The sequence below is a fragment of the Cricetulus griseus genome, unplaced genomic scaffold, assembly GCF_003668045.3.
Source record: "Cricetulus griseus strain 17A/GY unplaced genomic scaffold, alternate assembly CriGri-PICRH-1.0 unplaced_scaffold_2, whole genome shotgun sequence".
NCBI classification, from domain to species: Eukaryota; Metazoa; Chordata; class Mammalia; order Rodentia; family Cricetidae; genus Cricetulus; species Cricetulus griseus.
In genome coordinates this window covers 808240-952418 of record NW_023276919.1, presented here as the reverse complement: position 1 = coordinate 952418, position 144179 = coordinate 808240, and the positions used below count along the sequence as shown (strand labels likewise).

Below are 144179 nucleotides of genomic sequence, written 5' to 3'. Positions count from 1 at the left end.
AAGGACTGACAAAAGGATCAGATTTGGAAGAGAATAGTTCGGAGCAAGTCCAGAGCTGCTACTATTCTTCCATTTTGCAGAGGCAAAGACAGAAGGCCATAGAAAGGGTGAATACAGGGAGAGTGAGAGAGAGAGAGAGAGAGAGAGAGAGAGAGAGAGAGAGAGAGAGAGAGAGAGAGACAGAGAGAGAGAGAGAGAGAGAGAGAGAGAGAGAGAGAGAGAGAGAGAGAGAGAGAATAAGAGGGCCAAAGTGGGTCGGGATCTGTCTTTAACAGGGTAATTTAAAGCTGCTTTCAGACTTAGTCACCATGGAAGCCTGGATTGACAGAGGACGGCCTGAGTGAGTGCAGCAAGCCAGGTGCCATGGACAAGCCAACCTGATGCCTATACCTTTAATTCCTATTTTCCCTGAATAATTTTGGGGTTTGAAAAATGGCAAATTAAAGAATATGGATATCGAGTCCTCAAGATTGCATCCTGCTGAAGTAAGGCATTGATAATCATTGGGGACCTAAGAATGTTGCGGTATCACCAAATCCTGGAATATCTGTTTGTTCCTTTCTTGGACAGGCCACGCATCACTTATTCGGGTCTCCTAGAACTCAATAGACACCAGCAGTGTAGGAGGTGAAGTTAAGTTTAGAAACAAAAGTGTTTCTGAAGTCCTTGTATCAGAGCAGTGATAGGACAGATGATGGTGTGATTAGAGAATGAGAGATGCCAGATGATGAAGAAAAGGATCTAGGATCATAGAAAGGCTGAATTCTATTTCTCTGGAGTGCATCTTTGGTCCTGTTTGCATGGGTCCCATTCAGCACCCTGCACCTTAATTTTGCCATTGTAGAGAATTTAAGCATTCTCTTGAGTACTCAGGCAGAGACAGATAGATACATACACAATCGCAAACACTCAAAAACACACACAAACTCAAACAGAGAGAGAGAGAGAGAGAGAGAGAGAGAGAGAGAGAGAGAGAGATACAAACAGACAAATAATAGCTCAGTTTAGGTGGAGACCAGGCCAGAACAAGTACAGCTTCAGGTATTCACCTAGGGAGCTGATGCAAAAAACAGAGGACAAGACAGTGAGAGAGACAGAGACTTTGGCTTAGGGACACAGGCAAACAAATTGAAAGCAGTAAGAATTATACACTCCCAACCAGGGTGTAGAGACATATACAGAGAGACACAGACAAGGAGAGACAGAGATACACAGAGACAGAGACAGAGAGAATGAGTGCTAGAGAGAGAGTTAGAGAATTAAATGACAAACAGACAGTCCAATGCTTAATGTAGGCTTGGATAAGTGCATTATAATGCAGCGGCTGGCTACCAACATACTCTTGGTAGAAACTGACTCTGCCTAATGAACTTAGTCCTGCTGCTGACATCATCTCTTGCACCCAAGGAGATGCCGTCACATGATCTTTCAATATAATCTACGAAATGGAATTTAAACCTTCCTGAAGAAACTAACCATGGAAAACTCACCTTTTTCACAGTAATGTGATTCCTTTGTTCTCTTGGTCCATTTACGTACTTCTTAGGGTATTTGATGTTGCTCCACAAAATGGCATTGAACAGTTTTTCCACGGTAACATAGCAGCTACATTCCCCCAAACATAAGATGCAGTTAAATGGGGGTGGCTGAAGGAGGCTCGGTGCCCAACTACTCAGAAGACGGAGTCAGCGTCTTAACTCATCGACAGTTGTGGAAAAAAAAATTACCCGAACCGCTGAGACAACACAGGGATCCGAACAGTGGAGGGAAGAAACTCCCAATGTCGTAAGTCTGACACTCACAGGTGAATCGGCGAATGTGCTGGTGGACCTCTTCCTTGGGAAACACACTGCCTTCGTGGTGTGTTGCAGCAAATTTTCACCTCCAGAAAATATGTCTCTGTTGTCCCAATCAACCGAGCCTGGGTATGAAGAGAGTTCACAGCGTGATATCGCCTGCCTGGCTTTCACAGCTCCAGAGTTGGTCATTTGTTTACATGGAAGGTGAAAGCTTGCTATGGAGACGGAAGCCTGAGCAACAGAACAGGAATCTTAGAATGTCCCAGAACTTTAGTTTTTCAGACATGGTTGGAGAGGGTGAGTCGGGGAGACAGGAGAAGAGATGAAGAGGTTCAGAGGAAGATACCAGAGAAAAGATAGCAGAGAAGACTTGGAAGGTGATAGAGAGAATAATACATTAGTTGTGGGTAGGGATCTGTCTTTTAAAGGGACCTATAACCCTGCCTGCAGACTTAGTACCCATGGAACCTTGGACTGAACAGCATACTGGCTGAGTGAGTGCACTCTTCCTGGTTTCATGGGCAGGAAAGATGCCAAGACCTTCATTCCCACCTTCCTTTATCATGGAAATTCGGGGTCTTAAAGATGGCAACATTGGGAACTGACGATATCGAGTTCTCAAAACTGTTTCTTTTTGAAGAAAGGGCATTGACCAATTTGTGGACCCTGAGAATAGTGCAGTACTACCACATCCTGGAGTCCCTTGTTGACCCTAGAATGTCCAGAAATCATAGCATGGTCTTGGGAGGTCAGCAGTGTAGGGGATGAGGTTAAGTTTAGAAAACCAAATATTTCTTATGTCCTGGTTACAGAGGGTTGCATGTCCAGATGAGGGAGGGTTTTCCCAGGGAAGTACAAGATGAGGAAGAGAGGAATGTGGGAACATTGAGAGGCTGAATACTATTTATCTGGAGTGAATCTTTGGACCTTTTGCATGGGTCCCATTCATCTCACTTGTACTTTCATGAAAACTTTGGGTTTGCCAAAATCGTAAATTGGAGACACATCATCTGCCTTTTTTGATACAAGCAACTTGACTGAAAGCATTCATATGTTTGAAAAAGAAGGGTATCAACAGGATAATAAATAGCACCTTAATTTTGCCATTTCAGAGTGGTATAGCATGCTCTTCAATACTCTGACAGAGAGAGAGAAACACACACACCAAGGGAGACACAAGCAAACAGACAGACAAAAATGACCAGATCTGGGAGAGAACAGTCCTGAGCAAGTCCAGAGCTGCTGCTATGCATCCAGGTTGCAGAAGCAAAGACAGAAGGCCAGAGAGAGGCTGGGAGACTTGGAGAGAGAGAGAGAGAGAGAGAGAGAGAGAGAGAGAGAGAGAGAGAGAGAGAGAGAGAAATAAGACGGCCAAAGAGGGTCGGGATCTGTCTTTAACAGGTTATTTTAAAGCTGCTTTCAGACTTAGTAACCATGGAAGCCTAGTTTGAGAGAGGACTGCCTGAATGAGTGCAACAAGTCAGGTACCATGGATCAGCCAACTTTCATTCCTACTTTTGATGAATACTGAATGTTGGGGTTTTAGAAATGGCAATTTCGGGAATATGTATATCAAATCCTCAAGAATTCATCCTGCTGAAGTATGGCATTGACATTCACTTGGGACCTATAATGCTGCAGTATCACCAATCCTGGAATATCTCTTTGTTCCTTTTTTGGAAAGGCGAGGTAGCACTCACTCAGTTCTCCTAGAACTCAACTGACGTCAGCAGAGTAGGAGGTGAAGTTAAGTTTAGAAACAAAAGTGTTTCTGAAGTCCTCATATCAGAGAAGTGATGGGATGGATTATGGGGTGATTCTGGAAAGGGAGATCCCAGATGATGAAGAAAGGAATCTGGGATCATAGAAAGGCTGAATTCTATTTTTCTTGAGTTCCTCTTTGGACCTGTTTGCATGGGTCCCATTTAAAAAACAGAGGACTAGACAGTGAGAGAGACAGAGACTTTGGCTTAGGGTCTAAGGCAAACATGTTGCAAAACAGTTAGTATTATACCCTCCCACCCAGGGTGTAGACACATATACAGAGAGACACAGACAATGAGAGACAGAGATACACAAATAGAGAAACAGAGACAGAGACAGAGATTGTGAGTGCTAGAGAGAGAGTTAGAGAATGAAATGACAGACAGACACATAGATAGTCCAAAGCTTAATGTAGGCTTGGATAAGTGCATTATATATCCAGAGGCTGGCTTCCAACATACTCATGGTAGAAACTGTCTCTGTCTAATGAACTTAGTCCTGCTGATGACATCATCTCTTGCACACAAGGAGATGCCGTCACATAATCTTTTAATCTAATCTACGAAATGGAATTTAAACCTTCCTGGAAGAAGATAACCATGGAAAACTCACTTTTTTTACAATAATGGGATTGCTTTCATTTTCTTAGTCTATTGATGTACTCCACACAAAGGCATTGAATGTTTTTTTCATGGTAACTATAACTGCTAGATACCCTTAAACATAAGATGTAATTCCAATGGAGGTAGCTAAAGGAGGCACACTTCCCAGCATCTCATAAGATGTATTCAGCCTTCCTCATTGATAAATGTGGAACAAAAATGCCTAAACATTTGAGACGACACAGGGGTCTGCACAGAAGAGGAAAGAAACTTCCAGATGCATAATTATGAAACCCACAGGTGATTCAGAGAATGTGGTGGTGGACCTCATCCTTGGGAAACACAGCATCCTGATGGGCTGTTTCACTGTTTGGTCAGTCCCAGAAAAATATCTCTGTGATGTCCACCTCTACGGAGCCTGGGTATGGAGAGAGTTCACAGAGAGAGCCTCCATGGCTTCCCAGCTCCAGAGTTGGTCATTTGTTTATGTGGAAGGGGAAAGCTCGCTATTGAGACAGAACACTGAGCAATGGAACACAAATCTTAGAATGTCCATGACCTTTAGATTTTCTGACCTGTTTGGAGAGGGTGAGTGAGGGAGACAGGAGAAGAGATAAAGAGGGTCAGAGGAAGATACCAGATATCAGAGAGCAGAGAGGAATTGGAAGGTGACAGAGAAAAAGACAACAGAAGTGGGTAGGGATCTGTTTTTTAAAGAAGTCCTATAACCCTGCCTGCAGACTTAGTACCCATGGAACCCTGGAATGAGCAGAGTATTGCCTGAGTGATTTCACCCTTTCAGATGAATTGGGAAGTTAGCCCGATGCAAGGACCTTTCATTCCAAACTTCACTGATTTGAAAATTTGGGGTCTTAGATTTGCAACTTAGGGAATAAGGATGTAAACTTCTCAAGACTGCTTCTTTTTGATTAAGTGGCATTGACCATCTTTGGGTGAGTTGAGAATAGTTTGGTACGACCACATCCTGGATTACCTGGTTGCTCCACGGATTCCCAGATTGTGTGACACTGTCTGGGGAATCCTAAGCCTCAGCAGGTTTCAGCAGTGTAGGAGATGAAGTTAAGTTTAGAAAAAATTATTTCTGAAGTTGTGGTGTCAGAGGGCGGTATGGTCAGAATAGGGAGGGTTTTCCCAGGGAAAATTCTTGGAGGATGAGGAAAGCAATCTGGAAACTCTGTGAGGCTGAACAAGATTTATCTGGAGTGAATATTTGGAACTTTGTGCATGGGTCCCATTCAGCTCCCTGGAACTTACAGGAATGCTTTGTGTTTTCAAAAAACATAAATTGGAGACACATCAGCTGCCTTTTTTTGACAGAAGCAACTTGCCTGAAAGCATTCACATTTTGGATAGACAAGGGTATCTTTAGGAAAATAAAAAAAACTCTTTAGTTTTTACCATTTTAGAGTGGTTTAACAATCTCTTCTGTACTGTGAGATAGACACAGACAGACACAAAGCGAGAAAGACACAGGCATCCAGAAAGACAAAAGTTCAGTTTTGGGGGAGAACATTCCTGAGGAAGTCCAGAGCTGCTCATATTCACCCAAGTTGGAGAGGCAAAGACAGAGGGCCAGAGAGTGACAGAGCAAGTGAGGGAGAGAGAGAGAGTGACAGAGAGAGATAGACAAGGAGAGAGAGAATAGAGAGAGAGTGTGAGAGACAGAGGGAGAGAGAGAGATGCCAATGTAGCAGGCAGGTCCAGTGCGAAGTAGGTAGAGTAGTAGAGGCCAACCAGGGTGAAGGGACATATACATAGAGACAGAGACAGTGAGAGACAGAGATACACAGAGACAGAGACAATGAGTGATAGAGAGGTAGGGACTGAAAAGTCAGAAAAACAGCCAGAGAGACACACAGACATACAAAGGCTTAGTGAAGGCTGAGATAATTGAATACTGGGTCCAGTGCTGGCTGCAAACACACTCATTGATGATGCTGTGTCTGCCTAATGAACTCTTTACTGCTTCTGTCATCATTTTGTGCACCCAAGTACCTGCAGTCCAATGTTCCTTCTATCTAATCTAAGAAATGGAATTTAAACCTTCCAGGAAGAAGGTAACCATGAAAATTCACCTTCTTTACAGTAAGATGATATCTTTCATTTTCTTAGTCCATCGATGTATTTCTTAGGGTGTTTGACATTACTCCACAAAAAGGCATTTAATGGTTTTTCCACAGTAACAGTAACCGCTAACCATAACCCTAACCCTTAAACATAAGATGTAATTCCAATGGAGATGGCTGATGGAGGCTTGGTACACAACATCTCAAAAGATAGATTCAGCCATAACTCATTGACAAATGTGTAATAGAAAATGCCCAAAGGGTTGAGATGACACAGGGGACTGAAGACTGCAGGGAAGAAACTCCCAAAGACATAAATCTGAAACCTACTGGTGATTCAGCAAATGTGGTGGTGGGCCTCATTCTTGGGAAACACACCGTTCTGATTGGGGTTTTCACCATTTTGTCCATCCCCAAAAAGTTCCCTGTGAGCTACCCAGCACCCTACTATGGGGGTCGCTTGTGTGAAAGCAGCTGGGATTTCTAGAACATGGGCAGACACTTCTAATGAAATAGTTCCTGAGGTTGGTTAATGTGGTAAAGGAAAGGCTAAAGCTCCCAGAGGTTTGGTGTTCATAGCAGTATGGAATGAATGTTAAGACATAAGACAGAGAGTGAAGTTGCTACATCCCGAGCAGAAACATTCTTCTCAAATTCTTTTTACCCAAATCGTCTACATAATCAAGAGGTTAATTGTTTAAAGCAGGCTTGTATACAGATCACTAGAAACAATTATCAAGTGGGTGAAATTCAAAGAGCTGGAGTAATTTTGAACTAACCTAAAGAATCATAAGGCTCTTAAAATGCTGCTTTTATCAAGCAAAAAAAGTTTGAAGCAGATACATTTATTTTCACTTGGCTCAGCTGAAGCTGTCTTCTCATATAAATTTAAACAAGTGTATTTGCTTTACACCTATCCCTGAACATAGACGAGACCTCATTACCGAAAGCCGCTTCCTGCATGAAATATGCTCTATTAGATAATTGTCTCCCTAAAGAAAAAGATCTCTGCGATGTTCTGCTCAAGCAAGCATGGGTATGGAGAGTTCAGAGAGATAGAGCCTCCATGGATTTCATAGATCCAGAGTTGGTCATTTATTGAAGTGGAAGGCGAAAGCGCGCTATGGAGACAGAATGCTGAGTAATCGAACATGAATCTTAGAATGTCCATGAACTTTAGATTTTCTAACATGGTTGGAGAGGGTGAGTGGGGTAGACAGGAGAAGAAATCAAGAGGTTCAGAGGAAGATACCAGATAACAGTTAACAGATAACAGTTGTAATTGGAAGGTTACAGAGAGAATCAGACATCAGGAGTGTGTAGGGATCTATATTTTAAAGGGGTCCAATAGCCCTGACTGCAGACTTAGTACCCATGGAACCCTGGACTGAAGAGTAGTGGCTTAGTGAGTTCATGCTTCCAGGTGTCATGGGAAGGATCTCCCAGAGAGAGATCCCATATGAGCAGGAAAGGTCTCTGTTATCATTGACAGGCTGAACAATAATTATCAGGAGTGCATCATTTTTGAAACTCTTTGCATGGGTTCCATTCAGTTCCCTGAAAACTACAGGAATGTTTGGGTTTACCAAAAACATAAATTGGAGACACATCAGGTGCCTCTTTAAGACAGAAGTGACTTGGAAGAAATCATTCTCATTTTGGAATGGGAAGGGGATATTTTGTTCAATAAAACAGCACGTTAATTTTGCCATTGTAGACATGTGTAGCATGCTAACCAGTACTAGAACAGAGAGATATTATGAAAAGATCTAGAGATAAATAGAGAGAGGGAGAAAGACAGGGAGCGATAGAGGGAGAGTTAGAGAGACTGGGACTCAGAAATGGACAGATAAAAGCTCAATTTATGTGGAGAACAGTCCAGAACAAGTATAGATCCAGGTATTCACCCAGGGTGCAGAGGTCAAAACAGACGACAAGACAGTGTGGGAGGGAGACAGAAAGACAGAGAGAGAGAGAGAGAGAGAGAGAGAGAGAGAGAGAGAGAGAGACAGAGAGAGAGAGAGAACAAGATAGAGACATTGGCTTAGTATACCTGGCAAACACATTGCAAATCACATTGAATTATAGACTCCTACCCAGGGTGTAGAGGCATATACATAGAGTCACAGACAGTGAGAGATAGAGATACACAGAGGCTGAGACAGAGATAGTGAGTGATATAGGTTAGAGAATGAAATAAGGGACAGACAGACACAGAGACAGTCCAAGGCTTAGTGTAGTCTAGGATAAGTGCATATCACATCCAGAGGCAAGCTCCCAACATACTCATGGAGGATGCTGTCTCTGCCTAATGAACTCTGTCCTGCTGATAACATCATCTCATGCACTCAAGTATCTGCAGTCCAATGATTTTTCAATCTAATCTAAGAAATGGAATTTAAACCTTCCTGGAAGAAATTAACCATGGAAAACTCACCTTTTTACAATAATGTGATTCCTTTCATTTTCTTATTCCATTGATTTACTTCTTAGGTTTTGACAATCCTCCACAAAAATGGCATTAATCGGTTTATCCACCATAAGAGTAACCGCTAGATTCCCTTAAACATAAGATTTAAGTCCAATGGTGGGGCTGAAGGCTGAAGTAAGCTCGGTACCCAACATATCAGAATACAAGGTCAGGATTAACTCATCAACAATTGTTGAACAAAAATGCCTGAAGAGTTGAGGCGACACAGGGGTCCAGACAGTGGAGGGGGAGAAAATCACAAAGGCGTGAATCTGAAACCCACAAGTGATTCAGGGAATGTAATGGTGGACTTCATTTTTGGGAAACACACCGACATGATGAGGTGTTACAACATTTGGTGAGTCCCAGGAAAAGATCTCTGCGATGTCCCACTCAACCTAGCCTAGGTATGGAGATAGTTCACAGAGAGAGAGCATCCAAGGCTTTCACAGCTCCAGAGATGGTCATTTGTTTACGTGAAAGGGGAAATCTCCCTATGTAGAGGGAACCCTGAGAATGGAACAGGGATCTTACAATGTCCATGAACTTTAGATTTTCATATATTTTTGGAAAGGGTGATTTGGGGAGACAAAAGAAGAGATTACTACGTTCAGAGGACAATAACAGATAGGAGATAGAAGAGAGGAATTGGAAGGTGACAGAGAAAAAGATATCAAGAGTGGGTTGGGATCTGTCTTTGAAAGGACCTTATAACCCTGCTTACAGACGTAGTACTCAATGAACCCTGGACTAAACAGAGTACAGGCTGATTGTCACCCTTGCAGGTGACATGGGCATTTAGCCCGATGTCAGGACCTTTCATTCTCAACTTCACAGATTATGGAAATTTGGGGTCTTAAATTTGCAACTAATGGAATAAGGATATCAGCTTCTCAAGACTGCTTCTTTTTGATGAAGTGGCATTGACCATCTTTGGGTGGGTTGAGAATAGTGGGGTACAACCACATCCTGGATTACCTGGTTGCTCCATGTATTTCCATATTGTGTGACACTGTCTTAGGCATTCTACGACTTGGGAGCTTTCAACCGTGTAGGAGATGAAGTTAAGTTTATAAAAAAGTATTTCTGAAGTTCTGGTGTAAGAGGGAAGTATGGTCAGATGAGGGAGGGTTTCCCCAGGGAAAGTTCTCAGAGGAGGAGGAAAGCAATCTGGAAACCCTGAGAGGCTGAACACTATCTGTAATGAATCTCTGAACCTTTTGGCATGGGTCCCATTCAACTCCCTGGAACTTACAGGAATACTTTGCATTTGCCAAAAACAAATTGGAGACACATCAGCTGCCTTTTTTGATAGAAGCTACTTGCCTGAAAGCATTCACATTTTGGATAGAGAAAGGTTCTTTAGGACAATAAAAAATCTCTAGTTTTACCATTTTAGAGTGGTTTAGCAATCTCTTCTGTACTCTGACAGAGAGATACAGACACACAGCAAGAAAGATACATGCAGACAGACAAACAAAAGGTTCACTTATGGTGCAGAACATTACTGAGCAAGTCCAGAGCTGCTGATTTTCACCTAAGTTGAAGAGGCAAAGACAGCAGGCCACAGAGTGACAGAATGAGAGCTAGAGAGAGAGAGAGAGAGAGAGAGAGAGAGAGAGAGAGAGAGAGAGAGGCTCAGTGTGGGAGCAGGTGCAGTGCACAGTAGGTAGAGATGTAAAAGTGCAACAGGGTAAAAGGACATACACAGAGAGAGACATTGAGAGACAGAGATACACAGAGACAGAGACAATGAGTGATGAAGAGTTAGGATCTGAAATGTTAAACAAGCAGACAGAGAGACAATCAGACATACCAAGGCATAGTGTCGGCTGAGGTAAGTGAATACCGGGTCCAGTGCTGGCTCCCCACATACTCATGGATGAATCTGTCTCTGCCTAATGAACTCTGGCTTACTGCTGACATCATTTCGTGCACCCAAGTACCTGCATTCTGATGTTTCTTCAATCTAATCTAAGAAATGGAATTAAAATCTTCCTGGAAAAAGCTAACGATGGAAAACTTATTATTTTTTACATTAATATGATATCTTTCATTTTCCTAGTACATTAGAGAATTTGACATAACTCCACAAAAAGACACTGAACCACTGAACGGTTTTTCCACGGTAAAAATAACTGCTATATTCCCGTAAATATAAGATGTAATTCCAATGGAGGTGCCTGAAGGATGCTTGGTACCCAAATCTCAAATGATTGAGTCAGCCTTGTCTCATCAACAAATGTGGAACAGAAAATGCACAAATAGTTTTTACAACACGGGGGTCCAAAGAGTGGAGGGAAGAAACTCCCAAAGGCATAAATCTGAAACCCAAAATGATTCAGCAAATGTGGTGGTGGGCTTCATCCTTGGGAACACAGATCTGATGGGATGTTTCACCATTTGGTCAATCACCAATAAAAGATCTTTGTGATGTGCCTCTCAACCAAGCCTGGGTATGAAGAGAATCCATAAAGAGTGAGCTTTCATGGCTTTCACTACTCCAGAGTTATTCATTTGTTTAAGTGGAAGTGGAAAGCTCCCTATGGACACAGAATCCTGAGAAATGGAACAGGAATCTTAGGAGGTCCAAGAACCTTTGATTGTCTGACATGGGTAGAGAGTGTGAGTGGGAGAGACAAGAGAAGATATGAAAAAGGTCAGGGGAAGATACCAGACAGCAGTTACCAGATAGCTGATTGGAATTGGAAGTTGACAGAGAGAATAAGACATCAGGAGTGTGTAGGGATTGTCTTTTAAAGGGGTCCAATAACCCTTCCTGCAGACTTAGTACCCAAAGTATCCTGGACTGAATAGAGTAATGGCTGAGTAAGGGTACGCATCCAGGTGTCATGGGCAGGATCTCACAGAGAGAGATCCCAGATGAGCAGGAAAGGACTCTGGGATCCTTGAGAGGCTGAAAACTAATTATCAGGAGTGCATCATTTTTGGAACTCTTTGCATAGGTACCACAAAGCTCCCTGGAATTTACAGGAACATTTTGGGTTTACCAAAAACAAACCAGGGACACATCAGGTTCCTCTTTATGATAGAAGCAACTTGGCTGAAAGTGTTTTCATTTTGTAATGGGAAGAGTAGATTTCGTCAAAAAATAAGGCACCTTAATTTTGCCAATGTACAAAGGTTTAGTATGTTCTTCCTTACTAGAACAGAGAGACAGAAAGACAGAGAGTGAGATAGAGATAGAGAGTTAGAGACAGAGAGAGAGAGAGGGACACATACAAACCAACAGATAAAATCTCAGTTTAGGTGGAGACCAGTCCTGAAGAAGAATATCTGCATGGATTTAACCAGGGTGCAGAGGTAAAAAGAGAGGACCAGACAGAGAGGGACACACACCCACACACACATACACTACACACACACACACACACACACACACACACACACCGAGAGAGAGAGAGAGAGAGAGAGAGACAGACAGAGAGACAGAGAGAGAGACAGAGAGAGAGAGAGAGACTTTGGCTTAGTGTATCCGGCAAACACATTACAAAGCTGGTAGATTTATAGACTCCCACACAGGTTGTAGAGACATATACACAGAGACACAGACAGTGAGAGAAAGAGCAACACAGAGACAGAGAAAATGAGTGATAGAAAGGTAGGGACTGAAAAGTCTGACAAGGAGACAGATAGACACAAAGACATACCAAGACTTAGTTTAGGCTGAGATAAGTGATTACCAGGTCCCATCCTGGCTCTCAACATACTCATGGATGATGCTTTCTCTGACTAATTAACTCTGTGTTGCTACTGACATCATTTCGTGCAACCAAGTACCTGCAGTCCAATGTTCCTTCATTATAAACTAAGAAAAGGAATTTAACCTTCCAGGAAGAAGCTAATCATGGAAAACTCACCATTTTTACAGTAAGATGATATCTTTCATTTTCTTAGTCCATTGATATACTTCTTAGTGTGTCTGACATTACTGCACAAAAAGGCATTGAATGGTTTTTCCACAGTAACAGTAACCGGTATATTCCCTTAACCATAAGATGTAATTCCAATGGAGGTGCATGAATGAGGCTTGGTACCAAACATCTGAAAAGATGGAAACAGCCTTAACTCATCTACAAATGTGGAACAAAATTGCTCGAAGAGTTAAGGGAACACAAATGCATGAAGATGGAGGGAAGAAACTCCCAAAGGCATAAATCTGAAACACACAGGTGATTCAGCAAATGTGTGTGGGCCTCATCCTAGAGATACACACCGATCTGATGGGGTGTATCACCATTTGGTCAATCCCAAAAAAATATCTCTGACATGTCCCGCTCAACCGAGCCTGGGTATGGAGAGAGTTCACAGAGAGCCTCAATGGCTTTCACTTCTCCAGAGTTGGTCAATTGTTTAAGGGGAATGGGAAAGATCACTATGGAGATGGAGTCTTGAGCAATGGAACACGAACCTTATAATATTCACCAAGACATTTGTACTGAAAGCATTCTCATTATTGAATGGGAAGCGTATATTTCGCCAATAAAAAAGAAACTTAATTTTGCCATTGTAGATAGGTTTAGCATGCTCTTCAGTACTAGAAGAGAGAGACAGAAAGACAGAGAGAGAGAAAGAGAAAGAGAGACAGGGAAACATACAAAGGGACAGATAAATGCTCAATTTAGGTGGAGACCAGTGCAGAACAAGTGTAGCTCCAAATATTCACTCAGGGTGCTGAGATAAAAACACAGGACCACACAGAGTGTTAGACAGACCGACAGAAAGAGAGAGAGGGGGGCTGAGAGAGAGTGAGAAAGAGAGAGAGACAGAGAGAGAGCGAGAGAGAGAGAATGATAGAGAGAAAGAGACTTTGGCTTAGTGTAGCCAGCAAACACATTGTAAAGCAAGTAGAATTATAGACTCCCACCCAGGGTGTAGAGACATATACATAGAGGCACAGTGAGAGACAGAGATGCAGAGACAGAGATAGTGAGAGATAGAATGTGTTAGAGAATAAAATGAGAGAGTGACACATAGAGACAAGGCTTAGTATAGGCTAAGTGCATATCACATCTAGTGGCAGGCCCTAACATATTCATGGAGGATGCTGTCTCTCCCTAATGAACTCTGTCCTGCTGCTGATATCATCTCATGCACCCACGTATCTGCAGTCAAATGATTTTTCAATCTAATCTAAGAAATGGAATTTAAATATTCCTGGAAGAAATTAACCATGGAAAACTCACATTTTTAAAAAATAATTTGATTCCTTTCATTTTTTCATTCCATTGATGTACTTCTTAGGGTATTTGTCATTCCTCCACAAAAAAAGGAATTATACAGTTTTTGCATGGAAACAGTAACCGCTAGGTTCCCTTAAACATAAGATATAATTCCAATGGAGGTGGCTGAAGGAAGCTCAGTCCCCAACATCTCACTTTACGAAGTCAGGCTTAACTCACCATCAACTGTGGAACAAAAAATGCCCAAAGAGTTGAGACGACACATGGGTCTGAACAGTGGAGGGGGAGAAACTCTCAAAGGCGTAAATCTGAAGCCCCCAGGTGATTCAACGAATGTGGTGGTGGACCTCAAATTTAGGAAACACACTGAACTGATGTGGTGTTGAAATGTTTGGTCAGTCCCAGAAAACCATCACTGTGATGTCCCAATCAAACTTGGCTGGGTATGGAGAGAGTTCACAGAGAATTAGTGTCCATGGCTTTGACAGCTGCCGAGGTGGACATTTGTTTACATGGAAGGGAAAGGTCTCCTTGCCACAAAATAATCAAAACACCAAGCATACACAGCAAAGAGAAAATAGTAAGAGCAGCAAAGATAAAAGTCAAGTAACCTATGAAGGTAAACCTATCAGAATCACTCCTGAATTTTTGTTGGAAACTCTGAAAACCAGAAGGTCCTAGATAGATATTCTACTTACACTAAGAGATCATGGACACCGGCCCAGACTACTATACCCAGCAAAGCTTTCAATCATTATAGATGTAGAAAACAAGATATTCCATGGCAAAACCAGATTCAAACAATACATATCCACCAATCCAGCCATACAGAAATTACTGGTAAGTAAACTGCATCACAGGGAAGTTAACTACAACCAGAAAACATAGACAATAGATAATCTCAACTTACCAACAGTCAAAAGAAAAAAAGGGATAGAATCCCACACATAATCTTGCCACCATCACCAAATCAAAAACAAAAAAGAATGAACAGTAATCAATTGTCATTAATATCCATCAACATTAATGATCTTACCTCCCCTATAAAAAGACACAGATTAGCATAATTGACAAGAAGACAGAATCCTTCATTCTGCTGCATACAAGAAAATCACTTCAACCTCAAAGACAGACGGTACCTAAGAATTAAATGTTGGGGAAATATCTTCCAATCAAATTGACCCAAGAAACAAGCAGTGTTAGCAATCCTAATATCCAAAAACTTGGACTTTAACTTAAAATCAGTCAAAAGAGATGAAGAAGGTCATTTCCTACTCATCACAGGAGAAATCCATCAGGATGAAGTCTCAATTCTAAACATATATGCCCCAAATTCAAAAGCATCCACATTTGTAAAAGAAACATTACTAAAACTCAAATCACACATAAAACTGCACACATTTATAGTGGGAGATTTCAACACCCCACTCTCACCACTGGACAGGAACACCAGACAGAAACTTAACAAAGAAACAAAGGAACTAATAGAAGTTATGGAGCAATTGGACTTAAGATGTATCTATAGAACATTCCACCCAAATAGAAAACAATTTACCTTTTATTCATCCCCACATAGAACCTTCTCTAAAATCGACCACATACTTGGCAACATTGAAAACCTCAACAAGTACAAAAAAAATGTAATAACCACCTGTGTCTTGTCAGACCACCAAGCTTTAAAAATAGAATTCAAAAACAACAAAAACTACGGAAAACTTACAAACTCATGGAAATTAAGTAATACCCAATTGAAAATTCATGGGGCCAGGAAGAAATAAAAAAAGAAATGAAAGATTTCCTTGAATTCAATGAGAATTCGGGAACAATATATCCATACCTATGGGATACTCTGAAAGCAGTACTAAGAGGAAAGTTCATAGTGCTAAATGCCGATATGAAGAAACAGGAGAATAATCACACTAGAGAATTAACAGCCTAACTGAAAGCTTTAGAAAACAAAGAAGCCAATAAACTCTAGAGGAGCAGACGCCAGTAAATAATCAAATTGAGTGCTAAAATCAATAAAATGGAAACTAGGAGAACAATACAAAGAATCAATATAACAAAAAGTTGGTTCTTCAAGAAAAACAACAAGATAGACAAAACTTTATCCAAACTTACCAAACAACAAAGAGTGAACAGGCAAATTAATAAAATCAGGAATGTAAAGAGGGTCATAACAACAGACACAGAGGAAATCCAGAGAATCATAAGATCATACTATGAAAACTCTATTCTTCAAAATTAGAAAATCAAAAGGAAATGGACAATTTTCTGGACAGATTTCACTTTCCAAAATTAAATGAAGTATAGATAAGCAACTTAAATAGAACTATAACTTCTCATGTAACTGAAGCAGTCATTAGAAGTCTCCAAACCAAAAAATCCTGGAGCCGGACGGCTTCAGTGCAGAATTCTACCAGAAATTCAAAGTAAAGATCCTCAAATCTCCTCAAATTATTCCACAAAATAGAAGCAGAGGGGCCATTACCAAATTCTTTTTATAAGGCTTCAATAACCTTGATACCCAAGCCACACATAGATACAACTAAGAAAGAGAACTACACACCAATATCCCTCATGAACATTGATACAAAAATTCTCAATAAAATAATGGCAAATCGAATCCAATAACACATCAGAGAAATCATCCATCCCGATCAAGTAGGCTTCAACCCAGGCCTGCAAGGATGTTTCAACATACAAAGATCCATCAATATAATCCACCTTATAAACAGACTGAGGAAAAAATATCACATGATCATCTCAATAAATGCCTAAAAATCATTTGATAAAATGCAACATCGCTTCATGATAAAGGTCCTGGAGAAATCAGGGATAACAGGAACATACCTCAACATAATAAAAGCAATATGCAGCAAGCCAACAGCCAACATCAAATTAAAGGGAGAGAAACTCAATGCAATTCCTCTAAAATCGGGTACAAGACAAGGCTGTCCACTCCATCCATACCTCTTCAATATTGTCCTTGATATTCTAGCTAGAGCAATAAGACAACAAGAGGAGATCAAGGGAATACAATTCGGAAACAAAGAAGTCAAACTCTCACTATTTGCAGATGATATGATAGTCCTCATAAGTGACCCAAAAAACTCAACCAGGGACTTCCTACAGCTGATAAACACCTTCAGCAAAGTGGCAGGATACAAGATTAACTCAAAAAAATCTGTAGCCCTAATATATACATATGACACATTGGTGGAGAAAGAAATCAGAGAATCATCACCCATTACAATTGCCACAAACAACATAAAATACCTTGGAGTAACAATAACTAAAAAAGTGAAAAACTTGTACTGTAAGAATTTTGAGTCTCTAAAGAAAGAAATTAAAGAAGATACCAGGGAAATTGGAAAGATTTCCAATTCTCTTGGATAGGCAGGATAACATAGTAAAAATGGCAATCTTGCCAAAACAACCCACAGATTCAATGCAATCCCCATCAAAATCCCAACACATTTCTTCACTGACCTTGAAAGAACAATTGTCTCTTTTTTTCTTTATTCTTTTTTAGGGGAGTAGAGACATAGTATCTTTGTGTAGCTTTGGAACCTATCCTGACACTCCCACTGTAGACCAGGCTAGCCACGAACTCAAAAAGATCCACCTGCCTCTGCCTCCCAAGTGCTGGAATTAAAGGCATGCGCCAACAATGCCCAGCTGAAAGAAAAATTCTCAACTTTATATGGAGAAACAAAAGAAACAGGATAGCCAAAACAACCCTATACAAAAGAGGAACTTCTGGAGACATCACCATCCCTAACTTTGAGCTCTATTACAGAGCTATAGTCCTGAAAACAGTTTGGTATTGGCACAAAAAGAGACAGGTAGACCAATGGAATAGAGTTGAAAACCCTGAAATAAACCCACATGCCTACGGAAACCTGATTTTCGACAAACAATCCAAATATATACGCTGGAAGAAAGAGAACATCTTCAACAAATGGTGCTGGCATAACTGGATGCAAACATGTCAAAGACTACACAGAGACCCAAGCCTTTCGCCCTGCACAAAACTTAAGTCAAAATGAATCAAAGACCTCAACATAAACTCAGCCAAACTGAACCTACTAGAACATAAAGTGGGAAATACCCTTGAATTAATTGGTACAGGAGACAACTTCCTGAACATAACATCAGTAGCACAGACACTGAGATCAACAATTAATAAATGGGACCTCCTAAAACTTACAAGCTTCTCTAAGGCAAAGGACACAGTCAGCAAGACAAAACGACAGCCACCTTGCTGGGAAAAGATATTCACCAAACCAACATCTGACAGACGGCTGATCTCCAAAACATACAAAGAACTCAAGAAGCTATTTTCGAAAACACCGTGCAATCAAATTTAAAAATGGATACAGAACAATATGGAAAATTCTCAATAGAGGAATCTAAAATGGCTGAAAGACAGATAAGAAAGTGTTCAACATCCTTAGCCATCAGGGAACTGCAAATCAAAGCAACTTGATCTTCCTCCTGTCAGAATGGCCAAAATCAAAAATACCAATGACAGTTTATGCTGGAGAGGATGCGGAGAAAGAGGAACACTCCTCCACTGCTGGTGGGAGTGCCAACTTGTCCAGCCTCTGTGGAAATCAGTATGGTGACTCCTCAAGAATATAGGAGTCAATCTACCACGAGATCCAGCAATTCCACTGCTAGGTATATACCCAAAAGAAGCACATTCATATAACAAGGACATATGTTCAACGATGTTCATAGCAGCACTATTTCTAATAGCCAGGAACTTGAAGCATCCTAGATGCCCCTCAACTGAAGAATGGATACAGAAAATATGGTAAATTTACACAATGGAGTACTACTCAGGAGAAAAAAAAACAATGGAATCTTGAAATTTGCAGGAAAAAGGATGGAACTCAAAGAAACCACTCCGAGTGAGGTAACCCAATCACAAAATGACAAACATGATATGTACTCACTCATATGTGGACCTGATTTATGATACATAGTAGTGACCATGTTTTATCAGAGCTGTTTTTAATGATGTTGCTCAGAATGGTTTCCTTCCAGATGCTGATTGAGAACCTAATTTTTAAATAAATGAATCCAGGTATCACAAGAGTAACAGAACTGTGCTGTTTTTCTGGGATTTTGTTTTTTACTTTTTTTATGGAGACTGATGGACACTCTACAATTTTGTTCAAGTGACTGCAGAATCTGGAAAAACTGTAGCTGCTATTGATGCATAACATATATATATGTTATGAATATATTATATATATATGTATATATATATATATATATATATATATATATATATATATATATGAATTTTTGGAAAGTTTAGCTGTGCAGTCAAAGTTGGAAAAAGTATCCCAGTTTACCGAGTTCAGTTGGCATTGGAATTGTACAAAAATTAACAGCCATATTGGTCTAGAAATGTTGAAGTTAATTTTTTTCCATTTGTACGGTAGTAACTCAATGTACTAAATACGTAAGGTCTTAAAAAAAGAAAGTATTTTGAGAGCCAATCCCATGTTAAGGAATGCTTTCTTGACCTGCACACATGAAGAAGGGGCAAGACCAGGCCCAGGATGAAGTGGTATACTTTGGGGAGCCCGTTTTAATGGGCTTACACTGCGTGGGGAGTAGAGGGGGATGACTAGTGGCAGGTGAGATGTTGAGGGGGAGGGGAGGAAGAGAGAGAAGGGAGTGATATCTGAAGAAAGCTCATTCCTAATTTGAACTAATAAAAAATGAAAAAAATTATTTCAGAAGTTCAGGTTTCAGAGGGAAGTATGGTCAGATGAGGGTGGGTATTCCAAGGGAAATTTCTCAGAGGAGGAAAACAATCTAGAATCATTGAGAGTCTGAACAATATTTATCTGGAGTGAATCTTTCGACCTTTTTGCATGGGTCCCATTCAGCACCCTGGAACTTACAGGAATACTTTGCATTTGCCAAAAACATAAATTGGAGATACATCATCGGCTTTTTTTGATAGAAGCTACCTGGTTGAAAGCATTCACATTTTGGATAGAGAATGGTATCTTGAGGACAATAAAAAAACACTTTATTTTTTCCACTTTAGAGTGGTTTAGCAATCTCTTCTGTACTCTCACAGAAAGACAGACACACATCGAGAAAGACACATACATAAATACAGACAAAAGTTTCAGTTTTGGTGGAGAACATTCCTGAGCAAGCCCAGAGCTGCTGATATTCACTGAAGTTGCAGAGGCAAAGGCAGAAAGCCAGAGAGTGACAGAACCAGCGAGCGAGTAAGTGAAAGAGAGAGAGAGAGAGAGAGAGAGAGAGAGTGTGTAGCAGGCATGTGCAGTGCAAAGTAGGTAGACTTGTAGAGGCCCAAAGTAAGTGAATACCAGGTCCAGTGCTGGCTCTCAACACACTCTTGGATGATGCTAGCTCTGCCTAATGAACTCTGGCCTCTTGCTGACATCATTTCGTGCACCCAAGTACCTGTAGTCCAATGTGCCTTCAATCTAACGAACAAATAGAATTTAAACCTTCCTGGAAAAATTAACCATGGAAAACTCACCCTTTTTATACTGTAATGTGATTCCTTTCATATTCTTGTTCCATTAATGTACTTCTTAGGGTATTTGACATTCCTCCACACAAAACACATTAAACAGTTTTTCCACGGTAATGGTAACCGCTATTTTTCCTTAAAGATAAGTTGTAATTCCAATGGAGGTGGCTGAAGGAGGCTTAGTACCCAACATCTCAAAATACCGAGTCTGGCTTAACTCATCGACAATTGTGGAAGAAAAATTCCTCGAGGAGTTGAGACTACAAATGGTTCTGTTCAGTGGAGAGGGAGAAACTCCCAAAGACATAAATCTGAAACCCACAGGTGATTCAGCGAATGTGGTAGTAGGGTTCATCCAAGGGAAACACACCAACCTGATGGGGTGTTTCCACATTTGGTCAGTCCCAGAAAAAGATCTCTTCGAGGTCCCGCTCAACTGAACCTGGCTATGGAGAGAGTTCATAGAGAGAGAGTGTCCATGGCTTTCACAGATCGAGAGTTGGTCATTTGATTTCGTGGAAGGGGTAAGCTCACTATGGAGACAGAACACAGAGGATTGGAACACGAATCTTAAAATGTCCATGAACTTTAGATTTTCTGACAAAGTTGAAGAGGGTGAGGGGGGAGACAAATGAAGAGATGAAGAGGGTCAGAGGAAGATACCAGATAGCAGATATCAGCGAGGAATTGGAAGTTGGCAGAATATAAGGCATCAGGATTGAGTAGCAATCTGTCTTTTAAAGGGGTCCTATAACCCTGCCTGCAGACTTAGTGCCCATGGATCACTGAACTGAACAGAGTACTAGATGAGTGAGTGCACCCTTTCAGGTGACATGGGCAGTTAGCCCAATGACAGGCCCTTTCAGTCCCAAATTCAATGATTATGGAAACTTGGGATCTTAGATTTGCAACTTAGGGAATAAGGATATCAAGTACTCAAGACTGCTTCTTTTTGATGAAGTGGCATTGACCGTCTTTGGGGGGGTTGAGAATAGTGGGGTACTACCACATCCTGGATTACCTGGTGAAACACAGATTTCTAGATTGTGTGACACTTAGTTGTGGGTAGTGATATGTCTTTTAAAGGGACCTATAACCTTGCCTGAAGACTTAGTACCCATCGAACCCTGGACTGAACAGAGTACTGGCTGAGTGAGTGCACCCTTCCGGGTTTTGTGGGCAGGACAGATGCCAGGACCTTCATTCCCACCTTCATTTATCATGGAAATTTGGGGTCTTAAACTTGGCAACATTGGGAATGACGATGTCGAGTTCTCAAGACTGTTTCTTTTTGAAGAATGGGTATTGACCAACTTTGGGGACCCTGAGAATATTGGGGTGCTACCACATCCTGGATTCCCTTGTTGCTCCAAGTGGTTCCAGAACGTGTTGCACATTCTTAGGTGTGTCAGCAGTGTAGGAGATGGTTAAGTTTAGAATACAAAATATTTCTTATGTCCTGGCGACAGAAGGTTGCATGGTCAGAAGACTGAGGCTTTTCCAAGAGAAGTTCCGGATGAGGAGGGGAGGAATGTGGGAACACTGAGAGGCTGAATAGTATTTATCTGCATTGAATCTTTGGACCTTTTTGCATGGGTCCCATTCATCTCACTTGTACTTACATGAAAACTTTGGGTATGCCAAAAACATAAATTGGAGACACATCAGCTGCCTTTTTTTTTTTTTATACAAGCGACTTGACTAAAAGCATTCCCATGTTTGAAAAACAAGGGTTTCTACAGGACAATAAAAAGCACCTAAATTTTCGCCATTTTAGAATGCTTTATCATGCTCTTCAATACTCTGACAGAGACAGAAACACACACAGCAAGGGAGACACATGCAAGCAGACAGACAAAAGGATCAAATTTGGTAGAGAACAATCCTGGGCAAGTCCAGAGCTGCTTCTATTCATTCAGGTTGCAGCGACAGAAGGCCAGAACGATGTTGTTGAGAGAGAGAGAGAGGAAGAGAGAAAGAGAGAGAGAGGAAGAGAGAGAAATTAGAGGGCCAAGTGCATCGGGATGGGTCTTTAACAGGGTACTATAAAGCTGCTTTCAGACTTAGTAACCATGGAAGCCTTGATTGACAGAGAACTGCCTGAGTGAGTGCATCAATCCAGGTGCCATGGACAAGTCAACCTGATGCCTGTGCCTTTCATTCCTACTTTCCCTGAATACTGAATGTTGGAGTTTTAGAAATGACAATTTAGGGAATATGGATATCGAGTTCTCAAGATTGCTTCCTGCTGAAGTAGGGCATTGACAATCATTGGGGACCTGAAAATGTTGCAGTATCACCAAATCGTGGAATATCTGTTTGTTCCGTTCTAGGACAGGTCAGGTAGCACTCACTCGGTTCTCCTAGAACTCAACAGATGTCATCAGTGTAGGAGATGAAGTTAATTTAGAAACAAAAGTGTTTCTGAAGTCCTGGTATCAGAGCAGTGATAGTACCAATCATGTGGTGATTCGCTAAAAAGAGATCCCAGATGATGAAGAAAGGAATCTGGGATCAAAGAAAGGCTGAATTCTATTTTTCTGGAGTGCAGCTTTGGACCTGTTTGCATGGATCCCATTACGCACCCAGGACCTTAATTTTGCCTTTGTTGAGAAGTTTAGCATGCTCTTCCGTACTCAGCCAGAGAGACAGAAAGATATATACACACACACAAACACACACACAAACACACACAAACACACACACACACACAAACAGAGACAGAGAGAGATACAGAGATACAGAGAGACAGAAAGACAGAAAGACAGAAAGACAGAGAGGATCACATACAAACAGACACGCAAAAGCTCAGTTAATGTGGAGACCAGTCCAGAACAAGTACAGCTTAAGGTATTCACCCAGGGATCTGTGCCAAAAACAGAGGACTAGACAGTGAGAGAGACAAAGACTTTGGCTTAGGGTGTCAGGCAAACACATTGCAATGCAGATAGAATTATTGACTCCTACCAAGGGTGTAGAGACATATATAGAGAGACACAGAACTTGAGAGACAGAGATGCACAGAGATAGAAACAGAGACAGGGACAGAGACAGTGAGTGCTATAGAGAGAGTTAGAGAAAGAAATGACAGACACACAGATAGTACAAGGCTTAATTTAGGCAAGAATAAGTGCATTATATATCCAGAGGCTGGCTACCAACATACTCATGAAAGAAACTGTCTCTGCCTAATGAACTCAGTCCTGCTGTTGACATCATCTCTTGCACTCAAGTAGATGCAGTCACATGATCTCTCAATCTAATATACGAAATGGAATTTAAAGCATCCTGAAAAAACTAACCATGGAACACTCACTTTTTTGACACTAATGTGATTCCTTTCATTCTCTTAGTCCATTTATGTACTTCTTAGTGTACTTGATATTGCTCCACAAAATGGCATTGAACAGTTTTTCCGCGGTAACAGTAGCAGCTACATTCCCTCAAACATATGACGCATTTCCAATGGGGGTGTCTGAAGGGGGCTCAGTACCCAATATCTCAGGAGATGGTGTCAGCATCTTAACTCATCGACAATTGTGGAACAAAAAAATGTTGTCAAATTGAGACGACACAGGTGTCCGAACCGGGGAGGGAAGAAATTCCCAATGTGGTAAGTCTGAAACCCACAGGTGATTCAGCGAATGTGGTTGTGGACCTCTTCCTTGGGAAACACTCTGCTCTCTTGGGGTGATTCAGTATTTTTTCTTCTCCAAAACATATCTCTGTGATGTCCTGCTCACCCGAGGGTGGGTATGGAGAGAGTTCACAGAGAGAGAGGCTCCAAGGCTTTCAGAGCTCCAGAGGTTGTCATTTGTTTACATGGAAGGTGAAAGCTCGCTATGGAGACGGAATCCTGAGCAATGGAATAGGAACCTTAGAATGTCCATGAACTTTAGATTTTCTGACATGGTTGGAGACGAAGAGGGGGAGACAGGAGAAAACCTGAAGATTGTCAGAGGAAGATATCAGGGAGAAGATAGCAGAGAGGAATTTGAAGGTGACAGAGAGAATAATACATTGGTCATGGATAGGGATCTGTCTTTTAAAGGGTCCTATAACTCTGCTGGCAGACTAATTAACCGTGGAACCCTGGACTGAACAGAGTACTTGCTGAGTGAGTGCACCTTTCCATTTTTTATGGGCAGTTCAGATGTCAAGACCTTCTTTCCCACTTTCATTTATTATGGAAATTTGGGTCATAAACTTGGCAACATTGGGATTAAAGATGTCGAGTTCTCAAGTCTGCTTCTTTTTGAAGACATGGAATTGACCAAATTTGGGGGCCCTAAGAATAGTTGGGTGCTATCACAATCTGGATTACCTGGATGCTCAAGACAGAGACAGAGAGACAGAGAGAGACTAAGAGAACATAAGTGGGTCGTGATCTGTCTTTTAACTGGGTCTTTTAAAGCGGCCTGCAGACTTAGTATCCCTGAAAGCTGAACTGAACAGAGTATGGCCTGAGTGACTGATTCATGCCAGGTGCCTTGGACAGACCAGCCTGATGCCTTCACCTTTCATGCCTACTTTCACTGAAAACTGATTGTTGGGTTGTTAGAAATGGCAATTTAGGGAATAAGGATACCTAGTTCTCTAGATTGAATCCTGCTGAATTAGGGCATTGTTCAACATTGGGGAATGGAGAATGTTGTGGTAGTACCACTTCCTGGACTATCTGTTTGTTCCTTTCTTGGACAGGCCAGGTAGCACTCACTTGTGTCTCCTTGACCTCAAGTGAGGAGATGAAGTTAAGTTTAGAACTGACACTGGGCCTTGATGTGTCAGAGCCAGCCGCCCAACTTGCATCGGGAGCAAAGATCACTGGTATCAGAAAACTCTAAGCAGTGACAACAAATGGAACCAGAAACATCCCCTGGCCTACCCGGGCCAATGGATGGATGGAGAATTGCCACTGGACTTCGGCTTGTCAAATCCCAAAGCAGAAATCAGATCCTGGGTGGGGAGATGGAGGCAGAACTGCCACTTGTCTTTGGCGTGTCAGAGCCTGTCCCAGAACTGGGATCCAGAGAAGGCAGATAGATTCAGAATTTCCACTGGGCCTCAATGTGTCAGAAATGCCTCTGAACTTCTATCTTGCACCAGCAGATTGAGGCAGAAATGCAACTGGGCTTTTGCATGTCAGAGCCCACCATAGAACTTGGGTTCAGGGAAGGAAGATGGATGCAAAACTGCCACTGGGCCTCATAGTGTTTGATACTGGAACCGAACTTGGATCTGGGTGGGCAGGTAAAAAGTGAAATGCAACTATGCTTTTCGGGTTGGAGCCTGCCACATAACTCGGATGCAGGGACGGCAGATGGATGCAGAACTGCCACTGTGCCTCATTGTGTCATATACCTCCTCTGAACTGAGATTCTGGGCCACCTTTTGGATGTGAAACTACTCCTCGGTGTATTGGAGCCTGCTGCCGAATTGGGATCAGGCGCTATGATCACTGGTGTCAGATGACTCTAATCAGTGGTTATGAATGGAATGGAAACCGCCCCTGGACTACCTGGGCCAGTAGATGGACACAGAACTGCCACTGGGAATCGTCATTTTGGATCTCACTGATGAACTCTGATCCTGGGCTAGCAGGTGGAGGCAGAACTACCACTTGGCCTCAGCTTGTTGGAGCCCGCGCCGAACTTGGTTCCATAGCCCAGATCACTGGTGTCAGATGACTCTAAGCAGTGACGATGAATGGAACCGGAAAGATCACCTGGCCTACCTGGTCCAGCAGATGAACAAAGAACTTCCACTGGGCATCGGTTCCTAGGGTCTCTGCCAGAACTGGATCCAGTGCACAGATCATGGATGTTAGATGACTATAAGCAGTGACGACCTTTGGAACCAGAAAAAGCCCCTGACCTCCATGTGTCTGCAGAAGGACACTGGACTCCCACTGCGCCTCGGCGTGTCATATACCACCGCCAAACTCGGATCATGGCCAACATACGGACTCAGAAATGCCACTTGGCTTCTCAACATGTAGGAGCTCGCCCCAGAACTCAGATACAGATCACAGATCACTGTTGCCTGATGACTCTAAATAATGACAATGAATGGGAACAGAAAGATCCCATGGACACCCTGTGCAGGCAGAGGGATGCAGAAGTGCCCCTGGGCATCGATGTGTAGGTGCTTGCCCCTGAACTCGGTTCCAGAGCACAGATCCCTGGTGTCAGATGACTCTAAGCAGTGATGACAAATGGAACCAGAAACATTGCCTGGCCACGTGGGCCAGCAAAGGACACAGAATTACCACTGGGCCTTGGTGTATAGGAACTCTCAGCCAAACCTGGTACTGGCGCACAGAAGACTGGTGTCAGATGACTCTAACCAGTAAGTAAAACATGAAGCAGAAACAGACCCTGGACTCCCTGGTCTGGAAGATGGACACAGAAATGCCAATGGGACTTGGTGTGTCAGAGAATGCCGTTGAAATGATACAGAACTTCCAATGGACCTTGGCGTGTCCAAGGCCACCACCGAACTTTGATCAGGGGCCAAGATACCTGGTGTCAGATAATTCAAAGCAGAAATGTTGAATGGAACCAGAAACATCACCTGATCTACCTGAGCTGGCGGATGAACAAAGAACTGCCATTGGGCGTCACTGTGTAGGATCTCGTTGCCAAAACTGGATCCAGTGCACAAATTACTGATGTCAGATGTCTCTCAGCAGTGAGTTCAAATGGAAGCAGAAACAACGCATGACCGCCATAGGCCTACAGATGGACACTGGACACCCACTCGGCCTCAGGGTGTTATATACTGCCACCAGACTCAGATCCTGTGCCAGCATATGTATGCAAAACTGCCAATGGGCCTCAGCGTGTCCAAGGCCTCCACCGAACTTGGATCAGGAGGAAAGATCACTGATGTTAGATGACTCTAAGAAATTACGATGAATGGAAACAGAAACATCCCATGACCTCCATGGGCCTTCAGATTGACCCGGAACTGCCACTGGGACTTGGCGTTTTAGAAAGGCTGCTGATGAACTCAGATCCTGGGCCACCATATGGATTCAGAACTGCCACTGGGCATTGGAGTTTCCGAGCCCACAGCCGAACTCGGATAAGGAGCAAAGATCTCTGGTGTCAGTTGACTCTAAGCAGTGACAACGAATGGAACAGGAAGCAGAACCTGCATTACCTGAGCTGGCAGATGGACACAGAACTGCCACTGGGATTTGGAGCTCACTGACAAACTCTGATCCTGGGCTGGCAGATGGAGGCAGAACTACCACTTTGCCTTGGCTTGTTGGAGCCCACCGCCGAACTTGGATGCAGAGTACTGATCACTGGTGTCAGATGATTCTAAGCAGTAACGACCAATGGAACCAGAAACAGCCACTGACCTCCATGGGCCTTCAGATGGACACAGAACTGCCATTGCGCTTTGGCGTGTCCTTTACTGCTCCGAAACTTGGTTCCTGGCCTGGATGGTGGAGGCAGAATTACCACTTGGCTTTGGTGTATAGAGCTGCCAATGGGTCTTGACATATCAGCAGCAAAGATCAATGGTGTCAGATGCCTCTAAGCAGTGACAATGAATGGAACCAGAAATATCACCTGGCCTACCTGGGCCCATAGATGTAAAAAGAACTTCCACTGTAGGATCTCGCTTCCAAAACTGGATCCAGTGCACAGATCACTGGTGTTATATCTCTCTAAGCAATGACGATGAACAGAAACAGAAACAGCCCATGACATCCATGGGCCACCAGATGGACCCAGAATTGCGACTGGGCCTCTGCGTTTTGGAGGCGGCTGACGAACTCGGATCCTGAGCTACTATATGGATTCAGACCTGCCACAAGCATTGTTGTATCTGAGCCCGGAGCCGATCTTTGATCAGGAGCAATGATCACTGGCATCAGATGACTCTAACCAGTGACTACAACAGGAAGCAGAAATACCCCTTGACTCTGGGGTCTGTCACATGGACACAGAAATGCCAATGGGACTTGGTGTTCCATAGCCTGCTGCTGAAATTGGATCTTGGGCTGGCAGATGGACACAGAAATTCCACTGGTCCTCGGCTTGTCGGAGAATGCCAACAAACTCAGATCAGTTGCACAAATCATTGGTGTCAAATGACTCTAAGCAGTGACGATGAATGTAACCAGAAACATAACCTTGCACACCTGCGCCAGCAGATGGACACAGAACTGCCACTGTGCCTCGGTGTTTTAGAACCCGTTTCTGAACTCAGATCCTGTGCTGGCAGATAAACACAGAGCTGCCACTGGGCCTTGGCCTTTCAAAACCCTCAGCCGCTCTCCTATAAGGAGCAAAGATCAATGGTGTCAGATCACTCTAAGCAGTGACAACAAATGCAACCAGAAATATTACCAGGCCTAACTGGGCCAGCAGATGGACAAAGAACTGCCACTGGGTGTTTGTGTGTAGGATCTCGCTTCCAAAACTGGGTCCAGTGCACAGATCACTGGTGTTATATGACTCTAAGCAATGACAATGAATAGATCCAAAAACATCGCCTGGCCTATCTGGGCCAGCGAAAGGACAGAGAATTGCCACTGGTTCTCGGTGTGTCAGATCCCAGAGAGGAACTTGCTGTCGATCCTGGGCCACCATATGTATGCAAAAATGCCACTGGGCTTCAGCATTTCAGAGTCCATTGCCGAACAACATTGAAAGGTTTTTCCATGGTAACAGTAGCAACTAGATTCCCTTAAACATAAGATGTAATTCCCATGGAGGGTGCTGAGGGATGCTCGGTACCCAAAATCTCAGAAGACAGAGTCAGCCTTAACACATCAACAATTCTGGAACAAATAGTGCACGAACCAATGAGATGATGCAGGCGTCTGAAAAGTGGAGCAAAGAAACTCCCAAAGTTGTGAATCTGATACACACATGTGATTCAGCAAATGTGGTGGTAGATCTCTTCCTTGGGATTCACCCCGACCTCATGGGGTATTTCAATGTTTGATCAATACCAGAAAATGGTCTCTGCAATGTATCGCTCAACTGACACTGGGTATGGAAAGAGTTCACAGAGAGAGAGACTCTATGGCTTTCATAGCACCAGAGATGGTCATTTGTTTACGTGGAAAGGGAAATCACTGTATGGAGAGGGAAACCTGAGCAATGGACCAGCAATCTAAGAATGTCCATGAACTATAATTTTTCTGACATGGATGGAGAGGGTGAGGGGGAGACAGGAGAAAAGATGAAGTGTGTCAGAGAAAGAAAACAGAGAGAAGAAAGCAGAGACTAATTGGAAGGTTACAGTGAGAATGATAAATCAGTGGTGGGAAGTGATCTGTCTTTTGCAGGGTCCTATTACCCTGCATGCAGACCTATTACCCATGGAACCCTGGACTGAATAGAGCTCTGGCTGAGTGAGTGCAGCCTTCCAAATGTCATGGGCAGGTATACAGATGCCATGACCTACATTCCCACCTTAATTTATTATGGAAATTTGGGGTCTCAGACATGGCCACATTGGGATAACAATGTTGAGTACTCAAGACTCTTTCTTTGTGATGAAATGGCATTGACCAACTTTCAGGGCCCTGGGAATAGTGGGGTATTACCACTTACTGGAGTCCTTGTTTGCTCCAAGAATTTCCAGAATGTGTGGCACTGTCTTGGGATGTCAACACTTTAGGAGATGAGGTTAAGTTTAGAAAACAAAATATTTCTCTCATGTCCTGGTAACAGAGGATTGCATGGTCAGATGAAGGAGTGTTTTCCCAGGGAAGTAACAGATGAGGAAGAGAGGAACCTCAGAACTTTGGGAGGCTGAATACTACTTGTCTGGAATGAATCTTTGAACCTTTTTGCATGGGTCCCATTCAGCTCACTGGTACTTACATGAACACTTTGGGTTTGCCAAAAACATGAATTGGAGACACATCAGCTGCCTTTTTTGATACAAGCAACTTGACTGAAAGCATTCACATGTTTGAAAAGAAGGGTATCTATAGGACAAAAATCACCTTAATTTTACCATTTTAGAGTCGTTTGGCATGCTCTTCAATACTCTGACAGGGAAAGAAACACACACAGCAAGAGAAACACATGCAAACAGACACACAAAAGCATAAGATTTGGAAGAGAATAGTCCTGAGCAAATTTAGAACTGCTGCTATTAATCCACCTTGCAGAGGCAAAGACAGAAGGCCAGAGAGAGGGTGAGAGACTGGAATAGAGAGCGAGAGAGAGAGAGAGAGAGAGAGAGAGAGAGAGAGAGAGAGAGAGAGAGAGAGTGAGAGAGAGAGAGAGAGAGAGAGAGAGAGAGAGAGAGAGAATAAGAGAGGTCAAGTGGGCCAGGACGTGTCTTTTAACAGGGTCCTTTAAAGCTGCTTGCAGACTTAGTAATCATGGAAGCCTGAATTGACAGAGGACTGCCTGAGTGAGTGCATAAAACCAGGTGCCTGAGAGACAGAGATACACAGAGATAGATACAGAGACAGTGAGTCCTAGAGAGACAGAGAATGATATGACAGACAGCACACAGAAAGGCCAAGGCTTAATGTAGGCTTAGATAAGTGCATTAATCATCCAGAGGCTGGCTACCAACTTATTCATGGAAGAAGTTGTCTCTGCTTAATGAAATCAGTCCTGCTGCTGATATCATCTCTTGCACCCAAGTAGATGCAGTCACATGATATTTCAATCTAATCTACAAAATGGAATTTAAACCTTCCTGAAGAAGCTAACCATGGAAAACTCATCTTTTTCACAGTAATGTGATTCCTTTCGTTCTCTTAGTCCATTCATGTACTTCTTAGGGTATTTGATATTGTTCCACAAAATGGCATTGAACAGTTTTCCGCAGTAACAGTAGCAGCTAGATTCCCTCAAACATAAGATGCACTTCCAATGGGGGTGACTGAAGGAGGCACGGTACCCAACATCTCAGAAGACAGTGTCAGTGTATTAATTCATCGACAATTGTGGAACAAAAAATACCTGAACCGTTGAGACGACACAGTTGTCTGAGCAGGGGAAGGTTGAAACACCCAATTTCCTGAGTCTGAAACCCACAGGAGACTCAGCCAATGCTTTGGTGGATCTCTACGTTGGGAAACACACTGCCTTCTTGGGGTGTTTCAGCATTTGGTCAGCTCCAGAAAATAACTCTGCAATGTCACGATAAACTGAGCCTGGGTATGAAGTGTGTTCCCAGAGACAGAGAGCATCCGTGGCTTATACTGCTCCAGAGTTGTTCATTTGTTTACCTGGAAGGGGAAAGCTCGCTATGGAGATGGAATCCCTGAGCAATGGCACAGGAATCTTAGAAAGTCCCTGAACTTTAGATTTTCTGACTTGGTTGGAGAGGGTGAGTGGGGGAGACAGGAGAAGAGATGAAGAGGTTCAAAGGAAGATACCAGAGAGAAGATACCAGACAGGACTTGGAAAGTGAAAGAGAGAATAATGCATTAGCTGTGGGTAGGGATCTGTCTTTTAAAGGGACCTATAACCCTGGCTGCAGAATTATTACCCATGGAATCCTGGACTGAACAGAGTCCTTCTGAGTGAGTGCACCCTTCTGGTTTTCATGAGCAGGACAGATGACAAGACCTTCATTCCCACCTTCATTTATCATGGAAATTTGGGGTCTTAAGCTTGGCAACATTGGGTATAACGATGTCGAGTTCTCAAGTCGGATTCTTTTCGAAGAAATGGCATTGACCAGCTTCGGGTGCCCTGAGAATAATGGGGTACTATCACATCCTGGAGAACCTGGTTGCCTCAGGGATTTCCAGAATGTGTGGCTCTATTTTGAGAATCCACACCTCTGTATATGTCAGATGTAGAGGAGATGAAGTTAAGTTTAGAAAACAAGTATTACTTAACTCTTTGAGACAGAGGTTTGCATGGTCATATGATGAAGGTTTTTCTAAAGAATAGGTACAAGTTGTTTAGCAGAGGAATCTGGGATCATAGAGGGAATGAGTATTATTTATCTGGAGTGATCTTTGGACCTCTTTGCATGGGTCACATTCAGTTCCCTGGAACTTACAGGAAAACTTTGGGTTGCCACAAACATAAATTGGAGACATATTAGCTGACATTTTGATACAAGCACCTTGGCTGAAAGCATTCACATGTTTGAAAAAGAAGTGTTTCTTTAGCACAATAAAAAAAGCACCTTTAAGATGCTATTCTACTGTGGTTATCACGCTCTTCAATACTCTGACAGATAAAGAAACACAGACAGCAAAGGAGACACATACAGAAAGAGACAAAAGGATCGGCATTGGTAGAGTACATTCCTGAGCAATTCCCGAGCTACCTGTATTCATCCAGTTTGCTGAAGAAAAGACAGAAGGACAGAGAGAGTGTAAGAGACTGGGAGAGAGGCAGAGAGATAGATAAAGAAAGAGAGAGAGAGAGAGAGAGAGACAGTGAGAGGCTCAGTTAGAAGGCAGGTCCAGATCAATTCAGGTAGATTTATAGCAGACAATGAGGGTGAAGGGACATACAGAGAGAGAGAGAGAGTGACAGTGAGTGATAGAGAGTTAGAGATGAAAATTCAAACAACAGACAGAGAGACAAACAGAAAAACCAAAAGTTAGTGTAGGCAGAGATATGTGTATACAAGGTTCATGGGTGGGTCCTATCATGGATGATGCTGCCTCTGCCTCATATAATCTGTCATGCTTCTGACATCATTTGGTACACCAAAGTATCTGTGGTCCAATGATCCTTGAATCTATTCTATGATACATATTTTAAATCTTCCAGAAATAAGCTACCATGCAAAACTCAAATTTAATTCAGTAATGTATGTCTTTTCATTTTGTTAGTCCATTAATGAACATCCTGGGGTATTTGACATTCCTCCATTGAAGCATTTGAACAGTTGTTCTAAGGTTACGTTAACCTGAAGGATGCCTTAATAATAAGATGGATTTCCCATGGGCCAGGACCAAAAGGATTAGTACTCCCGAACTCAGAACTCAGAGTCAGCATGAAGTCATGGGCAAGGGAAGAACAAAATGCCTGAACATTCAAGATGACACAGAATACCTAATATTGGAGGGGAGAAACTTCTGAAATCATAATGCTGAAAGCACAAATGATTCAGCAAATGTGTTGTTGGAAATCAGCCTTGGCATACATACCAAACTAAAGGGGTTCTTAACAGTTTGGTCAGTCTGAGAAAAAGATCTCTGCTCATTCCCGATCATCCAAGCATGGCCACTGTGAGAGATCACAGAGAGAGATCCTACATGGCTTTCTCAGCAAAATCGTTGGTATTTTGTGCACATCGAATGGGGAAACAACCAAATAGAAACTGAACACCGAGCAAGGGAAAACCTACCTATGAAATTCCATGAACCATGGACATCAGATAGGTTAGGAGAGAGTGAGTGGAGACAAGAGGAGAAGAGAGAGAGAGAGAGAGAGAAAGAGAGAGAGAGAGAGAGAGAGAGAGAGAATATGAGAGCATAAGTGTGTCTGCATCTCCCTTTTAACGTAGTCCATGAAAGCTGCCTGCAGACTTAGAAACATTGAAAGCTGGACTGAATAGAGTACTGCCTGATTGAGTGCATCATGCCAGGTGCCTTGGACAGGCCAGCCTGATGCCTGCACCTTTCATTCCTACTTTCCCTGAATACTGAATGTTGGGGTGTTACAAATGGCAATTTAGATAAAGGATATCAAGTTCTCAAGATTGCATCCTGCTGAAGTAGGGCATTAACCATTATTGGGGACCTGAGAATGTTATGGTACTACCACATCCTGGAGTATCTGTCTGGACCTTCCTTGCAAAGGACAGGTAGCCCTCACTCGGGTCTCTAGTAATTCGCCTTATGTCAGCAGTGTAGGAGATGAAGTTAGGTTTAGAAACAAAAGTGTTTCTGATGTCCTGTATCATATTGGTGAATGGACAGATGATGGAGTGATTCTAGAAAGAGAGATCACAGATGATGAAGAAAGGAATTTGAGATCATAGAGAGGCTGAATATTATTTTTCTGGAGTGCATCTTTGGACCTGTTTGCATGGGTCCCATTCAGATCCCTGGAAATTAAAGGGATATTTTGGTTTTACCAATAACATAAGTTGGAGACACATCAGCTGCCTCCTTATTATAGAAGCGACTTGTCTGAAAGCATTCTCATTTTGAAATGGAAAGTGTAGTTTTTGGAAAATAAAAAAGCACCTTAATTTTGCCATTGTAGAGAGGTTTAGCATGCTCTTCAGTGCTTAGACACAGAAACAGATACAAACACACACACACACACACACACACACACACACACACACACACACACAGAGAGAGAGAGAGAGAGAGAGAGAGAGAGAGAGAGAGAGAGAACATACAAACAGACAGATAAAAGCTCAGTTTTTGTGGAGACCAGTCCAGAATAAGTACAGCTTCGGGTATTCATTCAGGGTGTAGAGGCAAAAACAGAGGACTAGACTGATATAATATATATAATATATATATATATATATATATATATATATGATGCGAAGAGGGTCAGAGAAATAGCAAAGAGCAGATAGCAGATAGGAAATGGAAGATGAAAGGCAGAGAGAGAGAGAGGGGAGGGAGAGACATTGGTTTTGCAGGCAAACACATTACAAAGCAGTTAGAAATATAGATTCCCACCCAGGCTGTAGAGACATATTTGCAGAGACTCAGACAATGAGAGACAGAGATACACAGAGAAAGACATAGGGACGGTGATGAGAGAGAGAGAGGTAGAGAATGAAAGACAGACAGACACACAGAAAGTCCAAGGCTTAGTGTAGGCTAGGATAAGTGCAGTTTTCATCCAGAGGCAGGCTCCCAACATACTCATGGAGAAAGCTGTCTCTGCCTTATGAACTCTGTCCTACTGCTGACATCATTTCATGAAACCAACTATCTGCAGTATAATGATCTTTCAATCCAATCTAAGAAATGGAATTTAAACTTTCCTTGAATAAGATAACCATGGAAATCTCACCTTTTTTGCAATAATGTGATTCATTTCATTTTCGTAGTTCACTAATATATATCTTAGGGTATTTGACTTTGCTCCACTAAATGGCATTGAAGAGTTTTTCCATGGTAACAGAAGCAGCTAGATTCCTGTAAATATAAGATGTAATTCCAATGGGGGTGGCTGAAGGAGGCTCTGTACTCAACATCTCAGAAGACGGTGTCAGCCTTAACTAATCGACAATTTTGGAACAAAACATGCCTGAACCTTTGAGACGACACAGGGGTCCGAACAGTGGAGAGAAGAAACTCCCAAAGTCGTAAGAGAAGAAACTCCCAAACCCATAGGTGATTCAGCAAATGTGGTGGTGGAACTCACCTTGGGAAACACACTGTCCTCATGGGTTGTTTCAGGATTTGGTCAGCTCCAGAACATATCTCTGCGATGACCCACTCTACTGAGCCTGGGTATGAAGAGAGTTCACAGAGAGCGAGCCTCCATTGCTTTGCCTGCTCCATAGTTGGTCATTTGTATACATGGAAGGGGAAAGCTCGCTATGAAGAAGGAATCCTGAGCAATGGTACAGGAATCTTCGAATGTCCATGAACTTTAGATTTTCTGACATTGGTGGAGTGGGTGAGTGGGGGAGACAGGAGAAGAGATGAAGAGGGTCAGAGGAAGATACCAGAGAAAAGATAGCAGAGAGGAATTGGAAACTGACAGAGAGACTAATGCATTAATGTAAATAGGTATCTGACTTTTAAAGGGTCCTATACCCCTGCCTGCAAACTTATTAACCATGGAACCCTGGACTGTATAGAGTACTTACTGAGTGAATGCACCCTTCCAGGTTTCATGGGCAGTACAGATGCCAGGATCATCATACCCACATTCATTTATTATGGAAATTTGATGTCTTAAACTATTCAACTTTGGGAATAATGATGTCGAGTTTTCAAGACTGCTTCTTTTTGATGAAATGTCATTGAACATATTTGGGGACACTGAGAATATTGGGGTACTAACACTGCCTGGAGTATATGTTGCTCCATGTATTTCCAGAATGTTTGGCTCAGTCTTGGGCATCCTAGGGCTTGACAGATTTCAGCAGTGTATGAGATGATGTTAAATTTAGAAGACAAAATATTTCTTAAGTCCAGGTGACAGAGGGTTGCATGGTTAAATGATGGAGAGTTTTCCTAGGGAAAGGTACCAGATGAAGAGGAGATGAATCTGGGATCATTGTGGGAATGGATACAAGTTATCTGGAATGAATCTTTGGACCTTTTTGCATGGGTGCCATTTAGCTCACTGGAACTTGCAAGAAAACATTGGGTGTGCATAAAACATAAATTGGAGACACATTACCTGCCTTCTTTTGATACAAACAACTTGGCTGAAAGCATTCACATGTTTAAAAAAGAAGGGAATCTATAGGACAATAAAAATCTCCTTAATTTTGCTATTTTAGAGTGGTTTAGTATGCTCTTCAAAACTCTAACACAGAGAGAGAGAAACACACACATCAAGGGAGACACATAAAGACAGTCTTGAGCAAGTCCAGAGCGTCTGGTATTCATCCAGGATGAAGAGGGAGAGACAGAAAGCCAGAGAAAGAGTGAGAGATTGGGATTGGGAGACAGTGAGATCAAGAGAGAGACAGAGAGACAGAGAGGGGGCACAGCTAGCAGGCAGTTCCAGTGCAATTCATGTAGAGGTATAGCTGGCATCCCACCAGTGTGAAGGGACATACACAGAGAGACAGTGACAGAGAGTGATAGAGAATTAGAGTTGAAATTTCAAATATACAGACAGAGATACACACAGGCAAACCAAAGGTTAGTGTAGGCTGAGATATGTGAATACCATATCCAAGGGTGGGTCCTCTCATACTCAAAGACTGTACTGTCTCTGCCCCATGAACTCTGCTGCTTCTTACATCATTTAATGCAACCAAGTACCTGGATTCCAATGATCCTTCATTCTAATCTAAGATATGGAATTTAAACCTTCCTGGAAGAAGCTAAAACTCAAATTTCCATCAATAATGTGTGTCTTTCAATTTTCTTCCTCCATTAGTGCACAATCTGGGGAATATTCCTTAAGGACATTCATCCTTAAAATCATTTGAACAGTTTTTCTTAGGTAACAGTAACCGGATGTATGCCTCAATCATAAGATGTATTTCCCATGGGTTAGGCCGAAGAAGTCTTTGTACTCCTAATCTCAGAACTCAGAGTCAGCTTGAACTCATGGCCAAAGGCAGAACAAAATGAATGAACATTCAAGTCGACCCAGAATACCTATTATTGCAGGGAAGAAACTGCCGAAGGCATAATCCTGAGAACACCAATGATTCAGTGAATGTGGTGTTGAACCTCATCCCTGGCATAAACACTGACCTGAAGGGGTGTCTCATAGTTTGTTCAGTCCAAGAGAATGATCTCTGCGGATTCCCAATTATTAAACCATGGGCATAGTGAGAGGTCACAGAGAGAGGCCCTCCATGGTTTTCTCATCCATTGTGTGGGTCTTTTGTATACACTGAAGGGGAAAGTACAAAATGGAAACAGAACACTGAGCAATGGAACATCTACCTATTAAAGTACTTGATTTGAGATTTCAGACAGGTTGGGAGACGGTGAGTTGGTTAGAGAGGAGAAAAGATGAAGAGTGTCAGATTCATAGCAAAGCAAATAACAGATAGGAACTGGAAGGTGACAGAGAGAGGGAGACAGAGAGAAAGGAGAGAGAGAGAGAGAGAGAGAGAGAGAGAGAGAGAGAGAGAGAGAGAGAGACTTAGAGAACATATGTGAGTCTGGCTCTGTCTTTTACCTGGGTGTTTTAATGCGGCCTGAAGACTTAGTAACACTGAAAGCTGGACTGAACAGAATACTGCCTGAATGAGTGTATCATGCCAGGTGCCTTGTACAGGCCAGCCTGATGCCAGCACATTTCATTCTTACATTCAATGAATACTTATTGTTGGGGCGGTTAAAATGGCAATTTAGGGAATAAGGATATCATGTTCTCTAGATTGCATCCTGCTGAAGAGGACATTGGGGACCTGAGAATGTTGTGGTACCAGCACATCCTGGAGTATCTGTTTGTTCTTTCCTTGGACCGTCCAGGTATATCTCACTTGGGTCTCCTAGACCTCAACAGATGACAGCAGTGTAGACAAAAGATTTGGGCATTTCCAAGCAACTGGAACTGTTAACAAACATGAGGGAATCTAGTCTCACTAAGTATAGCTCGTAAAGGATATGTGCATGTCTATTATTAGTAGATTTAATCTTCCATAAGAAGGAAAACCATATTGTGTATCCTATAATAGTTCTATACCCCACTTTTTAATTGTTTCCTGTTGTAGTGACTAGTTTATTCAGTTCTCTGGATATTTTAGAAACTGGATAGATGTAGGGATGGTGAAGATATTTTTCCCAGTCTGTGAGCTGCTGTCTTGTCTTGTTGACTGTGTATTTGGCTTACAGAATCTACTCAGTTTCAGGAGGCCCAATTACTGAAACGTCAATCAGATTCTGTGCTAATGTTATGTTCAGGAAGTGGTCTGTTGTACAAATTAATTAATAGCTACAGGCTCTAACCCGGGCTGCATAGACAGAGACAGACACAAAGAGACAGCGACAGTGAGAGACATACACATACAGACTGAGACAAAGAGACTGAGACAGACAGAGACAGACAGACCAAGGCTCAGTTCAGGTGGAGACAAGTCCAGACCAGGTACAGCTGCAGGTTTTCACCCAGGCTTCAGAGATAAAACAGAGAGAAAGAGATATTGAGAGGCAGTGAGTGAAATTGTGATACAGAGTCACAGAAAAAGAGAAAGAGACAGACAGAGAGAGAAACATACAAAGACTCAGTATCGACCAAGAGTAGTACTGGAGTATCACATACAGACAGAGACAGAGACAAAGACAGAAAAAAAGACTCAGTGAAGTAGGCAGGCGAAGTGAGATCAGGTAGAGTTGCAGGATCACACTCATGCTGCAGAGATGAGAGACAAAGACACACAAGATAAAGACAGTGAGGGATAGAGAGAGACAGACAGAAAGATAGACCAAAGATCATTTTAGGGTGAGACCAGTGCATACCAGGAACAGCTCTGAAGGCTCCCACACATTCATGGAGGATAAGGTCTTTGCCTAACGAACTCTGTCCTGATGGAGATGTCATCTCCTGCAACCAAGTAGCTGCGTTTCTATTATACAATTATACATTAAATGGAATTTAAACCTTGCTGGAGGAAGCTAACAATGGAAAACTCATATATTGTTGGGTAAATGTGAGTTTTTTCAGTTTCTTTGTCCATTTTTGTACTTTGCAGGGAAGGTGACGTTCATCCACAAAAGTCTTTGAACATTTTTTCAATGGTAACAGTAACCAGAAGGATCCTTTAAACAAAAGATGTAGCTCCCATGAGCGAGGACGAAGGAACCTAGATAGTAACAATCTCAAAACTCGGATTCATGCTGAATTCACAGCGCAGAACAGAAAGAAGTTTCCTGAAAAGTCACGGAAAAACAGGTGTCTGAAAAGCAGTAGGAAGAAAGTGCCGAAGGCTTAAAGCTGAATGTGGTGTTGGACCCCATCCTTGGGAAACATACCGACCTGTGGTATTTAACCTGTTGGTTGGTCTGAGAAAAAGATCTCTGAGGTATCCTGCTCCAAGGAGCATGCGTGGGCAGATAGCTCACAGAGAGAGCCTCCCTGGTTTTCACTGCTCCAGTGATGGTATTTGGTTTATGTGGAAGAGGAAAGATTGCTATGGAGATGGAACCCTGAGCAATCGAACACGAATCATAGAGTGCATCAACCATAGTGTTTCTGAAAGGGTGGGAGAGAGAGAGTGGGGTAGACAGGAGAAGAGATTACGAGAGTAAGAGCAAGGGTAGAGAGAAGAGAGCAGCAAGGAAGAGCAAGGTAAGAGAGAAAGAGCCAAGGAGAAAGAGAATAAGTGAGCATGAGTTAGTCAGCGTCTGTCTTTAAAGGTGTACTTTAAACCTTCCTGCAGGCTGACAAGAGTAACACCTGAGTGCATCCTTCAGGATAACCAGGGTAGGCCAGCCTGATGCCAGGACCTCATCCCCACCTTCACTGATTATTAAAGTTTGGGTGTTAGACTTGGCAGTGTGGGGAATTAGGATGTTGAGTTCTCATGACTGTTTCCTGCTTATATACGGGGCATTAGCCATTTGGGGGGACTCAAGAATGTTGGGGTAATACCAATTTCTGAAGTATCTGGTTGCTCCCCCACTATCCAGACTGTGTGGCACATTCTGGTGCTTCTTTGACCTTGCCAGATTTCAGCAGTGTAGGAGATGAGGTTAAGTTTAGTAACAAAAATCTTTCTGAAGTCCTGTTATCAGAGCAGAGGATGGTCTGATGAGAGAGGGTTTCCTGAGGAAGAGGTTCCAGATGAGGAGGGAGTTTGGGTCCACGAAGTGGCTGGATATTATTTATCTGAATTGAATCTTTGAAACTGTCTGAATTGGAAGGATTCAGCTCTCTAGAATGTACACGAATTCTTTGGGTTTTCAAAAAACTTAAATTTGAGAAACATCAGCAGCCTCTTCATGGTAGAAGTGACTTGGATGAAAGCAATTACATTTTGGCAAACAAAGGATACTTTTAGGACAATAAAAAAGCACTTTAATTTTTCCATCATAGTATTGTTTACCATGCTGTTTAGTACTTTAACACAGAGACAGACACACACACACACACATGGAGACATGCAAACAGGAAGACAAAGGCTCAATTTTGGTGGAGAGCAGTCCAGAGAAGGTACAGCTGCAGGTTTTTACCCAGGCAGCAGATACAAATAAATAGCGACAGAGAGACTGAGAGACAGGGAATGAAAATGAGATAAAGACAGAGACAGAGACAGAGACAGAGACAGACAGAGCAATGCTCAGTGGAGGCCTAGAGAAGTATTGGAATATCACATGCAGAGAGAGACAGAGAAAGAAACAGAGAGACAGACAAAGAGAGAAAGAGAGAGATTGGGAGATGTGTGTATGTGTGTGTGTGTGTGTGAGAGAGAGAGAGAGAGAGAGAGAGAGAGAGAGAGAGAGAGAGAGAGGCTCAGTGCTACAGGCAAGCCCAGGACAAAGCAGGTAGAGTTGCAGACTCCCACCCAGGCTGCAGAGGCAAAGACAGATACACAGAGAAAAGGAGAGACAGAGATACACAGAGACAGAGACAGTGAGTAATAGAGACTGAGAGACCAAAAAGACAGACAAACAGACATACAGACACACAGGAAGTCCGAGGCTCAGTGGAGGGTGAAACAAGTGCAGACCAGGTACAGCTGCAAGATTCTCCCATACCCATGGAGGATGTCATCTCTACCTAATGAACTCTGTCCTGCTGCTGAAATCAACTCGTGCAACCAAGTAGCTGCAGTCCAATGATCCCTCTGTCTCATCTAAGAAATGGAATTTAAACCTTCCTGGACGAAGCTAACCATGAAAAACTCAACTTTGGTTTGGTAATATGTGAGTCTCTGCATTTTCTTAGTACTTTATTGTACTTATTATAGAAGATGACATCCATAGAAAAAAGTATTTGAATAGTTTTCCACGGTAATTGTTACCGGAAGGATACTTTAAACCGAATGTGTATTTCCCATTGGCAAGGAAGAAGGAAGCTAGGTACCGACATCTCAAAACTTGGAGTCAGATGGAATTCACATTCAAGGGCATAACAAAAAATGCCCGAATAGTCAACGTGACACAGCTGTTTGAAAGCAATGGGAAGAGACTGCTTAAAGCTGAAAAACCCAGGTGAGTCACCAAATGTCATGGTAGACCTCATCCTTGGGAAACATACCGACCTGACATCTAACAGGCTGGTTGTTCTGAGAAAAAACGTCTCTGCAGTTTGTGGCTTACATCACTGTGGTCAGGCAGAGACTTCACAGAGAGAGTTCTCTGTGGTTTTCACTGCTCCACTGTTGGTCTATTATTTATGTGGAATGGGAAAGCTTGATATGGAGATGGAACCCTGAGCAATGGAACAGGAACCATAGAAAGTACATGAACCACAGAATTTCTGACAGAGAGGGAAAGCTAGAGTGGGGGAGACAGGAGAAGAGACAAAGATGGAAAGAGGAAAAGCAGACAGCAGAGAGAAGATTGGAAGATGAAGGAAAGAGAGAGAGAGATGAAAAGCATGAGTGGGTTGAGTCCATTTTTAAAAGTGGTCCTTTAAACCTGCCTCCACACTTAGTACCCACAGAATCCTGGGATGAGGAGAGTACCACCTGGGAGCATCCTGCCAGGTGACCAAGGTAGGCCAGCCTGACCCCAGGACTTTCATTCCCTACTACATTGATTATTGAAACTTGGGGTGTTAGACTTGGCACTTTTGGAATAACGATGTTGCATTCTCAAGACTCCTTCTTTCTGTTGTAGGTACCATTGGCCATCTTTGGAGGACAAGAGAATATTGGGGAACAACTAATTCCTGAAATATCTGGTTGGGCTGGGCCAGTACAGGCTGTGTGGCACTCTCTGCAGCCTCATAGATCTCTCCAGGTGTCAGCAGTATAGGAGATTAGGTTAAGATTAGTAAAAGAAAAAACAATGTTTCTGCTGTCCTGTTATAAGAGAGGAGGGTGGAACGATGTGGGAAGGGGTCCCAAGGAAGAGGTTCCAGATGAAGAGGAAGGGAGTCTGGGTCCACACAAGACACTGAATACTATTTGTTTGCAGTGAATCTTTGAAAGTGTATGCATTGGTAGGAGTCAGCTTCCTGGAAGGTACATGAATGCTTTGGGTTTGTGAAAAACATAAATTTGAGACACATCAGCAGCCTTTTTGTGGTAGAAGTGACTTGGCTGAAAGCATTCACATTTTGGAAAGCACAGGATATCTTTAGGACAATAAAAAGCACCTTAATTTTGTTATCATAGTGTGGTTTAGCCTGATGTTCAGTACTCTGAAACAGAGATATTCACACACAGAGATAGACATACAGACGGACATACAGACAAATAATCACATTTGGTGGAGACCAGTTCAGAGAAGAAGCTGCAGATATTCAACCAGGTTGCCAGATGCAAAGACAGGGACACAGAGAGTGAGGGACAGTAAATGACTATGAGAAAAGACAGAGACAGAGAACGGAACAGACATACCAATACTTAGTGGAGGTCCAGAGCAGTACTGGAATATTACATGCAAAGAGAGACAGATACAATTAGATAGACAGAGAGACGAGAGAGAGAGAGTGAGAGAGAGAGAGAGAAAGAGAGAGAGAGAGAGAGAGAGAGAGAGAGACTATGGCTCAGTGTATCAGGCAGGCAGAGGGCAAAGCAGATAGAGTTGCTGAAGCACACCCAGGCTGCAGAGTCAAAGACAGAGAGACAGAAACATTGAGAGACAGAGATACATAGAGACAGAGACAGTGAGTGATAGAGAGACTGAAAAGACAGACAGGCAGACACACAGACAGACCAAGGCTCAGTGTACGGTAACACAAGTGCAGACCAGGTACAGCTGCAGGCTACCACCATAAACATGGAGGATGGTGCTTCTGCCTAATGAAATATGTCCTGCTGCTGACATCATCTCATGAAACCAAGTAGCTGAAGTCCAAAGATCCTTCAGCCTAATATGAGAAATACAATGTAAACCTTCCCGGAGGAAGCTTACCATGAAAAAAAAATGACATTTTATTCGGTAATGTGAGTCTTTTCATTTTCTTAGTCCATTGTTGTACTTCTTAGGGAAGATGACTTTCCTCCCCCAAAGCCTTTGAACAGTTTTTCCATGGTAACAGTAAGAGAAAAGATCCCTTAAACATAAGATATTTCCCATGGGGGAGGCCAAAAGAGGCTCAGTACCCACTATCTCAGAACTCAAAGTGAGCACATACTCATGGCCAAGGGCAGAAGAAAAATGTGCATTCTAGTTGACACAGGGGTACAAAAAGAGGAGGGAAGAAAGTGCATAAAGCCAAAACACACAGGTGATTCAGCAAATGTGTTGGTGGACCTCATCTTTGGGAAACACACCAACCTGAAGGAGTGTTTCACTGGTTGGTAAGTCAAAGAAAAATATATTTGGGGTTTCCCACTCACCTGAGCATGGTCAAGGAGACTGGTCACAGAGAGAGAGGCTCCCTGGCCGAGTATTGGACTTTTGTTAAAATGAAAGTGGAAAGCTCCCTATGGAGATGGAACCCTGAGCAATGGAACACTAACCTAAGAAAGTCCATGAACCGAAGAATTTCTATCAGGTTGGAAGTGGGTGAGTGGGAGAGACAGAAGAAGATACGAAGAGGGTCAGAGGAAGATCAGAGAAAAGAAAGCTGGGAGGAAGTGGAAGTTGAGAGAGAGAGAGAAAGAGAGAGAGAGAGAGAGATCAAAAGTGGGTAGGGATCTGTCTTTTAAAGGGGCACTTTAAACCTGCCTACAGATTTAGTACCCATGGAACCCTGGACTGAACAGATTAATTCAGGAGTAAGTGCATCCTTCCAGGTTACTTGGGCAGGCCAGCCTGAGGGAGGTACCTTTCATTCCCCCCTTCACTGATTATTGAAAGTTGGGATGTTAGACTTGGCAACTTAGGGAATAATGATTCCGAGTTCTCAAGACTGCTTTCCGCTGATGTAGGGGTGTTTATCATCTTTGGGGACCCAAGAATTTGGGGGTACTACCGCATCCTGGAGTAGCTGGTTGCTCCACCACATTCCAGGATGTGTGGAACTCACTGGGTCCTCCTAGATATCAATAGATGGCAGCAGTGTAGGACATGAGGTTAAGTTTAGAAAAAAATGTTTCATAAGTCCTGGAAATAGAGGGGAGTATGGTTAGATGAGGGAGCATTTCCCTGAGGGAGAGATCCCAGATGAGGAGAAAAAGAATGAGGGACCATGGAGAGATGAATACTATTTATCTGAAGTGATTCTATGGATATGTTTGCATGGGTCCCATTCAGCTCCCAGGAACATACACGAATCCTTTGGATTTGAGAAAAATATAAATTTGAGATACACCAACTGCCTCTTTATTATAGTAGCAACTTGGCTGAAAGCATTCATATTTTGGAAAGTGAAGGGTATCTTTAGGACAATAAAAAGCACTTTAATTTTGCCATTGTAGAGACTTTTAGCATACTCTTCAGTACTCTGCCAGGGAGACATACACAGACACACACACAGACACACACACACACACACACACACAGAGAGAGAGAGAGAGAGAGAGAGAGAGAGAGAGAGAGAGAGAGAGAGAGAGATTGACAGACTAAGGCTCAGTTTGGTGGAGACAGTCCAGAGCAAGTACAGCTGCAGGTTTTCCCCAGGTTGGAGCAGCAAAGACAGAGGGCCAGAGACTGAGGGAGAGAGGGAGAGAGAGAGAGAGAGAGAGAGAGAGAGAGAGAGAGAGAGAGAGAATAAGTTTCATTGTAGCAGACAGGCCCTGTGAAAAGCAGGTAGAGTTGTAGACTCCCACCCAGGGTGTAGAGACATATACAAAGAGACAGAGACAGTGAGAGACAGAGATACATAGAGATAAAGTCAGTGAGTGATTGAGAGATTGTGAGAAACTGAAAAGACAAAGAGACACACAGACAGACCAAGGCTCAATGTAGCCTGAGACAATTGCAGACCTGATGGGGGAAATGCTTCTGTGTATGTTTCTCTTATTGGATGATAAATAAAGTACTCTTTGGCCAATGAGGCAGCAAATTTGGCAGGACTGACAGTCAATGATGTTTCTGTGAAATGTAGTAAAGAAGTGGTGATCTGGGCAGGAAGTGACATAGTAGGGAGACTCATATATAAACAAGGCAAGAAGGAAGTGGGCCCCTTCTCTCTTCCTCCAGAGTTACCGTGGGAGCCAGGGAAGACAGGAAGCTTGTCGCTGGCATCTAAAAAGAAAAGTCTTATAAAATATATAGATTTATGATAATTAAGACTGAGCTAGCAGATGAGAAACTCTAGTCATTGGCCAAGCAGCATTTGTACCTAATATAAGTCTCTGTATATTATTTTTGCCACCCATGTGGCCAGCAGAAGTCAAGCAGGTGGGTGAAAGATTTATCATAACAGAATAGTGTCAGTGAGCTGGATGACCCCATGCCCCAAGGTTCCCAGAGGAAAGGAAACCCTGCCACCAATGCAGGCCCCGACGTGCCTCTGAGAAACATCGGAGCAGGTTCCATATGCTTGCGCTGTACCTGGGCTCTTGGGGGTTGGACTTGACACTCCTGCTATGGAATGCTGCCCCACAGAGACTAGAGCAGTTGCTTTTAGAGAGATTTCCTGACTCAGCAAAAGTAGAAAAAACCTCCAGGACACTTTTTAATTAGCCTCACTGCCTCAGTCAGCAGAGCATGAGACTTTTGATGTGGGTTTGTTCCCGACAGACCTGGCAGTGGCAGTAACCACATCTCCTAGATGCTTGGAAGACAGTGGCTAAGAATGCCGCTACATTAATTTTGGTGATATCGTTTAAGAGTTAAAAGCCTGGTGGCCAGAAAAAGGTAAAGATTTACAGTAAAGACTGATCCAGATAAAGGAAAACCTCTAAAGGTTTACACTGTGTTTAAAAATACATGTAGGCTTGTGAGAGAAAAAATAACAGGAGGAAATAGAGTTATTGGGTGTGGTGGCACATACCGTTAATCTAAGCACTCCAAAAGCACATGCAGGTGGATTTCCACAGAGATATCCTGTCTCAGGAAAAAAAAGTCAAAAGGAAGTAAAAATGGAATAACAGAAAAGCCACCAAAAGATGAAAAATACACTCAGAGGCTAGGTACTATATCCTATATTGTTGTCTTTAAGTTGTTTGATTGCCAAGGAAAGAGTTAATGCTGCTAAAATACATTTGATTATAAGTGCCACTTAATTAATCCAAACTATATATTTAAAAAAAACTTTGACTTCAAAATTTAAGTCTAAGGACAGGCTACTTGGGAAAAAAGTTTTTGCTTGTGTTTCCACAGAAAATGAAAAGCTGTGGATTCCTTCCACACTAATATGGTTTGATCAAGAAAGACCCCCCTGAAGCTGTGACCCAAGTGATCCTAAACCCAAAACAGCTGAGAGGATGCAGTCTTGCAGACTACAATAACAAGAACTTCGTCAGATTTCTGTGTTTTATTATGATCCCCATGGTATGGATATCACCCCCAATCAGCAGGAAGCAGTTTGGAATGAATGACGCCCAAATTCCCAAATATTGTTTATAAATATTTGTTTTCATTTAAATAAGGTTGGTTATAAATGGTAATGAGCATAGTCAATATCTTTTTAAAGGAAAAAAGGGGAGTAGGATATAGGAATGAATACTTTGTATTGGTATGGATTTAAGTTTATAGATACAAATTTAAGGTCAATTTTGTGATATGTATATGTCTCCTCTTGTTTAGGTATTGTGTTTATACAGATCTTTTAAAATGATATGCATAATTCAATACAGGTTATATAGTCACCTATGATAGTCAGAACTTATAATTAGGTTAGTTAGGTTTTCTAGATACACGTACAGAGATGTATTTGAGATGAATATGAGTTCTTCAAACCTTTGAAAGACCTACATTACATATGGCATTTAAATAGTTTAGGGTTTTTTTTTTTGGCAGTGAGACACAACTTCTCCTGGCACAACAATTACTACTCAAAGGAAGTTGGGAATTGAAGAAAGTTGTTATGGAGGTTGTTTTCGACCGTGGAAAAACTGTTCAAATCCTTTTGTGGAGCAATGTCATATTACCTGAGAAGTATATCAATGGGCTAAGAGTATGAAGGGAATCACATTACTGTATAAATGGTGATTTTCCCATGGTTAGCTTCTTCCAGGAAGGTTTTAATTCCATTTCTTAGATTAGATTGAAGGATTATTGGACTGCAGCTAGGATTGCATGAAATGATGCCAGCAGCAGGACAGAGTTATTAGGCAGAGACAGCATCCTTCATGAGTATGGTGGGAGCCTGTCGATGGACATTGTATGCACATATATCAGCCTACTGATATATGTGGTCTGTAGGTCTGGCCGGTCTGTAGGTCTCTCTGTCTGTCTTTTCATTCTCTAAATCTCTATCATTCAATGTGTCTGTCTCTGTGTATCTCTGTCTCTCACTCTCTCTGTCTCTCTGTATATGTCTCTACAACCTGGAGGGCTTCTACAAAACTGCCTGCTTTGCACTGGGCATGCCTGCTACACTGAGCATTTCTCCTCTCTCTCTCTCTCTCTCTCTCTCTCTCTCTCTCTCTCTCTCTCTCTCTCTCTCTCTCTCTTCGTCCTCTATCTTTGACTCTGAAACCTGGGTGATTACCTGCAGCAGTACTTGCTCTGGACTGGTCTCCATCTAAACTGAGCCTTTATCTGTCTGTTTGTATATGTCTGTGTGTGTATTGTCTGTCTGTCTGTCTGTCTCTCTCTCTCTCTCTGAGTACTGAAGAGCATGCTAAACCACTCTACAATGGCAGAATTAAGTTGCTTTTTTATTGAACCAAAGATACCCTTCCCATTCCAAAATGAGAATACTTTCAGCCATGTCACTTCCATCATAAAGATGCAGCTGATGTGTCACTAATTTATGTTTTTGGCAAACACAAAGTATTCCTGTAAGTTCCAGGGAGCTGAATGGAACCCATGCAAACAGGTCCAAAAAAGATGCCATCCAGGTAAATATTATTTAGCCTCTACATGATCCTAGATTCCCTTCTTCAACTGGGACCTCTCTCTCATGAAGCACTCCCTCATGTGACCATGCTCCCCTCTAATACCAGGACTTCAGTAACATTCATTTTTCTAAACGTATCCTCATTTCCTACACTGCTGACATCGTGCAAGGTCTAGGAATCCCCATGGAGTGCCACAGAGCCTGTACAAGGAAGGAGCAACCAGATACTCCCGGATGTGGTAGTGCGTCAACATTCTCAGACTTGAAGGTTGGGCTTTTTCCACCCTTTGCCATGTGTTGAGGCTGATTCTGATTTCTGAGATCGAGGGTAACCAGTATACCATGGCCTCGACCATGGGAAATTCATTTGATGATTAAGAGATCGTTCTAGTTATTGTTACCATGGAAAATCTGTTCAAATGCTTTTGTGGAGGAATGTCATATTCCCTAAGAAGTATATCAATGGACTAAGAAAATGAAATAAATCACATTACTGAACAAAAGTTGAATTTTCCATGGTTAGCTACTTCCAGGAAGGTTTAAATTCAATTTCTTAGATTAGATTGAAGGATCATTGGACTGCAGTTACATAGTTGCATGAGGTGATGTCAACAGAAGGATCTAGTTCATTAGGAAAACATATCCTCCCTGTGTAGGGTGGGGGCCAGCCTCTGGACCTGGTATGCACTTATCTCAGCCCACACTAAACCTTTGTCTGTCTCTGTGTTTGTCTTTCTTTCATTCTCCATCTCTCCCTCTATAACTTCCTGTCTCTGTCTCTGTGTATCTCTGACTCTCACTGTCTATGTCTCCCTGTTTATGTCTCTGAACTCCGGTGGTCATCAACAATTCTACCTGATTTGCACAGGACCTGTCTGCTACAATGAGGAGAATCTCTCTCTCTCTCTCTCTCTCTCTCTCTCTCTCTCTCTCTCTCTCTCTCTCTCTCAGTCTCTCTGGCCCACTGTCTTTGCCTCTGCAACCCGGGTGAATACCAGCAGCTCTGGACTTGCTCAGGACTGTTATCCACCTAAACTGATCCCTTTGTCTATCTGCCAGAATGTGTCTCTGTGTGTGTGTCTGTCTGTCTGTTTCTCTGTGAGAGCACTGAAGAGCATGCTAAACCACTCTAAAATGTCAAAATTAAGGTACTATTTTATTGTCCTAAAGATACCAATCACTTTACAAAATATAAGCTCTTTCAGCCAAAGACTTCTATCAAAAAAAGGCAGATTATCTGTTTCAAATTGATGTTTATCACAAACCCAAAGTACATTATAGGGAGCTGAATTGGACCCATGCAAACAGTCCAAAGATACACTCCAGATAAGTAGTATTCAGCCTCTCAATGATCCCAGATTCCCTTCCTCCTCATCTGGGACCTCTCCCTCTGCAACCCCACCCTCATCTTACCATGCTCCCATCTGACATCAGGACTTCAGAACCTTTTTTTACTTAACCTAATCTCCTACACTGCTGACGTCAGGAGAGTTCTGGGATTCCCCAGACAGTGCCACACAGGCTGGAATGACATTGAGCAACCAGATACTCTAGGATGAGGTAGTACCACAATATTCTAAGGTCCACCAAAGATGTTGAATGCACCTTCATCATCAGAAAGCAATCTTGAGAACTCAGAATCTTTATTTCATAAGTTGCGAAGAAAACTCCCCCCCAAATTTAAATAATCAGTCAAGTTTGGAATGAAAGGTGCTGGCATCAGGCTGCCTGGCCAAGACACCTGGAAGGGTTCACTCACTCAGGCAGTACTCTTTTCAGTCCAGGCTTCCATGGGTACTAAGACTGCAGGCAGGGTTAAAGGAATCTTTTAAAAGACAGATCCTGACCCACACTTTCTGTCTTATTCTCTCGCTCTAACCTTCCACTTCCTCTCTGCTATCTGGTCTCTGCTCTTCCTCTGACCCTCTTCATCTCTACTTCTGTCTCCCCTACTCATCCTCTCCAGCCCTGTCAGAAAATATGAGGTTCATTGACATTCTAAGCTGCTTGTTCCATTGCTCAGTTTTCTGTTACCATTGTGTTCTTTCCCCTTGCACTCAAACAAAAGAACACTGGAGCTGTGAAAGCCAGGGAAGCTCTCTTTCTGTGACCTGCCTCCAAGCCCAGGCAACGTTGAGCAGGATACAGCAGAGATTTTTCTGGGATTGAGGAACCGGTGAGAAACCCCTTCAGGTCGATGTGCTTCCCAAAGATGAGGTCCACAACCACATTCTCTGAATCACCTATGTGTTTCAGCTTTATGCCTTCGGCAGTTACTTCCCTCCACTTTTTGGACCCCTGTATCCACTCGACTGTTCAGGCATTTGTTGTTCCACATTGGCGATGAGTTCAGGCTGCCTGTGACTTCTGAGATGTTGGGTAACCAGCCACCTTCAGCCTCACCCATTGGAAGTACATCTTGTGTTTAAAGGAATCTAGCGGTTACTGTTACCATGGAAAAACTGCTCAAAGCCTTTTGAGGAGGAATGTCATATTTTCTAAGATGTACATCAATGGACTAAGAAAATGAAAAGATCCACATTACTGAACAAATGGTGAGTTTTCCAGTAGTATTATCCAGGAAGGTTTAAATTTCATTTCTTGGATTAGATTGAATATCATTGGACTGCATCTCCCCGGGTGCATGAAATGATGCATCAGGAGAGTTTTCATTAGGCAAGGACAGCATACTCCATGAGTATGTTGGGAGCCTGCTGATGGACTTGGCATGCATTTATCTCAGCATACCCTAAGCCTTGGCCTGTCTGTGTGTCTGTCTGACATTTCTGTCACTAACTCTCTCTATATCACTCACTGTCTCTGTGTATCTCTGTCTCACATTGTCTCTTCCTCTCTTTATATGTTTCTACAGCCTCTACAATTCTACGTGCTTTGCATTGGGCCTGCCTGTTACACTGAGCATCTCTCTCTCTCAATCTCTCTCTCTATCAGTATCTCTGGCACACTGTCTTTGCCTTTGCAACCTGGGAGAATACCAGCAGCTCTGGACTTGCTCAGGACTGTTCTTCACCTAAACTGATCCTGTTGTCTTTCTGTCTGTATGTGTCACACTCTCTGTGTCTGTCTCTCTGTCAGAGTACAGAAGTGCATGCTAAGCCACTCTAAAATGGCAAAATTAAGGTGCTGTTTTATTGTCCTAAAGATGCCCATCCCTTTCCAAAATGTAAATGCTTTCAGCCAAGTCGCTTCTATAATAAAGAGGCAGCTGATGTGTCTCCATTTTATGTTTTTGGCAAACACAAAGTATTCCCGTAAGTTCCAGGGACCTGAATGGAACTCATGCAAACAGGTGCAAAGATTCACTCCAGGTAAATAGTATTCAGGTTCCACATGGTCCCAGATTACCTTCCTCCTCATCTGGAAACTCTCTCTCGGGAAACACTCATCTGTATATCGTCCCCTCTTATGTCAGAGCATTCAATTTGCCACAGTGTTCCAAAAAGTTGAAGGAATAGTCTGCCTAGATGTAAAGATGAAACAGACAGATGATTCAGCGAATGTGGTGGTGGACCTCATTCTTGGGAAAGATACCTACGTGAAGCGGTATCTCACTAATTTTCAGTCTGAGAAAATCATCTTGTTGGTTTTCCACTCACCCAAGCATGGGAGGGGATAGAGGTCACAGAAAGAAAGCCTCTCTGGCTTTCACATTTCCAATGTTGGTCTTTTGTTTCCATGCAAGGGGCAAGCTCTCTATGGATTTGGAACCATGGTCAATGTAACAAGAACCTTAGAAAGTCCATGAACGGAAGATTTTCTGACAGGGTGGGAGAGGGTGATTGTGGTAGCCAGGAAAAGAGAGGAAGAGTTTCAGAGGAAGAGGAGAGGGGATAGTAGAGAGTATGTGCAAGGTGAGAAACAGAGAGAGAGAGAGTGAGAGAGAGAGAGAGAGAGAGAGAATAGGAGAGCATGAGTGTTTTGGGATTAGTCTTTTAATGTTGGTCCCCACGGAATCCTGGACTGAACAGAGTACTGCATGAATGGGCATTTCCTGCAATTTGACTTGGGCAGGTCATCCTGATGCTAGGAAATTTTATTCCTACCTTCACTGATTATTGAAAGTAGGGGTGTTAGACTTACAAGTTGGGGGATAAGGAAATCGAGTTCTCAAGATTGCATCCTGCTGATGTGGGGGCATTAACCATTTTTGGGGAACCTGAGAATATTGGGGTACTACCTTATCCTGGAGTATCTGGTTGCTCCACCCCATTTTAGTCTCTGTGGCAGTCTCTGCGGCTTCCGAGACTTTGCCAGATATCAGCAGTGTAGGAGATGAGGTTAAGTTTAGAAAACATATTTTTGAAGTCCTGGTATCTCAGGGGAGATTGATCAGATGAGGGAGGGGATGCAAAGGGAGAGGTCCCGGATGAGGTGGAAGGGAATCTGGGACCATGGAGAGGATGAATACTATTTATCTGGAGTGGTTCTTTGAACCTGTTTGTGTGGGTCCCATTCAGGTACATGGAATTTACATGAATCTTTGGGTTTGGGAAAACATAAATTTGAGATATATCAGTTGCCTCTTTATGATAGAGGCAACTTGGCTGAAAACATTCACATTTAGGAATGTGTAGGGTATCTTTAGGACATTAAAAACGCATCGTAAATTTGCCATTGTAGAGTGGTTTAGAATTCTCTTTAGTACTCTGACACAGAGTCAGACAGACCACACACACATACATACACCCACACACACTCACACCACTCACACACACACACACACACACACACAGAGAGAGAGAGAGAGAGAGAGAGAGAGAGAGAGAGAGACATAGAGACAGATGGAAAAAGGCTCAGTTTAGGTGGATAACAGTCCTGAGCAAGTACAGCTTCTGATATTCACCTAGGTTGTAGACACAAAGGCAGAGTGCCAGAGAGACTGAGAGAGAGAGAGAGAGAGAGAGAGAGAGAGAGAGAGAGAGGGTCAGTATAGTAGGTTGGACCAGTGCAAAGCACGTAGTATTGTAGAACCCTACCCAGTGGGTAGAGATATTTCCAGAGAGACACAGACAGTGAGAGACAGAGATATATGGTAACAGAGACAGTGAATGACAGAGAGAGAATTAGAAAATAAAAAGACACTCCGACAGACACACAGACAGACCAAGTCTCTCTGTAGCCTGAGACAAGTGCATACCATTAATAGCTGCAGGCTCCCGCCATATTCTTGGCAGATGCCGTCTTTGACTAATGAACTCTTTCCTGTTGCTGACATCATATCTTGCCACCAAGAAACTGCATTCCATTGATCTTTTAATCTAATCTATGAAAAGGAATTTAAGCCTTCATGCAGGAAGCTAACCATGGTAAACTCACCTTTTGTTTGGTAATGTGAGTCTTTGCATTTTCTTAGTCTATTGTTGTACTTCTTGAGGAAGATGCCCTTCCTCCACAAAAGCCTCTGAACAGTTTTCCCTCTGTAACAGTAATTGGAATGACCCCTTAAACATAAGATGTATTTCCCATGGGTGAGGCCATAGTAGGCTCGGTACCCTCCATCTCAGAACTCAGATTCAGGCTGACCTCACAGTCAAGGCTGGAACAAAACGTCCAAACTTTCGAGTTGATACAGAGGTCAGAAAAGTGGTATGAAGGAAGTGTCCAAGGATTTAAGGTGAAAAACACAGGTGACTTAGCGAATGTGTTGGTGAATCTCATCCTTGGAAAACATTCAGACCTGAAGGGGTGTGTTACCAGTTGGTTGGTCCTAGGAAAATATCTCTGCAGTTTCCCAATCACCCAAGTGTGGGCTGAGATATAGGTCACAGAGCGAAAGCCTCCCTGACTTTCACAGCTTCAATGTTTGTCTTTTGTTTACATGCAATGTGAAAGCTCTCTATGGATTCGGAGCCCTGAGCAATGGAACAGGAACAATAGAGAGTTCATGAACCATAGAGTTTCTGACAGGGTGGGAGAGGGACAGTATTGGAGACAGGAGAAGAAATGAAGAGGGTAAGAGGAAGACCAGAGAGTAGTGAGCAGAGGGTAAGGGGAAATTAAGAGAGAGCATGAGTAGGTGAGTGTCTGTCTTTTAAAGAGGTCCTTTACACTTGCCTGCAGATTTAGTATCCTGGGACCTCTGGGATGACCAGAGCACCACCTGAGTACATCCTGTAAGGTGACTGGGCAGGCCTGCATGATGCCTATTCCTTTCATTCCCACCTTCAGTTATCATTAAAAGGTGGGTTGTTAGACATGGCAGCATAGGCAATACTTACCTCAATTTCTCAAGTTTGCTTACTGCTGACTAATGGGGGCATTGCCAATGTTTCATTGAACTAAAAAACTGATGTGGTGCCACATCTTGGAATACCTGGTTACTTCTACCTTGTCCAGATGGTGTGGAACTCTCTATTGCTTCTTAGACCTGGACAGATATCTGCTGTGCAGAGGAAAGTTTAAGAAAAAAAATGTTTCTTAAGTCCAGGTATTAGAGGGGAGGATTATAAGATGAGGGACCAAGATGAGGAAGGATGCTTGTCCAGATGAGGGAAAGCCTGAATACTATTTATTTGGAATGAATCAGACCTGATTTCATGTGTCTAATTCGGCTCTTTTCAAATTACTAGGATCCTTTGGGTTTGTGAGAAACATAATGTAAGACCCCCAGAAGGAGCAGGCCTCCAGGATCACAGCCCAGGACCATGGTCACTCCAATCACCAGATGGAGTTGGAAGCTTGATGTAAACTTCACGAGGCTTTATTGTTTAATGAGCTAACCCCATGTTAGCTCCGGTCTTTCATCCACCCACCATGGAGGATGGCTAGGAAAGACAGCTCGAAGTGTCTGCATAGAGATCTTATAGGGCAGGGTAAGGGGAGTGTCTAGGGGTATGCACAGGCTCAGGATTGGAGTGCCTCCAGGCTTGGAGGACTTGCCCTGTGTTTATTGGTCAACTGGTTGTAATGACCCATAGGCCCTCCCAGGGTGCTTGCTATGCTTTGCACATCATTGCTGTGCACTTGTCTGTAAAGCACACACAGAGCCGTAAAATATAGCACCACAAGCTAACTTCTGATTGGTTCCTTGCCAGGAGGCAGGAGTCCGACCCCTTAGTGACTAAGACAACGTCAGACAAGCAGGTGTTTCAGCTGCTATGGCTGCCGAAATGGGGAGCTGGTCCCTTCAATAAATTCTAGACATATTACATGGCAAAGAAACATCTCCATCGTCGAAAGCATCAGAGTTCATGAGAGGGATAAAATTTGACCCTAGTCAGTGATTTGAAAAGTTGAGAGATTCTCTAGCTGGATGGTTGCAGTCCAGCCACCCACAAGTTAGGCCAAGATCAGGACAGACCATGTACAACTGCAAGCTTCCACAAGGGTTACAGAGACAAACAGAGAGCCTAAGGGAGAGATGAAGGCAGATAAACAGAGACAGAAACAGTAAGATAGGAGAATATCTCTGAATGTTCTTTACATTATTATAAACTTTTACAAAAATGACATCTGATTGTAAGCTAAAGACATGTTTTGATTTGTAATTTCCCAATGTCTATGGATGTTGAATAATTTTCTATATTTCTTTCAGACATTTTAAATTCCTCAATTGAGATTTGTACCTCACATTTTAATTGAATTATTTGGTGTTTTGGAAACTAGCTTCCTGAGTTCTTATAAATTTGGGAGATCAGCTCTATGTCAGATATAGGGTTGGTGAATATGGTTTTCAATTCTGTGGGCTGACATTTGTATTTCTGACTGTGTCCTTTGCCTTACAGAAGCTTCTGGTTGTGTAGGGGGAAGAATAGAGGAGAAAAAAATAGATACCATCAAAGAGCATAGGTTTAAAAGAAATCAGGCACTAGGGAAATGTCTGGATTCTACAAGTCAGACACCAGGCAACCATCTAAGCAACAGTGGAGATGCTACCTTAAATGCCCTCCCCTGATAATGAGATTGATGTCTTAATTTATTTGTCATCCTTGGGCATTCATGCAAGCCTTACAGAATCTTCTGAGTTTCAGGACTCACAGTTAATGAAGTGTCAATCTGAGTGTCTGTGCTTTTATTATGTTCAGGAAGTGGTCTGGTGTTCAAATTCATTTAATGACACTTCACAAATAAACTCCTAATAGGTTAAGTTTGCCAGTATTTTTATCGAGGTGTTTGATCAATTAGGACTTTATTTTGGTAAATAGAGGAATCATATATCACTAAATAACACATAAGAAATTTCTGAAACTCCATATCCATCATAACAATTCTGACATATAATCATACACCTGCCAGAATGGATACAGAATAAGTCACCATTGATGGTTATACTGGAGAGGATGTGGAAAAGGGGAACGTTTCTTTGTTGCTCCTGGGAGTGAAAATTCGTATAACATCTTGGCGTCAGTTTGGAAGTTTTTCTGAAAATTGTGTATTAGTCTACTTCACCATCTAGCAATTCCACTCTTTGGCATATAGCCAAAATATTTATATTCATACATCATGGACATCTGTATAATGATGTTCATAACAGCAGTATTTGTAATAGCAAGAGTCTTGAAAATACCAAGATTTCCCTCCACTAAACAATGGATAAAGAAAATGTGACACAAAAATGAAAATGTGATACAAATAATCAATGGAGTATTACTGAGAGGAAAATAAACCAATAAAGCAAATGAATGGAACTAAAAGAAACCATCTGAGTGAAGTAAAACATACACAGAAAGTAAAACATGTTAGGTACTCACTAGGGTATGGATATTAGACATAGAGCAAGTGATAAGTAGAGTATAATCTACAGCAAGAGAGAAGCTAGGAACAAGTAGGACCCTGAGAGACATACATGGTTCCTCAGTGTAGGGGAAAAGTACAAGTTCTCCTAAATAATTTTGGAGCATGGGGAAGGAGGAGGTAGGTAGTAGAAATTAAGGGGAGAAAATGAGGGGATTGGAGAACATGAGGAATCAGGATGATTGATTACAGGGAAGAATAGATGAGATGAAGAAAAGAGATACCTTAATAGAGGAATACATCCTATGTTTAAAGAGAAATATGGCACTACGCAAATGTCTAGGAATCCACAAGGATAATCCCAACTAACAATCTAAGCATTAGTGGAGAGGCTCCCAAAAATGCAGTTCCCCAATAATGTGACTGATGACTAACTTGTATGCCATCATGAGTGGGTGTGGTTGGTTTAGATTTTGAAGATGCAGTAGAGTGTGACAAACATATCATAAGTTTTTCCTGGCAACAGTGACAGAAATCTCCCTGTCCATATCATTGGCCCATGATATAGGGAGCAACTGAGATGCAGTTTTGCACTTGGGTATTTTAATATCCTAAGATATGTGCCATTTTATACCTTTTAATGTTACCATACAATGGAGTTGATTCTCCAAATGAACCTGTGGCAAAAGGTTTGGGCATTTCCACGCAAGTGGAACTGTTAGGCAACATGAGGTTACCTAATCTCACAAAATATAGTCAATGAAGTACTTGCTCCAATTCTCTTATCAGCAGATTTTCTCTTCCATAAGAAGTAAAACCCTATTGCATTGTATTTATTTAGTTCTGTACCCCACTTGTTGATTTATTTGCTGTCTTTGTAACTACTTTCTTCAGTACTTTGTATATTTTGTAAATTAGCCCTTGGCTACATGTAGGATTAGTGAAGGTCTTTTCACATTCTCTGGGCTACTGTCTTGTCTTTTTGAATATGACTTTTGCCTTACAGAATCTTCTCAGGTTGAGGAGACCCAATTATGGAAGTGTCAATCTGAGGGTCTGTGTTATTGTTATGTTTAGGAAATAGTCTGCTATACAAATTGATTAAATCCTTCCTCCCAATTACTCTGCTAAGATGTTCATTGTGGCTGGATTTATATTGAAGTCTCTGATCAATCAGGACTTTAGTTTGGACAATAGAGGAACCTAAAATGGCTAAAAGACACTTAAGAAATTACTCAACATCCATAGCCATCAGAGAATACAAATCATAGCAACTCTGAGATATCGTCTTACATCTGCCATAACAGCTATAGAAAAAACACCATGGACAGTATATGCTGGAGAGAATTTGGAGAAAGGGGAATGCTTCTCTGTTGCTCCTGAGAGAAAAAAAGCTTGTATAACCATTTTGACTACAGTATGGCAGTTTCTCTGAAAAATCTGCACTCTTAGGTATATACCCAATGTAACAACTGTTCATCTATGTTCATAACAGATCTATTTGTAACAGCAAAAAACTGGTAATCACCACGATATACTTCGAGTAAAGAATGGATATAGTAATTGTGATACAATTAACCAATGGAGCACAACTCATTGGAAAAAAAAACAATTAAACAAATGGATGGAACTAGAAGAAACCATCCTGAGTGAGGTAATCAATACACAGAAAAACAAACATGTTATGTACTCACTAATCTATGGATATTAGACAAAGAGCAAATGATAACTAGCCTATAATTCATTCCTCCAGGTAAATTAGGATGAGTAGGATACTAGGAGATATACATGGTTCCTTAGAATAGGGGAGAGGCACAAGATCTCCTGAAGCATGGGGAAGGAGGAGGTAGGTAGGAAAATGGGGAGGGGATAAAAGGAGAGGATAGGAGAATATGCAGGATCACGAAGGTTGATTTGGGGGAATAATAAACGAGAGCAAGAAAAGAGATACCTTAATGGAGGCATAAATTATAGATTTAAAGAGTAATATGGCAGTAGGCAAATGTCCAGGGATCCACAAGGGTAATTCCAATTAACAATCCAAGCAGTAGTGAATAGACTACCTTAAATGTGAAGAGACTACCTTAAATGTAATCACTACTTGACTAACTTATATGCCAACCTAGCACCTACATCCTGTAGCTAATGGAAGCACAAGAATACATGCAAAGGTAAACAATGACCTGAACCACTGGTATCCAGTTTCAGAAAGGGAAGAATGGTGAGGAAATGGGTCAATACCAGGCTGGAGAAACCCACAGAAACAGCTAACCTGACCAAGTGGAAGCTCATTGTACTTTTACTGACAAGTGGGGAAACATCAAGTACCATAATGTTTCTCATGTCCATTTGATTGGAAAATTATTTCCCAAACTTGTATTATGAGATAGTAAATGTCTTTAATGTTGAGCTGTGTTTCGTGTTTGCAGCAGAAGGAGAAATCCTCTTTACATATACCATCTAATAGCCAGTGTCTTTTTATAAGTATATTATGTCCACTGATATTAAGAGATACTAATGACGTGTGATTGTTAATTTTTTACATTTTTGTCAATTTATTTTTATGTTCCACTTTCATTCATCCTTTCCACCTGCTGCCTTTCTTTCACCCTCCTCTCATTTGTTAGTTGTATCTGGAAAGTCCTCCCCTAGCAAATACACTAAGTCTGTCCTATTATCTAATTGAGGCAGGACCAAGGAACATCTCTAGCAACTGTAACCCTGTGCCAAGGCTGACAAAGGTGTCTCTCCATATAGAATGTGCTCCAACAAGCAGTTTGTTCATTAGAGATAGAAGTTGGATCCACTGCTAGTGACCGAATATTGTCTGACAATCACCATTTTTACTTTAATTAATGGAGGTTGACTTCAGTCTGATGTAGGTTCCATCCTTTTCAGACTACAGTCAGTGATTTCCCAGTAGCTCAGGTCAGTTGATTCTGTGGGTTTCCACATTATGGTTTTGACTACTTTGCTCATAATATTTCTCCTTTCTCACTTTGAATGTTCTCCATGAGCTTAAAAAAAAGATTAGTGATGGATTTTTGCATCTGCTTCCATGTGTTTCTGCAAGAGAGTTGTCGCTTGTCCAGAATTTTGTATTGTCGGCTAGGTATCTTTTGCTTTAAGTCTGTTATCAACTTATAAGTGAGTACATACTATATATTTTTTTTTGTTTCTTGGATACCTCAATCATGACGTTTTGTTTTCTAGTTTTGTGCATTTGCCTAAAAATTTTAGAACTGAGATCCCAGCTACACAGAATCACATTATGTGTCCCTTAATGTTGCTGGCCTCTCTAAAACCTCTCCTTCCTGGGATCTCAAATGGTCTGGGTTACTGAGGTCTCTATTCTTCACATCCCTATTTAAAGCTAAAAAGTTGTTTCGATTTGCATTTCTCTGTTGGCTAAGGTTGTTCTGGACATTTGTATGTGTCTTTCAGCCAGTTTAGATTCCTCTGTTGAGAATTCTCTATTTACTTCTGTACCACAATTTTTAATTGGATTATTAGGAGTTTGTAAACTACCTTTTTGAGTTCTTTCTAAATTTTGGAGATCAGCACTCTGTTGGATATGAGTTTGGTGAATATATTTTCCCTCTTGGTTGGCTTCCATTTTGTATTGCTGACTGTGTCCTTTGCTTAAAGAAGCTTCTGGTTGTATAGGGAGAAGAATAGTGGAGAGAAAAATAAGAGATACTATCCACGAGGGAACCAGTATTGGTTTAAAGAGAAATCAGGCACTAGGGAAATGTCTAGAGAGCTACAAGAATGGCATTTTCTAACCATCTAAGCAACACCAGAGAGGCTATCTTAAATGACTACCTTGATAATGAAATTGATAACTAACTTATATGCCATAATAGAGCCTTCTTCCATTAGCTGATGTAAGTAGAAGCATACACCCACAGCTAAACACTGATATGAACTGGAATCCAGTTGCAGAGGAGGAGGATTGATTAGTAAAGTGGTCAAGACTAGGCTGGTGAAACCCACAGAAACAGCTGATCTGAAACTAGACTGATCACTGGGAAAGCAGCATAGAACTGATCCAGAACCCTTGAATGTGGGTGTCAGTGAGGAGGCCTTAGAAATTTCTGTGGCCTTTTGCAGTAGATCAGTACATATTCCGTGCATAGAAATGGACTGTGAGAGCCAAATACACAAAGAGGGATAGTCCCTCAGCCTAGACACCAGATGATGACATAGGCCCTATTGCAAAGGATGACAGAATCTGAACAACCTGCATGGAAGACCAAACACTCCATAGGGAGCAGAAATGGTATGGGATAGGTAGAGCGATTGCGGATTGAAGGATATGAGGGGAGGGAGAGGGAACTGGGATTGACGTATAAAAATCCTGTTTCTAATTTAAATAAAAACGGAGGAAAAAAGCTAAAAATTACAACAAGCAATGTACCAAATCTAGGGGTGAAATACCAGGAAGCCTTAAACATTCACAAAACTGTACAAGAAACTTGGTTTTATCTCCAGTTTGGGAATTGCACCATATGGGATATATATAAGTGGACATGAATCAAATGAAATAGTATAATGAAGCATTGAATTACATGTGTCCTTGACTGAAACCATAGTAGGTTACTGTGGGGCAGAAGAAATAACAATAGTTAAAGCTAGAGAGAGAGTTTTGTCTTATGCCAAAGTTCAAGAGGTTATATTGTGAGGTCATGAGTGGGTGTATTTGGTGTTGAATTTGAAGATGTAATAGATTATGACAGATAATATTGGTTTCCTAGCAACCATGACAGAAATCTCTCTGCCCATATTGTGGACCATGAAATGCATCTGAAATGCAGTTTTATATAATAGAGATTTTAATAACCTAAGGTATGCGCCATTTTACAACTTTTAATGTTACCATACAATGGAGTTGATTCTCCAAATGAGCCTATGACAAACTGTTTGGACATTTCCAAGCAACTGGAACTGTTAACTAACATGAGGGTACCTAATATCACTAAATATCATCTGTGAAGGACCTGCTCTAAGGGGAGACAACCCTAGTTTTATTGTCCTTTGTTGTGATGGTTTATGGACTTTTGATGTTTCACCCATATATTTTGGTGCATTAGTTGTTGGACAATTTTGTCACACTGGCTAAATTTTGTAATAGTGAAAGGAACATTCATGCCTAAATGGAGGATTTGTTGTATACACAAAAAGATGGAGGAATATTACAGTTGTATAAATCTAAAACTTATACAAAACTCACTTTTCACAAAAGAAGTGTGTGGCTTTAACTTCACGAGTAGATGCCAGAATAACCGAGATTATTTGAGACCCCAGGAATGTGAGGGATTAATTAGAACAGAAACACCAAGAGACAGTCTATATGGTTCTGTGTAGCAAAAATCTCTCAGTTTTCTGCAGATTATGTATGAAGGAGAAACAGAGATGTTCCTCCAGTGTACAGTTATTCAAATAAAGTCCTGGCTTGCTATAGTTTTGCTTTACTGTTAAATATGCTCACCAAAGACATGGGGAGTCTGTACTTTCTGTTTTCTCTTCCTAAACAATTTCAGACTTCTTCACACCTGTACTGGAAACTAGACTCTTCACTGTGGTGCTTAGACTTTAAGCCACCATAGGCTTTAAAGATAGAAAACTCACATCCAATGGGTGCTGACATGTAAGGTTGTTCAATGTACATTGCCTTTATAAAGCAGATACCCAATGATAACACTGTATTTCAGCTTAACCTGTCTTCTTCCACACATAATATGTGTTTAAAGAATTCCAAATGGGTTCTACTTTGACATATTCCTTGGCAGACAGACAAACATACACACAGGAAGAAAACAAATATAGGATAAAAATGACACCAATATTCACCTATATTCCATTCCAAATTTAACAATAAGTGATACTTTTCTTTGGATTCATAGTAGATTTGCATGGGAAAGAATTTTTATAACTCTAGAAGAAGTTTCCCCTCCATAAGTCATAAGCCTACAAAGGCAACATGATAACTTTTGAGATCTTTGATGAGATCTCTGGAAAGAGGCCACCCTCATTGTGGCAGGAGACATTATAACCTCTCTTTTATAAACCTCACTTTAGGAAGCCATTATATTTTTGACAGTGCCCTTGCTTCATGTGGACAAGCTTGGAGGTCTCAACAGGAGATTTTTATTCATGTCAACTGTCTGAAAAGCTTTTTTGCCTCTACAGTTGAAACAACAGTCTTTCCTGTTCTCATAAAAGAATAGATAAATACACAGAGAGTGGTATATAATCTTTTGTGACAGTTGGACTATAATCAGTGTTAACCTTAGCTTCTCTTGAGATCGTGTCTATATGTGGCTTCAACCAGTGACAAACATTGTTCTTCAAACTTTGATAACTGTGATACTAGATATGACATCCTACATGTACAACATACAAGCATGGCATTGTACTAACTTCTGAATTTTCTGATGTGTGGATTCTTCTGTAAGTACAAACATTGAGTGATCCTTCCCTTTACATTTCATGCAATTTCTTTAGTCAAACACTATATTAAAGTGTAAGTTTTTCATGTGCTACCCATTATTCTACCTGTGATCAGAAAATATCTTAAAATAGCAGGCTCTGTAATACAGAAACCCAAGGACATCAAGAAGTCAATTTTGTCCCTGACAAATCTGGAGGTGGTTTTATGCATGGGTATCAAAGTTTAAATGATTCAATTATTTCATGGTATATGTATGATATTTAGATAAGCCATAAAATCAAAGGAAAATGGTCAAAGAAACTCTTCCTATTTCACTGGTTTAAACAAATTTTCATTACACCAGGCATGTCTCTTCTGCTAGTGTTGTACCTAAGAAAATACACTGACTTTTGCTCATTAATACTACACAGCATTTAGAAAGACCAGCTGCCTATTTACAAACCAAGGCAGAAGATTGCAAATATCTTCTATTAATAATAAGAGTAGGATTAATTTGAAGTAATATTCTCTGAAATATGTGTTTTCTTGTGAAACATTCTTCAAGTCTTTTTAAAGGGACATTTCTAAGTAGAAAACACACACACACACACACACACACACAGAGAGAGAGAGAGAGAGAGAGAGAGAGAGAGAGAGAGAGAGAGAGAGATTGAAGGAGTAACAAAATAAATGAAGAAAGAAGACAGGAAAATATAAAAAGGAAGTTATAGATGAATATGAGCATGGAACAATATTAAAAGATAACAGATATAAAATGAGTGGGAAAAGCCAGGTAGGAAAGAAGAAGCATGGAAGAATAAAGTTAATGAAGTGAGCACAGAAACCTGAAAATGTAATATTATGTTTTGAGGATATGTCTTCTATTGAATATATGTCAGATTATATAATAATCAGTACCAGTAAAGTGGCCATGAATATGCTAAAGAAATGATGCAAGTTCTGTTGTTCAAACATACAATGAAGATTTAATTATAGTGTAATTTTATCTAAAATTAAAGTATATCTTATAACAAATTGTCCTATTCCACTGAGAAGACTATTTCTCCCATGCTCAACAACTGAGTTTTTCTAGATAATTCTGTTGTGTTGAAGCCTCCTGGGTTTTCTATCCTGAAATTTATCACCGGTAGAGTTAAAATTTTTAGCTCATGTCTTGTAATTTTCTATTCCATTTTTTAAATTTAAATTAGACACAAGATTATTTACATGTCAATCCCAGTTCCCAATACCTCCCTTCCTTCCCTACCCCTAATAACCTACCTATACCATACCCTTTCTGCTCCCCAGGGTATGTTATTTCTTCCATGAGGGAACTTAAGTGTATGTCATATCCTTTGAGATAGGGCCTACAACCTCCCCTGTTTGTCTAGGCTGAGGAAGTATACCTCCATGTGGAATGAGCCAAAGTCCATTCCTATGATAGAGATAATTACTGATCTACTACCAGAGGCCCCATATATTTATGAGGCCTCCTCAGTGACAACCATGATCATGTGGTGTAGATCAGTGCTATTCTGGTTTCCCAGCTATCAGTCTGGGCACCATGAGTTCTGCCTTGTTCAGGTCAACTGTTTCTGTGTGTTTCATCAGCCTGGTCTACACCCCTATGCTCATCACTATTCCCTTTTTGCAACTAGATTCCAGGTCAGCTCTGTGTTTACCTGTGGGTGTCTGATTCTACTTCCCCCAGTTGCTGGATGAAGGCTCTAGGATGACATATAAGTTTGTCATCAATCTCATTATCAGGGGAGGGCATTGAAGGTAGCCTCTCCACTGTTGCTTAGATTGTAAGTTGGTGTCTGGACATTACCCTAGTGCCTTATTTCTCTTTAAACCTATAATGGTTCCCTATATTATGTTAACTCTCATCTTGTTCTCCTCTATCCTTCACCCAACTCAAACTTCCTGCTCCCTCAGGTCTTTCCCAACCTTCCTCTTCTCCCTGTCTCATTCTCTTGGATGCTTCTCCCTACCTCCTATGCTCCTAATTTGCTCAGGAAATATAGTTCCTTCCCCCTTCTCTTGGAAACCTGTATGTCTCTCTTAGAGCCTTCCTTGTTTCCTAGCCTCTCTATCAGTGTAGATTATAGGCTGGTAATGAATTGCTCTATGTCTAAAATCCATATATGAGTGAGTACATACCACATTTATCTTCTTGAGTGGGTTACCTTGCTCAGGATAGTTTCTTACAGTTCCATCAATTTGCCTGCAAATTTCAAGAATACATTGATTTTTTTACTCTGAGAAGAAATCCATTGTATAAATGGACCACATTTTCTCTATCCATTCTTCAGTTGAGGGCCATCTACATTGCTTCCAAGATCTGGCTATTACAAATAATGCTGCTATGAACATAGTTGTATAGATGCCATTATTGTATGAATGTGCATCTTTTTATCAAACTCAAAAAGAAAAACATGAATGGGATGTTTGGGAGTCCCCAAATGAAGGGTAAATAATATAATCATATTATAATATCAACAGTGAAAATTAGGAAACACTAGGAAGAGCAAAAATATAGCCTCAACATTAGGGAAATTGTAAGAATAGCCAGGATATATTTTGTCCTGTACATGTGGAATAGTTTTCTTTACAGAGCCAAGGAAATCTGGAGATTATGTGTTGGGCTCCATAAAATTTAAATCTCCTTTTGGATTTTTGGTCTGTTTGTTTTCCACCAAGCATGAAGTAAGAAAGTCCAGGAAAGGAATATATTACTCAGTATTATTTGCAGACTCCTGGAATGACAAATTTTGTTTCCTGATAAACATGGCCACAAGTGTGAGACTGTAACTTGTCTTGTGTCTTGTTCAAGAATTCTAGATCACTTTATGCCTTGAAAAAGTACACAGTCCACCAGGGCTTCAGGATTTAAATATTCTTCAATTTCAATGAAAGACAGAACTTTTACCATATCTATATAATGTAGACTCCACTAATTTCAAGCATTCACATGAAAACCAAAAACAATTGCATGTGTACATCAGACAATCTTCTTTAGGGTAGAATTTCAAACAGGAAGGCATTCTGTTTTATATAATATATATTTACTCAATTGATTCTCTGTATACCATTCTCCACCCCTTCCACTTACATGGCAAACCAAAGCTTCCCATGTGGCAATACTCATCTTTAGATAATTTTGATCAGAAATTGTTGTCCCAGATTGACTCAGTGAAATGGTGTTGGGGATGACAATTGCAGAAGACTCTCATTTCCAAAGACCAGATTCCTTCCTCTAGTGTCAAAGGTACATTCACAATTATTAGAGACCATTAATATAGAAAGATGAATGTGACCACAATATTAGCTGAAAGAGAGCCTGGAAATTTAAGAAGGAAAATTGTCAATACTGGGACATGAGGCATAGCCTAAGTAAGACCTCTTAGTATGTAACAACAGAGCCCTGGTAGAAAACATGTTTCAGGAGTCCCTACCATCTTCAGAAATGAAGTTAAAATGTGAGTGACCCAAAGCAATTCAGATGGTAATGACATGGTGAATATTGTCCTTCAGACAGTTTAAGTAGAATACATTTCTCATGAGGGAAAAGAACCTTTCACATGAATCTTAATTTAGTATAAGCAGTAGGTTGAAATATCACAGAATGGCTGTACAATTGAAAACTCAATACTTGATGGATATGACTTAGGTTTAATTGATTATTCTAGCTTTACTATTTTAGAAAGTATATCCACGAATAAAAGCCTTGAATAACTTATTCTCACACTGCATTCAGGGAGAATACATATATTTGACTGAGAAATTGTGTCAGGCTCATGGCCCTGTCCATGGCCTCATTCACATCACCTTGCACCTTGTAAGTATTAAAGGCTATACAGGATACTTTTATTGGATACTAAAATATGCACCAATAAGTCTTTACTCCTAGCTTCCTGAACCCTGCCACCATGTTAAGGTCCCAAGTAACACATCGAGACTTATATTAGGTAAAAATGTAGCTTGGTCAATGGCTAGGATTTCTCATCTGCTAGCTCAGTCTTAATTACCATACATCAATATATTTTATAAGATTTACCTTATTGAGGATGCCTACCTCTGGTGCCCTCTCTTGCCGGTGGATCACATGGCAAATCTAGAGCAGAGACCAGGAGGAAAAACAAGAGAAAAGAGACGACTTCCTTGTTGTCCTTGCTTATATATGAGTCTGCCAGCTATGTCACTTCCTGCCTGGATCGCAATACTTCTTTACTACATTTCCCAGAATCCCCCTGAGCCTGAGCCTTTTAGCAGAAACAGACGGAACCATATGCAGAAAAACACCACATGCAAACCCACACAAATACTTAAATATATCCACCACACAAAACATTATTCTAATGCTCACAAATGTAATGTTTACCTAGCTTCTATGTCACAGTTAAAAGAGAAGCTAGTTTTGTCTGTATTTTTGGTAAATAGCATTTTACATGTGGACAGCACTTTAATACACAACCAGGAGCTTGCTCTCTATAATTAATGACCCTGCATAGGAAACCTAATGACTATTGATATCGTTGGTGATATTCCTGTGAAAAGGAAACTGTGGATTGGAGACATCTTATTCTCACTATGTAATAACAAGAATTCAGGAAGACACTTTCTACATGACACCTGTTCTCAAAAGATTTTGATTTTCTCTGACTTCTCAATAGTAGCTGGCAATGTAATTCAGTTAACTGATTTTCTGCCAATGGTCTTGTGTTTGCACACAAGAATGTATCAATAACTACCCTGAAAAAATAGTTGTTCCTCTTCTGTTACCCATAGATTATAAACTCTGTTAATTTCATCTATATTTGAGGCTTAAATCTGTATGTGACATCTACGAGAGACTAATTTTTTAACCATTTTAAAGATTTCAGAATGACAGCAGTTGATGTGGTGTCAAACATCTGCTGCATCCATGAATAAAGGATGTCCATTGCATGGATGTATGCTGGCCTTTGTCCCAATACAAGAAAAACAGATTACATATTCTAATGTGATTTCAAGGGCATTCTTTTTTGCTCAACCATTTTTATTTGAATTAGGAACAGGATTGTTTTATATGACAATCCCAGTTCCCTTCACCCACTGATCCTCCCCTACCCCCCAACTAAAAACTCATCTGTCACATATATTTTCTGCTCCCATGGATAGTGAGGCCTTCCATAGTGTGTCATCAAAGTCTTTCATATCCTTTGGGATAGGACCTAGGCCCACCTCGCGGTGTGTTTGCTCAGGAAGTATTCCTCTATATGGAATGGTCTCCCTAAGTCCACACCTATGCTAGCGATATATACTGGGCTTCTACTGGAGGTCCCATAGATTTCTGAGGTTTCCTCATGTAAACCCATGTTGCAGGGGTCTGGATCAATCCCATGTTGGTATTCCAGATATCAGACTGAGGATCAAGAGTTCCTGGATGCTCAGGTCAGCTGTTTCTTTGGGATTCACCAGCCTGGTCTGGACCTCTGTGCTCTTCACTGGTCCTTTCTGCATCTGAGTTCCAATTCAGTTCAGTGATTAGTTATGGGTGTCTGCTTCTACTTCCACCAGCTGCTGGCTGAAGGCTATAGGATGGCAAATAAGTCAGTAATCGATATCATAATCAGGGGAGGGCATTTAAGGTAGCTTCTCCTCCGTTGGTGAGATAGTTAGCTGGTGTCATCTTTGTAGATCTACAGACATTTATGTAGTGCCTGATTTCTCTGTAAACCAAAAATTTCTCCCTCAATTATGATATCTCTATTCTTGTTATCATGTATTCTCCCCTGATTCATATTTTCTGCTCCCTCATGTCCTAGGCATCCCTCTTCTTCTCCCCTTATCATTCTCCTAGTTCCCTCACCCCTCTTCACATGCTCCCAAGTTGCTCAGCTGATCTTGGACCTCTCTCCTTCTCTAGCAGAACATGTATGTCTCTCTTAGGGACCTCATTGTTTATTAGCTTCTTTGGCAGTGTCAATTGTAGGCTGGTAATCTTACTCTATGTCTAAAATCTGCATATGAGTGAGTACATACCATGTTTGTCTTTTTTGCGATTGGGTTACCACGCTCAGAATGGTTTCTTCTAGATCCATCCATTTTCCTGCAAATTTCAAGATTCCATTGTTTTTTTTTTCCACTGAGTAGTACTCCATTATGTAAATGTATCACATTTTCTCTATCCATTATTGGGTTGAGGGGCATCTAGGCTGCTTCCAGTTTCTGGCTACTACAAATATTGCTGCTATGAACATGGTTGAGCAGATGTCTTTGTTGTATGAATGTGCTCCTTTTGGGTATATGCCTAAGAGTGGAATTGCTGGATCTTGTGATAGATACATTCCCCTTTTCTTGAAGAGTCAACATACAGATTTCCAAAGTGGCTGTATGTAGGGAGTAACCCTAGCCCCGCCCAATAGTCCTGGGGCAGGTACCAGGTGGACCTGGGGACTCGCCCATAAGGGCGGGGTGAAGGAAAGCCGGCATGACGTAAAGGGGGCTTCTTAAAGGACTGTACGTGGGGACCGCGCTCTCTCTTTGTTTTGGCCGCGTTGGCTGGGTTCTTAACCTAGTTCTGGCCTGTGTTTTACCCGGTTGTGCTTGGAAATAAAGAGACCTTAATCCAATATCTGGCGCCCAACGTGGGGCACGAACCCACGACCCTGAGATTAAGAGTCTCATGCTCTACCGACTGAGCTAGCCGGGCAGCTAGGCAAATGGCAGGGACCCACGGGACTGGCAAGTGGGGATAGGGAAAGACTCACCTACATGGGCCAGGCTCAGCTGTAAGGGCTGCAGCAGTGGTTTGAGTTCAGAAAAGCACCCTCAGGGGACTCCAACGTAATACATTCTAACCCGTGACACATGGCAGAACTCCTTTCCCGTGCCATGTTCTTAGGGCAACAAGAAAAGACCCCTGACCCATGCATGCCACAAATATGAGACATGGAGACATTAGACAGGACAGACATTAGACAGGACAAACCGCGGCAAAGAAATGGTGCCCCAAACCAAAATTACAAACAACCAAACCCTTGGACTTTCATCCAGGGTGGAACCAAGGTTCTCGCAAGTCTGCTTACCCTATGGTTCAATTACAAATTCTGCGCAGATCAAATACAAATTACAAATTCTGCGCAGATCAAATCAAGCAACCCTCGGACTTTTGTCCAGGGCAGGACTTTAGGGTCATCCCCAGAAGTCCGAATTACAAATACAAATTCTGCGCAGATCAAATACAAATCATGGCACCAAACCAACAACCCAGCAAGAGACAAAACAAGAAACATAGAACATTGAACATATATAAATTGCGAGCTCTAATCATCTTACCTCCAAGATCGAATCCACTCAGGTGAAGGGTGGTCGCAAATCGCGGACGAGTCCCCAAAATGTTAGACCCCCGAAAACTGAAGTATTCGGGGTCCCAGGCCACGTTCGCGGTCACCCCAATCACCAGGCAGATTCGAGAGCTTGCTGCAAACTGCACGAGGCTTTATTGTAATTTAACGAACTAACCCCATGTTAGCTCGGGTCTTTCACCCATCCGCCATGGCGGACAGCTAGAAAAGACGGCTTGAAGCTGCTGTGTATAGATCTTTATAGGGCAGCGTAAGGGGAGTGTCTAGGGGTATGCACAGGCTCAGGATTGGAGTGCCCATAACTGCCATCACCTCCAGTAGGTGTGTAATAACGGAATCAGCTTTTTCAGAGTTGAAAGCAGTAGCCCATTGGAAAACTGAGAATGTGTCAATGGAATTCTATTCCATTGGTCTACCTGTCCATTTTTGTGCCAATACCAAGCTGTTTTCAGCACTGTAGCTCTTTAATAGAACTTGAAGTCAGGGATGGTGATGCCTCCAGAAGTTCCTTTATTGTACAGGGATGTTTTGGCTATCCTGGGTCTTTTGTTTCTCCATATAAAGTTGAGAATTGTTATTTCAAGTCTGTGAAGAATTGTGTTGGGATTTTGATGGGGATTGCATTGAATCTGTAGATTGCTTTTTCAAAGATTGCCATTTTTAGTTTGTTGATCCTACCTATCCAAGAGCATGGGAGATCTTTCCATTTTCTGGTATCTTCTTTAATTTCTTTCTTTAGAGACTCAAAATTCTTATGGTATAGATTTTTACATTTTTGTTTAGTGTTACCACAAGGTAATTTATGTTGTTTGTAGCAATTGTAAAGGGTGATGTTTCTCTGATTTCTTTCTCCACAAATGTATCATAGGTATATGGTAGGACAATGGATTTTTGAGTTAAATTTGTATCCTACCACTTTGCTGAAGGTGTTTATCAGGTGCAGGAGTTCCCTGGTAGAGGTTTTCTAGTCACTAATGTAGACTATCATATCATCTGCAAATAGTGAGAGTTTGACTTCTTCCTTTCCGATTTGTATTCCGTTGATCTCCTTTTGTTGTCTTATTGCTCTAGCTAGGATTTCAAGGACAGTATTGAAGAGATCTGGAGAGAGTGGACAGCCTTGTCTTGTGCCCAATTTTAGAGGAATTGGATCAAGTTTCTCTCCATTTAATTTGATGTTGGCTGTTGGCTTGATGTATATAGCTTTTATTATGTTGATCTATGTTCCTGTTATCCCTGATTTCTCCAAGACCATTATCATGAAGTGGTGTTGGATTTTGTTATAGGATTTTTCAGCATCTAGTGAGACGATCGTGTGTTTTTTTTTCCTCAGTCTGTTTATATGGTGAATTACATTGATGGATTTTCGTATGCTGAACCATCCTTGCATCCCTGGGATGAAGGCTACTTCAACATGGTGGATTATTTCTCTGATATGATCTTGTATTCGATTTGCCAGAATTTTATTGAGAATTTTTGCATCAATGGTCATGGCGGATATTGTTCTGTAGTTCTCTTTATTAGTTGTGTCTTTGTGTGTCTTGGGTATCAAGGGTATTGTAGCCTCGTAAAAAGAATTTGGCAATGTCCCTTCTGCTTCTATTTTGTGGAACTATTTTAGAAGTATTATTATTAGCACTTCTTTGAATTTCTGGTAGAATTCTGCTGTGAATCCTTCTGGCCCTGGGCTTTTTTTCGTTTTGGAGACTTTTGATGACTGCTTCTATTTCCTTAGAGGTTATATGTCTGTTTAAGTTGCGTATCTGTTCTTGATTCAATATTGGTAAGTGATTACTGTCCATAGAATTGTCCATTTCCTTTAAATTTTCCAATTTTGTGGATTACAGGTTTTCAAAGTATGACCTGAGGATTCTCTGGATTTCCTCAGTGTCTGTTGTTACATCCCCCTTTTCATTTCTGATTTTGTTAATTTGCATGATCTCTCTCTGCCTTTTGGTTAGTTTGGATAACGGTTTGTCTATCTTGTTGATTTTCTCGAAGAACCAACTTTTCATTATATTGATTCTTTAAATTGTTTTCTTTGTTTCGACTTTATTGATTTCTCCCCTCAGTTTGATTATTTCCTGGCATCTGCTCCTCTGGGGTGAATTTGCTTCCATTTATTCTAGAGCTTTCAGCTGTGATGTCAAATCTCTGGTATGGCTATTCTGTAGTTACTTTATGTGAGCAATTAGAGCTATGAACTTTCCTCCTATTACTGCTTTCAAAGTGTCCCATAAGTTTTGGTATGTTGTGTCTACATTTTCATTGAATTCTAGGAAGTCTTTAATTTCTTTATTTCTTCTTGACCCAGGAATCTTGCAATTGCACGTTTTTCAGTTTCCATGAGTTTGTAGGTTTTTTTTGCACTTTGAATTGTTTTTGATTTCTAACTTTATAACATGGTGGTCTGATAAGACACAGGGGATTTTTCCAATTTTTTGTATCTGTACAGGTTTGCTATGTTGCCAAGAATGTGGTCGATTTTTGAGAATGTTCCATGTGATGCTGAAAAGAAGGTATTTTCTTTTGTGTTTGGATAGAAAGTTCTATAAATGTCTGTTAATCCCAAATGGGTCATAACTTCTAATAGTTCCTTTGTCTCTTTGTTATGTTTCTTTCTGGTGGTTCTGTCCAGTGGTGAGAGTAGGGTGTTGAAGTCTCCCACTATAACTGTGCAAGGCCTTATTTGTGATTTGAGTTTTAATAATGTTTCTTTTATAAATGTTCATGCCTATGTATTTGGGGCATAGATGTTTAGAATTGAGACTTCTTCCTGATGGATTTTTCCTGTGATGAATATGAAATGACCTTCTTCATCTCTTTTGATTGATTTTAGTTTGAAGTCTATCTTGTTAGATACTAGGATGGCTACCCCAGCTCGTTTCTTGGGCCCATTTGATTGGAGTATCTTATCCCAACCCATTACTCTGAGGTAATGTCTGTCTTTGAATTTGAGGTGTGTGCAGCAGAAGGATGGATTCTGTCTTCATATCCAATCTGTTGGCCTGTGTTTTTTTTTATAGGCAAGTTCAAGACCATTAATATTGAGGGAAATTAAGGTCCATTGAGTGTTTATTCTTGTTTGTTTTTGGTTTGTTTTTGGTACTGGTATTGTATGTGGATTTACCCTGCCTTTTATTTTGTGTTTTTGTAGAGTGGGATTATCTATTGCCTATGTTTATGCGAGTGTAGTTAATTTCCTTAGGTTGGAGTTTTCCTTCCAGTACTTTCTGTAGGGCTGGATTAGTGGTAACATATTGTTTAAATCTGGTTTTGTCGTGGAATATCTTGTTTTATCCATTTATAGTGATTGAAAGCTTTGCTGGATATACTAGTCTGGGCTGGCATCCATGTTCTCTCAGATTTGGTAGAATATCTATCCAGGTCTTTATAACTTTCAGAGTTTCTATGGAGAAGTCTGGTGTAATTCTGATAGGTTTGCCTTTTTATGTTATTTGGCCTTTTTCCTTTGCTGCTCTTAATATTTTTTCTTTATTCTGTACTTTTGGTGTTTATTATTGTGTGATGAGTGGGACTTTCTTTTGTGGTCCACTCTATTTAGTGTTCTGTAGGCTTCTTGTACTTTCATTGGCATGTCTTTCTTTAGGTTGGGAAAGTTTTCTTCTATGATTTTGTTGAATATATTTTCTGCACCTTTGGGTTGGGTTTCTTCACCTTCTTCTATACCTATTATTCTTAGGTTTGGTCTTTTCACAGTGTCCCATATTTCCTGGATATTTTTGTGTTATGGATTTGTTAGACTTCAGAGTTTCTTTGCTTGACGAGTTTATTTCCTCTAGTTTGTCTTCAGCATCTGAGATTCTGTTTTCCATCTCTTGTATTTTATTGGTTATACTTGCATCTGTGGTTCCTGATTGTTTACTCAACTTTTCCACCTCCAGCATTCCCTCAGTTTGTGTTTTCTTTCTTGTCTCTAATTCAGTTTTCAGGTCCTGAACTGTTTCCTTCAGCCATTTAATTGCATTTTCTTGGCTTTTTTTTTTTTGGCTTTCCTTGATTTCTTGCATCTTTTGGTTTGTCTTTTCTTCCATTTCTCTGAAGGATAATCTGATTTCCTCTCTTAGGTTCTCTATCATCTGCATGAAGTTGTTTTTAAGGTTGCTCACTTCTGCTTCCTCTGTGTTGGGATGTTCATGTCTTGCTGGTGTCGAGTACCTAGACTCTGTTGGTGTCATATTGGTTTTACTGTTGTGGATATGTTCTTATATAATCAACTTCCCATCTCTTCTTCCAGTGGGTACAGTTGATTTCACTTCCTTTCCTGGTGTGTATGGGTCCAGTGTTCTCTTCAGGTGTGTGCAATTGACTTTGATACTCTCATGGGTTTCAAGTTGGGTGCAGGCAGGTCTGAGGCACTCGCTCTCCAGGTGAGTGAGAGCAGCACTGGTGCAGAGATGTCAGTAGACTCTGGGTTGCTTGGTCCTCAGGGGTTGAGTCATCCTATTGAAGATCCTGGGTCAGGGTATGCCAGGGTGGACAGAAGGAAGTTGGGCCCAAGTCAGGGGATGAAGCAGCTCACTTCTGCACTCTCTGCACTCTGTGGGGGCCAGAATAGGCCAGCGATCTCAGCAGAGCCAGGGTCCTCAGGGACAGAATCAGACTGCCTGCAGATCCCGGGGTGGAATTTACCAGGGTGGGCAGACAAAAGTTGGCCCAAGGCAGGGTCAGAAGCAGCTCACCTCTGCACTCTCTGCACTCTGTGGGGGCCGGAATCTCATTTCATGTGCATTTTAAGTAAAGTCCTATCACTGATTACAGCCAAACCCTATGCTAAACATTAATCCATATTACATGCTGTGCTATCCTAAATGAAGGATATCTTCCTATTGAAAAGAATGTCTGAAAGGATGTCTATAATTTGACACTGTCAGTTTTCCAGAGGACTAGATTTAAATAAATCCAAAATAAAAAATGATCAGAAAATTGAACGTGCTTGATTTCTGGATAACTCAAAATGGCAGTGAAATCTGGCCACATGAAACTTCCCACTTCAGTGTGTTTGACATCATTAGATAGCATCATTGTAGTCTCTGCTACTGCTAATTTTCACATACAGAAAAGACCCATTTTTGCTCCTTGTTCCTCAATACTAAGAAAACCAAATTTGCTGTCTTCATAACAAGTCATATAGCACCAACTATAGGATATCAATACTTGGCTTGTGGATTACATAAAGAAATACTTTCTGACATGAACATATCAGGCAAAGAACTCATTCTTCACATCCCTTAATGAAGGAAATTCAAAAATTAAAAATGAAAGGAGGCAAAGATGAAAAAAGCCAAATGAAGCTTAACAAAATCAGAAATGAATACTAGTAGGAGCAAATAGGAAAATATAATAGACAGGAAGACCTTAGGGAGGCAGGGAGGTTGAAAAATATGAAGCAAGGAAAGACTGCTGGAAAGAAGGACAGATATTCAAGTAGAACATATTTATTAAATCAGGGGTGTAATGGGGGAGGGCCTAGGCCTGGTCCAGGATGATGTGGTAGACTTTGGGGAGCCCCTTTTGAGGGTTTTACCCTGCCTGGAGAGTGGAGGGGGAATGGCTAGGGATAGGTTGGATGTTGGGGGGGAGGGAAGGGAGATGGAGAAGGGTGTGACATCTGAAGTAATCTTGTTCCTAATTTGAACTAATAAAATAAAATTAAAATTAAAAAATCAGGGGTGTATATTTATGTTTATCTAAATGTTCATATAACAATTCATAATAAAGAGCTTCTAGATAATTCAGGAAAGCAATAGAGTTGTCCATGTAAGCATTTACCAGTACTTTATAATAATGTTATTGAATGTAAAAAGAAGAAAGACTTATATTGAGTAATGAACAATTGTTTTATTTTTAGACAGTTTCTGTCACTCCCAACATTCCTCATTTTCTTCTAAATGTTTGAGTATGGAACTAGCCTTCTGGTTTTCCATATATAATTAGTTTCATCTGCATTCAGGTATTTGATTTCATGATTAGGTTGTCAAACCGGTAAAAATTATCAGATTTAAGGAAAAATGCAGAAGTAAATTAGAGGTTTTGGTTCTTGCAAAGAGGGAGCATTAAAGTAAACACACTATGATCTCAAAAATAAAGTAAAAATAAGCATTGAGAGGAGAAACAGGAAAAGTTGTACCACCAGGATATCAGAAATCAGTATATGCGAATAGCCAAGTACCCCTTAGTGACACTGAGTGGATGTCAATAAAATTGGGATATCATTTTTGACTAGGAAAACAGGCAGAGAGCCCTCGTATGTTTACTCTTGTTGCAGCACCATGGATAGACTGGTTGTTCACTACTAATTTATTTACATTTGTAAATATGGAAATGTGAGATGCCTTTTTGTTTGTATTTGTTCTAGACTTCTATAGACATATATGAAACAGTAGAAACTAAAATAGCATATGACCATAAAATCCATGGTGTGAATTTATAGTCATTTGAATGAGCAATATTCCCCACATGCTCATTAACAATTGATCCTGTCTTAGTTAATGGGAAGATTAGGTGATTCTTAAGTTGTAAAGCCTTGGTATAAGAAGCATATCACTGAGTTTCTGCTTTAAATATTATTAGTCATATGGCTGACTCCAGTTCATTCTCACTGTCTCCTTCCTGTACAGGCTTGGCTTGTCATCTTTCATCAACCTTTTACCAACATCAACCCCTATGACTCCACAGTGAATACAGGCACTAATCTCTAGCATAAGCTAAATTAACTTACTACCTTAAGGACTTCTTGTTACAACTTGTATACATGGCAACAGAAAATTAACTAGTAAAGACAGGATGATTGAACATCTATAGAACAGCAAGAGATGATAGGAGCTAAAGTTTAAAATATTGTTGAAATAAGATTATGTGAGTATGGAGGAATGGAATCCAATTAAAACATACCTCAAGATAGAAGAAAACTTACAAAAACACAACAACATAAAAGAAACTGAATAGTAAAGTTTTGTAAAGCTTTGGCTACCTGAAGTCCCCTGGCAAGAGGACCAGGATCTATCACTGGTGCATGAGCTACCATGTTCGAAGCCTATGAGGGCATGCCAGACTGAGCCTTAACACAGGGGAAAGGCCTTGATTTGTTACAAACTTAATGTGCCAGACTTCATGAACACCCCATGGGAGCCCTTACCTGTCTGGAGGAGTCAATAGGGGTTGGGCTCCAGAGAGAGGGTTAGCGAAGCAGGAGGAGGGGTGGGAGGGAGAACATTGGTTGGGATTTAATGTGAAATTAAAATGATATCAATAAAAACATCAATTAAAGACTTAATGAGGAAAATATATGTTTTTTTAGAAGGGCAGGAGTGGATTTGAATGGAAGTAGTGACAGTACATGTAAAATTTTAATTAATTAACATATATATTGATTATAAATTAAAATTAATGGTGAAATATTTATACCATTTGAAGAGAAACCAGAGTAGCCTGCTCTGAGTACTATTTTCCTCTTGTGGCTAATCATGACCAACATTGAGAAAATAATATTTGCTTAATTTTATTATATTTGCTTTCATCATGTTTGATTTTTATCTTTTGGAAGCTTCTTCTTTTACAGTTTCAGACAAAACTAGAATGGATTCAGGAGGATATATATATATATAATATATATATATAATATATATATATTTATGGGAAAGAACTTGGAGGAATAAAGGGAGGGGAACTGTAAACTGGATAGATTTTATAAGAATATAATCTATTTTCAGTTAAAAAGAGTAATCTGCATATTTGCTTCAATGTTTGAAGAAAAATATTAGAAATTTAAAAGTAAACAATATATGAACTTTTCTTATATTATGTGTGATTTCATATACAAACATAAAATTATTGTATGTTCTAACAAGAAAATTTACAGAAGCAGAGTAAAAGTTTGAAAAAGACATCTAAATTCCATGACAAATTAGATATTATTAGAATAAATATAAAGAATCAAAAACAATGTATAAGAAAATTAATGTCTTAAGTCCAGCTAAAATAATAAAATGCATAAACATATATTTTGATGACAGTTGTTCAATTGCAAATAAAACACTCACACTTTTGTTGACAGGAATTATTTTGATAGTATTTAAATGAAATGTATTAATTTAAATCATCAAAATCTTGTTCAAAGATGAATATTCAATTAAATTTAGACAAAGATGTTATATATATGCATATATAAACATATATGTTTCAACAGTGCACAAGTACTTATCCATAATACTTTATTAAATTCTATGTATGATTCACTATGTATATGTTTATATATGTTTACATATATATGTTTTTAGCAAAATTTCACATGACATAATTTTGTCCACTGAACAATTTTCTTTTTCTGAGTTCAACATATATTCAATAAAATATCTCAGTCTTGATGTTGGACTTTCTGTGGTATAATCAGCCATAGGGATATTCATTACAAATGTTGATCACTAAAAATATGGGTATGGCATCATAAACATGACCATTATCTGAGGTGTATTTTCATCTGAAAAATTAAATCCCACTATTAATTCTTAGCATTTTTTTCACATCGACCGTTAATCTCAGTCTATAACATCATCTCTGTCAATGTCATCTACAGTCTGTTCCTTCAAAACATCCAAGTTCTTGCTAAAAATTCATTGATCTAAAATTCTTCTTCTCACCAATATCCAAGAACAATAATAGTGCTATGATTTTGTGGTCAAAGTAAAATTATGAATATAGAACCAATGAGCTGTGAAAGGATGGAAATTTCTTTACAATATAAGAATGAATAAAGAATAAGTTCAATCAAATTATTGATTATTCTCAAATTGAAGACTTCCAGTCTGCAGTGTTAGATTTAGAGGAGGATCCAATTAAACTACTTTAGCCTATGAACACTGGGTGAATTTCTGTGAACACTTATCAACAAAATAGATGGCCACCATCGTAACAAATAACACCATCATGTTTATTATCATTATCTTTTCTCAAATTTACTATTGCTACAATTGCCTCAGATATTAACTTATTAAAACTACATTCTTAGTTACAGCATATGATTCCTATACAGACCATTTATACATATCATTAATGCCTTCTTTAAAATGCTTCACATCACTGTTTTTGTCTTTGAAACCTATTTTTGGTTATGCATTCAGTCAGGAGAACATAACAGATTGCTACACTCTTCTATTGTATTATTCTAAATAAAACCATCATTCTAACAAATACCATTTTGGTTTAGAGATAAAATCGATTAATATTGTTTTCATTATTCATATACATATCTACCAGCTCTATTTTTTAAAATATAAAATATAGTATCAATGAGTCTTTCAATATAACAATATAAGTACACAAAACATATATGTGTATTTAATGATTAAATTATCAGGCATATTTGAAATTTGAAGTCTATACTTTGTTTTCTCAAATAGAAAGAATAGTTTAACTAGATCAACTACAGCTGTGAAGTGATGGAAATGTTTGAGTTGTACTATGTATTCAAGCACAGTAAGCAGTATTAAATCGGGAAAATATAATTTAAACAACGCACAATGTTGAAATAAGTATTTGCTGATTTAATACATATTTATATGGTCAGAATAGACAATTTAATGAAAGCATAAGGCTTTGAGATTTTTCCCCAAATTTTATGTGTACACAACAGACATGTAGTTGTGCACAGTTTCAGCACCAGGGATGACGAGGTGCATAGAGTTTTTGGAAAGTGACTGAAAAACTAGAAATTAAAAAGCAAACTACAAAGCATATGCTATTGTGTTACAACATGGTCATCAAATTGACTTATATAACAAAATGCAGACACACAATTGGACCATACCTTTACTTCTTCCACTTCAGAATGTGGTACCACTTCAGTATAAACAAAGCCAATGACAGCGGTTAAGAAAAGAATCTTCATTTTGTAATTCTTGGTTTCCAACTTATTGAGAACTTCTCAATAGTACATTCATTGCAGAGGATATAAATTGAAATCCATTCCATGTATTTATTTTACTGGATCAAATGCAATGTCAACTGTGGTACATGTTGAAAGCTTTAAAGATTTTGTGCCATATCAACCAGTTAGGTAGGCCACCAGTCCAAGTCATAGATTGACATTGTAACATTTTGTCAATGACATTTTCGTTCAAGGAAATTTACCATGAGGTGGATAACTGTCAAGTACATGAGGAAACAACTCATATAAAATTTAAGGTCAGAAATGTGACTGTGTTCTTATGATGTCCACTGCCATGTAATGCAGAATGATATCCACATTTCATTTACCAAATTTCTAAATTATATTTTTTGTGTCATTGCAAGTTCATAGCATCTAAGCAGCAACCTAGTATAACTATTATGCTAAATGGACCAAACACTGAAAAGAATTGGGAAAATTGCAATATGATTTAGAAGATTGTCAAGAGAAGAAATTTTCAATAACTAAATCCTGTTACTATGTAAGTCATAAAGACCACAGATTTACATATGCATTTTAAGGGTATCAAATATGCATATTATTTTTCCTCTTATTCTCATTGACTCAAAACACACCACTGAAGCCATTACTTCCTTTATGATCCCTCTGGCCATAAGATTATTATGGAGTTGAACATGAGAGAATATAAATTATACATTTGCACAATTAAAGCTTGCAGTAGTGGTTTTTAGTTGTTTTCATACACATTTAAGATGAGCTTTTCCCAACTTTTTGACAGTACTATATAGGCTTTGCACCATAATATTCATCTAAGTGTACTATAAAATGTGTTTGCACATGTGTATTTGTCTGACAATATGCTAATTGGTTTATTTTAATGATTTTTATTTAAGATATTTTAAAACATACAGGTTGCACATGTGGGCTTTTTCTTAGAATCAACAAGTACCTAATAATATTAGGGCAAAGTAAAGCTTGAAATTATCTAGACATTTGACATTACAGATTAGAATGAATGATATTAATAGAAATGTTTAAATCACAACCATATTCTCTGACATTCACGCAATTATACTTCTTAAAGGAAATATCAGGAAAATGCATATAAAAAGAAAAGCATTAGCATGTTTCCTTTATTTGAATACGGTGAAGACACTTTTATAGGTTAAATAATATTCATCCATTTGCTGTAATTGGATAATTAATATTCATCCAATGAATCACTGTGAATCTGTGCCATAGAGAAGGCCAAGTGGACATTAATCGGGGCATGGCAAAATTTAAATAATGTCTCCTTTTCTATAACCATATATTTCTTTCTATCCCAGTGCTATTGGTTCATATTACATGTGTATTCATTCACACAATATACAAATGGATTAATGTAAGGCTCATTGTAAGTAGAAATTCACAAGACTTTTTGGAAATAATTGGGTATGGATTATATATTTCTAAATGCCGTGTCCTCTTTTGCATTGATGGTCAATTTAATACAGCATAATTTTATCTGGAAAAATCCTTAATTGATTGATTGCCCTCATTAAGTTTCTTTGTTGGCATGTCTGGAAAGGTCTTGTTTGGTTGTGATTAAGATAATTAGGGAAAGCGAAATAAATGTCCTGATTCTGATATTCGCTCGATGTTCCAGCTAACTGATAATCATACCATTCCCTATTCAGGTCTAGCTAGCCTGTATAAGACAGAAAATTATAGCGAGGTGTTGGTGGCACTTGCCTTTAAACCCAGAACTCGGGAGGCAGAGGCAGGTAGATCTCTGTGAGTTCGAGGCCAGCCTGGTCTCCAGAGTGAGTGCCAGGATAGGCTCCAAAGCTACACAAAGAAACCCTGTCTCAAAACAGCAAAAATAAATATAAATAAATAAATAAATAAATAAAAAGACAGCAAGTTATTTCAAACATTTTGGAATAGACTGCACCCTACATTCTTGTTTTAATATTATAAACTCAGAAATAAAATAGAGACAGGACAACAAAACTAGTTAAATATGAGACTAAGGACTAAGAGAGCCGTATAACAAGCAGCCTTTCTCCACAAAATTTGAGTTCTCTTAGAGGAGATATTGTCTTTTGAGAGCATGAGGCCTAACTTCGGTTTCACTATTTAAGTTTCCCCAGTAGTGGACTTTATAGTGCTAGTTTAAATCTAATGCAGACTCTCTTTCTGAATAAATTTTGATCTGTCTAGTTTATCACAGTAACAGAATGAACCTGGAAGACAATGTAAACCAAATACTGAATGTCTACTCCAACACATTGTTTATCATATAAAAATGCTCCATTCTTGTTTTTATATACGTAATTTTATTTGGAAGTGGCTGTGTTCAAAGGTCAATAAACATGAAAAGGATTCAGAAAAGGGGAAACAAAGATTTTTCTGGGTGAGGAATGGGATTTGTAGCCCAACAAAAATTACATGAAAACAAAGCACAAATACAGGTGTGTTTTAATTGGCATAGCCTGTTAAATGGAGCAATGGAGGAGAGTCATGACTGAGGAGACTAAATGAAAACATGAATTTCTTGTCACAATGAAACATGAATTTGAATGCTATTTGTTATTCTTTTTACAAAAACAAATATTAACCTTACTGTATTGTTATGAAAAAATGACTGAGGAGAATTTTGAACATTAAATTCCACTGGCAACAAAGAAAACATGATATCTCAATTTCCCACAAGGAAAACATTTGTGGCTGTCTAAATGTTAGAATTCTACAAAGAATTCACTGTAAAAGGAAGTGATACTACAGGGTAGAATTCTTTCTGGAGATGTAACAAATTTTCATATAAGGAAAACTTCAACCATGAACAATCATCAATACAGATGCATATAAAGATAGCCATTTTGACAACACCAGATGAAATGCCACTTTAGAAAGAGAAATCTGTTTCTTTTGGAAAACGAAAACTTGTATTTGGTTAAAGACTGATGAGAGCAGCACAATCATTTTTTGCACAATTTTTCTAATACCAAGTGTTCACCCTTGGACACTAGTACATATGAACAATATTAAATGAACTTAGTCATTGTTACACACTTGTATATATGTATATCTATACATAATAAATATAATATACTCACTACATTATAAATGTATAAAAAGATTTAAAGAAGAGGAGATGAATTATGGTAGAAGAGAAGTTACTCAGTAGGTATTGGAAAGTGGGCAAGAGTAGTGATGATACTGCAGTGCTGATAGTCAATATTCTCACAAATTTAAAATGAAGCCTTTCTTGGTGTCCTTTGTTTTGCATTGGAGAGATTTACAAGTGTAATCAGATTTTACTATGTGAATAAAATCTATTCTCAATAAAAATTTTGTTAATAAAATTAAAATTGCTATTCACAGTATGATGCTTACAAGACATTTTATGTTTTGGTTTGCTTCTTGTCACTTTTCTGTATTTTTTCCTCTTTAAAAAGAATCATTTATCAGTGAAGCACTTTAGATGACTCATGAAAGAAACAAATTCAACCTCATGGTGATTTTATGAAGTAAATAAGCTAAAAATTATTATCTTGAAATAATATATTTCCTTTTTGATACATGAAAACTGAAAAGTATAAAACTGTAAGAAATTATAGATGCATAGATCTCACTCTGTAACAGACACAAATCTTTATGGTTTAATATTCACTCTCTCTGTTCTTGTTTTTTTTAATTCTTTCTCTCCATGTGGATGTTTTGTTAAAATACATGGTTTTGCTGAGCATGATATAGTTTTTCTACCTTGACACTGCATAAGGTTCTGGCTGTTCACAGGTATTAAGTATTTCCTGTAAAACAGGTACATCAAGGGATAACAAACAGGACAAAGGTTAATGCAGGAAGAAAAAGCTGGAAAATTTGCCATATCCATCATTGAAATGAAAAAGTAGGAAGAGGATTTTATAGGTTGAGCAAATGTGGAGATACATTTTCAAAAACAAGTTCAGTGTAATTTAGCCATTGGAAGACACAAAAACAGCATACCAAAATCTAAAAAAGAGAAATAAAGAAAAGAGTGTAAAGTGGAAGTTAAATAAATAAATGAAATAAATAATTCTGTTCTAAAAGGTTCATATACTAGTCTCTGTATTATGTCATATATCTGGTTCTCCCCAAAGATACAGCATTTCTTTTATAGGATGAGAGTTGTTTAACAGGAGTGACAAACCAATTCTAAACAGTTTCATACAGTGCTGTGTTGTTTATATTCCCTGAGTTTGTATAAATCCTCTTAATATCCACATTCATTAAACTGCGATAAGGTACAATGCAGGAAATGCATTCAATTTTCTTACTGCTATGGAGATATATCTTGCATTGTGATTTTGAGAATTTTCCAGGGATTTCTTAGAAGAATGTTCTGTTAATTTCTTTCAGAGCACTTTGATTTGAGATGTCATTTAAACCCTGCATTTTTTTGTGTGCATATATTGTGGTGGAAGTACTTGTCTAGGGATGAGTGGGGGATATTAATGTAGTCCAATCATGTTGGTACACTCTAGGTTTTATTCTTTCTTAAACTACACATCGTTAGCTTGACTAATTTCTAGCCATCTTTGCTTAACTTACCTGATATAATTTTATATCCTGTTTTTTACCTTTCTCTATTTATTGATGTCCTATCTTCTTATTCAGTGCAGGTGTAATTGTAGCTCTTTCGCTGTCCTGTTCTTTTATCTCTTCTTGAACTATCTTGCTCCTTCCTCTTACTTTTCTCTTGATCCTTCTTTTCTTCTCCCAGATGTCTCCTTCTATTTATTCTCTCTACATTCTGTCCTGGCTGTTATTTATCATGCATGGCTATTGAACATTGTGCTCTGTATTAGACCATCATGTATTTTAGACATGTAACGAATCACAGCTTCTCAGAATTAAGCAAATACAACATAAAAGAGTACAAAACATCATTAAATCATTCCAATATTCCACAGCATAAACAAATATAACACATCTTTTAGCAATATTCTAGAACAGATATATCCTTATGTTTTATTAGATTGCTTTTTATGCATACCATAATCTGGTTTGAATATTGTTGTCCTGAATTTTAAAGTGTAAATAATAATTTACTAAAAAATATTTTTTTCTTCAATTTGACTTGGGATATTTTTGAGTTTGTGATAGATTTTTTCTTGATATAATTGACGATTGATTAAATACAAAATTTTGTAGGTAGACACTTCAGCTGTTTTGGGAATATCGAGGTTTATTATGGATTCTATTCAACATTACAGAGCTTTTTATGAAACATAAGACATTATTCAAATTACTCCCCCCTTTATTTTTCTCAAGAATAGGATTTCCACCATTATCTAGCTTTTATTTGGCCCCAGTGTTTTTAAATCACAGCAGCAAATTGAAAAAAGTATGCTAGGTAAGTCTGAAATAGAAATAAAAATGTCAGAAACTATCATATAATATGATAACAACAAGTAAATGCAGTTATTGTGCATATTTGGAAGAATGACAAAGCTGCTAAGTGTGATGGAAATAAAATATTGTTTGAGGAAATAAGCAAAATTATGAGACCCCATGAATGTGGCTGTCAGTGAGGAGGCCTCAGAAATTGCTGGGGCTTCTTGTAGTTTATTAGTACTTATCTCCAGCATAGGAATGGACTTTGGGAGCTCATTCCACATAGAGGGATACTCCCTCAGCCTAGACCCATGGGGGAGGGCCTAGGCCCTATCCCAAAAGATATGAAAACTCTGAACGTCCCCCATGGAAGACCTCACTCTCCATGGGGACCAGAAATAGTATGGGATAGGTAGGGTGTTAATTGGGGGAGGGAGAGAAGGGGAGAGAGGGAACTTGGATTGACAGGTAAAACAAATTTGTTTCTGATTTAAATAATAAATGAGTGTTTACAAAGCACATATGGTAATTATCAATCTTAAGAGAGAAAGTTCATAGAAGGACATAGGTGACAATAATGGCTAGAGATTGATATCAGCTAGTAAATTTGTAGCACCTTAAGGGGATTGTGGGGAAAAGAGAGACTATTTACCAGTTATACATTACTAAGAATAATTTTAGAAAGGTTTAAATTATGATATACTATATATATATATATATATATATATATATATATATATATTTAACCTGCTAGCTAGGAAATAACGAACTAGAAGATAGTATGGTAAACTTTGCTATAGAAAGGACACTAAAGGTTTTACTTAGTCCTGGACCTTCATGTAAACTACTAACCTACAGATAATGTATTTGTGGTCTAATAGTGAAATAATATCCATTGCAGAAATCCATAGGTTTCTAATTGGATTTGAAGTATATTCTATAGAAGGTCTTCAAGCTAGGTACTGTATACATGATCAAACTACAAAAGTGTGGATATACCATATACTATGCGGAACCAACTAATCTTAGCTTGAATATTTTAATTCCATACTTTAGACTCTCCTTGTTGCAAATACATTGACTGTATGATTATGGGACAGACATCCTACCTATTTTCTTGAATCAAATTAGATAGCTGTTCTTTACAATGCTAAGAATTCAATCTTTCCTGATCAGATAATTATTTGAACTCTTTCTAAATTAACTGTTAGTTTTTTAAGTTCATTTGATGTGGACACTAAATATCCCATCTAAAAATGGAATATTATAATGTATGGTGCATGCATTGTCATTCAGGAAATTTGTCTGAATTGAAACATAAAACATGGCCAATGTTATTGTCCAGTATGTAATGACTTTTGATTATAAATATTAACAAGCTCATTTTGATTCTTGGAGTCTACTTTATGGTGAATAAGAAGAATCCAAACCAGGGAATTTCCTGGCCTACGGACTACAGGCAGGTCTACTTGCCCTCAGCGGACCAAGCAAGTACGATCCTGTTGATATAGCTGGGATATTCCTGATCCTACTAAGGGGAGAGTTGAGCTTGGGCCCCTGCCTCAGGCATGACTTCCTCCTGCTTACTCTGGGAACTCCTGGCCTGGGGTCTGCAGGCAGGTCTACTAGCCCCCAGTTGACAAACCAACTGCAAGTCTACTGAAATCACTGGACTAGACCTCCTCCCACTTACTGGGACAGGAAGTGCCTCAGACCCGCATTCATGTACCATGGGACCCATCAGAGTAGTGGACCTGCTTGCATCCCCTGGAAGAAAACATTAGACCTGTACCCAACAGAAGAGGAAGAGAACCCATCTGCACCCACCAGAAGAAATGTGAAGACAACAATATAAGAACACATTCAATAACAGAAATCCCAATATGACACCTCTAGAGTTTAAGAACTCTGCACTAGCAAGACCTGAACATTCCATCACAGATGAAGCAGAAGAGAATAACATTCAAAAATTTCATAAAGATGATAGAGACCCTAAGACAGGAAATGAGAAAATCCTTTAAAGAAATGGAAGAAAAGAAAACCAAAAAATTGCAAGAAACAATTCAAGCAGTGCAAAATTTGAAAGCAGAAATAGAGACAATAAAAAACACAGTCTGAGGGAATGCTGAATTAGGAAAGATGGGTAAATGATCAGAAGTTGCAGATGCAAGCATAGCCAAAAGAATACAAGAAAGATGGAAGACATAAACTCAGGCACTGAAGATACACTAGAAGAAATAGATTCATCAAGCAAAGAATATCCTTTATTTATTTAAGAGGCACTCATATTTACATATCCATTTCCTGAATTCCCTTGCACTCCCATCCTCCCATGTTCCTCAACAACATCCCCAAACCATCTCCTAACTCCTTCTCAGGGATACTGAGACACATTCAAAGTCCATTATATCATTCGAGGGAGGGCCTAGGCCCTCCTAGCTTATCTGGGCTGCAATTGTATCCTTTCATAGGGAATGAGATCCCAAAGCCCATTTGTGCTCTATAGATAAACAGGGGCTCCACTTTTAGAGGTCCCATACACTGTCTTGGCCTCCTAGCTGTTACCCACATTCAGAGGTCTTAGTTCTTTCCAATGACGTATTTGTAACTTTATGACTAATGTCTCCATGCTCTCACTAGGTCAGGTCAACTTTCTTCTGCTGTTTTCTCCAGCATCATCTTGGCTCCCTTGCTCTTCCCTCATCCCATTCTGCAATGGGATTCCAAGAAAACGGTTCAGTGCTTAGCTGTGGGTTCCGTTTCTGCTTTGAACAGCTACTGGATGAAGGCTCTAGGAATGGTAACCAGGATAGACAAACAATAGGAGAAGGGCATCAAAGGCATCTTCCCCACCACTGCTTTATTCTTAGTTAGGGTCATCTCTGTGAATCCCCTAACATTTCCCCTGTGCCAGTCCTCTCTTGAAACCTGTACTGTCTCCATCTATCAAGGCATCTCCTTTCCTGTACTCCTCTATTCTGCTGCTGTTTAAGTCCTCTTATTCTCCTCTCCTGTCCCCTTCTTCCCTTCCCTCTTCTGCCCCCCTGTACTCCCACTTTGCTCAGGGGTTCTTATTCCTCTCCCCTTCTTCAAAGAACTATGCAATCTTATCTTAGGATCCTCCTTGTTTCTGAGCTCCTCTGGAAATGTGGATTGCAGACTGGTAATCCTTTACTCTATGTCCAAATATCATACCTGAGTGAGTATATACCAGGTTCGTCTTTTTGTGACTGGGTTACCTCACTCAGCTTGGTTTCTGCTAGTTCCATCCACTTTCCTGTTAATTTCAAGATTCCAATGTTTTTTTCCCACTGAGTAGTACACCATTGTGTAAATGTACCACATTTTCTCTATCCATTCTTCAGTTGAGGGACATCTCAGTTGCTTCCAGGTTTGGTTATTACAAATAATGCTGCTATCAACATAGGTAAATGCATGTACTTATTGTATGAATGTGCATTTTTTGGGTGTATGCCCAAGAGAGGAATTGCTGGATCTTGAGGTAGATTGATTCCCATTTTCCAGAGAAACGTCCATACTGGATTCCAAAGTGGTTGCACATATTTGCACACCCACCAGCATTGGAGGAGTGTTCCCCATTCTCCAATCCTCTCCAACATGAACTGTCATTGGTGTTTTTGATTTTGGCCATTCCGACAGGGACAGGAGTAAGATGGTATCTCAGAGTTGTTTTGATTTGCATTTCCCTGATGGCTAAGGATGCTGAGCACTTTCTTAAGTGTCTTTCAGCCGTTTTAGATTCCACTGTTGAGAATTCATTGTATATTTCTGCTCTACACTTTTTAATTGGATTTTTGGTGTTTTGGTGGCTAGATTCTTTCATTGTATATTTTGGTAATCAGCTCTCTGTGAGATGTGGGCTTAGTGAATATATTTTCCCATTCTGTGAGCTGCTGTTTTGTCTTGATGACTGAGTCCTTTGCCTTACAGAAGCTTCTCAGTTTCAGGAGGTACCATTTATTAATAGTAGTTGTCAATGTCTGTGCTAATATAGTTATGTTCAGAAAGATGTTTCCTGTACCAATTTGTTCGAGGGTACTACCTACCTTCTCTTCCAGGAGGTTCAGAGTTGCTGAATACATATTGAGGTGTTCATCCTTTTGTACTTAAATTTTGTGCATGGTGATAGATACGGATCAATCTGCAATCTTCTATGGGTCAGAATCCAGTTAATCCAGTACCATTTTTTTAAGATGCTTTCTTTTTTCCATTTTAAAATTTTAGCTTCTTTCTCAAACACCAGGTGTTCATAGGTGTGTGGTTTAATATCAGGGTTTTCAATTCAATTCCATTGGTCATTCTGTCTGTTTTTATGCCAATACCAAGCTGTTTTCAAGACTATGGCTGTGTAATAGAGCTTAAAGTCAGGGATGGTGATGCCTCTGGAAGTTCCTTTATTGTATAGGCTTGTTTTGGCTATCCTGGGCTTTTTGCTTTTCCATGTGTAGTTGTGTACTGTTCTTTCAAGATCTGTGAAAATTTGTTTTGGGATTTTGATGAGAATTGCATTTAAACTGTAGATTGTTTTTAGCATTGTATTGAATATGTAGATTGCTTTAGGCAAGATTTTCATTTTTACCTATCAAAGAGCATGGGAGATATTTCCATTTTCTGGCATCTTCTTTAATTTTTTTTTTCTTTAAAGGCTCAAAATTCTTACTATACCGGTCTTTCACATTTTTGTTTATCATTACCCAAAGATGTTTTATGTTGTTACTTGCTTTGTAGAGGGTGATGTTTTTGTGATTTCTTCTCAGCTCATTTTTCATCTGTATATAGTAGGACTACTGATTATTTTATTTCATCTCATATTCTGACAGTTTTCTGAAGTTGTTTATCAGCTGTAGGAGTTCTCTGGTAGAGTTTTCCACGTCACTTATGTAAACTATCATATCATCTGCAAATAGTGAAAGTTTGACTCGTTTTTATCCAATTTGTATCCCCTTGATCTCTTTTTGTTGTCTTATTGCTCTAGCTAGAACTTCAAGAACAATATTGAAGAGATATGGAGAGAGTGGACAGCCTTGTCTCGTTTCTCATTTTAGAGGAGTCGTCTTGTGTTCCTGTCCATTTAGTTTGATGTTGGCTGTTGGTTTAGTGTATGTAGTTTTATTATGTTTAGGTATGTTCCTGTTATTCCTGATCTCTCCAAGACCTTTATCTTGAAGGGACCTAGAATGATAATAGAGAATACAAAAAGAAAAAATTCAAAAATTATTCTGTCCAAAATTGTTTTATTTTTAACAATTTTAATGATAATAGATTTATCTCACAAAGTATATTGTGATTACACTAGAAAAAATCTCCAAGGCAAAGAGTAGAACACCAAGAATGGCCTCATTTCAAATATTTCTGTGAACATAGTACATGGGAACTGCAAAATCGTCATCACTCCTAAATAACTTTTATCTGCTCCTTCTTCCCCTCAGCTTTTTTGTCTGTCTTAATTTAATTTGAGGTAATACTATCAAAATGTAAGCTTGTGAAACTAAATGAAAAATGATTCAGATACCCTCTATTCTTATGTAATTACACTGTCTTAGGGAATGGTTCCCCACAAAATGAGCGGGCCCATATCACCTCAGGCAAAATCGGGACAGGTATTGAGATTTCTGCTCTGAGCTTAATCACACTCAGAACAAGTATTCAGGGTTATGACAGCAAACCATCCTAATGAGAATAATCAACTAAGACTTTTCAAGTTTTGACTAAGTGCATGAAATTTACTATTTATGCTGTAGAAGGCGTATCATTTAGCATTGCATTATTCATCTTATTCATGAAGTTTTATTACTTTCTTTTAATACACAGGCTTATAGTAATCCATTTATATGGCAAATGAATGAATGTACAGATCAAGTGAACAAACGACATTTGGTTAGAGAGAAAAGCATAGTTACAGAAAAGAATATATTAAGATTTTGGTTGGCATGAGCCATTAAATGTCCATATGACCTCAACTGAAATGTCTAATAGGAATACAATATAACCATATAAATATTGTATGAATCATATTAAATGTTGAATACTGTTTCTACAAAGCTCAAACATAAATATTCTGTTTTTTGAGGGAACTAATTGTATTCTCTTTAATTATTGTAAGGATATGTGACAGAGAATATGTCTTTCACTTAAACACTTTTAGTAAATAAGCCTCTGTCAATTCTCCAAGGTCAATTAGGTCATCTTAATTTAAAACTCACCCTATTATTAGTCAATTAAATGATTCTAAGAAAATCTCCATATTAATAGCCAGAATGAAAAATATTTTGAAAAGAACATTAAGAGGAATAGCAATTAGCTTATTGTCAGGCAAAACCACAATTAATAAGGAGTATCTCTGAGGACAGATATATGGTTGTAAATTCCCAAATCCGACACAATCTCTTCCATAAATGTAGGAGGAGCTCACCTTAAATGTATTAGAAAACAGCTAGATACAACTATTGTAAGTTTTAATTGTGTAACTTCAAAATTTTCATTCTCTCATGTTTAACTCTATGATAATTTTGTGACCAGATTGTTCATATAAGGGGTGACAGGCTTAAGTAATTTATATGAGGTCAATTAGAGAGAAAATTCCCAAAATATGCATCTTTGCTATACTTAAAAGGCATATATAAATCTGTTCTCTTCAATTTACACAATGTAACAAGCTCTATTTATTAAAATTATTAAAATTTGATTCTCTAGACAATTGTCTAAATTTTTAATTACCACCATGGGCTATTCAAGTAACTCATGTTTGTTATTGCTTCCAACTTTGGTATTTCTTATGACCAAAATAACAACAAAAGTTGTCAATTTAAACGCTGAAATTTGAACATCATTTTCCAACACAAAACAGAGGATACAAGAATACAGTCTCACTATTCCTCAAAATTATATAATATGTTTCCTCATGCTCTTGTGCCAACAATGACACAATGGTAATGTTCTTTGAGTAGAAATGTCATTGGTAAAATAGACTATTGTCAATATAGATCCTGCACAATCTGCTACTCAGCGGGCATTGAGAAAAAGCAATAGAGCTTCCAACATGAATCACAATGTTTAATTGGATCCAGTAAGATAAATACACGAAGTGTGTATTAATTTATATCCTTTCCAACAATTTGGAGCAATTTCTCAAGAAGGTGGAAAAGAAGAAGTAGCAAAATGAATATCCTGTTGTTAATTGCTGTCATTGTGTTTGTTGGCACTGAAGAGTTGTCTCCTTCTAAAGTAAAAGAGGTGTGCTGAGGTATGACCTTATTGTTTGTTTATATGCATATCCCTGTCAGACAAGCCAATTTGATAAATTGTTTCTTCACATTAAGATACAAATTTTATATTGCTTTGTTCAGATATGTTGTTATGCATGTGTGTGTTCATGTGGGGATTAATAATGCATCTGCACAGAGCAAACAACTTTGAATGGCATCTTCAGTATATTTTCAGTATTAAGTTTTCTTGTTAACACAAGGCATCGTCTTCACCTTTTATGTATGTATCTTTAAATTCAGAATTTCGGTCATGTCAATGTAACTTGTTATACTAACCATTTTCTTGGTGCTGACATTAGGCTTACACATCAAAATAATTGGTTTGTTCACATCAATTTTGAGAAAAAATCAATTACAGATGTTGGAACTAAACTGAAAATTCTTTGAGAACCAAAATCTAACACAGCCACATGATTTGGGAAGAACAAATATTATAAAGCCAGCACAGGTGTTAGACAAAGATCAGAAATTCTGAGCCACATGACCGCTGCCATGCCAACTTTGGTTTTCATCTCCAATTGTTGCATATTTTGGAGTGTTTTAGTATTTGTTCAATTTAAAGATAATAGCTTGATGGATTATTTTGTATGAATCATTTATGCTTTCTCCCAGGAATATTTCTTCCAATCTCCCTTTCCCAGGAAGTTCCTGAACATACTAGCCCTCCTGTTTTAGGGAGATATCCTTATCTAATTGAAGGTCTTTCTCATGCCTTAGTGGTTGTGACATACATAAAAAAGCCAGATGTGTCTTTATAAATCTATGAGACAATTTTCTTTAAGAATCTATGAGACAATTTTGAAACACATATCCCTGAACTTAAATAGGAACAAGATATTCCAAACAAAGTAAAATTAAAAAGATTTGGTAGGCTAGAGTATTTGGCCACAGTTTATATGACAAATCTCTTCCCACTCTACTCTCACACAATTACATTCCATATACAGAACAAATTTAGATTAGGAGAAGTTACCTCAACCCTTCAGATATGCTCATATTTATGGCCAAAGATGTGAAAAGGTGATGAATGAAAATGCCAGGTCCTCCCTTTCTTATCAAATTTATCACATGTGGAGAAATTGTGGTGTCATATGACAAAGGAAAAATAGAATACCAGAATTAGACACATAGACAAGTTCTATAAACATATAAAATATAAACATTGTATTTTGCCAGTTTCTGAATAGTATCTGCTGCATCTTTGTCTTGAGAATAATTCTAACCATTCAGATTTAAAATACATTGCATGGGACAGAGCAATGTGCCCAGAATTGCTTGAAGATTGTTCTGGTCTAAGGTACTTGCAGCCACAAAAGCAACTAGCCAGGGAACAAGATACCATATAGTTCTTGGATTAATGATATGAATGAGTATAAAATAGAACAGTTTATCAATGATACCAAAACATTAGGGAAAATAATTAGAAATGATAAGTATGATCTATCATAGTTTATTAATGACTACAAGATGAACAAAACTATATTCATAGCAGCATTATTTGTAATATACAGGGCCTAGAAACAACCTAGATGCCCCTCAACTGAAGAAAGGAGAGAAAAAATGTGGTACATTTTCACGATGTAGTACTATTCAAACCAATGGAATCTTGAAATTCGCAGGCAAATCAATGGTGCTTGAAGAAATCACTCTGAGCGAGGTAAACCATTCAAAAAAGACAGGCATTGTATGTACTCACTCATATGTGGATTTTAGACAGAGTAAAGGAATTTCCAACCCAGGCTACTAGAGAGGCTGGTAAAAAAGGAGGACCTTAAGAGAGACATACACGTTGCCCTGGGGAAGGGGAATGGATCAAGATCTCCTGAGCAAGTTGGGAGCATGGGGGAGGGGGAGGGAACTAGGAGAATGAGAATGGGAGAAGAGGAGGGGTGAGGAAGACATGAAGGGACAGGGATGTTGAGTTGGGGGAAGAACAGAAGACAGCAAGTTAAGAAATAATATAATAGAGGGAGACAATATAAGTTTAAAGAGAAATCAGTCATTATGAAATGTCCGGAGAGCTCCAAAGATAACACCAACAAACAGTCTAAGCAACAGAGGAGAGGCTACCTTAAATGCCCTCTCCTGATAATGAGGTTGATGACTAATTCATATGCCATTATATAGCTTTCATCCAGCAGCTGGTGGAAGTAGAAGAAGACACCCACAGTCAAACCTTGAACTGAAGTGAAATCCAGATGCAGAGAAAGAGGACTGATGAGCAAAGTGGTGCATGCCAGACTAGTGAAACCCACAGAAACAGCTGACTTGAACAAGGGAAAGCTCTTGGTCCCTAGACTAATAGCTGGGAAACCAGTATGGGACTGATATAGACCCCCTGAATGTGGGTGTCAGTGAGGAGACCTAGGAAATCTATGGGGTCTCTTGTAGTGGATCAGTACTTATCCCTACCATAGGAATGGACTTTAGGAGCCCATCCCACATGTAGGGATACTCCATGAGCCTAGACACAAGGGGGTTAGCCTAGGCCCTAATCCCAAAAATATGACAGACTTTGAAGACCCCCTATGGAAGGCCTCACCCTGCCTCGGGAGCAGAAAGCATATAGGATGGGTAGGGCATTAGTTGGGGGAAGGAGAGGAGGGGAGGAATAGGGAACTGAGATTGACATGTAAAACAATTTTCTTACTAATAAAAACAAGAAAAAAAGAGTGACAAAAAGATGAACAAAAGGGAGGGAAACACATATCCAAAACACAAAATGTTACATTCTATGTTTTAGAACAACAAAAATGTATATCTACTTACTAAATTCTATTTAAATAAAGAAGCACCATGGCTGCTAATCATTCCAGCTGCTAAGATTATCCTGTCAATCATGGCCTGGCTCACGTTTTCCCTTGCAGACTACTGGCATTTACTTTTTAAGGACCTCTATCATCTTCATAAAGTTATTTTAAGGTTGTTTTCTTCTGTTTAGTCTGCATTTGGATGTTCAGGTCTTGCTGGAATAGAACCCCTAGCCTCTTCCTCTTTGTGCTGATGAATATATTCTTATGCGGTTGCCTACACATCTCTTCCTCCAGTGGGTACATGTGGGACCTGTTATTCAGGGGGTCTCTCTTCCTCCAATTGGTGTAGTTTGGTCATGTGTCTTAGGTGGTCACACTTCTACTGCTGATGGAAGGTCCCTACTTCTTATGGATGCTCATACATCTTTGGAAGTCGTCCAAGTGTAGGCAGGGACAAATATCAGATGGTGACAGATGCCATACAGGAGGGTTTTGGTTGTTCAGTGGTGGCCCTCAATTCTTTGGCCTTAGATTGGCAGGATAGAGCACACAATGTGCTCTAGGAGATTAGGGATTAGAGGCTAGTCTCCTGCAGGCAGGGAACCAGGCACTTACTATTCTGGTGCGTGTTTGGCTAAGGCTCCAATAGCGGCAGATGTAGTGCAGGATGTTTTGGGGTATGGGAAGGCTGTCTCCAGATCTCTCGAGCTTTGTTGGGTGGGGATGGGACTTCCTACAGGGAATGTATGAACTGGAATTTACTGGAACCCAGGCACTCACTTCTTCCAGTGTGTAGAGTGTTCTAAGCTCAAATGGTGGCTGATGTGGTACAGGATGGTTTGGGGTAAGGAGAGGCTGCGCCAAGGTCTCTGGAAATTTAGTGGGTGGGAATGGGGCATATGACATGCCCCTTGTGATTAGGAGTTATAGGTAAGAGTCTTCCAGCTAGGAATGCATGCACTTACATCTTCCAGTGCAGGCATGGCCAAGCCTCCAATTTCAACAGATGGGGTACTGCATGTTTTGAGGTACGGTGAGGCTGCCCTCAGGTCTCTGGTTCTTCAGTGTGAAGGGGTGGGAAGTGTGAAATGGCCAAGGTAATTATGGCCTAGCAGTTAGAGGCCTTCAGCCAGGGACCCAGAAAATTACCCCTACTGGTTTGGGATGGGTCAGGGTTCCAATGTCATAAGATGCATTGCTGGATGTTTTGGGGTATCAGGAGGCTGTCCCCAGGTTTCTAGGGCTTAAGAAGGTAGGACTCTAGAAGTTTAAAATTACAGACATGAATTAATTCTTGTGAACCAGATCACCTCAAAGGCAATCAAGGGAGCTCTTTTTATATGTCTTAAATATGTTGGCCACTAATTCAACAGAGGGTAACGTTGGGTGGATGATCTGTATTATAGATTGAAAGATCAACTAAAGACTCTGAATTTTTTTTTCTTTTTTGGAAGTTGTCTGAATAGAATATTCAAGAATTATGAAAACTCTGCAGAATAGAAAATGAGCCCCCATGTGCTTCATTTCATAATGTGTTTCGCTATGACCTGCATCACAATATCTCATTTCTTCATAAATAGAATCTTATTACCAAGTTTCACTGAGAAAACAGTATTTACTGAAAAAGAATATGTATTGTCTCAGGTCTACTAGTAACTCTTTGAACAAATACAGTGAACTAACTCATGCTTGTCCCTGAGGTTTTCATTTAATAGTACATAACTTATGGAAGCTGATCTGCAATCACTTTTGTGATTCACATCTGCTGAAAAATCACTTTTTATGTAGGAAAAGTTCTTATAAATAACTGTTTTCATAATGTGTCTTGTAAGTTTTTCATGAAGTGTCCTGTTATTTAATTTTTTGAATCATACCCATTTTACTCACATGCACAGACTCTCATCTTAACCATATTTGAAATTTCAGCGTTCCCCATCTCTGCTAGTTCTTTAATACCATGTATTTACTATCATCATGTTTTTATTACTTACCTTTCTGTTGTCATATTGAAATGTTATGATGAGAAGTGTTTGCGGTAGAAAAAGTACTTTTGTATAGAAGGAATGTCTATAATGACGGAGCACTGTGGGACAAATTGCCTAGAACAGGAACCTGAAAGATAATGTGTAATGTCATACAGAGGAAGCAGGGAGATTGAATTGGAGTGGGTATAGGAATATAAACACTCTAATCCTGACTTCAGTGATGTACTTCCTCTACAATGGCTCCACTTCACAAGTGTTCTCTGATCTCCCCACACCCACAACTCATACAGGACAAAGTGTTCATGTGGGAAACATTCTTCATTCACAACACTATCATTTCTTTCCATGAAATTTATTGTATTAAAATAGGTTGTGAAGTAAATGGCTACTTGAAATACACCTTTGCCTTCACTCTCTTTCTATCCCCTCTTTTCATTTTCTAGTTCATGTCACTATGTGAACCAACTTTTTGCCCTGATTGTATTTGCTTTATTCTATATGTTGTGTGTTTTACAATCCAACTTCACTGAATGTACCTTTCTCCTCATGTCCAGTTCCAAGATCTCTGGGTTCTAAATATATTCAGCATAAATCACATACAAATTAATGTGACGCTAGTATCTATATTTGATAAAGAAAATGTATGCTTCTCCTTGTGGCCCTAGGTGAATTTATGCAGTATAATTTTACTCATTTCATGCATTTACATATAAATGTTATGATTTTATTTTTCACAAAACTCTATTTTATGTTTTACCCAGCTTTTACTAGTCTTTCTGCTGTAGATAAGAATGTAGGTTGATATAAATTTTAACTATTATGAAATGAATATTAATACAAGATGAATATATCTTCTACCAAGGTAGAGTGTCGTTTGTATATTCCTAGGATGGGTAAATAAGGGTTTTGTCCTATTTTAATTTTTACTGATTTGGGAACAAATCCATTATAAAATGTCTGAAACTGATTGCATGATTCCTAACAGTGAACAAATTTATCTTTGGACTGAGCAATCCAAGGATTTTTCATCAATTTTATTCCCCCAAAATTCATTTCTACTGGAATAGGACAAAATATTAAAATTTTAATCTTCATGTCTCTAATGTTTATGGATTATCTTAAGATCTTTCCTCTGGAGCATCGTCTATTACACCTCAATGAATATTTTAATATTTGCATCATTTTTAGCATGTAATAAATTTATACAATGAAATGTGATTATGTTTACTTCAAAATTTCTTTCCTCCAATTCGACACATGAACACTGGGCATTATTTAATGAGATTTTTGGTGTTTTATTAATGTGTAAACTTTTAGTTCTTTATAAGTAATAGAAAATAATGTGTTCGATAAGTGTTCCTGAAAAGTAATTTCTGACTAATTTAGTGTGTGTCTCCAATGTATTGAGAATTTTCTTGAATGTAGATAATATTTTGGTTTGGGAGACCATATTTTAATTTTCTCAGCTTTCTTCCATTATTTTGGTGTTCTATTCACAATATTTTTAACTGTACATAGGATATCCAAAGTAGTATGTATAAGGCAGGTTTTTTTCCTCCAATACCTTAAGAATAATTTGTTACAGCAAGGTACAAATTGCTTCAGTTCAGTCTTTGCTTGTTCAGGAGTATAGATCGTTAATACTCATTGCAAAATGAATTTCTTCAAAGTTTACATAACACGGTTTATGCACAGAAAGTCAACACTTTTATGCGTTTTTGGATTTACCATTTAGAAATTACTAATGTCATTGTTTACAAATGCATACAAATCTATCCCTGGTAATATGATATATTAGCATCTGCGAAAATATTTTAACAGACTCTAAAAAGGAAAAGCAATATCTGACTTAATTTTTATATTGAGTATTCCTGGTCAGTTTTCAGGAAATTTCACACCCTCTACTTAGCAGCTGATAAATTAAAGTTAATAGAAGAGAATGGGTCACTAAGAATATATGTTTGTCATATACTCTATTCTGATAAATACAGAGAAAAGTGCATCACCTTTTATATCAGGCAAGCTAAATGTATTTAGCTATATTTTTCTTGATGTGTGAAAAAATTCAATGACAATAGATGGTTAATCACCATGTCTCATATAATTATGGTATCATATCTTGTCAACTATGGAATGAAGTAAATGCAATAAATTTCGATCTGACCCAAGTGCTAGAAAGGGGTAAATCACTTACTTCACTCTGTAAACATTTTTTACAGCTTTCTCATTAAGCAGTCAGCACAAATAATTTCCAATATGTTCAGTGAATCTGCCTTGAGTATAATTTCTGATTTATTATTGAACATCAAAGCATAATGTTGTACTAGAAGAATTCAATCTCATTAGATAAAGCAGTATGCATTTGAACTCAGATATTCATTCACCATTTGACAAGTTCTCAAAATAATACACGTATCACAACATCTAGAACTCTTTACAATTTTGATATTTACCTTATTTAGTTAAAATACATAAATGCATCAAGTAAGTTATGTTTGGCCATGTTTATACTCATTGCAGTCAGTAGTAAGATGTCAACTTTTCAATATTTATATTACATGAATCCTAGTACGTGCATTGGAACAGACATGATGAGAGATATTATGTATTTCTCTGGGAAGCCCAATGAAATTAAATATAATTTAAAAAGTTACTGCTGTGGAAAATATTACCTCTGAAATTGTGATATCAGAAAATATGTAATTGGCCATTGTGGCATGAGAGATTGACACTTCTTTAGATCAAGTAGATAATCCTGTTTAGATTTTTATTTGAATTTAATTATAATATAAGTTTAAGTATTTTGGAAGTGAAAGATCATTTTAACCTTATAAGTTTATTAGTTCTTTTTGAATATATCACATTCATCTTTCCTTCTGCTTCATACCCAACAAAGCACAGTAGCTACGGATCAAAGACCTGATATATATGCTAATTTCCAATACACAAATTATTAAAAAGCTTGATATAATACTGTACGCTACAGGTATTAGCATGAGAAACCAATCACTGACACAATTATTGCCAAAAAGATCCTATGCTTGAGTATGCAAAGGCTGTGTACATATCAATTATAACATTGTTGTCAATAAATGAATCTTCCTTCTAAACGATTAAAGATGATTTTGAAAAATTACTAGATTATTAATTGTGAGAGATATATAATTTTAGGACAGAATGAGAGAAATACTAAGATGGTATGCATCTAAGGACAGAATTTCAAACTCCAGCATGATGTATGAGTCTGATTTCAAATATCCTCTGTAGTTTGTATGTGAATCAAATTACTTTTTGTCAGTATTTCCATACAGGTATTCTACAATGATATATATATATATATATATATATATATATATATATGCTAAAATACTCTACATGAATATATGTGCAAAAGCTTATAATTTTTTCATGGGTGGACTATAGAAATATCTATTTATTAAATTTTATAAATTACCTGGGTGTTTAAGCTGAAGTATGACAATGCAGTCTTGATTGAGGAACATGGAGTGATTTTTACTTTGTGTTTAGGGAAGTGGATGGGTGCCAACTGTATGCAGTCTGAGTTCAAAAACTAGTTAGTGTCACTTTCACCAGAATATTTCATCTTTTCATGTGACTACATATAAATGTATACAGTGTGTTAACTTCACACCAACATTTAGTCACAGATTTGACAAAATATCTGAAAACTAAAGTAATTCATAAGACATATTTTTTTCTTTCCTTGCTTCAGGTGACCCCACAGCATTGTAGATTGAAAGCCTTGGCGGAAATCCTTATATTACAGGATTGTGGATGTTTACTAATACATTTTCTACTCTCCCAGATAGCTGGATTCAAACACAAAAAGATGGAACTAAAAATACGTAAACTATCCAAACGATTATGATAATAATCCGTTTACATCACTCTGCTAATACTTTATCTAATACTCCACACAAACAAAGCATGAATTAAGTAGGAATGTACTTAACTATTCTCTTACTTAAGTTGATAAGTGGTTCTAGAAGAATTTGTTATTACTGTTTGAAAGTGAAATAGCAAAAAGATTTATGCACTTTCCAGAAATATTTTTTGCTCAGTTTTTTTGAATTTTTTTGTAACTTGAGAGTTTTCTATTCTAGGATAGCATTAACATTCTTGTATTAATAAAACTGAAAAAATTGTCTCAAGGTATGGTAAGAAAGTGAGTGTTGGTGGTACATGACAATCTAAAACTTTCCCCATTAGTTTATAAAAGCTACTGTGATTGGATAAAATAACCAGAAATTTAATGAGAGTAGGAAAATATCTTTATGTATTTTGTTGGAAGGTTATACAAACTCAGAATTACAATTTGTTAAATATTCATTTTAAAAGTCATGTACAAATCTAAAATTACACATACTTAATATGAACTTTTAAGGGAAATATAAAATATTCATTATCTTTAATTTAAGCTCATATGCATTAAATCAGATTATTTACTGTCATTTGTATGTGTCAACTTTTATTTATGACATAAAATTCACATTAAAAATAGAATTGAGTTATGTGAACACATATATTAATATTAATGTTATTTCACATATTCTAATCTCAATTTTTTGATTAGCAAACATTCTGTGAACATTAACTTTTGATTGAATTTCTTATATTTTATTAAATTCTCACAAGTATATTCTCAAGACAGTAATGACTGTCATTAAGAATTCAGAATGTACAATAAAATTTAAAAATTGTTTTCTATGTATTTTATTTTTGGATTGAAATCTTCCTACTTTAATTATACAAAAATACATTTAACTAAATCAAATAAATGGCATATCCATTCATGTTATCTAATCCAGAAAATGTTTCTTCCTGTCCCAGGTTTTCTTTCATTTTTATTATATTTTGTATCAAGTACCACCTTCATCATAAACTGGAATTTTGTTGAAAATAATGGAAATGTTAGTAAATTGAGCGCAGAATTCTGTAAGGATATAATCTAAATTTTAGTGATTACTAATATATTTATCTTTTTTATATATGAAAATGCTTAACATCTATTTCCAAACATCAGAATTACTTAGAATTAAGTCAATCTTCAGATATGTACAGAACCACAAATTCGCTGGGATGCAAAGAAATCTTACATAAATTTCAGATTATTTTTAAGTTGGAAATTTCCATGAGAATATGGCAAGACATTAGATCTATGTTATTAAATTAAAACAAAAAAGTGGTGAATCATTACTATGGAGAAATGAAATATCTACTCAAACCATTCCCTAAACCAAACACTTTAATTTTATATTAGAAAAGTAATTACACTTAAATTTCTAATATCAAATGTAAACTTTATATCACATAGAAGACCAACAATTTTGATGTACCTAGGCATGCCCAGAAATTTGACCTAGAATCTATATATGATGATTATATGAAGCAAAATATCCTTAATCTAAGAATCTAAAAATTAGATATAAAAAACCGAAAGTATTGAATTAAGGATTGAAGCTAGTTTTATTGTTATAACACTCTAATAGTAAATAATTAAGGAGCTCCCTGTTTTCTGACATCTTAAAGCATAAGGGCAGGCATCCATCAATTTTTGGGCAACACAAATCATAATTGATGGGTGAAATATATATGAAAAGTGTGTGTGTTTTTCTTGATTGAATAGAAGAGAAGTGTTGGGTCTCAGACAAGTTTTCAAGATTATGAATGTGATTCAAATACACAGAACTAAATTATCAAGAAACTAAATTTAAAAATCAATAAATATACACAACTCTAAACAGCAAAATTTGAGTAACCCAAGTTTCAGAAATTGTGTGATTTCTAATTGTCATCTCTTTTGGCTTCTTATATGAAATGGAGCAAAAGAAACCAGTCTCAGTAAAGAATTATGGGATTTATATGTCCAATTGAACATCCAGTGGGAAATTCCAATTCAAAATATACAAGCTATCCTCAAAAATTGTAAATCACTGTTCTTTGCTACTGGAAAAATATTGATCAGAAATGAAAGAAAATCATGAAAAATTTCAATTTATATTTCCAGTTTTTAAAAACTTTAAAATGTTGGGTAAATTACTTACATTTTATTTTCTATATTGTATATTTCACAGAAACTTGTCCACAATGAAGATAAAGATTTTGTGAGTTGAATGTTCATATTTCTCCTTGGCTATTAAAATTCAAGAACTTTTTGATAAAATCAATTATTTAATAATATATATCCCTGGGAGAAATATGATAAAGGTATTGTATGAAATTTTTAAAATAATTCAAAAAACCTCATTCAAACATCAAACCATAAATAATGCTTGACATTTTTTAAAGAATGTCCTATTTGCAGGTTTGTATGTTATATTCAATTTTTATATGTGTTTTACTAATAGAAAAAAATGAAATTGTCTTAGAATACGTAATGTAATCACATCTTTTCTAGGCATAATGAATAAATTTAGCAAGGCAAAGGACCATTAATTACTAATAATATTATAATTATGTTTCAAATATTGAACAATAAAATGGGAATAAATTTTATAATCTATAATCTTGTAATAAGTCAATATATATATATATTCATTTTATATTATTGCTAGCATGAAATAAGTAGAACCTAAGTTACTTGAAAATATAAGGTTGCTAATAACTAAAACCCTTATAAGTATGCAAATATGAATTCTACTTGCTCATCTTTAGATGGAGTCCATATGAGGAGATTTCTGCTTGAGAATACCATCATTCTGGGCTTCCCCAGTCAATTAGGCATTCCTGTTTATTCTAAAAAGAACACTGCCTTCATTTTCATTTGATTCATTTTCAATTATGTTACAGATGACATAAACCACAACACTGAGACTGCTTGCTACAAATTTGTCCTTGGCCATCAAAATCAGATGTATGTAGTTGGACCCATCTTTCTTTACCAATACTATAATAACCTTTCTCTTGTAGTTGAGATTCTGACGTCAGTATTTTCTCTCAAAAGTCTCACTTTCTCTGTTCGGTACAGTTGTCTTTCTCTGTGATTCGGTTAATAAAAATTTATTTTACTTTCATAAACTTTTAAAAATAAATTTATGCATTGCACAATTCAGTTAGTATTAAATACATTTTAATATGGGAAGAATACTTTTACTTTTTATGTAAGTATGTGTATATAAGTTGTGTGCATTTAGTTGTGTGGTCTGTGTCTTTACACACACCTAGGGGTTTGAGTGTAGTTCATGTATACAAAATCTGGGTGTGTTTTCTTTCTATTCCATCCCACTTTGCTTCCAAGAATCAAAAAAAAAAAAACAGTCAGGCTTAAGAATGCAAAGACTTTTACACACTGTACAATCTCACTGATTCTCATTCAAATTTCAGTTCAAATAAAATTTCTGTCAGCCTGGGGCATATGCCATATTGGCTGAGAGTGCATAATTAAAATGAAAATTGTGATTGCCCAGGTCAAATAAACTAAAAATGTTACAGTTAATTTAGAAAGAATTCACATCAAAATATATTACAAATGAAGGCTGATTTGATAGCACTAATAGAATAAATTCATTTGATTTGCTATGTAAAAATAGGATTCGTGTTGGTGGCACACTCCTTTAATCCCAGCACACAGGAGGCAGAGCTAAGTGGATCTCTGTGATTTCGAGGCCAGCCTGGTCTACAGAGTGCCAGGATAGTCTCCAATGCTATACAGATAAACTCTGTCTCGAAAAACCAAAAGGAAAAAAATAAGATTCATGTTGATAAACCCATGATGAAATATATTGCAACCATAAATGCAATTATTTCAACACAGCTAGCATCTGTGTTGGTATACAGGCTTCTGTTGCTATTAATGTCAATAGTCTGCAGTTTGCAGCACCACCTGGAGTCATGTTGGAACCCAGGGGTGACAGTGGTACTGTGTCCATGCTGCTCTGAAAGGCCTGCAATGTCACCCAGAACCATAGTAAGATCCATGACCAATCTGCGACTGATGGAGAGATCATCAGTAAGCCAGGGTTTGTGTTGATGTCCATTGAACTATGTGTTGAAGTCCATGGGCCCCATCCCTCACTGGACTTGGAGAGCTGCCCCCACTGAATGGAGTGGTGAACTGACCCTTAGCTGACACAAGAATAGTTGAACCAAATGAATCAGATATTGAAGAGCTTGTTGTGCCCCTATAAGAGAGATGCACTCACACTTCATAATGCTGGACCCATTCCACAGAGTGGATACTGGAGAATTGGCTACACCCTTCATACAGGGTGCAGTGCTAATAGTTAATACTGATAAACCCAGCTATCACACACACATATCCAAGGCCTTGAATTGTTAGATGTAGGATGTCCAGGACTCAGGACAATAGAAAGTCATCCCAGAAGATTTTAGTGAGGGTCCAGGCATTCCATGGATAAAAACAAAACCTTAGATACAGTATCAGTAAGACTAAGCACCTTTCCATTTATTAAGAGTAGAGGAAGGAACCTAGTATGTGGAATAGGGTCCAAAATGCCATTTTCAGGAAAGGTGTGCAGACAAGATCTGTCCAGATTTGGGATGACACCATTCCAGGGGTGTGAAGTCCCAAAAAGAATAAAAGTGTAGAAAGAATGAGGCTTGTGCCCTTCCCCTATAATAAAATTGATGACTACCATATATGCCATCCTAGAGCATTCATACACTAGCTGATAGAAGGAGAAGCAGATAACGAGGACAAATCAATGAGTCCTAATCCTGCAATCCAGTTGTAGACCAGGAGGAGGGATGAGAGAAGTGGTCAGGTCTGTGCTGGAGAAATTCCCAGAGACATCTGATGTGAACAAGTGAGAACAGGTGGACCCGATTTGTAAAGCTGAGGAAACAGCATTAGACCAAACCAAGCCCTCTGAATGTGGGTGCCAGTTAGGAGGCCTGAGCAGTCTATGAGAATTATGACAGTGTGACCAACATTTATCCCAAGTGCACAAATATACTTTTGGAGCCCATTCCCCAAGGAAGGATACTCTCTCATCCCAGATACACAGATGAAGGATGATGCCCTCCCTCACATGATGAGACAGAATTTGATGATTCCCCCACATAAGGTCTCACACTCCCTGGGAAAGAGATGGGGTAGACTGCTGTGGTGGGTGGTGGGTGTATGGTAGGATGAGGTGGAAAGGGAACTGGGATTGACATGGAGAGTATGATTGTTTCTAAACCAAATGAATTAATTTTATAAAAGGAATGAAAAAAATGGTGCTTAGAGGATGTTTCTGAGGGTAAAAGCACTTGCTGTTTAGTCTAAGATTTGAGTTCAAATCCATATTACCCAAGTAAAATATTAAGAATGATTGCACATGCCTTTTGAGTCACTCATAGTTGACAGAGATAGACAGATACCAGCAGATTGTTGAGCAGCCAGCCTAGCAGGAATCGTGGAGTTCTAGTTTAATGAGAACCCAATCTAAAAGTGAAAAGAAAGTAGTCTATTAAATTTTAAGTATATAAAGCTTGAGGCTCTGATGAATTGTCTACTTTTCCAAGGCATTCAGGGATATATAGTTCTTGAAAGAGAAACATTAGATGCCACAGTCTCATGGTTGCCATGGCAAGGAAACAAAATTTATTACTCCAGGAGACTACATATAGTGTCTGGGTAAGTTGAGGCCTTTCCTGGAGTTTATTACATCATGCTTGGTGTAAAACAGAGAAACGAGAATTCTAAATAGCAAATCAAATTTTAAGGTGTTCCCCTCAGTTTCCCTACCTATTCATTGGCACTTTATACCAACCATTCCACATGTCAAAGGGAAACAATATATCCTGGCTATTCTTTCACTTCCCTTAAAGTTGAGGGGATAATTTTGATACTATTAGTATTTTCTTTTTTTTTCCACTGTTGAGATTATGATGTGATTGTTATTGCCCCTTGATATGGGGACTCCAAAACATCCTGTTAATATTGTGTCCATTACAGTTTGATATAAATTTAAAATTGTGAAACTCAAACAAGAGTTATAAAATCCATCACTACCTGTGAACAAGTGCATCAAGGAAAACCCAGGAGGCTTCAATCCTACAGAGTTTTCTGGAAGAATCTCATGGTTGCTGAGAATGGTAGAAATTTTCTTCTTGGTGGAAGTTGTCCATTTGTTATAAGATACACATCTTTTTAGATTAAATTATACTATAATAAATTCTTCCAACATATGTTTGCACAATATCACTTATGTCTTTTTATGTGCACATGCATGGCCCCTTCTCCAGTAATTATTGTCATATTATCTGAATTAGTTAGAATATACAATGATGAAAACATAAACATTATCTTCTGTTTTCTCTTCTAATTTCATTTAATTATCCTTACTTGATTGTTCTTTCCTACCTGCCTTTTCCCAATCACTTTATATCCTTTATGTTTTAATATTATTTACTCCTCATATTAATTTTAATGTTTTTATATTTTCCTTTCTCCTTTTCTTTAGTTATTCTTCCCTCCTTTTTTTCTTTCATTCTCCCTTCCTTAATTTCTTTTACTTTTATGCTTCAAATCGTCCATTTAAAAAGTATGAAGATTTTGTTCCCAGACAGCTCTCATATCAAATAATATTACTTCAAGGGAGTCTTACACTTATTATGAAGAGAAAATGCTGTAAAATTTGTAATTTTGTTTCCATATACGAAACTAGTTTTTCTAGTGGAAGAGTATTATAAATGAGCATTAGGCAGTGTATTTTCTTAGGGAGAACATTAGCAGGAGAGATTTAAATGATGTAATGGAAGGTTGTTTAAACCTGTGAAATATGAAGAGTTCCTTTTGCCAAGTTTGGATTTACTTTTGACTTATCTAACTAGCATACATATATGAAAAATTAATTGAATCATTTAAACTTTGATGGTATTTCTCTAAAACGTGCATAGTATCCCTCCAAGATTTGATGGGGTCAAAATTTAGGAAGTCTGGCTTCTATGAATTTACATAATACAGAGGCAAAGCTTTTAATATACTCACTCATCCCAGGTAGAATAATGGTTGCCACATGGACACATACTACTTTCAGATAGTCTTTGAATGAACATATTTAAGGATAAGTCAAGGAAGTAGAAATTCATCTACACCTCAAACAATTTGAAGACATCTCAATGTCATGCTTATATATTGTAATGTAGGATGCCATATCTAGTATTAGAGCTATCCACCAGAGTCTTGGGAATCTACACCTGCAATTTTCTGTCTGGTAGTCCTGTCCAGTGGTGATAGTGGGTTGTTCAAGTCTCCCACTATAAGTGTTTGAGGTTTTATGTGATATTTGAGTTTTAGAAATGCTTCTTTTACAAATGTGGATGCCTCTGTATTTGGTACATGTCAGAAGACAGCCTTGGCGACCCCCCATGCCTAGCTAGCCTAGCATCCCACCCCCCAGGGTTCCGGGACCTGGCCTGAGAAGCAACTAACAGCTTCCACCATTTCCTTAGTTAGTGCTTGAGATAAACATAGGATATTCCGGATACCTGGCCTGAGAAGTAACTAACTCCTATTACTTCCCCCACTTCCTTAACACAGGAGATTCCAGATACCTGCCTGAGAGCAATTAATTCATCCCTCCCCCCACTTCCTTTTTCTCTGCTTCCTGCTTTCTCTATAAAAACCCCTTGTAATAATCAATAAAGGGGGCCTTGACAATGGAATCTGCTTGGTCCCGCTCTTTCTTTCCCGTCCATTATTTGCAGGCATGATTCACCTCAGACTCATGAATTACCAGAGCCCCGAGGGATGGGGCAGTTGGCACCCAAACGTGCCGCTCGAGGTAGGATTCTTCGCCAAACAGAGACCCCCCCAAGGAAACCTTGGTAATTCACACTGACAAGGAAGTTCTGCTCCCCGGATTGCGATGGACGCTGGTCTGGGAAAAGTTCTCACCACTCATGAGTGACTGATTCCCTGGTATGTCCCCCCTCATTCCGTTCAAATATATGGGCCAAATTGTCTAAGGAAGTCAAACACTTCCTTTCGGGAAAGAAGAGTTTGAGTAAAATGTAAGGACTTGATTCAGTTTTTGCCCTTTTGTCAAAAAAAAAATGTCCATGGGTCATTTTAGAAAGCCCAGACATTCATCCCTAACTTGGAAAACGGTTGGAGAAGGACCTTAATAGATTGCTCATAGAAAAGGGACCTGAGGCAGCTCCCTCACAGACTTTTAGTTACGGGCCTTGATCCTCATTCTCCTAAAAACCTTAAAAATTAACCTGTCTTTAGTTCAAACCCCAAACTAAAAACAGATAGTAGAACCCTAGACTGCTCAAGTACAGGAGATTTCAGAGTTTAAAAGTTTTAAAAGGATCCTTCCCGCTTACAAAAGCAACTGCCATGATGCAGCATTTTGAGTTGTACAGGGCCTTGGGAAGACATAGGTACGGCCTCACATACACGCAGGCCCTCGGGAGATTCTAGGAATGTAATGGAGAACAGAAACCTCCGCTCATACTTAGGGGTGGCTGGATAGTAAAAAATATACAGGACAAATGATTGGGATCAACAGGGAAAAACAGTTAATAAGTACCAAAATGGAGAGTCTTCAACTCCTTCTTTCATTTTAAACTAGAAATACAGAAAGGCAAATACTCAATGGTAAAATTCAGCAAGAGCTAAGAGAATTGGAAATTTTTTAGGGAAATTGATTACAGGAGATAAGAAATTTACAGGTTTCCTTGGATCAGAGAGAATGGCTCAGGGGAACATAGCAGGATACATGTGCCAATATCATTCAAACAGCCCTAGGAACTATTAATGGCTTGTGTCCAATATGGACCGATGGCGATTTTTACCCAGATGATGGTAGAGAATATGGCTGTGGAAGCTCTGCCCCCCGGGGATTGGAAGCAGATAGCCAAAGCCTGCCCGTCTGGGGGAAATTATCTGTTATAGAAGACAAAGTTTACAGACCAATGTCAGGTTACAGCTAAAAAAAAAAATAGTGCTCAAGGACTTCCTATTTCTTATGAGATACTCACTGGTAAAGGGGAGTACAAAAATATAGATCAACAATTAAATTTTGAGCTATCAATATACACACAGATTGCTGCGGCGGCCAGAAGATCTTGGAATAAACTTCCAGCTGCTGGGGCGCACGCGGAGGATTTGACAAAAATCAGGCAGGGACCTAGGGAGTTAATTGAGAATTGATTTCTAGGCCTATATGGAATTTTACAAAAATGTTAGAGACACAGATGTTGGGAACTTTGATTATAAAATAGATAGCCTATGATAATGTTGGTAATACATGCCAGACCACACTAAGGCCTCACAGGAGGAGGACTGATATGGTGAGTTCATTAAGAATTGTTTAGGTATGGACCTAGCTTACACTCAGGAATTATCAATGATGGCTGCCTTACAGGAAATTCAGTTAAAAATAAGTTATTCCTACACAGAAAGCAAGGTACAGGGAGGAAGAAATGCATAGAGCCTTCTAGAGGTTGCTTTGGGCATATTCAGAAAGAGCTCCAGGTCAGAAAGAGTCCCAACAAAAGAAAGAATTAGGGATCAGGCTTGTGCCCAAAATACAGCTGCCGATTTTTCAGCGGATAGTCAAGCTAAGGCCAAGGTCAGCCGTGGCAGCAGCTGTGGTCTGCCGGCCCTCAGCCAGCGGCTTAGTACCACCTCATGCTGGCGTCTGCAGCAGGCTAGATAAAATGGCTGCCATGGCGGCAGACAGCCTGCCTCCCTCCTTGGGGTAACTTACAGCCTTGAGAGGTGCCACCATGGTTGATGGCATATATATATATATATATATATATATATATATATATATATATATATATATATATATTTGATACAGCCAGACAGAAACTGTTTTTGAGACTTAAAGAGAAGAAAGGACAACATATTTAAGCTTAGAATTGTTCAAATTTTGGATACTCATATTTCAATGATTGGCTATAGCTGCTATGTTAGAAATTACAATTAGGGATTTTTCTTTTCAACAAATTGATCATAACCTAGGCAAAAGGAGAAATGTGAGATGTATACAAGTTATGGATGAATGGTGTGGCCACACCTGGATGCGTGATGTGATTGTCAATTTATGAATGTGGATGAATGAAAATGCCTAAATTGCCTTGGATATGATTAGAGAGATATTTACATTGCATCAGATATTGTTTAAAAATATCAAAATCACTTTAACATTGCCAAAAGGAGCATCCAATCAGTCAGTTAATGTCTTAGCAGGAAAAATTTTGACTTCAGCCCTAGGAGACAGTCAATTAAAAAGTTAGCAAAAGCCTATAGCGTTAGTTTAGAGACATGAGGATTCTATGGACGATTCTGTAAAATTTGGCAGATGAGAGGATATAGGTCTTACTAAAATTTTATGGTTAAAAAAGGAAACCCAGAAAATTGAAGTTGATACATGATTTTTAAAAAAGGGGGTTTATAAAAGCCTCCGGAAAGACCCAACCTGTTAGATTCACAGATTAAATGTGTCTTTACATATGCAAATTTAAGCCAGGTCAGCCAAGATGCAAATGAGGTCTTATCAGCTTGTCAGCTTCGAAGTATAGATTAGAAAAGGCTACTCAGAAACTTTAAATAAACCTGGAAAATTATTAGTCATATGTTATATTCTGAAGAAATTAAGGCTTAATAGATAACAATTGGAAAAGATAGTTTAAAATCTTTAAATAAATTTTTTAGAAATTGTTATAAAATATTCATTGGTTAAGTACGTTTTTAGAACATCTAATGATGATTTAAATACTTTAAGAAAGATTCTGTAAGGAGATAATGATCCAGATATACCCAAACAGCTAACTAAGAAGGTAGACAAATTCTATAATTTGAGGAGGCGATTCAGCATCATCAGATATATTGACTATGCAAAACCATGGAAAACTTACGTACTCCCTACAAAGCATAGTCCGAATTCTGGTTTATGGCAGAAGGAACCATTACTATGTTTGTGCCTACCCGTCTTACCAGCCTAAATATTTTAAACCCTTATTTTAAAGCATTAGCCTACATGATACAGAAATGCCATATAGATTTTAGAAAGTAGTTTAGGAGAAAACCAAGTATGATACATGTCTCCTACTCTCAGCAACAGTTTAATTGGTGGTTTCAGAACAATGAGTCATAGGCGATTGCCTTTGGTCAATTTTCAGGAAGAATTGATAATTTCTAGCTCATGGACTGTTATTTACACTATGAATTCTTTTGTATTTCCAAAATTGTAAAAAGCAGTCCTTTAAAGAAATGCTAGGTTAATTTTTACCAATAGTCTATTGGGAGAGTTACTTACATAGGTTTTTAATAGAAAGAAATAGATAGAACAGACACCTCTGACTTCAGCTCAAATAATCAAACTACAAGCTGTTGCAATAGTCATACATATCCTGGTAAATAATTCATTTAGTTTGTATACTGACAGTCTCTATATATTTAAGGCTTATAAGGTAACAGAAACAGTCCCATACACAGGGTCTAGTAATAGTCAAGTCAGAATATTATTTAAACAAATTCAAAATGTTATTCACCTAAGAATTATCATGTTTATGGATCACAATGGGAACCTATTAAATAGGCCTTTCCTTGATTACTAGCCAAATGGAATGAATTATCTAATTAACAAAATTGGTTGATTTGCCTTAAATAGAAAAAGCTCGACAGGCCTGTAACTTTTCTTCATCATAATAGCAAGTCTAAGTAAGAAATTTGGTTTAACCAGAGAGACTTCTTGTCAAATCATCAAACAATGTAGAAAATGTCCACAATATGGCTATGGCTAATTTAAGGATAAATCCTCAAGGCCTGCTCCCCAACCATTTATGGCAAATGGATATGATTCACATTACAGAGTTTGGCAAGTTAAAAATGTGCCACTCCACAAACAGGAGAAGCCACCAGGCATGTTATAAGTCACTGTTTAAGATGTTTAGCTTACATGGGTGTGCCAAAAGTTATAAAAAGAGATAACGAGTCTGGATAAACTACCAAAGCTTTCCAGCAATTTTGTGCTTAATTCCTGAGACCGGTACTACCTAAAAAGCCCATGTGGCCTAGTCCTGCCCAATGCACGTGGACCTGCCAGCCAAGCACGGGCTAGCAACAGGGACAGCTGGGCCTTTGGGGACGTGGCATGCTGCTGACTTGGGGGAGTGAAGCACCTGCCTCTGCGCTTCTGTAGCTCCACACTTCTGTAGACATGAGGCAAGCCCACAGCCCAGGCAGCGGTGGCTCCTGAGCCGGCAGGGACGCATGGGCCGGGGCCAATGGCACACCTATAGTCCCAGCTACTCCGGAGGCTGAGACAGGACTATGTCTGCACTAAATTCGGCATCAATATGATGACCTCCAGAGAGCGGACGGCCACCATGTTGCCTAAGGAGGAGGAGTTCTATACCATGCATTGTCTGTGCTAAATTTCCTCATGTATGATGCTACAGAAAAATCAGCCTTGGATAGCCTCTGGCATCCATGAACGACTCAAAATTATGCTCAAGCCTTATAGAAAGATCCCCTAACTTACAAATGGCACAGACTAGATTCGGTCCTCATTTGGGGAAAAGGACATGCACGGGTTTTAGTTACTCAGGTCAATAATGCTAGATGGTTGCCTGAATGCTTTTTTAATCCACCCAGGGGAATCCCCTGAGAAGCCTTCTAATTCTGCTTAATTCTAGATAAAAGATGCTGTCTTTTTGGCTACTTGTGTGTTCCCACCTTCGATTGCCATTACTGCTGGAAGCCCTTATCAGATCTACAACTACACCTGGATGATCCTCAACCGAGCCAGTGATGCTGCCAATGCTTCACAACAATTGCGACAACCCCCTCTTATTACCCCCTGATAGTTGACTTATGTGTTTTGGCCTTAGGGGCCTCTCCAGACTAGGGAACCCCTGACCATTTTTCTCCCCAGGAGCTCCCTCTTCCAATGACCTTATTCTCTCCTTAATTAACCCTACTGTTCAGGCCCCTCATCAAGCCAACCACTCCCTTATGGAGGATTGATGGGTCTGCTATTCTTCCACCCCTCCCTTTTCTGAGGGAATTGCAGGCATTTAATTCCTACCTTGCCTGTTCTACTAGATTGATTACTTAAACTGTCACTTTTACCTTTTCAAAAACTAACCAGATTCATTCTCAGATTGACGCCATCCTCAAAAACCAGTTTTGGTCCACTACCATTGCCTGGAGGCATTAGATTCGGAGCTGCCTGATGACAATAACCATCCCCCCAGTCCTAAAGGACTGGATTTTTCAGGCCTTGAACATCGAACCTCCCGATTTCCTTGGACTTGGAGCCGTCCATGACGGGAATGTATCGTGATGCCGCAAGCCAGATGCCGACCCTTCACAGCAGCTGTAGCGTCCTCCATGACGGGTTTAGCGTGAGACTGACCCCCAGATGCCCACTCCAAAGCACTCCCCAGCTGCTAGCCTTATGAAGGGTCATTGGAGTGCTGGGGACATATGCATCTCACGTAACCTAAGACAGGGACACTACCCCTCACTGTCATATAAATGACAATATCATAAAACTTAGGGTCCTGGATGTGGGTACCCCTCACGTAGCCTAAGCCAGACACTCCATTTTATTATACATAGTAGGGGGAGATGTCAGAAGCCAGCCTTGGCGACCCCCCATGCCTAGCTAGCCTAGCATCCCACCCCCCAGGTACCGGGACCTGGCCTGAGAAGCAACTAACACCTTCCTCCATTTACTTAGTGCTTGAGATAAACATAGGAGATTCCGGATACCTGGCCTGAGAAGCAACTAACACCTATTCCTTCCCCCACTTCCTTAAAACAGGAGATTCCGGATACCTGCCTGAGAGCAATTAATTCATCCCTCCCCCACCTCCTTTTTCTCTGCTTCCTCCTTTCTCTTTAAAAATCGCCTTGGTTTCAATAAAGTGGGCCTTGACAGTGGAATCTGCTTGGTCCCGCTCTTTCTTTCCCACCCATTATTTGCAGGCATGATCCACCTCGGACTCACGAATTACTGGAGCCCCACGGGACAGGGCAGGTACATAAGGGTTCAGAATAGAGACTTCACCTTGATTCATTTTTCCTGTGATGTATATGAAATGATATTCTTAATCTCTTTTGATTAATTTTAATTAAGACTATTTTTTAGATATTAGGATGGTTAAACCAGCTTATTTCTTAGGTCCGTTTGTGAGGCAATGTCTGTATTTGGAGTTGAGGTGTGTTTCTTGTATGAAGAGGAAGGATGGATTCTGTCTTTTTATCCACTCTGATAGCCTGTCACTTTTTATAGTCGAGTTAAGACCATTGATATTGACAGATATTAGTGATCATTGATTGCTGATACTTGTTTTTTATTTATTTGTGTTTGTTGGAGGAAATGTCTGTGGATTTCCATTTTTTTGGCCTTTGGTAATGTGCTATTACATATTGCCTTTGTATTTGGGGGTGTAGTTAACTTCCTTGGGTTGGAGTTTTCCTTCCAGGACTTTCTGTTGGGTTGGATATGTTGATGTCTATTGTTTAAATCTAGTTTTGTTATGGAATATCTTGTTTTCAATCAGTAGTGATTGAAGGCTTTGATGGGTATAGTAGTCTCGGGTGGCATCAATGGTCTCTTAATATTTGTAAAATATCTATCCAGGACCTTCTGGCATTCAAAGCATCCATTAACTTGTCAGGTGTAATTTTGATAGGTCTGCCTTTACATGTTACTTGGGATTTTACTTTACTGCCCTTAGTAATCTTTCTGTATTTTGGATGTTTGTTGTTTTGATTTTTACATGGAAGGCAGACTGCTTTTGTACATAATATTTGGTGTTCTATAGGCTTCTTGCACTTTCACAGGCATGTCCTTCTTTTGGTTGGGAAAGTTTCTTTTATTATTTTGTTGCATATGTTTTCTGTACTTATGAACTGGATTTCTTTACCTTCTTCTATTTCTACTATTATTCTGTTTGGTGTTTTTGTGGTGTCCCATATTTCCAGTATATTTTTTATTAAGGATATTTTGGACAAAGGATTTTCTTTGGTTTATGAACCATTCCCTCTAGTTTATCTTCAGAACCCAGGATCTCTCTTCCTTCTCTTTTATTTTATTTATTATGCTTGCATCTGTAGTTCCTGTTCATTTACCCAGAATTTTTTATTTTTGGCATTCTTCAGTTTGTGTTTTCTGTATTGTGTCTTTTTCTCTTTTCATGTTTTCAAGTGGTTGAATTTTCCCTAATCTCTTTGTTTATTTATTTGCTTTACTTGCTTCCTTTAATTGATTTCTTATATTTTTGTTTCATATTTTCCTTGATTTCTTAAATATTTTTCTTCCCTTTCTTTTAGGGATTTTTCTCATTTCCTCTTTGAGTGCCTCTACCTTCTTCGTTAAGTTGTTTTTAAGGCCCTTCTATTCTGCTTTATCTAGGTTGGGATGTTCAGGTCTTGCTGGTGTAGAATCTCTAGCCTCTGTTAGTGTTATGCTAGCCTTTTGTGTCTGAAAGTGATCTTACACTGTCATCTTTCCATCCCTTCTTTCAGTGTGTGCATGTGGGGTCTCTCCCTCTCTTGTTGGCCCAAGGCTCCATCTTAGTGGATACAGATAGGTCCAAGACTCTAATGGCAGCAGATGCTAAGTGAATTGATGTGCCTCCAGGTCTCTCTGTAGTCTCATAAATACTATGTATTCATCTGTGGGATATATACTTATTAATATTTTCTAACAGGTTATTCATTTAACTCAAGGGCCACTATACTGCTGAATTTTAATGCTGAATGCCTGTCAGATGAGATTTGTCTGACAAAAGCTTTTATATGTCATCTGATTCGGGGTTTGTCCCCACCTAAACTAGAGATACCAATCATTCCATTCACCACAATTGACATCCTGACCACTCTACCATAATGTACCAGGGCTCAGGATTATCAAGTAGAGCACAGAGCTGAATTTCTTTGCATTATGGTGGAAACTGTAGTGGACCTCGTTCTTCAGACATCTGTCTAAACATCTGAATAAACTTAAGGAAGTGATCCATCTTACACTGGAGTCTGTGAGATTTTTCTATATTTTATCCAGGCATGAACCATTCTTGAATTCTGTAGGAATTCTCATGATATTTCTTCTGTGACTTTTGGTTCCCAAGTCCTCCCTCACTGAGGGTGAGATATATTGAACCACTACATATGGGAATTCCATTCTGCCTCCTCCAATCAAATAATCATCTTCAGTCTAATTGGCCCCCATATGACAACCTTAGGCCAAGAGCCTTAGATCTTTCATAGAATGGTCTCTACCCTCAATCTATATCCAAGTTGACCTCTGTTTTCTTCTCATCAAGGAGATCTCAGACCTTTTTCTCAGTCTGCTGTGACCAATGGAGACTGAGACATTCTACTTCTCTTCAATATAGCATTGTTCTGCTCCAATTTGTGACACCAGAACCTAATATGACCACCTAGGGTCTGGATCCCAAATCTAAAGCTTTCAATCATGCATGATGACTGACATGCAACTTTGGACTTTGTTCTCTGCATGTTGCAAACTTCAGGAAAGTCTTTTAATATTTGTACAACTTAGTAATATTGGATTGATGATACATTTGTTATGAATAATTTATGTCTTCTCCCAGCAGGACTGCTTCTAAGCTTCCCAAGGAAACTCCAGAGCATGCTACCTCTCCTTCTTTCAGGGAGATATCATTATCTACTTGAAGGTCTTCCTGAATCAATGGAGGTTGTGACACATAAAGATGCCAGAGGTAAATTTCTGTCACTCTGAGATATTCTTAAAGTATCTGCCCCTGTACTTACCTCGGGAACAAGATAATCATAACAATGTAATCTCAAAAAAGTAAACAATATTTGGTTGGCTAGAAGGGTTGGCCATATGTCAGATTAGAAGTCTCTTCCTACTATGAACTCAGGAAAATATTTTGCATATGCAGCAACAAAGTTAGATTAGCTGAAGATACATCTGTCTTATATTGATGGGGAAATAATTGTATGGAAGAATGATAAAAAAGATGTCATAATCTCCCTTTCTTAGAAAAGTTAGTGCATACAGAGCCACTGTGGTATCATAAAATCAAGGAGTGAAATAATAACAGAAATAGCCATATCAACAAATTCAATAAAGAAAAAATATTAATATGCCAAAATTTCATTAATAATTTCAAAACTTTGGTCTGAGGATTTTCTTGGAAACTCTGACCTTCAACAATTAACAGTACACTGCCTGAGGCAGGGTAAACTGCCTTGGCTGTTGAGGAGTTTTTTTATCTGCTTGGCATCTTCTGCTTGGCAGAAGAACTGCCAGCCTGAGAGCAAGATGTCATATGCCTTTAGAGTATTAAAAAAAAATGGGATATAGGTTGGATTACTGAAAATGTTTGGAAAAGATTACTCTGTTGACTTAACTTGCGTGAAAATGGTTACAAAAGTTAACTTGGTTTTGTCACTGTTTATCAATGATGACTAAACTTATAACCCCAGATGTGCAAGAAACATGTCTTTAAGAAACACTGTTGGCAAAAAAATCTTCTATGATTTACGTTTTGGAATGATATGAATCTATCACTGATAACTGAATTCTTTATAAGTAAAGAAGAATTCTTATTGCTACTGAGTCAATTTGCAGCCAACACCACGTTCTGGGCCACTCTTTCTATCACCTGCTCCTTGTCCCCATGTGGAACCTGATAAAAAAATCTTCAGTAGCCCTGGGTAGTTAGGTAAGCTTTTATCTTTCTAGCTCTATAAATTATCTTGTACACTAAAATGGCAATAGCTCCACATTTAACTTTAAGCTCAAAATTGCTCTTAGTATCCAGAAAAGTTGCTGGTAGCACATGAAATTAAGGGTGTTTTTTCTATTTCTATAAATAATATTTTTCTAGATTGCATAGTATCATTAAGTTGCTTACTGTATGGTGTTCATTTCCCAAATATGAATTCTATCAGTATAGGTTTAATGTCTTTCCACTTTGTAGGAATTTTTCTTAAAATTTTCCCCTGAGATTAGAGTTTACTTTCTTCTTGGTTATATTTATGCTTAGACATTTTCTCTTTTGTGTTATTCATTTTCATGAATTTATTCTATTCTATTCTTCAAAGATGAATGACTCTTATGTTTAAAATTTAAAAATGTCCTGATTCGTTTGATAATCTCAGATGAGCTTTTGCAAACAGATTTCTGCCTGTATTTTAAATAATATGGAACATGGAGGCAGAATCAAACAGTTGGTTATCCAGAAGCTGTTAGTGTGTTAGAACTGTTAACCACAAATAATCTAAAGAGGAAAGTAAATTTGAAGCATAACCTAAAATTCTTTTCTGTTGTGTACTTATCAATGGTTCTCTACTATTCTTAACTTTTTCGGTTATTATATTAATTTGGTGTTAAAACATAAATCATTTGTTTCATGATTGAGTGATATTTCTAATTATCTTAGTGAATATCTGTGTGCTTTTAAGTGAGTTCCATTTCAACAGGTCTTTATTGCATCTTGAATCAATTTATTTAATCATTAAAAAGGGAAGTGTGTCTCATAGATAATAAGAAGTGGAAGAAAATGCAAGCCAGAAAATTGAGGTCTAGTATCTTGACATCACAGGAGTGGGGAAAATTCATTTATACAGAAAAGATGGATTACAGGCAATACTGATTCCATGGTCAAGAGGATATGGTGCATATTTCTCAATCTGTTGTTAACGGTGCAACAGGAAAGAGAAATATTAACACATGTTTAATCTGACAGGAAAGATTTCACCATTTAGAGTATATGAAAACAAAATTAAATATAGTGATAAATTGCATAGAGAAGTGATTGTACAAAACTGTTCCTTTCCTAGAAATAACAATTTCTTATACTTTGCATTCTACAAGAAATAATGACATTGTGTGCCCCTACATGAATAATTAGATTGAGATGTCTCAAAGAATACATTGAAAATAACTAAATGCTTATATCATATTTGTGACAAGCAATGCTCTTCAATCAGAAGAGGTAAAGCAAAAATTTCAAAACATGTGACACATTTTCTTAATAAAACATTTTGCAATATAAAATTAATTGCAGTTCTGAATGACATGAAAGTCCTCCATACTGCATTATAAATAAAAATATTCTATCTTTCATTTTGTCACTGTAAGATTTTCAGCTTTAAAGACTAATAATATTTTTGCTTAAAATTGCCTAATTTTAAGCTCATTAATTCATTGTCACATAATTGTTTTATGTGATTTGCACAAATCCAGTCCGATATCAAGATGGATGGGCATGGCTTCTGTTTGTACCTACTGACAGTAGTAGGTCATAGGACAAATAGCTGTAAAAGAACATGAATGAGATGGATAGAAGAGATAGATTTGTTATGAGAATATAAGAAGAGGTCTGCAATGTTTCCTGTTGTTAAGTGCATATGAGTTATAATCTCTCAAGTGAGTCCTAAACTTTCATCTGAATATTCAGAGCTAGGAATAACAAAAGAGATATATCATGTCACATTTGTATTTTTGATCCTTAAGGGCTTCGTTATAATACTCAGTTGGATCTTCTAATAGTGCCTTTCATTTACCTGCAAATATCATGACTTCATTTTTCTTTACCATATAATAACATTTTATAGATTTCCTACTATCTTAGTATTCATTAAACAGGCATAGAATATTAATATTGTGCCTTTCCCAGCTTTTGTGAATAGAGTATCAAGGAACATAGAATACAAACTATCTATGAAATAGTATATTAAATCATTAAGGCATATTCCAAGGAGCTGTTTTGAGTCACAATATACATATATCATTTTCAAAATTAAGAAATCTCAACAGGATTTTCCAGAATTGCAATAATATTCAATGATCCCAGAAAAAGATGTCTCTGCACTTCTTGTTCAATCTTCATGTGTCTTTCTCTGTCTCTGGTTTTGCCTCTGATGCTGTCTCTATGTCTCTGTCTCTGCCTCTTTCTCAGTGTGTGTGTGTGTGTGTGTGTGTGTGTGTGTGTGTGTGTGTGTGTGTGTGTATTTTCAAGTGACTCACTTCAGGTACCAGGGCAATTTTGAATCGACTGTGTTTTTCCAATACCTTGTGTTTTAAAAATCTTAAGTTTTTTTGGATAGTTATTCACAAGTAGCATATTTCCTTATAGTTGCATAAAGTAACAACTTTGTTTTTGCTGGATGTTACTGAAGAGCATGTGTCTCATGGGATTATATACTACATTTATGAACTAGAGGCTATTGATGGGTTAGGGGTAGGAATAACATAGGTCAGCCCTATTCTTTCTACAGGTGGGTTCAACAGGGCCTAATAATAAGTTCAAAAGCTAAAGGCACACAAATAGGGCCACAAGTAAAAATTAAAATAAATGATGCATGAAAGGAACTTGTTTGTGCGGATGGAATTGGACAACATTGTGATGAAGAATTTAGTCATCACAGAAGAATTACCCAAATATTTTCTCTATGTGGGAAATTGAATGCTAACATAATTATTTTAAAAATGCATGTTACTGGACACAATAGTGACAAACTACCTTTTTGAAAAATGAAAAATAAAATTGCAAAGGGCCATGGGCCCAAAACTATACGGATTAAAGCACACCTTTTGTAAGGCTTTTTATGACCTTTAAGTTTGCAGCTTAAAGCCAGCTCTGTGAGCCTCCTGTAACCTGTAATTAGATGGTTTGGCCAAGCAGACCTGCTAACTGCTTCTGTTCCGAGAAAGGGCCATGGAGCTTTCCTGTTTGCTGTTCCGGAGACCACAAGATGTTCCAGCTGATAAGAAGAATTTTCCGGTCCCAGCATACACCAGATGTTCCTTCCTGTTATTCTCCCCCCCACTTATCCAATTTCCTTGTTGCAGGGCTATATAAGCCCACTCTATAGCCCCAATAAATGGAGGCCTTGACACTGCACAGATGGACTCCGGTCCTTTTCTTGCACTGCTTGGTCTTCTTCCCTTCTCTCACCCATGACTCTTTCAGGAACCCTGAATAACTGGACCCACGGGACGGGTCATAAAATATTTGTGGAGTTTGGAATAAAATTTTAAATACTGAAGCATGCTGTACATTCAGGGTGACAGAGCTGAGTCCACAAGATACATATATTCTTTCTTCCATGAAATCCCTTAACCCTGTCCCAAGACCCAATCTAGTTTTTGTGATGTCTGTGTGCTATTACAAATTATATTATTTTTAAAATAACAGTCTAAGCTACACAAGTTTTTGTTCTTCTTTCATGTGATTTTTTTTCTGTTAACTGTAAGTAACAATGAGTGGAGAATCAACTTTATAATCCAATTACAGATTGATGATATGCCTCTTTGTTCATTGACCTTTTGGAACAAAGTGGAGTATTCACTGACTTCTGTTTATCAAGAACTAAACTGCTGTATTTTTGGCTTTATGCTCAGGACTAGTATGAATAGAGGCAGGCTTCAGAATGATTTTACAGTTCCCTAACACCTGTGTGAGTATTCAATTGCCTCCACCATTTTGTGAATACTCAGTCATTGAACACAGACAAATTGTAATATATTTGTTATGCTTTTCAGTGAGAATTTTATTTATATTTTCCAAAGGAATAAAGTGACATGTTACTTCATTACTCCATTACATTATTTTCTATAGACCACTCTTCAAGTCCTTATTCATTTATGTTAGTTGTGTTCATTTTCATTAATAAATTAGAGACTTCTTTATACATTCTCAATTTTTGTGATGTTAAGTGAGTTTATTTTAATGTCTTCCCAATAAATGAAATTTCTGTCAACAATGTCTCAGTATCTCAAAACCTCAAATATCTAAATTTTGATAAAGTTCACCTCTGTCTTTCTGCATCTCTCTATAATTCATAGTAAAATATAGAAATTCAATGGTGATTTACATAAAAGAGTTTTCCTCTATTCTATACCTATAATTTAAATGTTTAAAATGATCAGTTTTCCGAACTCTTTTCAAGATTGTCTCTTAAATATATGGATGTCACATTTTCCTGGATGTATCTAAATGTACTGTAGAAAATGATTCAGGATGTTTTAATTGAACATGTTCATTTTTCTGAAGTGTAAATCATGTAAGTTATGAGTAAATATACTCAAATAATAGACAGAATCCTTCATCATGTAATATCTACCAGAAATATACTGCTCTACATTTTCAATAATAAGATAGTTTTTTTTTTCTGTTCCCAAATTTATACCTATGTTTGGAACCTGGAACATAATAAAAGTGCTTGCTTTTTGTTTACTACACATTATGATTTAAATGTCACATGAAGAAAGTCACCAAGTTAATTTATAAAGTCAATACACTTTAAGCATTACATAAGTGGCAAGTCATCTCCAAATCCCCAATAGTGCCTTTGGCTTAGGATTTATGTAACATCAAATTGAATTTTCACAATTCATTCCAGATGATGTTAGTTGGAAGAGTTTATTTTATTATTTTCTCTTCCCACACTATTGCCTTTTCTGTATGGCTGGAAAATGCACTGGTTATTCCCACTGTCCTTTCAGGGCTGAAACCATATACATTCTTCTTTTTTGCTACTTCACTACTTGGTCTCATTTTCCCAAATATATAAAGGTTAACAAAGTTTACCTCTTTTCTCCATTTCTTTGTATATCCCACAATAAATTGTTCATCCATTGATGTTTTCCATAAAGGAATTCCTATGTCCAATGTCCAAGCTGTTAGATTTTAACATGATATAATTAATTCGAAAATAAAATTTAAAAATAAATATAAATATAATCTTTGATTCTTAATCAAGTGATTATTTACTTCCTGAACCAGGGTTCCATTGTTTTATTAAATTATCATCCTCAACCCCACTTGGAACCTTAGCTCTATGATTTTGATTACATGTTCATAGCAGCATTATCATGCACTAATCTCCCAATCCTCAACTCCATACTACACATCTTCTGATATATATGTTCACTGAGTATCATCAACTCAGACCTGAGATGGAAGTAACTACATATAAAAAATAAAATTGATTCTTTATATCCTGGTCTGGATTAACTACTTCATATCATTTACTTGAAAACTTCAAGATTTCATTTTTAATTATATCTGTATTGTATTTCACATTTGACAGGGAACCCATTATTATTATCGATTCCTGAATTGAAGACTTTTTAGGTGGTTACCATTTCCTAACTATTGTGAATGGAACATCTATACATATGACTGAGAAAGTATCCATGGGATAGGAAGTCAAGGCCTTTGGACATATGACATATGTTGGTGTAGTTGTTTCACATGGTAGATTTAATATTATCCTTTTGGCAAATTTCCACATAAGCTTCATAGTTGTAAAATTTTGCAACACAACCAGGAGTGATTGGGTGCTACATTTTATATGAACCCCCTCTGAGGATTGTAATTTTTTGTTATTTTGACCATTGTCCTTCTGCTTGTGTAAGCAGAAATCTTGACAGTGCTATGATTTACATTTCCCAAAAGACTAGTGTACATTGACATTTTATGAGATGCTTTTAGGCAATTTCTCTCTTAAAATAATACTCTTCTCATGGAAAAGGACCATTTTGTGTGGAATATTTATTTTCTGATTCTGGTTTTTAGTGTTTGATGAATTCTCAATGTTAATGCTGTCAGAAGTAGAGCTGGCAAATATGCCCTTTAATTCTGTGAGTTTACTCTTTAACCTGATTATTGTTCTTTTACCTATACAATTTTCTTTTTTGTGAAGTGCTACTTGTAAATTGTTTTATTTTAATTCATGTCTTAGATGTGTCCCTTCACCGAGCCTTTACTAGACTTTTTCTATATGTTGGGAGTTCTGGATGAGGAGCAGATTTATGTGATTTTAAAATTTGTTCTGAAGTATGGGCCATTGACTTATTTTTCTATAGTGAAAGACATTGCCTTCACTATTGAGCCTATTGTTGAAAACCATGAAGTTACACCGTTTTGTCAAAGTTATTAGTATTCATATTGATGATACACTTAAAGATTGAGAAAAGAAAATTTAAAAGAAAATATGGATCCCTAAATGGGATATATTGGCTGTGGAATCAGTGATAAGGTTGGTATGGAGATGTGAGAAGTGTGAGAGCAAACAGAATCAAATTATTCTTTGTCAGTTTGTGAGTATGTGTGTATGTGTGTGTATGAAATTGTCAAAAATAATTTTATTTAATTCAATAAATATTAGCTGGGGATAAACCAGACAAAACTCCTATTTTATTCAATAAGAAATAATTGTTGGTTTCTAAGTGAAATATGCAGCATTGAGACATTATATGATTTGAGATTCATGGAAATGGCACATTACCGACATAGAGTCCATGAAATCCCTCCATCCTGCCTGAAAATCATACTTAGGTTTGTAATACTCTTGCTATCTGTGTCTCTCAAATTATACAGTTCTTATTGGAAGAGTGATTGATTACAATCTTCATCATGTAGAATAATTTTTTTGGATTTTCTCTGATGGTATTTAAATGGCTGTTTTCCTTTATTGAGTGAGTAATAATGAGAGATTCAACTACCAGTTTAACGTTAGATATATATTTGATTGAAATATTTTTATGTTTATTACCTTTTCAAAGTCACTGGAAGAATGTATCACTCTTTGTTCTCCAGAACTGTGTGAATGTATTTTTTGGCTTGATACTGTCATAAGAGGGCAGCCTTAATGCATTAAGTCAATACGTTAATTCATCAGTATTTTCTTTTTCTATACTGTTTAAGTTCTTGGAGTCTAATGTTACCAGTTCCAGTAAAGATTTTCCAGCTTTATTCTTAAATATTCAGGTCTATGACATGCCTCTAGTCTGGGAAGTGCCTTTTCTTACAAGTTTTAATTAATCACAAAAATACACCCCTAAAAAACCTGCTTTTGTAAATGTAATGTTTTTGAGCACATACATAGCAGAAATCATTTTCCATAGAAGATCCACTACAACATAATTTCTTAGATTTCCACTAAAGCATAGTACTTTTATTATTCACAGATATATATCTATACTTTGAGCACTGTCACATTTTGAGAGAGAAATAAAGTCTGTTTTACAAAAATGAGGATTAAACAAGTCAAGAATGTAAGTACACTTTCACTTCATTTGAGTGTCATTTATCACTCAGCGTCTCCAAATTTCATCTGTGCCTTTGACTTTGCTTTTCCACTGTCTAATGCAAATGGTCTAATCCATTTGATTGAAGTTCAATCAGAACAGACTTATTTGGTCATTCCCTTCATCCTCTTCTTATATCTCCTGAATGACAGAGCCCATCATGTTTGTGGGCTGCACTAAGCAACTGGACCAGGGATAGTTTGAGATATATGACACACAATGCTGTGTTTAAGGAAAGGTTGCATGCTCAGAAAGTCCTTTTACTATGATGACTGATCTTAAATTAAAACTTGGCTAGATGAAGAAAGCCTAGGCTAGCATATTACAAGGGAAATATGAGTTATATAAAAGAAGAAACTTTGCTAATGCCCCTAGTTAGCATGGGTTGAGGTTAGACTTACACTTTCCATACTTTATTCAAGATGCTTCTCAATATCTACTTCTATTTATGCTTGGCTATGTGTTTCTCTTTTATTTTATTTATTTAAATTAGACACAAGCTTGTTTTATATGTCAAGCCTAGTTCCCTCTCCCTAACCCCCTCCTCTGCAACCACTAACACCATATCCCATTCGTTTCTGCTCCCCAAGTAGGGTGAGGCCTTCCATGGGGTATCTTCAAAGTCTGTCATATCATTTGGGTCCTGGCCTAGGCCTTCCCCAGGGTGTCATGGCTGAAAGAATATCCCTCTATGTGAAATAGGTTACAAAGTCTATTCTTTTGCTAGTGATAAATACTGATCTACTAACAGAGGCCCCATAGACATCCTCGTTGACACCCATGTTAAGGGATTCTGGATCAGTACTATGCTTGTTTCCCAGATATCAGTTTGGGATACATGATCTCCCACTTTTTCAGTTCACCTGCTTCTGTGTGTCTCTCCAGCATACTCTTGACCCCTTTGCTCATCACTCCTCCTGCTCTTAAACTGGATTCCAGGTGTTCAGTTCAGTGTTTGGCTGAGGGTGTCTTCGCTTCCACCAGCGACTAGATAAAAGTTCCAGGGTGGCATATAAGGTAGTCATCAATCTCATTATCTGGGAAGGGCAGTTAAGGTAGCCTCTCAACTATTGCTTAGATTGTTAGTTGGTATCATGCTTGTAGATGTCTGAAAATTTCCCTAGTTCCAGATTTTTCTGCAAACCTATATTGGCCCTGCCTATGATGGTAACTTTTATATTGCTCTCCTCTATTATTCCCCTGACTCAATCTTCTTGCTCACTCATGTCCTCTCCCTTCCTCTTCTTCCCTTCTCTTTCTCCTAGCTCGAGCTCCCCTCTTCCCATGTTGTCAATGTGCTCAGAAGACCTTGTTCCTTTTCCCTTCTCTGGGAGAACATGTATGTCTCTCTTGTTTCCTAGCTTCTTAGAGCAGTTTGGATTGTAGGCTGGTAATACTTTGATGTATGTCTAAAATCCATAAGTGAGTGTTCACATACCATGTTTTTCTGTTTTAGTCTGGGTTACCTAACACAGGATGATTTTTTCTTGTTCAATTCATTGGCTTGCAAATTTCAAGATTCTATTTTTTTTCTCACTGAGTAGTACACCATTGAGTAAATATACCTTTGGTTCACAGATACTTCCCATTTTCTCTTCTAAGAGGTTCAGTATGGCTGGATTTATGTTGAGGACTTTGATCCTTTTGGACGTAAATTTTATGCAGGTTGATAGATATGGATCTATCTGCAATCTTCTATTCACCACCAACCAGTTGTGCCACCAACATTTGTTGAATATGCTTTCTTTATTGCTTTGTAAAATTGTTGCTTCTTTGTAAAAAATCAGGTGTTCATAGATGTGTGGGTTAATATCAGTGTTTTCAATTCGATTCCATTGGTCTTCCTGTATATTTTGTGCCAATATGAAGCTGTTTTCAGGACTATAGTTCTATAATAGAGCTTGAAATTCAGGAGTGTTGAAGCCTCCAGAAGTTCCTTTATTGTACAGGGTTGTTTTGGCTATCCTGGGTCTATTGTTTATCCATATAAAGTTGAGAATTATTCTTCTATGGTTTGTGTAGAATTGTGCTGGGAATATGATTGCAAATGCATTCAATCTGTAGAGTGCTTTTGGCAAGATTGTCATTTTTACTATGTTGATCTTACTTTTCTAATAGTATGGGAGATCTTTCCATTTTCTGGTATTTTCTTTAATTTCTTTCTAAAAAGAATAAAATTTCTTCTATGCAGGATTTCACTTTTCTGTTTAGCATTACTCCAAGTTATTTTATGTTGATTTTGACTATTATAAAGGGCTATGTTTCTCTGATTTCTTTTTCAGCCTATTTATCATATGTATATAGTAGAATTATTGATTTTTTTAGTTAATTTTGTATCCTGCCATTTGTTGAAGGTGTGCATTAGCTGTGCGAATTCCCTTGGTAGAGTTTTTTTGGGTGACTTATGTAAACTACAATATCATCTGCAAATAATGAAAGTTTCAATGTCTTCATTTAAAAATTTGTATTCCCTTGATCTCCTGTTGTCTTATTGGTCTAGCTAGAAATTCAAGTACAATATTGAAGAGATATGTAGAGAGTGGACAGCCATATCTTTTTCCTGATTTTAGAGAAATCTTGTTTACTTTCTCTCCATTTAGTTTGATGTTGGAGGTTGGTTTATTCTTTTTTTGTTTTGTTTTGTTTTTCTGTTCGTATTTTTAAAATATTTTCCAACTTTTTTATTTGAATTAGAAACAGGATTGTTTTACATGACAACCCCAGTTCCATTCTCCCACACGTCCTCCCCTACTATCCCCCCAACTAAAACCCTATATATCACATATCCTTTCTGCTCCCCCTGGATGGTGAGGCCTTCCATAGGGTGTCATCATTGTCTATTGTATCCTTTGGGATAAGGCCTAGACCCACCCTGTGTGTCTTCCCTATATGAAATGGGCTCCCAAAGTCCATATATATGCTAAGGATAAGTACTGGACTTCTACAGGAGGTCCCGTTGATTTCTGAGGTTTCCTCACAGAAACCCATATTCCTGGGGTCGGGATCAGTCACATGCTCCTATTCCAGCTATCAGTCTGGGAAGCAAGAGTTCCTGGATGTTTAGGTCAGCTGTTTCTGTGGGTTTCGCCAGCCTGGTCTGGATCTCTGTGCTCTTCACTAGTCCTTCTCTGCATCTGAATTCCAATTCAGTTCGGTGATTAGTTATGGGTGTATGCTTCAACTTCCACCAGCTGCTGGATGAAGGCTATAGGATGGCATATGTCAGTCATCAATCTCATAATCACGGGAGGGTATTTAAGGTAGCCTCTCCTCCATTGCTTAGATTGTTAGCTGGTTTCGTCTTTGTGGATCTCCAGACATTTCCTTAGTGCCTGATTTCTCTGTAAACCTGAAATATCTGCCTCTATTATGATATCTCCATTCTTCTTATCTATTCTTCCAGTGACTCAAACTTTCTGCTCCCTCATGTCCTCTGCATCCCTCTTCTTCTCCCATTCTCATTCTCCTAGCTCCCTCCTCCTCTTCCCGTGCTCCCAATTATATAGCAGTTCTGGACCCTCTCTCTTTTCTAGGAGACCATGTATGTTTCTCTTAGGGTCCTCCTTGTTTCTTAGCTTCTTAGGCAGTGTGGATTGTAGGCTGGTAATCACTATTTGATGTCTAAAATCCACATATGAGTGAGTACATACCATGTTTGTCTTTTTTGTGATTGGATTACCTCGCTCAGAATGGTTTCTTCTAGATTCATCCATTTTCCAGCAAATTTCAAGATTCCATTGTGTGAATGTAGCACATTTTCTCTATCCATTGTTCAGTTGAGCACCATCTAGGCTGCTTCCACTTTCTGGCTATTACAAATAGTGCTTCTATGAACATCGTTGAAATGATGTACTTGTATGAATGTGCTTCTTTTGGGTATATGCCTAAGAGTGGAATTGCTGGAACTTGTGGTAGACTGATTCCCATTTTGTGAGGAGTCGCCATACTGATTTCCAAAGTGGCTGTACAAGTTGGCACTCCGACCAGCAGTGGAGAAGTGTTCCCATTTCACTACATCCTCTCCAACATGAACTGTCATTGGTGTTTTTGATTTTGGCCATTCTGACAGGAGTAAGATGGTATCTCAGAGTTGTTTTGATTTGAATTTCCCAGATGGCTAAGGATGTTGACACTTTCTTATGAGTCTTTTACCCATTTTAGATTCCTCTAATGAGAACTGTCTATTTAGTTCTGTACCCCACTTTTTAATTGGATTGTTTGGTGTTTTGGAGATCAGCTTCTTGAGTTCGTTGTATATTTTGGAGATAAGCCCTCTGTCAGATGTGGGGTTGGTTAATATTTTTTCCAGTCTGTGGGCTACCAATTTGTATTGCTGACTGTCTACTTTGCCTTACAAAAGCTCCTCAGTTTCAGGAGGTCCCATTTATCAATTGTTGACCTCAGTGTCTTTGCTACTGGTGTAATGTTCAGGAAGCAGTCTCCTGTACCAATTATTTCAAGGGTATTTCCCACTTTGTCTTCTAATAGTTTCAGTGTAGCTAGATTTATGTTGAGATTTGTGTTCCATTTGACTTAAATTTTGTTCAAGGCGATAGGCTTGGGTCTAACTGCAGTCTTCTACATGTCTGCAACCAGTTATGCCAGCACCATTTGTTGAAGATGTTCTCTTTGTTTGATTGTATAAATTTGGCTTGTTTATCAAAAATCAGGTGTTCATAGGTGTGTGGATTAATATCAGGGTTTTCAACTCTATTCCGTAGGTCTATCTGTCTTTTTTTGTGCTAATATGAAGCTGTTTTCAAGACTATAGCTATGTAATAGAGCTTGAAGTCATGGATGGTGATGCCTCCATAAGTTCCTTTATTGTTCAGGGATGTTTTGGCTATCCTGGGTCTTTTTTTCTACATATAATGTTGAGAATTGTTCTTTCATGTTCTGTGAAGAATTGTGTTGGGATTTTGATGGGAATTGCATTGAATCTCTAGATTGCTTTTGGCAAGTTTTCCATTTTAACTATGTTGATCCTACCTATATAAGAGTATGGGAGCTTTTTCCATTTTCTGTTATCTTCTTCAATTTCTTTGTTTAGAGACTCAAAATTCTTCTGGTACAGGTCTTTCATGTTTTTTGATTAGTGTTACCCCAAGATATTTTATGTTGTTTATGGCAATTGTAAAAGGTGATGTTTCTTTGATTTCTTTCTCCACCAATGTGTCATTGGTATATAGTAGGACTACGGATATTTTTGAGTTGATCATGTATCCTGACACTTTGCTGAAGGTGTTTATCAGCTGTAGGGGTCCCCTGGTAGAGTTTTTCGGGTCACTAATGGAGACCTTCATATCGTCTGCAAATAATGAGAGTTTGACTTCTTCCTTTCCGATTTCTATTCCCTTAATCTGTTTTTGTTGTCTTATTGCTCTAGCTAGAACTTCGAGGACAATATTGAACAGGTATGGAGAGAGTGGACAGCCTTAACTTGTTCCTGATTTTAGAGGAATTGCATCGAGTTTCTCTCCTTTTAATTTGATGTTGGCTGTTGGCTTGCTGTATATTGCTTTTATTATGTTGAGGTATGTTCCTGTTATCCCTGATTTCTCCAAGACCTTTATCATGAAGGGGTGTTGGATTTTTCAAAGGCTTTTTCAGTTTGTATATATATCTTGGTTTACAGTAACACATAATACATTATGTTGAACCGTCCTTTCATCCCTTGGATGAAGCCTAGTTGATCATGGTGCATGATTTCTGTGATTTGTTCTTGCAATCGATTTGTCATTACTTTATTGAGTATTTTTGCAAGGGTGATCATGAAGATTATTGGTCTGTGGTTCCCTTGCTTAGTTGTGTCTTTATGTGGCTTGGTACCATGTAATTGTAGCCTCAGAAAAAGAGTTTGGCAATGGCACTTCTACTTCTATTTATGTGGAACATTTTTGGGTGTACTGGTATTAGCTCTTCTTTTAATTTCTGGTAGAATTCTACACTGAAGAAATATGGCCCTGGGCTTCTTTCTGCTTGGGAGATTTTGTATGAATGATTTTATTTCATTAGGCGCTATAGGTCTATTTTAATTGCTTATCTGTTATTGATTTAATTTTGATAAGTGATATCTATCCCAGAAATTGTCCATGTCCTTCAAATTTTCGATTCTGTGGAGTGCAACTTTTCCATGTATGACCTTATGATTCTCTGTGTTTGCTCAGTGTCCATTTTATGTCCCCATTTTCATTCTGATTATTTTAATTGTCAGATTCTCTCTCTACCTTTTGGTTAGTTTGGATAAAGGTTTTTCTATCTTATTGATTTTCTCAAAGAACCAACTGTTTGTTACACTGATTCTTTGAATTGTTTTCTTTGTTTCTACTTTATTGAATTTAGGACTCAATTTGATTATTTACTGGCATCCTGTGTGACTTTGATTCCTTTTGTTCCAGAGATTTCTGCTGTGGTATTAATTCTCTTGTGTGACTATTCTCCTGTTTCTTCATGTGAGCACCTAGTGTTGTGAACTTTACTCTCAGCATTGCTTTCAAAGTGACCCATATGTTTGGTTATGTTGTATCTTCTTTCTCTTTAAATTCTAGGAATTCTTTATTTTTTTTAATTTCTTCCTTGAACGGTGCAGTTGCACATTGTTCTATATCCATGTGTTTGTATGGTTTCTGTAGTTTCTGTTTTTGAATTATAACTTCATGTCATGGTGATCTGATTGGATATGGAGAGTTATTCCAATTATTTTCTATCTATGGAGGTTTACTTGTTGTTAAGTATGTGGCCAATTTTAGAGACAGTTCCATGTGGCACTGACATGAAGGCATATTCTGTGTGTTTGGATGGAATGTTCTGTAGATGTCTGTTAATACAAATTGGGTCATAACATCTCTTAATTCTTTTTTATTTGTTAAGTTTCTGTCTGGTGGTCATATCTAGTGGTGAGTGGGGGTTGAAGTCTCCTACTACAAGTGTGTGAGTTTTTATGTTTGATTTGAGTTTTAAAATATTTGGGGAATAAATATTCAGAATTGATGCTTCATATTGATGGACTTTCCCTGTGTTGAATATAAAATTACCTTCTTCATCTCTTATGATTGATTTTAGGTAGAAATCTAATTTGTTAGACATTAGGATTGCAACACCAGCTTATTTCTTGGTTCTATTGGATTATCCCTTCCTTCTCACAACACCTACAATATATGTTCATTCTATGTAATCAGATATACGACCTGATCTCAAGTGTTTATCCTCTATTTCTTTGAATATTATTGCCATGAGACACAACACGTGGGTGTATGTGTTTCTATAAATATATGTGAAAATATAACAACAAACTGAGAACTTTTGCTTTTATGTGTGTATGGATCCAAGCCTTAACTTTCTGTCTTTGACAACAAATCATTTGCTCATATTTTGGAGAGACTATTTCTTTATTTCCTAGCCCTCTTTAGTTGACTGTTTTATACCTAGGAATGGGAAGCTCAACATTTCCCTTTTCCATGTTAATTTGTCCATTTTTATTGTCATTATTCAAGTCTTTATTATGAAGTTGTTTCTAGGAAACATTTTTTCATAAATTTCATCCTTATTTTCTAGCTCTAAGAAACTTTCTGTACCCTTCTTCTGCTGTGGTCTTTGAAACATTGGTACAGGTGTTATAGCATAGTTGAATCCATTGAAGCTAGGCAAGGGCTGCCTAAGTATCCTCAATGATGAAATAGTGACACTTTTAGTAGTTGATGATGAACAACAATCTTTTGAATATTTATGTCCCAATTGCCGATAGGAAATATTTTCTGATCATTTATACATAGCTAGCTACCAATGGCTTTAAGAGGATCATCATGGACATTATTATGATGTCTCCTTTTCTTAAAGCAATAAAAATCATCAGTAATTCCTTAATCAATATTTTCAGGGGAGGTTTGGATAGTGGGGTAATTTGGAAGAACTCTCTCAATGGCCTGCATGGACCGAGTATCCATAAGATTGTTTTCAAATTTAATTTTGTCAGCAAAAACATAATATATGACATTAATTTATCAGACAATGAGTTTTAGAGAAGCAAAGATGATTGAAATTGTTCTCCTTTTTTCCTATGACCTACACGTTGTTTTTCCGTGTCAATTTTGTGTTTGTGTGGCATAAATTTGCAATTCCTCTAAAATCAGGGACAAAACAAGGCTGTCCATTCTCTACATAACTCTTCATATTGTCCTTGAAGTTATAGCTAGAGAAATAATACAACAAAAGATGATCAAGAGAATACAAATCAGAAAGGAAGAAGTCAAACAATCACTATTTGCAGATAATATGATAGTCTACATAAGTGACCAAAAAAAAATTCTACCAAGGAACATCTATAGAAGATAAACAGCTTCAGCAAATTGGCTGGATAAAAGATTAACTCAAAAAATCTGTAGCTCTACTGTAAACCGATGACAAATGGATGGAAAAATAAATCAGAGAAATATCATCCTTTGCAATTGCCAAAAACAATATAAAATACCTTGGGGTAACACTAACTGAAAAACTGAAAGATCTGTACTATAAGAATTTTGAGTCTCTAAAGAAAGAAATTAAATAAGATACCAGAAAATAGAAAGATCTCCCATGTTCTTGGATAGGTAGGTTCAACATAGTTAAAATAGCAATCTTGCCAAAAGCAATCTACAGATTCAATGCAATCCCCATCAAAATCCCAACATAATTTTTCACAAAAAATTGAAAGAACAATTTTCAACTTTATATGGAGAAAGAAAAGACCCAGGATACCCAAAACATCCCTGTACAATAAAGGAACTTGTGGAGGCATCACCATCCCTGATTTCAACCTCTATTCCAGAGCTATACTCCAGAAAACAGCTTGGTATTGGCACAAAAATAGAAAGGTAGACCAATGGAATCAATTTGAAAACCCTGATATTAACCCACACAACTTTGAACACCTGATTTTTGATAAATAATACAAATGCAATCGATGGAATAAAGAGAACATCTTAAACAAATGGTGCTGGCATAACTGGATGCAGAAATGTAGAAGACTGCAGATAGAGCCAAGTCTATCGCCATATACAAAACATAAGTCAAAATGGATCAAAGACTTCAACATAAACCCAGCCACACTGAACCTATTAGAAGACAAAGTGGGAAATACCCTTGAATTAATTGGTACAGGAGACTTCTTACTGAACATCACACCAGTAGCAAAGACACTGAGGTCAACAATTGATAAATGGGACCTTGTGAAACTGAGAAGCTCCTGTAAGGCAAAGGAGATGGTCAGAAAGACAAAATGGTAGCCCACAGACTGGGAAAAATACTCACCAACCCCACATCTGACAGAGGGCTTATCTCCAAAATATACAAAGAACTCAAGAAGCTAGTCTCCAAAACACCAAACAATCGAATTAAAATGTGGGGTACAAAACTAAATAGACAATTCTCAACAGAGGAATCTAAAATGGCTGAAAGACACATAAGAAAGTCTTCATCATCCTTAGCCATCAGGGAATTGCAAATCAAAACAACTCTGAGATACAAGCTTATTCTTTTCAGAATGGCCAGAATAAAAAACACCAATGACAGTTTATGCTGGAGAGGATGTGGAGAAAGAGGAACACTTCTCCACTGCTGGTGTGAGTGCCAAATTGTACAGCCACTTTGGAAATCAGTATGGCGACTCCTCAAAAAATAGCAATCAGTCTACCACAAGATCCAGCAATTTCACTCTTAGGCATATTTCCAAAAGAAGCACATTCATACAAGTACATCTCTTCAACAATGTTCATAGCAGCACTATTTTTAATAACCAAAACCTGGAAGCAACCTCGATGCCCCTCAACTGAATACTGGATAGAGAAAATGTGGTACATTTGCACACTGGAGAACTATTCATTGGGACAAACAATGGAATCTTGAAATTTGCCAAAAAAATGATGGAACTAGAAGGAACATATCTGAGCAAGGTAACCCAATCGCAAAAAGAGAAACATGGTATGTACTCACACTTATGCAGGTTTTAGACATAGAGTAAATGATTCCCAGCCTAGAAACCACACTGCCAGAGAAGCTAGTAAACAAGGAGGACTCTAAGAGAGACATACATGCTAGCCTGGAGAAGGGTAAAGCATTATGACCCCCTGAGCAAATTGGGAGCATATAAAGAGGGGAGAGGAAGTTAGGAGAATGAAAAGGGGAGAAGAGGAAGGATGCAGAGGACATGAGGGAGCTGAAAGTTTGTGTCGGGTGAAGAGTAGAAGATAACAAGAATGGAGATACCATAATAGAGGGATACATTTTAGGTTTAAATAGAAACCAGGCATAAAGGAAATGTCTGGAGATCTACCAAGATGACACCAGCTAACAATCTAACCCTCTAGAGAAGAGACTACCTTAAATGTCCTCCTCTGATAATGAGATTCATGACTGAATTATGCCACCCAATAGCCCACATCCAGCAGCTGGTGGAAGTAGAAGCAGACACCCACAACTAATCAGTGAACTGAACTATAATCCTGATGCAGAGAAGGATGAGTGAAGAGCAAAGGGGTCTAGACCAGACTGGTGAAACCCACAGAAATAGCTAACATCAACATTGTGGAACTCTTGCTCCCTAGATTGATAGCTAGGATATCAGCATGCGACTGATCTAGAACCCAGGAATACCGGTTTCAGTGAGGAAACCTCATAAATCTACTACCTCCTGTAGTAATCCAGTACTTATCCCTAGCATAGGTGTGGACTTTGGGAGCCCATTCCACATACAGGAATGCTCCCTGAGCCAAGATACATGGGGCTGGGCCTAGCCCCTATCCTTAAAAATATTGTGGACTCTGGTGACACACTATGGATGGCCTCACCCTCCCTGGGGAGCAGAAAGGATATGTGATATGTACGTTTTTCAGTTCGGGGTGGTAGGGGAGGACGGGAGGGAGAAGGGAACTGGGATTGTCATATAAAACAAACTTGTTTCTAATTCAAATTATAAAAATTCTGAGAAAAAAGAAAGAGGAATAACATTAAGTCTGTCAAAAAGCCATGGGGTAATATGTGATTTTATAGGCCTACTTTAAGATACGTAGAATATGTGTGTTTAAAAATAAACTTAACTCTCTGATGTTGGCAACAAAAGAAAAACACACACAACTTTAGGGTCTCCACATCTTCTTTTCTCATCTCTATTTCTCTTCTTACCTGGGTCCAGAAATATCCCTTCTGTACTTCTCTTGTTGTCTTCCTTCCAACTTTCATTCTACATTTTCCTAGTGTTTTCCTTCTCCGGTGTCTTTATTTTTTCCTAATATTTTATATACACCAGGAAATTATTTCAAGCAATATAAAAACTAAAATGTGGTTATATCCTATTTTAAGTCAATACAAGTAAAATAAATGTTTTCCATTTCCCTCACATGATTAAATATTGTCCATATTAAAGTTGAAAACCAAATCATTCCCATTTTACAGAGAGGGATATTCTTTCAGCCTAGACACGTGGGCGAATGATATGACAGACTTTGAAGATCCCCCATGGAATTCCTCCCCTCCCTGGGGAGCAGAAGGGATGGATAGGGTTTTGGTGTGGGGCATTGGAGGAAGGGAGTGATAGGGAACTAGGATTGACATGTAAAAAATGCTTCTTTCTAATTTAAATAAACAAAGAATTAAACACATCATCTGAAGAACCTATGTACTTTTATATCACATCCATGCAACTTGATATAAATCAACTGAGTGTAAGCAAATAAAGTATTTTTCCCATTTGGGTATTTTTTTTCTGGCAGGTTGCATTTTTCACTTAAAGCATGGATCACTTTATTATTTATCTCAAAGGGGTAATTTTCTAAAAATTCTTAAAAGAATCACATTCTAAACATGTATATATGAAAACTAATCAGTCAGCTCTTATTTCAAACTTCAAGGTTCATACACATACATCGACAGTTTGTTTTTCAGAAAGCTGAGGGCAGACATGGGTACAAGGAATTAATAATCACCCTTAAGCATCAATCCATCCTAGAAGGAAGGTACATCCACCAGCAATCAGCCAGGCCACCATTGTTCCTGTTATTTAACCTCAATGAGTCCCTTGATAAACAATTAAAGTCTCTACAAATTTTACATGGTTCCCCAATATTTTCTACTTCAAAGGCATTAATAAAAACACTTTAGATAACATTATGTTATTACTTAAAGTTATTAATTAGCTATGATGAACACCGACACATATGAAAACATCTTTCAATGTTAGGATTAAAAATCTTGAGATATCTTCGCTCCTAGGACTCAATTCTTTTTCTTAATCGTTTTTCTTAATCAAACCTAAGCCATACTCTACAGGGTTCCTCAATAGAAACTAATATGCACTATCTGCGTGACACGTTCTTATTCTTAATTTCTATCATCTTCAAGCCAGGGTCATAGGCAGCACCCTATCCTATTTTTACTCATGTTTATTTTCCCACTAAACTAACCTCTATCATAATCTCATAGTGTAACTATTAATAACCCTCATTTATCAAAATTCTACTAAAGCTAACAATATTTTTGTACAAATTTATTGTTTTGGTTGAACAGTAAACCTAAAGATAATATCATATTCCTAATTATTCACAGGTAAAAATGCCTAGTAGTACAGGTTATTTCCACGAAATAATCAAGCTACATTAAAAGCATTGGGGATCACTCATCCAGTAACACCATGCAAGATACTAGAGAAAAATGGCAAACACAAGCTTTCTTAGTATTCAAGCACCTATACTGACCTGTCTTTGGTGTTGGGACAGAACACGTCATCAGTTGCAGCCCCTAAGAGCATCACCTCCGCATATTCAATGTGGTCCCTTTTAAATGGTCCTGCCAACCTCTCATCTTCCTTTCGCTCTCTGTCTGTTTGTTTCCCGCCTCCCTGTTTCCTTTTTCCTATTGCTCCTGTCCATGGAGGCTCATCTCCCCCCTTTCCTGTCCCATTTTCATGAGACCATTCCATAACAAAGTGTTCTCTGCTTGAATTCTATCACCTGTCAATGATTTTCTTAACTTTCAACAAACATGCAAAGACATAGCATTATCAATGGACATTCTGAAGCCAATTCATTTGGTCCTTATTTAACTGAGATTCATCCATCAGTACCCAGGCTGGTGAGCTGAGTTTTGGAAGTCAATTTTCAACTGCTACTCCTCTAATATGGCAACCTGACGCAAGCGACCTGCATAGCAGACCAGTTCAGCAGCGGGTTCCAAACTCCAAACACCCAGAGGCAGCCCAGCCCCCATCTGCTGGTCCAGGTAGTCCAGGAACTGTTACTGGTTCCAGTTTGTTGTTGCTGCTCAGAGTCACCTGATGCAAGTGACATGCTTACCAAACAAGTTCGGCGGGTTCCGAACTCCTAACACCCACCCCATCTGCTGCCCCAAGACCTTGCAGGCCCAAACACTGCCAACACCCAGGGAACAGGGACAGCTCCATTCATGAGAAGAGGACTGACATCAGAGTATTGGATCTGTTTGCATGTACCAGAAGAGAACCTTGGTCCCACACCCACCAGGAGAAGAAGAAACTCTTGGTACACCCACCAGAAGAAAGGATCAGAAGGGAACAATGTAAAAACACAACCAACAAAAGAAAACCGGAGACTAGGAACAATACACCAGTAAGACCTGAACATCACAATGCAGATGAAACAGAAGAGAATAACCTTAAAAACATCTTCGGGAAAATGATAAAGTATCTCATAGAGGACATGAGAAAATCCCTTAAAGAAATGAAAGAAAAAACTAACCAAAAAATACAAGATATCAATCTTAAAGTCAATCAATATCAATCTATCAGGGAAACAGTTCAAGACCTAAAATCTGAAATAGAGACAATGAAGAAAGCACAGTCTGAGGGAATGCTGGAAATAGAAAAGCTGGATAAACAATCAGGAACTACAGATGTAAGCATAACCAACAGAATACAAGAGATGGAAGAGAGAAACTCAGGGGTGAAGACACACTAGCGGAAATAGATTCATCAACCAAAGAAAGTCTTAAGTCCAACAAATCCCTATCACAAAATATCCAGGAAATATGGGATACTGAGAAAAGACCAAACCTAAGAATAATGGGTATAAAAGAAGGTGAAGAAATCCACCTCAAAGGCACAGAAAACATATTCAACAAAATCATACAAGAAAACTTTCACAACCTAAAGAAAGACATACCAATGAAAATACAAGAAGCCTACAGAACACCAAAGAGACTGAACCAAAAAAAAAGTCACCTCGCCATATAATAATCAAAACACCAAACATATACAACAAAGAGTAAATATTTAGAGCAGCAAAGGGAAAAGGTCAAGTAACATATAAAGGCAAACCTAACAGAATCACACCTGAATTTTCCTTTGAAAATCTTTAAGCCAGAAGATCCTGGACAGATATTCTACCTACACCAAGAGACCATGGATGCCAGTCCAGACTACTATATCCAGCAAAGCTTTTAATCATTATAGATGGAGAAAAGAAGATATTCCATGAAAAATTAAGATTCAAATAATACATATTCTCCAATCCAGCCCTACAGAAAGTATTGGAAAGAAAACTCCAACCCAGGGAAGTTAACTACAACCAGAAAAACATAGGCAATAAATAGTCCCAAATTACCAACAACCAAAAGGAAATAAGGGACAGAATCCCACACACAATTTCACCACCATCACCAAATCAAAAACAAACAAGAATGAACAATAATCAATGGTCATTAGTATCCATCAACATTAATGGTCTCAATTCCCCTATAAAAAGACACAGATTAGCAGAATGGATAAGAAGACAGAATCCTTCCTTCTGCTGAATACAATAAACTCACCTCAACCACAAAGACAGATTGGACCTATGAATTAAAGGTTGGGGAAAGATCTTCCAATCAAATGGCCCCAAGAAATAAGCAGGAGTAGCAATCCTAATATCCAATAAATTGGACTTTAAATTAAATCAGTCAAAAGAGATGAAGAAGTTCACTTCCCACTCATCACAGGAGAGATCCATCAGGATTAAGTCTCAATTCTGAACATTTATGCCCCAAAAACAAAGGCATCCACATATGTAAAAGAAATATTACTAAAATACAAATCACACATAAAACCCGCACGCACTTATAGTGGGAGATTTCAACACCCCACTCTCAACACTGGACAGAAACTTATCAAAGAAACAAATGATCTAGTATAAGTTATGGCACAATTAGACTTAACAGATATCTATAGAATATTCCACTCAAATACTAAACAATTTACCTTCTTCTCAGCGCGACATGGAACCTTCTCTAAAACCCACCATATTCCTGGCAACATAGCAAACCTCAATAGGTACAAAAAATTTGAAATAAGGCCCTGTGTCTTATCAGACCTCCATGATTTAAAATTAGAATTAAAAAACAACATGAACTACAGAAAACCTACAAACTCATGGAAATTAATCAACACCAAATTGCACAATTCATGGGTCCAGGAAGAAATGAAAAAAAATTAAAGTTTTCCTAGAATTCAATGAGAATGCAGATACAACATACCCAAACCTATGGGATACTTTGAATGCAGTGCTAAGAGGAAAGTTCAAAGTGCTAAATGCCCACATGAAGAAGCAGGAGAATAATCACACTACAGAATTAACAGCACAGCTGAAAGCTTTAGAAAACAAAGAAGACAATCCACCCTGGAGGAGCTGATGCCAGGAAATAATCAAATTAAGGGCTGAAATCAATAAAATGGAAACTAGGAGAAGAATACAAAGAATCAACATAACTAAAAGTTGGTTCTTCGAGAAAATCAACAAGATAGACAAACCTTTATCCAAACTTACCTAACAACAAAGAGTGAACATGCAAATTAATAAAATCAGGAATGAAAAGGGGGACATAACAACAGACAGAGAGGAAATCCAGAGAAACATCAGGTCATAGTTTAAAAACCTATATACCTCAAAATTTGAAAATCTAAAGGAAATGCACAATTTTCAGTAGAGATTTCACTTACCAAAATTAAATCAAGAACAGATAAGCAACTTAAATAGGCCTATAAACCCTAATGAAATTGAAGCAAGCATTAGAAGTCTCCCAAACAAAAAAGCCCAGGGCTAGACGGCTTCAGTGCAGAATTCTACCAGAAATTCAAAGTACAGCTAACAACAATTCCCCTCAAATAATTCACACAATAGAAGCAGAAGGGCCATTACCATGAGGCCACAATAATCGTGATGCCCTAGCCACACAAAGACACAACTAAGAAAAAGAACTACAGACCAATATCCCTCATGAGCATTGAGGCTATAATAAAGTATTGGCAAATCGAA

At 38.7% G+C, this 144179-nt stretch overlaps 1 non-coding gene across 1 annotated transcript; it reads right to left on the bottom strand.

Moving 5' to 3' along the window:
* Positions 1–70810: 70810 nt before the first annotated feature.
* Trnak-cuu lies at positions 70811–70883 on the bottom strand. Its single transcript has one exon. It is a non-coding gene; the product is annotated as a tRNA-Lys (tRNA).
* Between the last annotated feature and the right edge of the window lie 73296 nt (positions 70884–144179).